A 125,081-nucleotide genomic window follows, 5' to 3' on the forward strand; every position below is an offset into this window, starting at 1 on the left:
GCACCCCATGACAGAAGAGACCTACCTCTGAGCAGTTTTTCAAAGAGAGGCTTCACTACCGATTTAAGGTGGTTTATAGGGTGTAATGGAGTTTTGTTGGTTATGGGAACTCATTTCTTCTCTCCTGTACCTTTATTTGTGGCAGAAGATACCACTTATTATTATTAAACAAAAAAAAATCTCATAAAAAAAAAACCAATGTGAAGTGACAGAAACAACAAATACACAAAACACACAAAGAACCTCAAATACAAATAATCTGCACCCAATACAACAACAGGTATAAATAAAGAGGACGTGTTGTTGTCGTCAGTCCGATGTCTGGGACCCCATAGATGAGGACAGGTCGGTGACAATGACAGCACAGGGAGGTGGACTGGCCCTTTAATAAGAGAGGAAGGGGCCGGAGGGGCGGGGGTTGTGTCTGCTCTCATCAGACGCCGCTGTGTACTCTCCGGACCCATCCCCGGCTTCTCCGATCGGCGGATCCTCAGCATGTAACCGGAGCCCCCCGGAGGACATGGATCGGAGCGGGGTGACCATCCGAGGGGACCCGGGACAGCTCATCCATCGCTCCATGGACTTCAAATGTGAGGGGGCGCAGTGCTACAAGGACAAGAAGTACCGGGAGGCCATCGGCAAGTATCACCGGGCTCTGCTGGAGCTGAAAGGGCTCCCCGGGGAGCAGGACAGTGCCACCGGTACCCAGCCCGGGATAACGGAGGAGCAGAGGAGGGCAGTGGAGGGCATCGAGGTGGATTGTTACAACAGCCTGGCAGGTGGGTGATCACCGACATACGCAATGGTATAGGATGGCGCTACTACAACCCAAAAAGACTATCTTGTCTCATAGTGGCCGGGGGTGATTTTCTGTGCCCAGGTGTGATGTAGTGTGCCCAGGTGTGCCACATATAATGTCCTGTGCCCAGGTGTGATGTAGTGTGCCCATGTGTGCCACATATAATGTTCTGTGCCCAGGTGTGATGTAGTGTGCACCATATAATGTTCTGTGCCCAGGTGTGATGTAGTGTGCACCATATAATGTTCTGTGCCCAGGTGTGATGTAGTGTGCACCATATAATGTTCTGTGCCCAGGTGTGATGTAGTGTGCACCATATAATGTTCTGTGCCCAGGTGTGCACCATATAATGTCGTGTGCACCATATAATGTTCTGTGCCCAGGTGTGCACCATATAATGTCCTGTGCCCAGGTGTGATGTCCTGTTCCCAGGTGTGATGTCCTGTTCCCCATAGGATATCCTATGCCTATGTGTGATGTCCTGTGACTGGGTGTGCAGGTGTGATATCCCATGCCCTATGTGATGTCCTGTGCCTAGGTGTGTAATGTCTTGTGCCCCATATAATGTTCTCTACCCTAGCGTGCAGATGTGATGTCCTGTGCCCTATGTGATATCCATTGCAGGTATGACTCCACCTGTATAGTTAGTGATTGTAACGCTGAGCCGTATGTGGTTAGTGCCCCCAGACTCAGGGTGGGGGTAGGTGACAGCCAGCTGTGCCACCCAGTGCTGGATGGTGCCACAAAAGGGCCCCTGTACAAGACCGTTATTGCTCCACAATCAACTACCTGCTGAGTGTTATCGCTGTGTGCCCGTTGACAGAAGTGTAGAGAGGTTCTGGCACACATTTGACCCATATGTAGTTACATTTGTAATGACATCACCCAACAGCCAGAGGGTGCCTGTGCAGCTGTGTGGTGAGCACAAATGGTATGACCTCCTTGTGTGCCCACATGGAGTAGTACAATTACCGAGAGGCCCCTGTGCAGATGCATGGTCAGATTGTATGTTCCACCTGGGTGCCCACATAGAGTAGCACAATTACTAAGGGGCCCCCGTGCAGATGCATGGTGTGCAAAGATTGTATGTTCCACCTGGGTGCCCACAGAGTGGGGGGGGGGGGGCGCCTGTACAGCTGCATGGTTTGCACAAGTGGTACATCCTTCCACATAAAGTGGTGTCATTACCAAGGTTTAGGGGCATGGTGACCCACCTGGGAAAATGTGAAAAGGAGTAGAACACCCACCTAAGTTGAAACAAGACTGGCTTTGATGGGCACGCTTGTACAGGAGAGTCCACCTGTAGGAAAGTGGGGTATTATGCCACCATTGGTCCCCAGAGAGTCGGACGTGTTCTACCAATGTATATAATTGTAACATTGCTGTACCCACTTCTTCTCTTTCCTTGTATGTTTTCTCCCAGGAGTAATTGGCAGTTCAGTGCTTGGGCATTTTTAAGTCGGGATCTCAGTAATGGGCGCCTCGCTCAACCACTCCCCTCCTGTTTGCGGTGTATTTTTATTAGGTATAATTATTATTGATTTCTATCACTTTAAACCTTGACGGCGCAGTTTATGATCGCATTATCTGCCCGTAATGGCCATGCTTGTATGAAAGAGAATGCATTCCTTTGCCAATTTCCAGCTGTTTAGCAGAGTGACCGGCACAGTTCTGAGCCACGGGATTGGACATCATCTAATAAAGTGTCCTCATTATATCAGGATTGATAAATCTGAAATGAGGGGAAGCTCTGCTGATGTTATCATCCAAATCATGTGCAAGCTAAAATGCTGTTTTTATTTACCTTGCATGCCCCCCTCGGATCTACAATGTATTTGCCTTTAGTAAATAACCCCCAATGTGTCACCTATGGCTGGCAGCCACCAGCACCCGTGTTCTAGTCGACTCCGCAGTCGGTGAGATTCTGCTGTTTTGTGGTCAGGCGGTGAACAATTATCCAATGAAGGCAATGCTGGTGATGTGATGTGTTTATGTCTCTGGAATAATTGGTGAAGGTGCACATATTGCATCATAAACGCGCCATTCTGGGTATAGTTGGAGCTGGCAATATGTGCATTGTATACAGTATATAAAGCCTTATACATCATATATGTACACCTGTGTGTATTTTCGGTGTAGAGATTACATTCAAGGGAAGGCAATGGTTATTGCTAGCTGCCCATATTTCAAGCATCCAGATTGGCACTGTACTGTAAATAAACTGGCATGCTTTGTCCTTATTTTGGCTTGATAAGTGACAGCTGGAAACCATTCCCATATTGCAGTATCAACTGCTGGGCATGAGCTTGTTACCCGTTTCTGTCACTGAAAACGCAGCTGATCAACATGCCCGAACAGACAGCTGGGCACCAGACTTCCCCGGTAATTGGCAATGCAGAGGCTTTTCTCATTATTCTCTAAGCAGATGAGTATGGAACCTGCTCAGAGTAATGGGAGGTTTGTATTTAGGATGGTTCGGGTTTTTTTTGGGAGGGGGGCAGTTTCACCCGGGAATGTACAGTGGCAGATAAGTGCCATTCCTCTGGTCTTTGTACAACTTCCTATTTTTGGATTGGCAGCTGCTCCTTGTTGGCTCCAGAGGGATTTTAAAAGCTATACTTGGCTGGAGAGTGGTCACTACTGCCTTTTATTGCACCAGTTAGATACACGATTCTTAAACGGCATGAGGCATTGAATGATATAATAAGTACCCTGCCTGAGTAGTAAACCGTATTCCTAAGTTTTCTGTTATTGTGTACATTATACTGGAAATGCTACCATGTATAGAGTTGCACTACAATGGCACCAATCGGCAGCCTTGCACATATAAAAGTATTTATTAAAGCCTAGCTAAAACTAAAGAAGCACTCTAATCTAAATAAAATAAAATAAAATCTATACAGGCATACCCCGCTTTAATTACACTCACTTTACATACACTCACGAGTAAGGACATACCCGTGAGTGTATGTAAAGTGGCTCTCAAGCTAAAGCTGCAGCTGAGTAATCCGTGCACGGATAGTTCAGATTCCCTTCTACTTGGAAAAACACTCCCTGACACCCCTCTACAGCCCCTGATACCCCAGAAGTGAAAAAGGGTATTGCTTCACTTTAAGTACATTTTCATTTTACATACATGCTCTGGTCCCATTGTGTACTTAAAGTGGGATATGCCTGTAGTATGTAACAGACCTGTTAAGACGGCTAAATATAACCTATTAAAGAATATGTAAACCCAACGCTTCATATTCCTGATATGTGCCTGCTGTAACATGAACTTGTATGAAAAGCATCCTGTTCTTTGTATTGCATCCTTGGTGTTTCTGCCAGTCCCTCTGCTTTTTCTATTAAAGACTGACTATAAGCGGAAGCAGAACACACAGGGTCAGTTCTCTAGCTATACTAGTAACTCAGCTTACTCTCCTCCACAGATCAGACTTGTCCTGACAAGCCCCCCCCCCACACCCACACACAACCCTTCACTGGGAAGATCACTGTACTGTTGTTTATCCTACCCCAGCTCTTCTGCAGGGTATGTAATCACTTTTAAAAGTATTATTTATAGGGCTGTTACTGATCAAAATTTTTCTGTTCAATTAATCCATTTGTTTTTTTAATCGATTAATCGACTAATTTCGATTAATTATAACGCACATACAGATCCAACTACTTTTAGCTGATCTCCTTGCAGGCTGATTCCCAATGCAGCTACCAACCACTGGAAAAATGGATAGCAGGATACAAAAAACACACAAAGGCAGTGCTCGATGGGAATAGCATTAAAACTTTTATAGTCCTCAAGTAGGTAACCAAATAAATATAGCACTGGAGATAAAATCGATGGAGCTACATAAACTGTAAAAATGTTGCGAGTAATACCAAACGGTACCAAAAGCAGTCAAAAAAACATGCAGCTAAGTATGATACTGGTATAAAAATGTGTACAACGATAGCACTGCTGAATCCAGATGAGGAGAGATTAACATCAGTCCGTCGGCATGTAGATGTCCCATGAAGGGAACTATCACAACTCCCAGTTGGTGGTTGTAGAATCCCAGGTTGATAGAGGGAAGTGATAGAGGGAAGTGATAGAGGGAAGTGTAACAGACCTTGCGTGTGGCAGATAGTAAGGTCCCGCCGGCATGCAGATATGAAGGCACAGCAAAGGAGCCCTTCAGATGGACACGGCAAGCCCCGCCGGTGTCCGTGACGTTACTGGATCTCCGATGGAACTCCCTGAAGGCCCAGAAGCCGGCGGAGAGGTGAGTACCAATCAAAAGAATTTTAATCGATCAAAAAGATTTTGATCGATCAAAAAAATTAAAGATTAATCGATTAATTAAAAGTTAATTTGCACAGCCCTAATTATTTACAATGTTTTTTTTTTGTTTGTTTTAGAAGCACATGATTAGAATCTGAGACTCTAATTGGCTTAAAAACAGGGTGGGCTCGGGGCGCAGATCACTGCGCCCTGAGCCAATCCTGTTGTATGACATTAGCAAATTTAATATTCGCTATTGTCTTCCTGTTACTCCTCCTGGCCAATGAGGAAGTGGCTTCTGAGACCCCATTGGCTGAGAGTCCAAAGACATGATTGGCCACGAGGAGGAGACAGAGGGTGGACATGGAGACGAATAGGGAAGCCGCCGCCGACATTGGATTTTAACACGGGGGAGAGCAAGCCCAGCACAGCACCCGGTTCTTGGATGCTGAGCTAAATGGGAGGAGGAGAGCCCAGAGCCTGCAGGTAAGGCAATGTCATCTGGAGATGGCAGCCTAGCATGCTTTGTTCATCTCATCCATAGACAAAAGAGCAGCATGATCGCCTCACCGTATGTTGTGCTCCTCTCCTCACACCTTCCCTGGGTGTCTGCTGAGCCGTGACCTGCACAGGGTAAGTGCAGTGCTGACTGAGGCCTCTCAAGCTGGCGACTGAGGGGGTTCCATGGTTAGGTCCATTTGCGGCGCGCCCCCCAACCAATGAAGAACCAGTCGCCATTGCTTTAATTTCTGCATCAGTTTATGACCACCTCATCAGGAGCAGTGGTGTATCCAAGACATGGCAGATATGGCAAGTGCCATGAGTACCATATGAAGGGGGCGCTCGTGAGTGACTGGGCAGAAAAGCACTTTCCATAGGGTGACCAGACGTTTCCGGGGAGCGAAAGAGGACTCTGCCAGGTGCCATGTTGGTTGTGGCAAAAGGGGATAAAAATGGAGGAGAGCTTCTGGTGGAGAGGTCACAGCCGGTCTCGGTGATGGTGTAAATGCTGTGGTAGGAGGAGGGGGGGGGGATTTGAGGTTTTAGAGGCAGGCTTGTGAGCATGGATGGCTCTACTTAAAGGGGAACTCCAGGGAAATGTAAACACACATCTATTTTTTTTTTTTTTTTTTAAAGGTTATCTGAAAGATATTTCATATGTTTTGACAGGAGCGCAGTTTCAGTGCTTGCCATAGGCGCCATTTTCACTAGATACCCCTCTGATCAGAAATAGTATTTACTGAACTACCATAGAACTCCATGAAATATGTTGTGTTCTAAAAGTGTTTAAAGTTGAGTAGCAAATGTTTCAAACCCTGCCATTTTTTTTTTTTACCATTACATTGCAGACGTCCAAAAAGAAGTGAGTGGAAATCCCCTTCTGAACAGTTGTCACTGGCAAAGGCGTCCCCATTGGAAGATTTTTACTGTTTCAGTGACAACTGTAAAATGTGTGGCATGATCATGGTCACCAAAACAGAGATGGTTAATTTCTTTGTTCTCTCTAATCTTTTCAAAGCAATATTTCAGCTACTGCAAACAACGCAATATTGGGGGGGTATGCAGTAGGATAGATTAGGAAAGCATCTACACATCCCTCAATGCAGTGACCCGTTGCCAGGGTCAAGTCCCACGGGAGTGGAGGGCAGAACGTGGGTATTTGCACAGGTAATGTGCATTTGGGGGTACGTTGAAGTGGCCCTTTGACAATTACAGAAGGGAGGCTTGTACATCTTATAGTTCCTAGTACATATCCTCATTGTTAGCTGACGTGGCTTTGGATATGAAGTTGCACAATGCTCTCCCTCCACCCGTCTCTGAAACGGTAAATTTAGTTTATGCCGTAGATCGGGCATGTCCAAAGTCTGGCTCGCAGGACAATCGCGGTCCGCGTTTCGGCTTTGAGCGGCCCGCCGGGTTATTTAGACATGTATATCTTTCGTGGTCCCCGGCGATCTCCCAGCGCTAGGGCCACAAAAGATGTATATGCCTTGGAACGGGACAGGGAGGAGGCGAGATGAGCACCGCCGCCATACACACACAGGAGAATTTCCTGTTTACGGGTGGCCTCTGTAATTGGAAATCCAGCGCTGCCATTGGACGACTGTTCTGTCCATCAAAGGAGGTGGGACTTTCTATTAAAGAGGCCGCTGTGTAAACAGGAGATTCTCCTGTAATTTAATATTTGGCGCTCGTGAGTGCATTCCTGGCAATGGCGGGTGCTGCATTCCTGGCAATGGCGGGTGCTGCATTCCTGGCAATGGCGGGTGCTGCATTCCTGGCAATGGTGGGTGCATTCATGGCAATGGTTGGTCTGCAGATGGGTACTTGTGATGCTGCAGATGGGTACTGACCCTTATTTTGCTTCACAGTTCTTCCATTAATTTTTTTTTCCCCTGAAACTTTGTTCTTAAAATTAAGTTGTGTGTTATACGCCAATAAATACGGTATATCCAAATAATACACCCAAACTCATCTCTTTACTCGCATACAGCCACAAAGGCAAGAGAATTCTTGTTGGGCAGTGTATTAGTGCTCGGACAAACACACTTAGGCCGAATTTTAATGGTTCAAAGAATGTCATGCAAAATGGTCGGCCCACAAGCATGTTCACTTCATCAAATCTGGCCCTCTTTGAAAAAAGTTTGGACACCCCTGCCGTAGATGGTTCTAATTTCATAGTTTACTGTACAACCTGCACAGTTTCCAAAGCCAGAAAGCCGTCAGAGTTCATTTTGAAGCTACAGGTCACTTTGCGCACCAAGGTGAGGGCAGGGAAGGAACTGCTGTAGGAAATAATGGCTGTCCACCAGTGCATGAACCAAGGTGCATAGAACTGCCCCTCCATCTACATGGGAGTTCTCTTCTTTTTGTTTTGGCTATATGACATTTTGGGACACGCCTAAATTTCAGACTTTATAAATGTTTTTCTAAATTACTCTTATCCTTTAAGGCGGGGGTCTCCAAACATTTTAATCAAAGGGCCGGTTTATTGTCTGTAACGGCTACCCCAGTAGTGAGAGGGTATCAGCCGTTGGAGACGTCCTTTTCCCTGGCAAGTTGCAATATGCAAGTACAGCTGGTATAATCCCATCCACAAGATCCAGAGAGAGAGAGTCAGGTGCAGCTGTAAAAAGAGCAGAATAATAGTCCCATAGAATGCCCTTTCAAGAACGAGACGGGGCTACGTTTTGAAGGGTCAAGTAGACTGTTTTAATGGTACATTCACCTGGTTTATATCTAGTTACAAGCTGTTACAGGAACAATGAAACTCTCTGCCCCCTCCTCACACAGGCTTCAATACAGATACTTTAAAATAATGACATCCCCTTGAGCTAATCACTTAATCAGTATCTAGACATTTCGGCCCCGAGCTACATTTAACATGACCTGACCAGACACATTCCTTTATCAATAGAATTCAATTAACCTTTATTACAATACACACTCACAGATAATCCCATCAGCATACACCTGACAGGAGACTGCTAACTTGTAGTACAATACACAAAAGAGAGTCAATTGGCTGAAGAAGGGAACATTAGAATTTAGCAGTGAAAGAGTCACTCTACATTTAACCCTTTGAGCTCAGAATATAATGTGGTAAATCCAATTGTAACAAGTCATTCGGTCCTTTGTATGTCCCACTGCATGATGATTATAGGTGTCCAGGCAGAACACATAGTTCAGTTACATTGTCCTTCAGACTCTTGGAGGGCCGGACTTTGGCCAGCAGGAGTGAAACATTTCCTGGCATCAGTGGGAGTAAACATCTGGTATTAGGGGGAGGAATAGTGCCCCATTGCTGTTATCATAGGGAGGATAAGTGCCTCATTTGTGGTGTCAGTGGGAGAAATGGTGCTCCATTGTCAGATGGAAGAATAGTGTCTCGTTTCAGTGGGAGGGATAGTGCTCCAAGGGTCGGATAAAGGCAAGCAAAGGGCCGCATCCGGCCCTCGGGTCGCAGTTTGGAGACCACTGCTTTAAGGTAATAAATTACTCATGTACAATCAAGAAGTGAAAGTGTGGGAAATGATGGCCCATTTGTTAACAACCTTTTTAATAAGTTACAGATTGCTATTACCATAGCTGCTTTGGGGATTTAAAAGGATAAGTGTGCCCTGTTTTAAAGAATGCGTCTGCATGAAACTGTAATGCCTCCACCATGTGCCACCTTCGACTGCCCCCCAAATTATTCTCTTGACAAACGGTTGTTCGACAAACCAAAGATGCTGGTTGTGTTTAAATTATTTTTATTGTTTTTCACATAAAATAGAAAAACTTTACATACTTTAAAAAAATCACCACTCATTATAAAATTCACAAGTTCTTCATACATATAACATATAACAATAACATATACAGACTACATATTACCACATTACAAAAAACACATTTATGTGGGTACAGGGCTAGGTCCAACCTTACGATACAGCCTCTATGCTGGTTGGACTGTTTTTATCAGGACTCTTCCAGCGACACGTAGGATTCCGGTTTCTATACTATTCATTATGCAGTGTAATGTTTTTTGGCACAGGCATGTGGAGCCTGAAGCTCAGAGCTACATTTTTGTGAAGCTATATGGTATAATTATGAAGCTTTCGTTTCTTTTGATATGTTTGTGCAGCTTTAGGCAATGTACTGACAGATCCTGGCTGTATAGTTGTAAGAATACTAGCATCTATCCGGATATCCAGCACTTTCTTAGACGGGGGTGGCAGGGGGAACGGTACAAATATGTGTTGGCACCCACAGATAACTACGCTCTTCATTCATCTCACCAAGGTGTAGAAAACAACTAAACTGTACTAAATGCTTGAGCTGTAGTCAATTGGCTTCAAATGGCCGGGGGGGGGGGGGGGGGGGGGGTAGGGGGAGAGTTAACGCAAAGTATAAATCGCATACAGTACAGTATCTACATACAACCAAGCATGTTTTAAACTGACCATACATGGGTAAAAATTATTAAAAGTCTTATGCCCTGTACACACGATCGGTTCATCGGATTTTTTCATCAGATATCCGATGAAGCTGGCTTTCATCAGTCTTGCCTACACACCATCAGTTAAAAAAACGATCGTGTCCAACGCGGTGACGTAAAACACAACGACGTGCTGAGAAAAATGAAGTTCAATGCTTCCGAGCATGCGTGGACTTGATTCTGAGCATGCGTGGATTTTTGACTGATGGATTTCCCCACAGACGATCGTGTTTTTTAACCACAAGAAAAATTTAAAACCGGTACTATTTTTATTTATTTATTTATTTATTTATTTTCACACACACACGATCGGTTCATCCGATGAAAACCGTCCATCGGTCCGTTTTCATCAGGCGAACCGATCGGGTGTACAGGGCATTAAGGCTGGACTGGCAGGCTGGTTTTAGTAAGGTCGATCCATCTGATATTTTTTTTATGTGATTACTGCTGGAGGCTTTTGCAGCTAGCACTATAGTGTGGTTTGTGTGTGTGTTTTTTTTTCTGGCTGATAGTTCATATTAGGCTACAATACACCATATTTAGCTTACACTACGATTCAAATTGATACTCCTAGGGGTTCCCTCTACCTGCACCTTTTTTTTTTTTTTTTTAAACACAGATGTGCGGAAATTGCATGGTGCTTTTGTACCATGCAACTTCAATGAGTGGGAAATTACACTGGGCTAGATTCACATAGATTAGCAGATCTTTAGATCCGCGTAATCTATGTGATTTACGATCCGCCGGTGCAATTTAGCGAGGCTAGTGCAGTATTCACAAAGCACTTACCTCGAAACTTGCACCGGCCGATCGTAACTCCCCCAGCGGAATTCAAATTCCGCGGCTAGGGGGAGTGTACAATTTAAATCAGGCGCGTTCCCGCGCCGATTTAACTGCGCATGCGCCGCCGGCGATATTTCACAGTGCGCATGCTCCAAATGACGTCGCTAGGACGGCGGCAACGTCCATTGCGGCCATCCATATTCCAGACCGACTTACGCAAACGACGTAAAAATTTAAAACTCAGCGCGGGAACGACGGCCATACTTAACATTAGCTACCCCTCATGTAGCAGGGGTAACTATCCACCGGAAAAAGCCGAACGCAAACAACGTAAAAAAAAAGCGACGGGCGGGCGTTCGTTTCTGAATCGCCGGTTCTCCTCATTTGCATATCCGACGCGTAAAAGACCGAGGCGACACCTAGCGGCCGGCGGGTGATTGCAGCCTAAGATCCGACGGTGTCACTTACACCAGTCGGATCTAAGGGAGATCTATACGGAACTGATTCTATGAATCAGTCGCATAGATCCGACCGTCGGATCTCAGAGATACGACGGCGGATCAGGAGATCCGCCGTCGTATCTCTTCATGAATCTGGCCCACTGTGTTTTTCTGTGCGTAGGGGGTCATTAAAGAGTCAATGACGGACTGCAAGTTTGCTGCGCAGCTCTGCGTTTTGTGTGTGGCGATTTGCACACACTCCCACACCTGCATATATTTGAACGTAGCATTCATGTACTATATAGAAACCACAAAGAGACAGGGGCACTATTAAGGGTATCAGCAAATCCACAATTGATGACATCAGTAGAAGATACTTGGTTCTTTTGAATGGCCAGGAAATCATGTCTATTGCAGTTAAACAATGAGAATTCATATGAAAAGAATTCACAAGTCCATTGTGGGAAAGCTTCACTATTAAGCCTTCAATTGCGATTTGAATAAGGGTTGCAAGTAAGTGCAGCAGCATTAGGCCTCATGCACATAAGATGTATTTATTTTTTATTTTTCCTCTCCTGGGCACCATTGCCCCTGGGGAGGGAAAAGCGGCACTAAAAATGCACCCAAAGGAGCTTTTTTTCAAACACGTTTTGGGTACGTCAATTACTTGGGCATTCATTTATTCCATTGGCCAGAATATTAATGTATTCTGGCCATTGGAATGAATTGACACCCAAGTGCTTGACTCTCCTAAACGTGCCTAGCGCTAAAGTGCATTTATACACGTTTAGGCACACTGGGCATTTATTTTGTGGCAAAATGCTTCTCTTCTGAAAGGGCAGGCCCTTTTTTTTTTTTTTTTTTTTTTTTTTTTTTTCATTATAATTTTTGTTTTGTTTTTTTGCCTCCTAAACATCTATGTGTGCATGAACACATAGGCCAACATAGAGGGGCATTTAGAGGCAGGAAAAAAAATAACTCAACGGTGGTGCGTTTAACGCCCTGTGTGCATGAGGCTTAAAATGCCAGAGACACTTCCACAAGAGAAAAGTTCACCTGGTTTGAATTCCATGTGCAATAAACCATGACTAAGAAGGTGTATTTGTGTGTACACAGGATATAGGTATCCGAGGAATTCAACCCAACAGTTTATTCAAATAAAAATGATGTCCAAAGTTGCAGGAAAAGTCGCACAAGTGTGAAAGTGGCCTTTAGAGTGAGCATTGCTCCCTCTTCAGAAGTACCAACAAAATGAATAAGAACATTGACATTTTACATATATAGGGGCAGATCCACAAAAGGATTACGCCGGCGTATCTATTGATACGCCGGCGTAATTTTAAATTTCCTGCGTCGTATCTTTGTTTTGTATCCACAAAACAAGATACGACGGCATCTGGGATCGATCCGTCTTAGTACGCCGTCGGATCTTAGATGCAATTTTTCGGCGGCCGCTAGGTGGTGTTTCCGTCGAAATCCGCGTTGTGTATGCAAATTAGCTATTTACGGCGATCCACGAACGTACGTCCAGCCGGCGCATTTTTTTACGTTGTTTTCGTTCGTCTTTTTCCGGCGTATAGTTAAAGCTGCTGTTATGAGGCTTACTCAATGTTAAGTATGGCCGTCGTTCCCGCGTACAATTTTGAAATTTTTACGTTGTTTGCGTAAGTCGTTCGCAAATGGGGATTTGTCTGCAGTCTCTGACCATCTCTTGTACCACGTTTGCAGTCTCTGACCATCTCTTGTACTACGTCTGCAGTCTCTGACCATCTCTTGTACTACGTCTGCAGTCTCTGACCATCTCTTGTACCACGTTTGCAGTCTCTGACCATCTCTTGTACTACGTCTGCAGTCTCTGACCATCTCTTGTACTACGTCTGCAGTCTCTGACCATCTCTTGTACCACGTTTGCAGTCTCTGACCATCTCTTGTACTACGTCTGCAGTCTCTGACCATCTCTTGTACTACGTCTGCAGTCTCTGACCATCTCTTGTACTACGTCTGCAGTCTCTGACCATCTCTTGTACCATGTCTGCAGTCCCTGACAATCGTCTACAAACTATGGGATAGATTTATGGCATTTATATTTAAATATTTTTTTACTAGTAATGGCGGCGATCATTGATTTTTTGGCGGTACTGCAACATTGCAGCGGACACACCGGACACCTAAATGAGTTCTGTAAGCAACACCTTATTTTCTGTCAGTGCCCCTCCCGAGACTAGACTCTGGATCCGCCCTTGTGTAAATGCTGATGCTTCCTTACCCATGCATGCACGTGTGGAGTATTTTCTGATTGGGAATCTTCCCTCTATTTGCTGTTAAATGCCGATGCAAAGAAGCATCAGCGTTAACAATATTATGAACGTTTACAGCCATGTTAGGGAGTAGGAAAGCACAGGGATATTTATGTTGGGCATAACATTTAATTTAGTCCTTGTGCAAGAACCCAAACTTGTTACCCTATTTTTAAAGTCAAAACATTTTTTTTTTTTTACTTTGCTGCCATTAATCTTGTGTGGGCACTTACAGGATGAAAGGGCAATATATATATATATATATATATATATATATATATATATATATATATATATACTTTTTTTTTTTTTTTTTTTTGTGTTGTCATCCTGTTTATACACATCCCAAAGGAGATTGCAAGCACATCGTACAGACATATGGCAATTGTTTTAATATACAGTGCTTTTGTAAAATTCACTCAGGGTTTACATGTATTTCAGTATAGGACTTCAGACAGAAATGCGTAGGACATACTGTACAATAATATTTAGGGGCTCTTCATGCATTTGTGAGTAGTTTTACAGCACCTTTAGGCTACTAAAACAATATATGGAAGCAGCCAAGAGAAGGCATATCCTGTCCTTTCATATACTGCAACTCAATCCCTCACACTTCCTGCACCCGGCACAGCCTCATGATAAATATTACAGCACCGTTCATTATTAGAAGAGGTGGTGTCAGAACTGTTGCTGTGCAGTTTACAGATGTAATTGCTTGTCATTGAAGGGAGTCTCGCCTGTTTCCTTCTCGTTCCTCTGAGAATTTGTTCATGTTTTCCATTGCACAAGATCCTTTTGCTCTTTTATTTAGATATAGCAAAAAGTGTGGCAGAACCAGGGCTGTCTTAATGAGAGGGCACACCTGGGCCCCTACCCTTTCCCCAAAGCAGCTGGTCCTTGAGCCCAGGCTACCCCTCTACATCACAGATATCCCCCCAGCACTCTGACCCCTCTACACCCCAGATATCCCCCCCCCCCAGCACTCTGATCCCTCTACATCCCAGATATCCCCCCAGCACTCTGATCCCTCTACACCCCAGATATCCCCCCCCAGCACTCTGATCCCTCTACACCCCAGATATCCCCCCCCCAGCACTCTGATCCCTCTACATCCCAGATATCCCCCCCCAGCACTCTGATCCCTCTACATCCCAGATATCCCCCCAGCACTCTGATCCCTCTACACCCCAGATATCCCCCCCCCCAGCACTCTGATCCCTCTACACCCCAGATATCCCCCCCCCCCAGCACTCTGATCCCTCTACATCCCAGATATCCCCCCAGCACTCTGACCCCTCTACATCCCAGATATCCCCCCCAGCACTCTGACCCCTCTACATCCCAGATATCCCCCCCAGCACTCTGACCCCTCTACATCCCAGATATCCCCCCAGCACTCTGACCCCTCTACAGACCAGATATCCCCCCCCAGCACTCTGACCCCTCTACACCCCAGATATCCCCCCCAGCACTCTGACCCCTCTACACCCCAGATATCCCCCCCAGCACTCTGACCCCTCTACACCCCAGATATCCCCCCCAGCACTCTGACCCCTCTACACCCCAGATATCCCCCCCAGCACTCTGACCCCTCTACACCCCAGATTCCCCCCAACACTCTGACCCCTCTACACCCCAGATATCCCCCCCCAGCACTCTGACCCCTCTACACCCCAGATATCCCCCCCAGCTCTCTGACCCCTCTACACCCCAGATTCCCCCCAACACTCTGACCCCTCTACACCCCAGATATCCCCCCCCCAGCACTCTGACCCCTCTACACCCCAGATTCCCCCCAGCACTCTGACCCCTCTACACCCCAGATTCCCCCCAACACTCTGACCCCTCTACACACCAGATATCCCCCCAACACTCTGACCCCTCTACACCCCAGATATCCCCCCAACACTCTGACCCCTCTACACCCCAGATACCCCCCCCAGCTCTCTGACCCCTCTACACCCCAGATTCCCCCCAACACTCTGACCCCTCTACACCCCAGATATCCCCCCCCCCCAGCACTCTGACCCCTCTACACCCCAGATTCCCCCCAACACTCTGACCCCTCTACACACCAGATATCCCCCCAACACTCTGACCCCTCTACACACCAGATTCCCCCCCAGCACTCTGACCCTTCTACAGACCAGATATCCTTCCAACACTCTGACCCCTCTACACACCAGATATCCCCCCAGCACTCTATTTGGCACTGTGCTGCTTTAACTGGTAATTGCGCGGTCATGCAACGTTGTACCGAAACAAAATATGCGTTCTTTTTCTTCCCATAAATAGAGCTTTCTTTTGATGGTATTTGATTGCCTCTGCGATCTTTTTTATTTTATTTTTTGCAATATAAATGGAAAAAGACCAAAAATTTGGGAAAAAAAATATATTTTCTACTTTTTGTTATAAGAAAAATCCTAATAAACTAAATTTTAGTCATACATTTAGGCCAAAATGTATTCAGCCACCTGTCTTTAGTAAAAAAAAAAGACAATAAGCGTATATTTATTGTTTTTCTCAAAAGTTATAGCGTCTACAAACTAGGGTACATTTTCTGGAATTTACACAGCTTTTATTTTATGACTGCCTATCTCATTTCTTGAGGTGCTAAAATGCAGGGCAGTACAACCCCCCCCCCCCCCAAATGATCCCATTTTGGAAAGTAGACACCCCAAGAAAATTACTGAGAGGCATGTTGAGCCCATTGAATATTTATTTATTTTTGTCCCAAGTGATTGAATGACAAAAAAAATAAAAAATCTTTACAAAAAGTTGTCACTAAATGATATATTGCTCACACATGGTTATATGTGGAATTGCACCCCAAAATACATTTTGCTGTTTCTCCTGAGTATGGCGGATACCACATGTGTGGGACTTTTTTTGGAGCCTAGCTGCACATGGGGCCCCCAAAACCAAGCACCGCCTTCAGCATTTCTAATTTTTGATTTCACTCCTCACTACCTATCACAGTTTCGAAGGCCATAAAATGCCAAAATAGCATAAACCCCCCAAATGACCCCATTTTGGAAAGAAGACACCCCAACCTATCTGCTGAGAGGCATGGTGAGTATTTTACAGCTGTCATTTGTTTTTGAAAATCGATTTTTCAAAACTTTGTGACAAAAAGCGAGATCTGCAAAATACTCACCATACCTCTCAGCAAATGGCTTGGGGTGTCTACTTTCCAAAATGGGGTCATTTGGGGGGGGGGGGGGGGTTGTGCTATCTGGGCATTCCATGGCCTCCGAAACTGTGATAGGTAATGAGAAGTGAAATCAAAAATGTACACCCTTAGAAAGTCTGAAGGCGGTGATTGGTTTTTGGGGTCCCGTACGCGGCTAGGCTCCCAAAAAGTCTCACACATGTGGTATCCCCGTACTCAGGAGAAGCAGCAGAATGTATTTTGGGGTGTAATTCCAAAGCCCTTTCTGATACTGTTTGTTTACATGAAAACATTTTTGTTGTGCAAGAAAATTAAGTTGAACTTACAACATGGCCTACAGATTAAAATGGTGGGTGTTGCATTTTTTTTTCACGCAGTATTTGCACAGCGATTTTTCAAATGCATTTTTTGGGGAAACGATACACTTTTTTTTTTGATGCACAGAAACGCACAAAAACGCACTATGTTACCCAAATGTTTGATGAAATAAAAAAGATGATCTTGGGCCAAGTACATGGATACCAAACACGACATGCTTTAAAATTGCGCACAAACGCGCAGTGGCGACAAACTACATACGTTTTTAAAAACCTTTACAGGTTACCACATTCGATTTACAGAGGTCTACTGCTAAAATTACTGCCCTCGATCTGACCTTCACGGTGATACACCACATGCATGTGCAACTGCTGTTTACATATGACACCAGACCGACGCTTGCCTTCGCCTTTGCGCAAGAGCAGGGGATAACAGGGGTGCTCCTTCTTCCTTCTTTCTTTCTTTCTTTTTTTTTATTATTATTTATTTAGCTTTTTTATTTCATTTTTAAACTGTTCCTTCCATATACTTTTTTTTTTTTACCATTTTTTTTATTATCTCAGGGAATGTAAATATCCCCATGATGATACCTAATCCCACAGGCATCATTCTGGTATAACCATTCAAAGTCCAGCAACATACCATACGTTGATGGTCCTTGTTGGACATGTATTGTAATCTTTTTTTTTTTTTTTTTTCATGCAGCCTGTTGGCTGAACGAAAAAAAGAGATTGATCGGTGGGTATGCCCACCATTAGAATACCTCCCTTCATCCACCTACTTCTAATGATGGGCATACATGCACCATTTATATATGCCGAAGCATGGGGGCATCCTCCCACAAAAAAGTTATGCCGCATACACACGGTCAGACTTTTCCACGGGCAAGCCTCTATCGGAATTTCGACCATATGTACACGGCTTTAGGAGAAAAATCGCTCCTCCGCCCCTGCTGCCCCATGCTTCCGCATATATGCTTTTCTCTCTTTTTTTTTTTTTTTTAACTGTGGTGGTGAAATCACCTCCTATAGCACTGGAGTCACGTCCAGGACGTGAGCGCGAGAGGAGCCGAGACTGCCCGACTATACACGAGTGTACTGCGCTCGGTATATGCCGGCGCAGTATTCAAACTCGGCGCGGGAAAGCGGGTATCGGCGTATATCGCGCACCCACGATTTTGCCCTGATTTTCAGGGCAAAAAAGTGCGCGGTATACGCCAATAAATACGGTAAGTATCACTGTAAATGATGTCATATCATACTCCATGTATTATGCTAATGCAGATACCAGTACAGCCGCACTACTACACAGCAGGCAATATTGCACTAAATCACCACATTCTAAGATTTAAAAAAAAAAAAAAATTGCTTTTATGCAGCAACATCCACACAAGTAGGACACCCAGTGTTGGAGGTGACTTATTCTTCCAAAGCAAATATACTTTTGGACACTGGTACTGACTAGTATTCCAATGTTTCTCTTCTCCCTCAGTTTCTCTTCCCCTCTCAGCTAATGTGACCCCAGTGCTGACATGAGGAGCAAACAAGGATGCTGTGCAGGCACCCGATGTCCTCCTTCTCAACCAATGACATCCTTGATTGTTGCGTTGCCATTGGCTAGAAGGTTGTAATGGTGCACAATGAAAACCTGTGGCTTTGCGTAACTAAAAGACAGGCTCATTCACCCGCTGGCTTGTATACAGTTTTTGGCATTTTTCCAAGGCACCCCGGAAGAAACATGATGGCACCCCAGTTGGAAAAGTCTGTTCCAGCTGGAGGCTCTGACGTGAGGAATCAGACTTGCCTCTACCAAGATGGTTGCCTCCACACAGAGTGCAGAACAAGGCATTGTAAGTCAGTATTGGCAATACTCCATAACGTTCTTTGCCTGCTGTTTTTTGAGCACAGCTTCCAGAGTTCAGTTCCCCTGAAAGCAAATATTGGCATGTCCATTTATTTCAGATGGATAGTATTTATTCTCTTGTGCTGCTAAAATAATGGATAAGCTATTGCTGAGCAACCCTTCACAAACTGCTGTACGGTTGAGGTTAAATATAATGACCTACAGTGCTTCTCTCCCAGGTGGTAAGATCCCTTTTTAAATGGACAGTAATTCATCTGCTGAGTGCCAGTGCCTAGGCACCATGCCAGAGGGTATGGAGTCCTTGGAAATAAAACATTGGCTGTTTTAGTACCAAATTCCCTGAGAATATTGGTGTTAACACTGAATTCCTTTCAGCCTATTAACTTTGTTTGCTGCAGTGATGAACATATTTATTTATTTTTTTCCGAGCGTGTCTTCTAGCTTCCGTATCCTTGACTGTCCAAAGATATTTATTGGATGGCCTTCTAGCTTTAAGGGTCACTAAAGGAAACAATTTTTTTTGCTGAAATGACTGTTTATTGGGTATAGAGACATAAAAGTTAACTGATTCCTTTTTAAAAATGAATACAAATTGAATTTAATCTATCAAAAAAAGTGCCTCTAGTTTCACTTTTGTTTTTAAGGTACATACATGAAGTTCCGGGTGAGAGGTGAGTCGGGAAGACTCACAGAACAAAAATAAACAAATCCAGGGCAGTGTTTTGTTTTTAAAATGAATCTGATTGGTTCTGAGGAGTTTTAGACACACAGTAATGACAGCTCAGACCACCGTGAAAATCTCCCAGTACCATGGTTATAAGGAAACAGGCAACCAGGAAGTGTGGAGATCACAGCAGAATTGCAGCTACTTCAAAGCAAAAACGAACCATGAGGACATGAAACCAGTACTGCAGTAAGGTAAAGGAAGCTATTTAGCTAAAAAAATGTTTTCCTTTAGTGACCCTTTAAAAGAGGAGTGTAGTCAAGGCTTTTTTACTACACTTCTCTTGGCTAAAGCCCGCTGTCAGGGGATGTAACAGAGCTGCTCCAGGCTCTTGAAGCATCTTAACCATATTATTGTGATCCACCCAGATGCCTGATTGGCAGGTGGCTCAGCCTCTCATCACACAGCTGAGAGCCGCAGCTAGCCACTCCCGCCCCCTCCCAAGTCTGGTACTCTAGTGAGCGCTGGAGGGGCAGGGGAAAGTATCCCAAACTATTCGTATAAGGTAGCAGGCTCACCTCAGGCCTGTTCATTCATTGGCATGCAGATGGTAGACCTTTTAGATTTTTCTGAAGGACCCAATCAAAATTGATTATGATATTTAAATGCAGGCTTCATATATCACAGGGGGAAAAAGCAAAGATTTTTGGATGTCAGTTTTATTTTGATTGCATTGAAAAATACATCAAGCCTGAAAATGCATCCATCATGAATGACCCCTGACAGATCGTTGGTTCATATAAAATACCCCAGTGTATGTACAGTTTATGTACCTCTTGTGCTAAAATGATTTTCCTCATAGTACAGTATATCACTGGGATTTGTACAATTGGTTAAAGCGTATTTAATTGGCGACTGTTGTTCAATTGTACAGCAGCTGAACTCCAAGCAGCTGAACTCCAAGCAAACGACTAAATAGAAGCTGCTTTACGTGCCTAAAGTGTCATTATACCAAGACTCATTGCTAATTCCACAACCGTGTGCACACTAAAGCATTTGTTTTGTGTAGAGTGAAATAATACCTCATTGATCCTTCCTTCAGCTGTCCCTCCCAACTTCTCTGTGTCCCCATTGCAGCCTGAGATTGTGTAGACCAGCTAATTTCCTGCCCACATCACGTGTGTGTGTGTGTGTGTATATGTATATATATATATATATATATATATATATATATATATATATATATATATATATATATATATATATATATATATATATATATATATATATATATATATATATATATATATATATATATATATATATATAATGTGTTAATACCTGTAAAGTAAAAAGTTCCTTGGCTGCAGATGCCATCTGAACACAATTAAAGCTAGTGTCATTCAACTTTGACTTCCCCTACACTATTAATTTACAAAAATTTGAGCTGCACAATTTTGGGGAAAAATGAGAATCGTGATTAAAAAAAACATTTACCACTGACAGCAGGGCAGGACTTAGGGTGGTGGGGTCCCCTGGGCTTGAGTCACTTTCGGGCCCTACATTCTATACATTAAATAGAACAAAATGATACATACCCAAGCTATGTATTAGAGCTACACAATTCTGGATAAACTGAGAATAAAAATAGAGATCCCGATTCTGAAGTAAACCCTGGCCGATTTTTGCAGTTTTTCAATTAAGTTATAACGGCTCATCGCAATGCTAATATATATATATATATATATATATATATATATATATATATATATATCTATCCCCCAAAAATTAGGCCTGAAAATACCTTTTTTAGGATGGTTTTGTTCTCTGTATTTCCGGGTATCTCAAGCGCCATTTGTACTGCTGTTATGTGATTCAAATTATGGCGTCGCTTCTGCCCTTATTGTGTCCCTGTTGGTAATCTTGCGCATGCGCCGTAACCGTTCGTTGCTGTGTCTGGGGCTGCTGTTTTCTTTCACTACCCTTTTATGACGTATTCTTTAGTCACACGGGGGAGTATCAGGAAGAGTGGAAGGAGCTAAACACCGCAAGACTTCTCCTCTGTGCCGGACAGTGGGGAAGTTCTCACAGACTGCATTCCGGCAAGCTTTAAATGCCAGTTTAGAGGGGCTAATGTGCACAATCGCGGTGACCTCATGCAAATGACCAGCTGCCTGTGTTATGGGCTATTTTTTTAAGACAATGTTGTGTCCGAAGGTTTACATTACAACCACTTTAAATGACAGCCATATTATTGAAAAAAATTAAACGTAAGGGGCCCCCTATTGGGCGGGGCCCATGGGCTTGAGCTCAGTCAAGCCCAATGGTAAGCCTGGCCCTGGCCTTTTATTCATGTAAAACCTTTATCCCAAAAGCAAACAAAACTGTTTTCTCTTACTGATTATAAAGTGTGATCTGGAGTTTGGCTTCAATTTGTTTAGTGTATATCTAAATTTACTAGGTCATCCAACACTTCCTTCCCCCCCTGGACTGACAATGCTGCTGTTCCGATGTGCTCCCTATTCTCATTCATCCAGAGTGGGGGCACTGTAATACAGGTGTGTTACTGGTTAGAAATCCAGATGAAAACAGAGGGGGAAATAGGCTCTAATAAGCTGCAATATTACATTTTTGGGGTTTAATACTATTGTAAGCTAACAAATGCCGCTGGGTAGGCATGTGCATTTCGTTTCGTTCCGAATCTAAATTCGGACAAATTTTTCATTATTCAGACATTCGGATGCATACGAATTCCCGAATTGTAATATTAACGAATTTAACCGACTCCGAACGAACGTTTTCGAATCGAAAACCCGCGGACGAAATTCGATTGAATTGAAAACAAATTCTATTCGAATTGAATTCGAAAACAATTTGATTCGAAAACAAATTTCGAATGAAAATTGAAAGCAAATTTGAATCAAAATCTAAAAAATATAAATCGATTTCTAAAAAAAGAATACAATGAAATAGAATATAAAATAATAAAACAATAGAATGAAAATCAAAGAATAGTAAAGAACAGAATGGAATCAAATACAATAGAATATGACCTGGCTTCTTCAATCTATCTTCCATTTTCTGAAATTCGAAATTCAAATAGAATGAACTCAAATTCGAATAGAAACATATTAGAAGAGTAGAATAATTATATATATATATATATATATATATATATATATATATATATATATATATATATATATATATATATATATATATATATATATATATATATATATATATATATATATATATAATTTTTTTTTTTTTTTTTTTTATTCTACTCTTCTAATATGTTTCTATTCGAATTTGAGTTCATTCTATATGAATTTCGAATTTCAGAAAATGGAAGATAGATAGAAGAAGCCAGGTCATATTCTATTGTATTTGATTACATTCTATTAAATTCCATTCTGTTCTTTACTATTGTTTGCTTTTCATTCTATTGTTTTATTATTTTATATTCTATTTTATTGTATTCTTTTTTAAAAAACGATTTATATTTTTTAGATTTTGATTCAAATTTGCTTTCCATTTCCACTCCATTCTATTCTACCATCTCTAGTAACGTGCATAAATAAGCATTATATATAAAAAGGAATACCGTTGTAGCAACATATTGCATATATAAAAAAAATATGGATAAAACGGAAGAAAATTTCACATTCACTGAATGCATTTTGGGCTTGTAAAGAATCAGTACTTGCCACACTTGGCTTCCCTTCCTCAAAAATCTACTTTTATAAAACCTTATGATTTTATAATGCACACCTTGGGATTATTTTTTACATAAGACTTAGATTTCAGACATCTCTTGTTAATTAGGTTTTTTGTTTGTTCACAAAAAGTGCTGGCATGGAGACTTGGCAAGTTTCCGGTCGAATTTTGTTGTACAAAGATGAATTATACAGTCTGTGCACCGTTGTGCTTTCTTCCCTGCTACAGCATGGAAAGCCATAGGCGTAAGATCCAAACTCTAGCCAGGTGTTGGAGGAGGAGAATATTTTCCAGTCTGTTTCTCCATGCTTCAACATGTATTCACTGATATTATGTACTGGTGTGTAGCTCTGCATTTTAATACCCTTCCAAGTTACAGGGAGAATTTACTGACTGTGTAGTCTAGGACTTTATTTTATACTGTCTTGGTAGTACCTTTTTTTTTTTAAAGACCAAAAGAGACAAAAAAATGTGTGACCAAAGCCATGCATGCTCAGAAACCAAAGAATATATTACAAAATGATACAATAGACTGTATCCCTTCCGAAAAATTGTATTCTGTCGTAGGGGAGTTTTCGTAACCTATTGGTTTTTGCACAAGACTAGCATGCAAGAAAAAAATGATCATTTGATCAATATTATTATTGCGTGTACTAGGAGGGGGCTGATCAATGTAAAAATAGCAAAGATGGAAGGAAGCACAGATGTGCACAATGAATGAAACTGGAGCAATGACATGTTTGGACTGCAGGTCCTAGGCTACAACTTTGTGTTTAGTAGGCCCTCAAAAGAACTATGAGTAGCGCAGTCGTCACATCCCAAGACTGGCCATACACCTATAGATTATCTGCAGATTTTCTATGGTCAGATGGAAAAAGTGCAACAGATTCCTCCATGTACGCTAAACCGTGTGGATGGAAGAATCTCCCACTGGGCCAAGCTTCCGTATCTTGCTAGTCGGCCCCGCTGGCTCTCACAATACCTAAACATTCTGATTGGGTGCAGGCATTGTTTAGGTTGAGAGCCAGCAGGGCCAACTAGCAAGATACTAAAGCTTGGCCCAGTGGGAGATTTCTCCATCCACACAGTTTAGCGTACATGGAGAAATCTGTTGCACTTTTTCCATCTTCCATACAAAATCTGCAGATAATCTATATATAATAAGACTCTACGGATCTCAATTTAATAGTAATCATCAATAGTTGTGAATTGGTGCGGATGTGCCTTAGATTATCTCTTACTGTAGATGACCAGCAGTGGTTAGAGGAGCTGGAGCACTTGGATGATGTCACATTTATGAAAGTGCACTGCAACTTTACAACCTCCCATAAGGAATTCAAGGCAAAGGGTAGATTGTTCAGGGTACTGCTTGGCTAAAGTAAAAACATCGATGGCAGTAAACTTTTGGTAAAAGACTTTGAAAGACTTTAAAACTCTTTTGCCCAAAAAACTCCATTACCTATCTTATGTTTGTTTTCTTATAGTTAGATTCAGAAAGAGTTAAGCCGGCGTATCTCAGTAGATACACCGTCGTAACTCTGAATCTAAGCCGTCGTACATTTAAGTGTATTCTCAAATTGAGATACACTTAAATGTAGCTAAGATACGTCTGCTTGCGCCGTCGTATCTTAGCTGTCTAGTTCCGCTGGCCGCTAGGGGCGTGAACGCCGATTTACGCCTAGAATGCGTAAATCAGCGAGATACGCCTATTCACGAACGTACGCTTGCCCGTCGCAGTAAAGATACGCCGTTTACGTAAGGCGTTTTCAGGCGTAAAGTTAGTCCAACAAAAAGCTGGCCTAGCCAATGTTAAGTATGGACGTCGTTCCCGCGTCGAATTTTTGAAATTTTTACATTGTTTGCGTGAGTCGTCCGTGAATGGGGCTGGACGTAATTTACGTTCACGTCGAAACCAATAAGTCCTTGCGGCGTACTTTGGAGCAATGCACACTGGGATATGTCCACGGACGTCAATCACGTCGGGTCATGGTTTATTTACATAAAACACGCCCACCTCTTCACAATTTGAATTAGGCGCGCTTACGCCGGCCCATTTATGCTACGCCGCCGTAACTTAGGAGGCAAGTGCTTTGTGAATACGATACGCTGCCCTAAAAATACGCCGCCCTAAAAATACGCCGCCCTACCTGAATCCAGCTATTGGTGTACATTGCCTGTGGAACATGTGCAGTGTACACTCCTAGCCTATTCCCAGCATCGGGTGCCAGGATAATGTAACTCAAGTGTTCATGTTCAGTGGCCAAATATAGAAGATGCCGAACCAATAGAAGGACAGACTGAAGATTGATAGCTGTGTAACTGGTTACTACTGGGAATAGCTCTTTACAGTTTTTTGCATTAGGCTGCAATACTCAAGGCTCCGGAAAGGCTAAGAGCAGTTTTTTCCTCTACATGCTACAGATAGGATTTTGGTGTTTTTACATTAAAGTCATGGGTTGTTGGCTATGCAATGTGTGTCGGTGTCCCCTTGTCACTTGGTTTGAGATGCAGACGCAGCCTTTTAACATATACAGGTTGCAAGGACACTCCTCTCAAAACCCTGGAATACACATCAACAGTCTATGAAAATAAGAGTAAAAACCAAGAGAGATATCAACTTGCATAATACATTATACTCATAGGGCCAGATTCAGGTAGACTTACGACGGGCGTATCAGTGGATACACCGTCGTAAGTCCGAATCCGCGCCGTCGCAACTTTAAGCGTATACTCAAACTGAGATACACTTAAATGTTGCTAAGATACGGACGGCGTAAGTCTCCTACGCCATCGTATCTTAACTGCATATTTACGCTGGCCGCTACGGGCGTGTACGCTGATTTACGCCTAGAATATGTAAATTAGCTAGATCCGCCTATTCACGAACGTACGCCCGGCCGTCGCAGTAAATATACGCCGTTTATGTAAGGGGTTTTCAGGCATAAAGATAAACTACCAAAAAGATGGCGCAGCCAATGTTAAGTATGGACGTCGGAACCGCGTCAAATTTTTCAAATTTTACGTCATTTGCGTAACTCATCCGTGAATGGGGCTGGCCGTAATTTACATTGACAATTTGCCGACGTCATTTGGAGCATGCGCACTGGGATACGTCCACGGACGGCGCATGCGCCGTTCGATCGAAACGTCATTTACGTGGAGTTACACTTAATATACATAAAACACGCCCACAGCTTCAACATTTGAATTAGGTGGGCTTACGCCGGCCCTAATACGATACGCCGCCGTAACTTTGGCAGCAAAATCTTTGAGAATACCATACTCGCCTCTCAAAGTTACAGCGGCGTAGCGTATAGGAGATACGCTACGCCCGCCTAAAGGTATGTGAATCTAGCCCATAGTTTAGTTTGTGTAGTCTTCATTTAGCACAAATATTACCACTCAAATCAAGCTTCTGCAAGGGGTATTTAATACAGACGGGGTGTCTGAATAAGAACTACTTCTGGGGGAAGGACCAGGTCACAAGAAGCTATCCATCCTTTTATACCATAAAGGGTGGATACCAGTGAATAAACACATATAGAAAAATAAGTCCACCAGACAATGTGCTATTTTAATGGTGCAGGTATTGAGTGCACACGATGGTCTTCCTAATTGCCTCTCCGACTAGCATCCAATTCCACTGCCAATGCTCCTATTTATCTTCCTATTAGTCACTCTACGCTTTTCCTCTTCTGTAGATGGGGGCTAGAGAATCCAGCTCCTAGTGATCAGTTTTCGCATTATAAACTGCATCTGTAGAGTCCAGAATGGTTGCATCAAAATAGCCATGTATTCCTGAGAGATGCCAAATGTAGTGCTTAGTGTAGAGACCACAAAGCGGCTCCGTCTCTCCCACGTTTTAGAGCAGGTTTAGTCATTACGTAATATTATTTTGAATAAGGACTAAGCTGTATGGTATGCCTTATGTAGCATAAACATTTAGATTGGTCTGCCAACAGTGATCAGGACATTTTGGGTAGCATATTGAGACGATATCTCAGAAATGTTTCCTAGGTCTTGTCCCCTCTTATGTCTTTGCTAACAGAATTTTGTCAGCAAATGTGTATGCAGATGATAAATCGGACTCCTGTGAGTCTTCACACCGGAGTGTCAAACACAGGGGTAGGGGCAGTTCTTATCACCTGTATTTTATCTTGGGCATGTAGAGCATGTCTAAGCTAGAGGTATTGATAGAAGGAATTTCTACGTAGTTCAAAAGCCATACGCAATTGAAGGTACAACTTCAAGACACTGGCCCGGATTCAGAACGAAGTTACGCTGGCGTATCTATTGATACGCCGTGTAACTTCTAGGATGCGCCGGCGTATCTTTTTTCTGTATTCAAAAACAAGATACGCCGGAATTTTGCTAAGATCCGACTGGCTTAAGCCTCTTACGCCGTCGTATCTTAGTTGCATATTTACGCTGGCCGCTAGGTGGCGCTTCCGTAGATTTATGCAAGGAATATGCAAATTAGGTAGATACGCCGATTCACAAACGTACGTACGCCCGGTGCATTTTTTTTACGTAGTTTACGTAAGGCTTTTTCCGGCGTAAAGTTACCCCTCATAAAGCAGGGGTAAGTCCTGTTAGGTATGGACATTGGAAACGTACGAACAGCGTCGTATTTTACATCGTTTGCGTAAGTCGTCTGTGAATGGGGCTGTACGTAAGTTACGTTCACGTCGAAAGCATTGACTATTTGTGACGTGATTTCGAGCATGCGCACTGGGATACGTCCACGGACGGCTCATGGGCCATTCGAAAACAGCGTCAATTACGTGGGGTCATGATAGTTTAACATAAAACACGCCCACTACCAGCCAAATTTGAATTAGGCGGGCTTACGCCGACACATTTACACTACACCGCCGTAACTTAGGGCGCAAGTTCTTTCTGAATACGGAACTTGCGCCCTAAGTTACGCCGGCGTAGTGTATCTGAGATACGCTACGCCCGCCGATAGATACGATAATGTATCTGAATCTGGCCCACTATGTTGACATTTGGGGAACAACCCAACGTTTTAGTGCCAGTTCGAACAGGAACAGCCCGACTTACAGCGCGACTTTGCAAGGTGACTTCAGTGCGACTTGGAGCGACTTACAGTTGCCTCGAGGACAGGCGACTTTGGCTGTGGCCAATCACAGAATAATCAGCTCTGTGGGAGGGAGGGGTTTGCCTGAGTAAACTATTTTCTTTTCCTGTAAAGTTGCTTCAGTTAAGACAGCGATCCAACTTTGGAGGCAAATTTCATTGAAATCAATGGGTACAAGTTGCCTACAAGTAGTACAGGAACCTTTTCTGAAGTCGGAGCTACTTCAGTAGTGTACATTAAGACGGCTCCATTCACTTCAATGGAATTTCTCATGTCGCGCGACACAAGTCGCGGTAGTGTGAACCGGCACTTATATAATTCAGAAATATGTATTTAGCCACAAGAGGCCATATTTGGGGAAAACGCCCAACAGGAGCTTAGGGATATTCCATACTCTGCCCATAAGCTACAAAGTGGGGCAGCTGGAATATGCTTTAATATAGATATTGGATTCTGATTTGGAGCGGTTGATTCCATCTCTTTAACCACTACCCGACGGCCGTACGACTTTATACGGCCGCGGGGTGGTTCTGAATCTCTAACTGGCCGTGTTTTTACGGCCTGCGCGCGCATCCAGCAGCAGCGCGCGCGTGCTCGCCGCATTGCTGAGATGCCGATGCGAGTGCCTGGCGGCCGTGATGTCCGCCAGGGACTCGGGATCGGTGGCTACAGGGACAAGACGTGGAGCTCTGTGTGTAAACACAGAGATCCATGTCCTGTCAGGGGAGAGAGGAGACCGATCTGTGTCCCTTGTACATAGGGACATAGATCGGTCACCCCCCCTCCACCTACAGTTAGAACACAATTTAGGGTACACATTTAACCCCTTCCTCACCCCCTAGTGTTAACCCCTTCAATGTCAGTCACATTTATACAGTAATTGGTGCATATTTATAGCACTGATCGCTGTATAAATGTGAATGGTGCCAAAAATGTGTCAAAAGTGTCCGATGTGTCCGCCATAATGTCGCAGCCACGAAAAAAATGCTGATCGCCGCCATTAGTAGTAAAAAAAAAAAAAAAAATAATAATAATTCTGTCCCCTATTTTGTAAGCGCAATAACTTTGCGCAAACCAGACGCTTCTTGCGTTATTTTTGGAAAAAAAAAAAAATGTAGAAGAATACATATCGCCTAGACTGAGAATTTTTTTTATTTTTTTTTTTAAATTGGGCTATTTATTATAGCAACAAGTAAAAAATATTGGTTTTTTTTCAAAATTGTCGCTCTATTTTTGTTTATAGCGCAAAAAATAAAAAACGCAGAGGCGATCAAATACCACCAAAAGAAAGCTCTATTTGTGGGGGAAAAAAGGACGTCGATTTTGTTTGGGAGCCACGTCGCACGACCGCGCAATTGTCAGTTAAAGTGACGCAGTGCCACAAGCTGAAATTTCACCTGGTCAGGAAGGGGTATATGTGCCCATTAAGGAAGTGGTTAAGGGCTTGTAGTCCTAATGCAAGTTGGTAATATTGGCTCTGTATTGGCCAAAATACTCTGCATTGAATAATACTAGAGGCCTATGTCGGTGTATCTTTCTGGGCGGAACTTATTGTTATTATATTTTACACTTATGTGTGCTTGGATTGTAAACGGCGCGCTATGTATAGCGTGCTTGCATCCTCTTTTCTAAAACCTTTAATAAAAATGTTACCAATTTAAAAAAAACGCAAAAAGAAAACCGTGACCTGGAACAAACATTAAACAAATGAAGTCAGAGGTGAGTATCTAGTAAACCGTGTATAGAGAAAATATTTAATTAAGAGCATAGCACAATGACCCTGACCTTCTTAAGATATACTATAATCCATTAGAAGTCAAAACTGGCTCGTTCAGTTGTAGCTCTCCCATGGGTGCATTCCACGCATGACAACTTGACAAAAATGGCATAAAGCTAACACAAATGAATAAACTTCTTAGTCTAAATGATTTGTTCATTATTTTTACTTGAGGGCTTATTCTAAAAAAGGAAAGAGTCTTTGAAGCTTTATAAAAGCCCAGTGAGATGGACCTCACACTGCTTTCCATGGCAAATGAGATAGAATGGCCACAATCCAAGTGCAGTGTCTAATCCTTTTGGTAATGCTGGTTATCCTATTATACACTTTAATTCCAGATTGAGTTTGCAAAGCTGTATCACACTTAAAAGCTCATTGAACAGCACTGCGTTTCATTTCAAAGCAAGGAGTTTGTTACTCACCTGCAAAGTTCGGCCACTAACTGCATGCAAGGTCCTGGAGGGAGGGTAGAAGAGCTCTTTTATAGTAAATACATTTTGATTGATCTTCTGTAGGTTTTTACAATTAAAATTTGTAGTAAAATAGAGACATTCATTCATTAACCACTTGCCGACCGGCTCACGCCAATATACACGTCGGCAAAGTGGCACGGGTGCGCAAAACGATGTACCCGTACATCACTCTGTCATCGGCTGCGAGCGGGCGCTTGCACCAGACTCTCTGTCCGCCGGTGGCACGGAGAGGCAGAATGAGGAGATGCCGATGTACACAAAGCATTTCCCTGTTCTGCCTAGTGACATGACAGGGATCTACTGCTCCCTGTCATCGGGAGCCGTGATCTGTCATGTTCTAGTGACCCCATCCCCCCCACAGTTGGAAAACACCTAACCCCTTCCCTGCCAGTGACATTTACACAGAAATCATTGCATTTTTATAGCACTGATCGCTGTATAAATGTCAATGGTCCCAAAATGGTGTCCAATCTATCTGCTGCAATGTCGCAGTCACGATAAAAATCGCAAGTAGCCACCATTACTAATGGGGGGGAAAAAAATATAAAAATTGGCAAACTTTTGCGCAAACCAATCAATATACACTTCTTGTGATTTATTTTTGGTAAAAAGAAAATGTAGAATACATATTGGCCTAAAATATAATATAATAAATATATATATTATAGCAAAAAGTCAAAAATAATGTTGTGGTTTTTTTTTGGTTGGTTTGTTTGTTTTTATTTTAAAAAATTATTTATTAAAAAAAAAAAACAGAGGTGATCAAATACCACCAAAAGATAACTCCTATTTGTGGGGGACATCAATTTTGTTTGGGTACAGCATCGCACGACGCAGTGCCATATTGCAAAAAAAGGGCTTGGTCGGGAAGGGGGGTAAATCCTTCCGGGGCTGATAAAGAGTGAAGAGAAGCATCTCTAAGTGTAGCAATAAGTTGCTAAATGTTGTACCTTCTATAAATGTAACCATATTGCTAAATTTAGAGGCGCCTCTCCTCTTTTATGCTCAGTTGTTACATGACGCTACTCTTATATCAAGACATCGCTTGTATATCAAGTCAAAATGTATTAAAAAAAAATGTTGCTTGTCTTGCAAAACGCTCTCAAACCAAGGTTTTACTGTAAAACCAGGCAAAAAAACTCTCTTTAACCACTTCCTTACTGGGCACATATACCCCTTCCTGACCAGGTGAAATTTCAGCTTGTGGCACTGCGTCACTTTAACTGACAATTGCGCGGTCGTGCGACGTGGCTCCCAAACAAAATTGACGTCCTTTTTTCCCCACAAATAGAGCTTTCTTTTGGTGGTATTTGATCGCCTCTGCGGTTTTTATTTTTTGCGCTATAAACAAAAATAGAGCGACAATTTTGAAAAAAAAACAAAACATTTTTTAATTGTTGCTGTAATAAATGGCCCAATTTTTTAAAAAAAACTTTTTTTTTCTCAGTCTAGGCCATACGTATTCTTCTACATATTTTTGGTAAAAAAAAAATCAAAAAAAAATCGCAAGAAGCGTCTGGTTTGCGCAAAAGTTATTGCGCTTACAAAATAGGGGACAGAATTATTATTATTTTTTATTATTTTTTTTTACTACTAATGGCGGCGATCAGCATTTTTTTCGTGACTGCGACATTATGGCGGAGACACTTTTGGCGCCATTCACATTTATACAGCGATCAGTGCTATAAATATGCACTAATTACTGTATAAATGTGACTGGCATTGAAGGGGTTAACACTAGGGGGTGAGGAAGGGGTTAAATGTGTACCCTGAATTGTGTTCCAACTGTGTGTGGAGGGGGGTGACTGGGGGAGGTGACCGATCTGTGTCCCTATGTACAAGGGACACAGATCGGTCTCCTCTCTCCCCTGACAGGACGTGGAGCTCTGTGTTTACACCCCATCATTACACACAGAGCTCCACGTCTTGTCCCTGTAGCCGCCGATCCCGAGTGCCTGCTGGAGATCACGGCCGCCAGGCACACGCATCGGCATCCCATGATCTTAGCGATGCGGCGGGCACCCGCGCGCCGCCGACTGTGCGCGCAGGCCGTAAAAACACAGCCAGTCAGAGAAGTAGAACCACCCCGCGGCCGTATAAAGTCGTACGGCCGTCGGGTAGTGGTTAAAAACATATACAATTGTACCCAAACCATTATGTTTTGCCTTTTCAAATATTCCCATCTTCTGCACAGACACATCTAGTTTTATGACCAACATACACATTATATAGAAGTCCAGTAGTTTTAAAGTCCTTTTTGAGTAGTGAACATTTTATTGCCCCTTTGGAAATCCTAGTGAGGCAATCTCTTTTTGGTCGCTGTGTTTGTAAAAACGATGTTGCACTTAGTATTAGGTGGTATGGAATGTTGTTTGCGCAACTCTGTGATTACTAATGGGACGTGAAAGTAAACAGATGCGGATGATTCTCGTGCACATATGTTATTACAAAGTGCTTGCTCTGAAATTGCTTTGTTATGTAACAAGCAGGTGGAGAAACTTCACATGAACCGAAGGACCATATGTTTTATTAATTTAGCAAAATGTAAGAAAAATAACCGCTAATTATGTTAAATATGGGCTGGGAATTTTTGTCATGAAAAGTCTAATGCACACAAACTTGTGTTGCATACACAAGATTCCATCCATCAAGAACGCGGTGGCATACAACGAGCTAAGAAAAATGAAGTTCAATGATTCCAAGCATGCGTCAAATTGATTCCGAGCATGCATGTTTTTTTTGCGCGTTGGAATTGCATGCAGACTCTCAGAATTTCCAACGAGAACTTTTCCCGTCGGAAAATTTAAGAACCAGCTCTCAAATTTTTGCTGTCGGAAAATCCGACAAAGTCAGATGGAGCCTACACACGGTCGGAATTTCCGACCAAAAGCTCACATCGAACTTTTCTTGTCGGAATTTTCGATCGTGTGTACGCAGCATAAAGCCCTAAATTAGTGTATTGCTTCCTAATTTGGCATTTATTCTTAAAAACCCTACTTTAGGCTTGGTATCTCCCTGATTGACCCTTCCCCCATTGGAGCACCCTTGCATCTATTTAAAAAAAAAAAAATTTCCCCCCTCTTTGGTATGGTCAAGTGACTGTAATCCCTCTGGTCACCCTCAAAATTTTCTGATGGTGGGCAAATCCTAAATACCACATTAAACAGCACTATGTAATGCAGTAGTGCTGCTTTGATCAGAATTCTCCAGTGGGCCCTTGATGACCCAAAGAATATTCAACTGGGAAGAGGTATTGGATTTGTGACTGGGTCAGTCTGCACTGCTATGCTGACCATACACTTGGCACATTTGTTTCTTTCAATCACTAACCTTCCTGGTTTCAAGTGACCAAACAATAACAGTTGGGGTCCAGCACATATGAAGTACATATCTGTAATGCACATTTCCCTATGTTTTACTTCTTTAAAGGGAAAGTATGGCCAAACCCCTTTTGGCAATACTTCTTCTGTGGGTCACAGGAGTGTACTTGGTTCTGCAATCCTGTGACCAGGATTCAGCTAACTGGGGGCTAAAGTCCACTGTCGGCGCATATCACAGAGCCGGTCTAGGCTCTAGGGACCCCAGCAATAATGTTAGGATCCACACAGATGTCTGACCAGCAGCTGGTTCAGCCTCTCAGCATGCTACTAAGAGACTGAGCCAGCCGCTCCCGCTCTGCTCCCTCCACATACCGGTGGCTTCAGTGAGCACTGGAGGGGCAGAGCACAGAACGGTAACTTGCAGTCACTAGTATACGCTCAGAGCAGACCTGATTTTTCGCCCTCCTGAGCAGCCCAGCAAAAAACAATGACTCTCCAGTCAGGGTGGGAGGAAGACTGGGGACCTGGGAGACAATGGGAGGCATTTTCTCCCAACCGGTTCATCCTAGGGGTCATAAGAAGGGGTTATAACCTAGAGTTTGCAAGTCCCCCCCCCCCAGAGATACCAGATTACACACTTATCCAAGTGCAGAGAGAAGTCCGAAGCCTTGCTTGGGGCCCTAAGGGATCTGGAAGACCAACGCGTGGTCCGCAGAGTTCCAGAGACAGAAGAGGGGAAGAGACTCTATTCACACATATTTGTTGTAAAGAAGCCTTCCGGAAAATTCAGACTAATCCTGAATTTGAAACCCCTGAACAGGTCAATTACCTACAAGCGGTTCCGCATGCAGTCGATATTCACAGTCAGGGCCCTTCTCCCCCACAACTGCTTCATGGTATCTCTGGACCTCAGGGACGCGTACCTACACGTCCTGATCGCAGAAAACTCCCAGAGTTTCCTGCGGCTAGCGGTAGACCTAGATGGAACAATTGTACACCTGCAGTTCCAGGCTCTGCCATTCGGGCTATCCTCATCTCCCCGCATCTTTGAATGAATGAATGAATGAATGAATGAATGAAAAATTTATATAGCGCGGCACATGCGAACTGAATCGCCTCTGGGCGCTTGTTGATTAAGTCTCATGCCTTTCAAAAAAGCAGGGTTTTGATCTGCCTTCTGAAAGACAGGTGGTTTTGCTCCAACCGAATGCTGGTTGGTAAGGCATTCCAAAGCCTGGGGCCCTGGAAAGCAAACCTTCTTTCTCCTTTGGACTTGTATTTGGTTATAGGAACCTTGACCAGATTTTGGTCGGTGGAACGCAAAATGCGACTGCAATTGTGCAGTTTGATCTTGTCGCATAGATATCTAGGAGCCTTCCCATGGATGCACTTATGTGTCAGGCAGAGTGCTTTGAATGCAATTCTGTCCTTCACTGGCAGCCAGTGAAGGGATCTCAGTGAAGGTGAGATTGATTCCCAAGATTTTTTCCCAGTCACCAGTCTGGCGGCCGTATTCTGTACGACTTGGAGACGAGCGATTTGGTACTTGGGTAGCCCGAGGTAAAGGGCATTTGCATAGTCCAGTCTGGAATTCACGATTGTTCCCACCACGACTGCTACGTCTTCTTTAGGAATAAATGGAATCAGTCTGCGTAGTAGGCGCATCAAATGGTGCGCCCCCGCTGACTACGGACCCTATTTGTGCGTCCATTGTCATGAAGGTGTCAAACGTGACTCCCAGACTTTTGACTTTGGAGCTAGGTGCGATGATTTGTCCCAGAATGGGAGATGGTGTCCAGTTTGTTGTCGGTGGTTTCTTCCGCCTGGCATCAAAGATAAAGAGTTCTGTTTTAGCATTATTGAGTTTGAGATAACTCTTAGACATCCAGTTTTCTATTGAAGAGAGACATTTCTCTAATCTTAGATGATGATCCTTTTTGTGGCAGATGCGAAAATACAACTGCGTGTCGTCTGCATAAGAGTGATAAAGTAGTTCATGGCTACTGATTATATCAAAGAGAGGACGAAGATAGATATTAAACAGCACTGGAGACAAGGGGGATCCTTGGGGGACCCCACATGTCACCGTGCGTTTTTCAGATGTGAAGGATCCCAGTTTCACTGTTTGTGATCGGTTTCCAAGAAACGAGGAGAACCATGGTAAGGCATCTTCTGAGACTCCGGCGACTTCTGTTAGTCGTCTCAGTAGCAATTTGTGGTCTACTGTGTCAAAAGCAGCGCTTAGGTCCAGCAGAACCAGGAGACATGATTCTCCTTCGTCTGCGGCCTCAAGCGCATCGTCCCATATTTTCAGTAAGGCCGTTTCTGTCCCGTGTCCGGGACGGAACCCGGATTGAAATGGATCGAGTAGATTTTGGGTGTCCAGATGCTGTTGCAGCTGATTTACCACCACTTTCTCCATTATCTTGGACAGAGCATTTAGACCTGTTATGGGACGGCGGTGAGTTGGGTCCATAGGATCCAAATTAGGTTTTTTCAAGATCGGCAGAATTGTGCCCTCTTTCAGCAGGGAAGGCACTATGCCTTCCTTAAATGACTGATTTATAAGCTGCGTGATCGGAGGCGCCAGGATGTCGGCACATTCCTTCAGTAGCTTGGTGGGAATGATGTCATTCGGTGCTGTGCTGTCTTTACCAAGGTCTTGGCAGAACCAGTGGCGTTTCTGCGACTCCAGGGAGTGTCCATCATAGCGTACCTGGACGACCTGCTCCTGTTTGCGGCATCCCCAGAACAGCTTTCCAAGGATCTGGAGATGACGATAACGGACCTGGGGTGGCTACTGAACTTGGAGAAATCCAGTCTCATTCCCTCTCAGCGTATCACATACCTGGGATTCTGGTTGGACTCGACACTCTTGAGAGTGTTTCTCCCAACAGAGAAGGTCTTAAAGTTAGACAGAGCGGTGGCCCTCCTACAATGCAACCAGCAGGTCCCGATAAGATCTCTGTCAACTCTAGGTCTGCTGACATCCACCCTCCCAGCAGTCCAATGGGCAGGACTACACTTTCGCCCCCTGCAGGCCTTCGTCCTGAGGGTTTGGGACCACAGTCTAGAGGCTCTAAACTCATTGGTTTAGGTACCAGATGAGGTAAAAAAAGATCCCTCTGGTGGTGGAGGAAGGTTACAAACCTGTCGCAGGGTCGGCGGTGGCTTATCCCGGTGTCTCGGGTAGTAACCACAGATGCAAGTGGCAAGGGCTGGGGGGCTCACCTGGGGTGCCCTTCCAGTTCAGGGCACCTGGGGGTTCGAAGATCTAAAGAGATCATCCAATTGGAAGGAGCTGAGGGCAGTGGGGCTAGCCCTCAGATTTTTCCAAGAGGAACTCCGGGTACACCACACTCAGGTGAGGTCGGACAATTCCTTGGCCATAGCCTATCTAAACAAGCAGGACAGCACGAGGAGCGGAGTTCTGTCGGCCTTAGCAACAGACATCCTAAACTGGGCCGAGATCAACACTCTCTCACTCTCAGTAGTCTTTCTGAGAGGCGAGAAGAATGTGTTGGCAGACTTTCTCAGTCGGAAGCAACCAAGGGAGAGCGAGTGGGTCCTCAATCGGGATGTCTTCAGTCTTTTGGTCAAGAGATGGGGACCTCCAGAGGTGGACCTCTTCGCGTCAAAAGAAAATGCGAAGGCCCCCTCCTTTTTTTTTTTTTTTTCTCTCTAAACAGAGGAGAGGGAGCACTGGGGGTGGACGCACTGTCCCAGAGCTGGCAGTTCAGAATGTGTTGCGCATTCCCACCACCGGAATTATTGCCCGCAGTGCTGAGTAAGTTTCAGTTGGAAAGCACTTCCCCGATCCTAGTGGCACCACATTGGCCCAAGAGGGCTTGGTTCTCAGTGCTCAAGCAGCTGGCTGTAGAACCTCCCCTTCTCCTACCGCCCCGAGAGGATCTCCTCTCGCAGGGCCCAGTTCTCTGCCCTCAGGTGCACAAGTGGAGACTAGCGGCCTGGCTACTGAGGAGGGCATCCTAAGATCAAAGGGATTTTCAGAGAGGCTAATTACCACCCTCCTTAATAGCAGGAAGAAGGAGAATCGCCAGATCTACCAGAAGGTTTGGCTTTGCTTTAATAAGTGGTGCATAGGACGCTCCTGTTCGGTGCAGAGCCCCACAGCCTTTCTGGAATTCCTGCAGTGTGGTGGGGATAGGGGTCTTTCTGTAAGTACCCTCAAAGGACAGATCTCAGCACTTAGTGCATATCTAGAAAAATCGTTGGCCTCTAACCCCTGGGTAGTCAGGTTTTTCAGGGCTCTCTCTAGACAGAGACCAGCTCAGGGCCCACCATTCCCCAGCTGGGACCTGTCCTTAGTTTTGCAGACCCTCACGGGTCCCCCCTTTGAACATTTAGACAAGTGTTCTCTAAAGAAACTGACCTTAAAGGCAGTATTTTTGGTTGCAGTGACTACTGCTAGGAGGGTCAGCGAGATGGAGGCCTTATCTGTTGGACCCCCCTTTTTGTGTGATTTTTTCAGATCGGGTCATTTTTTAAGACCGATCCAGCATTTTTACCCAAGGTTACTTCGAAATTTCACAGAAGTCAGGAAGTAGTTCTACCTTCCCTTTGTCCCAACCTCACAGGTGAGGGGGAGTTGAGGTTTCATACCTTGGATGTCAGGAGATGCATCCCGTACTATCTAGAGCTGACAAAGGAATTTAGGAAGTCAGACTCGTTATTTGTTTTGTTTTCTGGGGCCAGAAAGGGTTACAAAGCGTCTCAACGCACTATTGCCAGATTTCTCAGAGCAACCATTGGACAGGCATGTACCCTAGCTGATAAGGAGATCCCTACAGGGATAAAGACACACTCTACCAGAGCTTTGGCAGCTTCTCAGGCGGAAAAGGCTGGAGCTACGCCAGAACAGATATGCAGGGCAGCGACATGGTCCAACTACTCCACTTTCGTGAAACATTAGAGTGGACCTGGCGTCGGCAGGTGAGCAAGCCTTTGGTCGAAAGGTTTTGCAAGCTGTAGTCCCACCCTAGTTGGCAAGTGCTCGCTTATCCTCTCATTGTGGCTGTCCTGAAAGACGAAAAGGGAAAATTAGAGTTACGTACCGGTAACGTTTTTTCCAGTAGTCTTTCAGGACAGCCCTAGTTGCCCTCCCTGAGATTTGGGGGGACGCAGCATGGTAATGAGTTTTTTGATGGTATGTTACTAATGTGTTCTTGTGTCTCCCCAGCTGGCCGGAGGTGATCTTGTAAAAACTGAAGTCCGGCAGGGGAAGTAAGAATTTATGGGCTGGCACAGTGTTTCCAGAGGAAGGGGAGGAGCCTATGTCTCTCACTGTGGCTGTCCTGAAAGACTACTGTAAAAGACGTCATCAGTACGTAACTCCTAATTTTTTATTTATTTTTTTGAAGCCTGTGATTGGAGCCTGAAGCTCTAATTGAAAATTAGAAAAACAAGATTTGGGGCTTTGCATGAAACATGCAACCAGGGAAGTGACACTGCATAATACTATAATAATGAAGCTATAATTGGTTTAAAAAAAGGGTGGGTCTCTGGGCGCAGAGCACTGCACCCTGAGCCCACCCAGTTGTGTGACAATAGTGAATTAATAGTTGGTATTGTCTTCCTGCTTCTCCTGGCCAATCAGGAAGCAGGTCTTAAGACCCGATTGGTCGAGAGAAGAAGCTATCTTACTGGCCGGGAGCAGGGGGAAGACACAGGGGGAAGCCACTGAAGCTGCCCACAGCCTGGATGGGATACGTGTGATAAGTGTGTGGCTGATGGAAGGACGGATGGACGGGGTTGTTTGTTCACTGATTGGCCAAGCGATGGGGGAGCTTGACCACCTGACGAGGGAAGGGTGGTTTTGACTGACCGACCAAACTGCTGGGTGGTTTGTTTGCTGCCCCCCCACCCCCCCAAAAACATAGAGCACCAGCCACAACTGCATGTGAATGAAATGTCGTACTCGGCTATAGTAATGCGAGGGTCATCTGCGAAAAGGATATATTTCTGAGCACAACCAAAGTGTTGCCTGACATTACATTAATGATAGTCACATTTCTGGTCTTATTCTCCGATCCATCATTTAAATCGGTTCCCCCAAGATGGAAAGTCTGTATATTCTCGTTTCCACCTCCACCATAATCTCCTGCCCAATCCTCCTCCATTAGCTTTTGCTTCTTCCCTTGGAGCAGGGATATCCAAACTATGGCCCTCCAGTTGTTCAGGAACTACAATTCTGATCATGCCTACTGTAGTCATGTCTGTGAATGTCAGAGTTTAACAATGCCTCATGGGACATGTAGTTCTGCAACAGCTGGAGGGGTGCAGTTTGCAGATCCCTCCCTTATGCCTCGTACACACGATTGGATTTTCCGTCGGAAAACCTTGGATGGTTTTTCAGACTGAATTCCGCTCAAGCTTGGCTTGCATACATACGGTCACACAAAAGATCTCTGAACTTTTATCCGTCAAGAACGTGGTGACTTGCAACACTACAGGGAGCCAAAAAAATTAAGTTTAATGCTCCTGAGCATGCGCCAGAATTTTGCGCGTTGGAATTGCTACAGATGATCGGATTTTTTTTTCTGTCGGAAAATCTGAGAATCAGCTCTCAATCTTTTGTTGGCGGAAATTCCAACAGCAAAAGTCCGATGGAGCATATACACGGTCGGAATTTCTATTCAAAAGCTCACATCGGAATTTTGCTGTCGGTATTTCCGATCGTGTGTACGCAGCATTAGAGGAACTATACACCTTGTACAAGTCGCACTTTAACCACTTGGGATCCGCGCTATGAACGAAAGACGTCCACAGCGCGGCTCTCAACTGCCAAGTGGACGTCTTTGACGTCCTATTGTTGTCATTCCCCGTGCGTGCTGCTGGGGGCGCACAGCGGGGAAACAACATGCCCGGCGCATCGCTCGGGAGCCGATGCATGTGCCTGGCGGCCGTGATGTCCGCCAGACACCCGCGATCATCAGTGACACAGCAGGGACGTGGAGCTCTGTGTGTAAACACAGAGCTCCACGTGCTGTCAGGGAGAGAGGAGACCGAACTGTATCCCTTTACATAGGGACACAGAATCGGTCACCTCCCCCAGTCAGTCCCCTCCCCCCACAGAGTAAGAACACACCCAGAGAATACATTTAACCCCTTCCTCACCCCCTAGTGTTAACCCCTTCACTGTCAGTCACATTTATACAGTAATTAGTGCATTTTTATAGCACTGATCGCTAGATAAATGTGGTCCCAAAATTGTGTCAAAAGTGTCCGATACGTCCGTCGCAATATCGCAGGCCTGACAAAAAAATTGCAGATTGCTGCCATTACTAGTAAAAAAATAAAAAAATCATAAATCTATCCCCTATTTTGTAGGCGCTATAACTTTTGCGCAAACCAATCAATATACGCTTATTGCGTTTTTTTTTTTTTTTTTTTTTTTTTAACAAAAATATGTAGAAGAATACGTATCGCCCTAAACCGAGGGAAATTTTTATTTTTTTTAAAAAAAAATTGGGATATTATTATAACAAAAAGTAAAAAATATTGTGTTTTTTTTCTAAATTTTCTGTTTTTTTATGTTTTATAGCGCAAAAAATAAAAATCGCAGAGGTGATCAAATACCACCAAAAGAAAGCTCTAATTGTGGGAAAAAAATGATAAAAATATAATTTGGGTACAGTGTTGTATGACCGTGCAATTGTCATTCAAAATGCGTCAGCGCTGAAAGCTGAAAATTGGTCTGGGCACGAAGGGGGTTTAAGTGCCCAGTAATGAAGTGGTTAAATGTACGGTTATGTACAAGTAGGCCATTTTTTTTTACCAGGTATTTTGAGTTAAATGTGTCTGCATTTTCCCACAGCATGCCTTCTTCAAGCGGAGCTGGTGAACTATGAACGGGTGAAAGAATATTGTCTGAAGGTCCTAAAGAAGGAAGGAGAGAACTTCAAGGCCTTGTACAGGTCTGGAGTGGCCTTTTACCACCTGGGAGATTATGACAAAGCACTCTACTACTTGAAGGAAGCCAGGAGTCGACAGCCAACAGGTAACATTTTATTCTGGGGATAAACATGGGTGTATGTAGGGGGGAGTTCTGCCATTTTGACATTAAAGCAGAGTTCCACCCTTAAAATCAACTTTCTATTAACAACTTGCCTTTCAATGTAAAAAAATAAATGTTTTACTCACTTCTATCTGGCTGTTACTGGGCAGATTTCGTAAACTGCCTAGTTCCTGGTTCTAGGTGGTTCAACTTCCTGTCCTAATACCCCATTGCCTCCTGGGAAATGATGACACTACAGCTTATGTGAAAAAAAAAGGTGCCTTGCATCAATGTAGAAGTGCGGGTATAACCATTTTATGTTTTTCTGTTCCTGCCGGTAACCTTTTTGGGGGATATTTACCTACTTCCTGTTCTGTCTTTAGGACAGGAAATGGGGGGAAATCTCTCCAATAGGAACACAAGCAGCAATCAAAACATACCGCCCTCATTCTAACCAGAACGTTTTGCCTGCTTCTTCTTTTGCAATAATGTAGTGAATTAGGAAACAAGCAAATAGTCTGTTATCTTGTACAGTTCCTGGCTTAGCTGGCTTTTAATCCATTGATGCCAATAACATAGGAAGTAGTGCACTAATTAAGGATAATTAAGTTATTTTCATGGCTAGGTGTTTTAATGGATCACAACTACTTCTTAAAGAGGGCATGTCACCAGAATGACAGGGATTTTTGAGTGGCTAACAATAAAAGTAGTGTGTTACTGTAATTATTTGGGTAATGATGATCTTGCCACTCCACTTGTAATTCTCCCTTCCTCTGAAGTGAGCACACCTTGCAAGTTAATTGCAGTACTGAGAGCTATAAAACCGCACAGAACACAGTTGTGAGAAGCAGTTTGTCAACCCTCAGGAATTGTCAGTATTCTGCATGAATGGCTCCGAAATTGTGAGCTGATCTTCAGCAAACTCCTAATAATAAAGACGGTATTATTTAACCACCTCAATGCACTTTTACCCCATTTTCTGTTTTTATCACTGTCACGCTTTAAATGACAATTGCAGATTTATGCAACACTGTACCTGTGTTACTTTTTTTATTTTTTTTTATTTTGAGACAGCTAGAGCTTTAGTTGGGGGCATTTAGGCTCCGTGCACACTGAAGCTGATAAAAGCTATAAAAAATGCCAGTTGCTTTGCAGGGAGCCTTTCAAAGTTTTTTAGCGTTTTTGCAATAGCTTTAATCAGCGTTTTTCAGTGTAGCTTTTTTTTTCAATGGATTAAAAAACGCAAAAAAACGCTGGCACCAGCGTTTTTGAGCGTTTTTAAGCGATTTTTAGCAGTTTGCGTTTTTTAGCGTTTTTTTCCCCGCCAAAAAACAGCACTTTGAATGCAAATTTCGGGCGTTCAGAAAAAAGCCAATAAACTCCAAAGCACATTAACACTAAAAAAATGCCCAGGTGTGCATGGGCACATGGGCTAACATAGAGTTCAGTTTATGGGCTTTAAAAAAAAAAGCCAAAACGCCAATAAACTGCAGTTTATCAGCTTCAGTGTGCATGGAGCATTAGGCCCCGTACAGACGAGCGGACAGTCCGATGAAAACGGTCCGCCGGACCGTTTTCATCGGACATGTCCGCTCGGAGATTTCGGTCTGATGGCTGTACACACCATCAAACCGAAATCCGCGCGGACAGACAGCGCGGTGACATGGCGGTGGCGTTGACGCCGCCACGTCACCAAACCAGGAAGTAAAATACTTCCACGCATGCGTCGAATCCATTCGACACATGCGGGAGATAGCTGTCCGCTGGTTAGGTGTACTAACCAGCGGACATGTCCGCCGGACAGCTTTCCAGCGGACATGTTTCTTAGCATGCTAAGAAACATTTGTCCGCTGGAAATCTGTCTGCTAGCCTGTACACACGATCGGATCTGTCCGCTGACACTGGTCCGCGGACCAGTTTCAGCGGACATGTCCGGTCGTGTGTACGAGGCCTAAGTCACCACTGGGTTTTTTATTTTTTTGTAAACAAATGAAAAAAGTCTGTTTTCTCTGTTTTCTTTGTTACTGTTGCAAAGAAGTAATTTTTTTACTTCAGTGATGTGCGCTGATCAGGCTGCACTGATGGGCACTGATAGGCTACACTGATGAAGAGGCACAGATCGACAATGATATGCTGCACTGATGAACACGGATTGGCTTTCCCTTCCTCTAGACATCGATAGCGCTGAGGAAAGGAAATGCCGAAAACAGGCGTTTGTTTACATGTGATCAGCTGTGATTGGACACAGCTGATCACATGGTAAAGAGCCAACGTCATTGGCTTTTTACCGTGATCGGTAATGCGCACTGATTGCCATACTATGCGCCAAGAATGGGAGGACATCATGTGACATCCTCCCAGAACAAGAAAGATCCCAACTAAGAATGAGCTCCGGCGTGTTGGCAGAGCCCACCAGGAAGTCTGCGCTAATCAAATGCAGTGAGACATTTTCCGATCTCTGCAGCCGTGCATCGGGACAATGTCTCACTGCTTGTGATTAGCGCAGCGCAGTGCCGACTTCCTGGCGGTCTCAGCATGTGGGCTGTGCGAACATGCCGGAGCCCATTCCTTAGTGAGGACGGCGCAGCATGACTCACACATGCACAGTAGGGAACTGGGCAGTGAAGCCGCAACGCTTCACTTCCTGGTTCCCTCACCGATGATGGCGTTGGGGGCAGCCGAAAGACGATCGATTGCTTGTCTATTAAAAGTCAGCAGCTGCAGTATTTGTAGCTGCTGGCTTTAAAAAAAAAAAAAAAAACAATTCTGGCTGAGCTCCGCTTTAATGATCAAAGCTTGAAGATAAGATCATCTTCAAAGGAGCCTACTTAAAAATCAAATATTTTACTCAGATTTTTCCTCCCAGGTGTGGGTTTGACTCGCTGTTCACAATAGAATTCTAAGAAATGCAACATGGCCTGACCAAACAAGATTTCAAAGGGTTTAGAAGAAGAGTTGTATGAGACTGGAAAAAGATAACGTAAAAGGAAAACGATTAAGGATTTTGATCCATAGCCGTCCATAATCAAAGTTGGATGGAAATAAGTCGGTGCATTTGCTAATATATCCATAGCTAAGTATCCTAGAAATATTGATGCAGGGGTTTACTGAACGGTTATCGGGTTGCAAAGAACTCCTGGGGAACAGATAAAATAGCTGCAGGCATCCCTTGTTTTTGATGACATCTGGATTTATGAGTGAACCAGTCTCAACTCTCAATAATAGAAGTATAAAAATGGCGTGTGCTGTATCGGGGCCTAGTGGCTTGCAGTTAATAAGGACCATTAGATTCCAGTTTATATCAGTAAATGTAAAAAAATTATTCCAGGTATGAAAATTTTACACAGTTATATTGGACCTGTATGTATATGTGTGTGTATATATGTATGTGTTAGAGCTGCACGTTTCTGGCTAAAATGAGAATCACTATTTTTATTTATTTATTTGCTTGGAATAAAGATCACGATTCTCACGGTGTAACATTTTTCATATTATACTAAAAAAATTGGGCTAACTTTACTGTTTTTCTCTTTTTAATAAAAACAAAAAAAAAGTGTATTTTTCCACAAAATTGCGTTTGAAAAACCGCTGCGCAAATACGGTGTGACATAAAATATTGAAACAACCACCATTTTATTCTCTAGGGTCTCTGATAAAAAAAATTATATATCATGTTTGGGTGTTCTAAGTAATTTTCTAGCAGAAAATAATGATTTTTACTTGTAAGCAACAAATGGCAGAAAAGGCTTGGGGCCAGATTCACGTATAATCGCTGCATCTCTGCAGCGGCGTAACGTATCTCATTTACGTTATGTCGACGCGGGAACGACGGCCATACTTAACATTGGCTACGCCACCTAGGGGGCAGCTTTATCTTTACGCCGCGTATAGCTTACGGAAACGGCGTAAATTTACTGCGACGGGCAAGCGTACGTTCGTGAATCGGCGTAACGACTCATTTGCATATTCTATCATATATATATATATATATATATTATAAAAAACAAAATTTTTCCTCAGTGTAGCTATAGCGTCTACAAAATAGGGGATAGTTTTATAGAATTTTTATGAATTATTATTTTTACTAGTAATGGCGGTCTTCTTCTTTCTTTCTTCTTTTTTCTTCTTCTTTCGACACTGATCAGTAGATCAGTGTCAGTAGTGTCCTGTCACAAGGCAGACCAGGGAGGTGCCTTGTTTACAAAGGCATTCTGCCTCTCCGTGACATGATCATGGGTCCCGCGGGCAAGGTCACGGAGCCCGCGGCGGGCCCCGCTAGGCGGCACATTCAAAGCAACGTACCTGTATGTTGCTTTGCCACTCTGCCGACGTATATATGTGTTAGCCATCCTGTTAACCGCTTGCTGACTGCCTAACACAGAAGAAATTCTATACTTTAGTGTCAAAGTTGGAGGCTTGACCTCGGTCTCATTGAAAGGCTGTGCGGTGTCCTGAAGCCTTTTTAAAACGAGGCATTCTGAAAATGTCCCTATACAGGAATAGGTGAAGAATACATTCCCTTCCATGATGTAGATCTCTCGCTTCCTGTTGTCTCCCTCGAGTAGAAGTCATTTTGTAAGTCGGATGTTTGTAACCCAGGGCGCCGCCTGTACTTTGTGAACTGCTTTGCAGGTCTGATCTGAAACCACAGAAAACATTCGGTTGAGGTCACAAGGTTACACTCTATACTACATGAAAGGTCTCGCATACACTTTCCATCTATGGTCTTCGCTTTTTAAATCACTTCTTTAGTAAATGTATAGCAGGGTAATATGTTACATAATTTGGTAAAATAAAAATGTACTTTATTATTATTATTGTATTGGGTGGACTCCTGCGCTGTGTAGGATATGGTTGAAGGAGAGTGGGCCGGATGGGTGACAATGGGGTGAATGGACGTGGGTACTGCAGCAAACAACAGGGGTGTTGTCCTCTCAAGACAGAGAAAATATAATGTGTAAAGTGTGAAAGTGTCTGCGCTGTGGGAAACCTGGACTGGGAAAGTGGCAAGGGGGGGGGGGTGAGTGAGCGGAAGTCCGTAGGTCAGTGAAATAATAAATGTATAGACACAGTAAATGTGACCCACAATGAAAAGGAAATGGGTGTGGTCTGGCCTGAAAGGTATGGAGAGAAACACAGAGAAGCCTTATCACTAATAAGTGAATAATTCAAACAAATGAACTTTTGAGGTGAATGGAGAAAATCAACATATAAAATGAGCAAGGCTCAAATAAAAGTGATAGAATCTGATAAACAATGGTGAAAAAACAATCAAAAAACAAACAAAATAGGGATTGACTGATAAGTAAGTAAGTGGTTGAGTGTATGCCCTATGTGAGTCTTTTATTTTTAATACTTGTTTTAATAAACTTATTTTGCCTGGCTCACGCGATGTGCCCCCCTCTCTCCTTCCATCTCTGCCTATTTGTCTCATCACGAGCGGACGGCTCCATTCGATGCTGAGAGGAAACTGGCAGTAGCAGGAAGATTGGGATACGAGTCCGGCGCTCGTGGAGATAGGCACACGCCCCTTATACATCATTGTAAGTTGTGTAAGTGGACAATTAGCCACCCCTGATTGTGGGAATTTTGTCTCCTTGTTGTTTGCAAGAAGTCAAAGCAACAACATCTATATCGCTGTCTTTACATGTATGCACCGAGACTGTAACAAGCAAATATACATTCAATAACCAGCTGGCACAGTGACTGATCTGAGTTTATATGTGAGTAGAGAGGTAAGCCATTTGATTCACTACTGGTGAAGGGTGCACGTTGTGTGGACCTACCTGATCACACACCACGACCCATTGGAGTTTGGTATTTCCTACACTCAACCACTTACTTACTTATCAGTCAATCCCTATTTTGTTTGTTTTTTGATTGTTTTTTCACCATTGTTTATCAGATTCTATCACTTTTATTTGAGCCTTGCTCATTTTATATGTTGATTTTCTCCATTCACCTCAAAAGTTCATTTGTTTGAATTATTCACTTATTAGTGATAAGGCTTCTCTGTGTTTCTCGCCATACCTTTCAGGCCAGACCACACCCATTTCCTTTTCATTGTGGGTCACATTTACTGTGTCTATACATTTATTATTTCACTGACCTACGGACTTCCGCTCACTCACCCCCCCCCCCCCCCTTGCCACTTTCCCAGTCCTTATTATTATTATTATTATTATTATTAGTAACATAAAGTTCCGATCACATTTTTAGAAGCCATTCATGCAAAGTTCCAGAAGGGTTCACATACTTTGTCTCACAGTACATGCAACTGAAGGAAATCTCTGCCCCCAACAACTGGAAAACCTCAGAGGAAAGTTATGCAGCTTGAGCAGTATGGAATGTACATCTCATGGACATGCTATATGTATATATACACACCAGTAGTAGTGGAGATGAAGGCCCTGCCCTGCAACATCTGGCATTTAGCTGCCCCCCCCCCCCCCTACTCCGGTGACATCAATGTTCCCATACACTCCGTCTGTGGCTGTTGATGTGGTGGAATGCAGGAGTAGAGACGGGGGAGGGAAGTCATGTTTAGCAGTGACCATTCTTAAAGTGATAACTAAAGATAAAGTTGTATTCTAATCTGTCCTAATGGAAACATAGCTGTCACAGTAAGGGCTAGTTTACATTTGCTTCAAAACATGGCTTCGCACACTCTTTATTAAAGGTCTCTGGACACCAGTCAAAGCTCCTGTCACTAAATAAAATGGTTAGCTTACCGTCCTGTTTACACCTTGCTTCTGCTTGGTACTTTGGGGCTTCGTGGGGCTTCAATGAGGCTTTGGTGAGGCTTCAGTGGAGCTTCAAGCAAGCTTTGCCATAGACTTTTGTGGAGGCTTTGAAGCACCACTAAAGCTCCATGGGGTATAATTTTTGAAGCAAAAGCAAGGTGTAAACTGGACTATAAGCTAACCATTTTATTAAGTGACAGGGGCTTTTAGAGAGCTTTAACCACTTGCCGACCGCCGCACGCAGATGTACGTCGACATCATGAAACGGGCAGGCAAATGGGCGTACCAGTATGTCTCTTTTTAAATTTTCCAACCAGCGGGCGCACGCCCATCGCGTGCCTCGCGAGTCCCGGGAACTCAATGTTCCCGGGCGGCCCACGATTGCGGTTCGGCAAAGGCAGAACAGGGGGATGCCTTTGTAAACAAGGCATTCCCCTGTTCTGCCTAGTGACATGTCGCTGTTCTCGCCGTTTCCGTGATCGTGAATGGTAATCAGTGACGTGTCACTGGTAGCCACGCCCCCTAACGGTAAGAATCACTCCCTAGGTCACACCTAACCCCTTTAGCGCCACCTAGTGGTTAACCCCTTCACTGTCAGTGTCATTTTTACAGTAATCGGTGCATTATTATAGCACTGAGAAAGGGACTGAGTACAGAGATTCCCATGTCCCTTTTCTCTGCAGCCAAGCAGCAGGGGGATTCTGCTCATAACAGGGTAATTGGGGTGTGCCCAGGCACACCTGGCACGCCCTGTGCACACGCCTATGGGTGCTGGTCTTTGTCCATCTTAATTGGCCTGTGTGGATTGACATCACTCTCATGAAGTGCAATCACCCCGGCATGTGCAGCTCAGTGTACAATCTACATAAGATAACAGAAAATAATACTCTTGCGCACGAGTGGCTTACCAGACAGTCTGAATGTTGTGATGGTACATGTCACTGGCTTTGCTGCCCTCAAGGATGGGGGTATCCTAACAGTAAAGTGAGACAAAGAAAGAAAGGGGCGCACCAGCCTAGTGCATTATCCTTAAAACAGAATTTATTAAAAAAAGGTAAAATGAAACCACTCACAGACGTAGGTGAAAGATTCACAGTGTAAACATTTTCCACAGATGGCAGCAATGAGTCCGAACCAATACACTCCAGATGGTCACAGAGGAAATTGTGAGGGCCATTGCCAGCTGACGCGTTTCCAAGGACAACCTTCTTCCTCAGAGTCCAACAGTCACTGAGGAAGAAGGCTGTCCTTTGAAACGTGTCAGCCGGCAGTGGCCCTCATCCTTTCCTTTGTGACCATCTGGAGTGTATTGGTTCTGACTCATTGCTGCTATCTGTGGAAACTATTTACACTGTGAATCTTTCACCTGCGTCTGTGAGTAGTTTCATTTGACCTTTTTTAATAAAATCTGTTTTAAGGATAATGCACTAGGCTGGTGCGCCCTTTCTTTTTTTTTTTTTGTTTTCTTGTTTACAATCTACATAAGACTGTGAGCAGGCAGGTAGGTTTATTTTATTGCCAAAGAGACATTGCATGTTTCTTCTGCAATAAGAGCCTGCCTGTTGGCAGTTTTTCCATTTTAGACTTTCGTTCCACTTTTTAGGCTGCATTCACACCTGAACGCGGCGTATGTTACCGCTATTTGCCGCGACAAATTGCGGCGTTTTGTCCCGCAATTTGCCGCGACAAAGCGTGCAGTTTTTTAAGACTAACATACGCCAGAGGGGTGATTAACATTGTCGGCTATGCCGAACGCCACCTGAAAAAAGGGTCCGGGACTTGTTTTGAGCTTCAGGTGTACGGCGTTTCGGCGTGGAGATGTGAACCATCTCCATAGCCGACAATGTTAAATCACACCTCCAGCGTATTGCAGGCTGCAATAGCGTCGGGCGTGAAAACGCCTAGGTGTGAATGGAGCCTAAAGGGTTTGTAAACACTCGTGCTAACCCCCCCCCCCCCCGTTCATTCACAGTATACATGGGGGGAGGGGGGTCCAGCACATTGCACCACTCGTATCTTCATGAGAACCGACAGTGCACTTTACAAATGTAACCCCCCCCCCCCCCCCCCAGCCTGTATAGCACTCAGAAGTGCATTTAAAAGCAAGTCTTCCAAGTGCGGTCCCAGCGCACACCCTCTCTGGCCGGGGTCTCTGCTCTTGATTGGATAGATGGCTAGTAGTGCAGCAATTGGATCCCGCTGCTGTCAATTAAATTCAATGATGCTGGGGGCGGGGTCGAGTCCAACTTTCTGTGTCTATGGATGCAAAAGCTGGACTCGGGAGCGTGCCCACACAGGCACCCCCCAAAGAGAGTGCTTCTCCTAGGTGGTTTACCAATGCGAGGAGGAGCTACTAGCGCCTCTGAGGAGGACCCCAGAAGAGGAGGATTTCCCCAAAACAAACTGCACAGTGGAAGCAAGTAAGACACGTTTGTTAATTAAAATAAAAACAAAAACGTTTCGTAACCTCATTATATTACTATAACTTATAAGGCCACAGGTTTATTGTAAGACGTCAGGGAACACGTGCTTCTAAAATAAAATAGGTGAGGTGCCTGCTGAGAATGATTCAGGCGGATGGAGCATCTGAACAGGCATTGCGCATACCTCTGCAGATATGCTGAGACTTCTCACCTGTGTCGGCATGTAAACATTGGACCATTCCAAGGCCTGCAAGGACTAAATTCCATCTAACAAGTCATTGGATCTCTGCTGAAATTAACCCCATGCTTTCCTGGATGTGTAAAAGGCTTAGTCGGGGGATAGACTGAGACTTATGTGCAGGGCCTGGGTGATCGGGTATTCCAGGATGACGCCTGTCACTGGACTATGAAGATCACACTCTACACTTTTACAACAAAACTAAGGTGCCAGTTCTTTTCCCCAATATGGACAGGAATTTTAGTGCGTTTCACAATGATTTGATGTGACTGAGCAACAAGAATAACATGTTGGTGAATGCAGGTCCTAGCTGGTTCACGTCTGGTTTGAAGCTCTGTACTTCATAAACACTTGCCCAAATTTTTTTATTATTATTATTTTAAAATACTATTTTCATCCTTATTAGCTGCTGCTATCCTCCCAGCCTTTTTATCCATTTCCTGTCTACATGCACTCCAGTGGCAGCTGCATGTGTTTTGCTCAGCATGGGCTTCCTGAGGGTCTGCATGGCATTGTATCTGCATGGCGGCTTATGATCCTCAGTGGAATCACCTGTGACAGGGTGACAATGCAGAAGAGCAGTTGGGAGAAGGGTACAGAGCGTTGTCACCCTATAACAGGAAGTGCCTGAACAAAAACCTTCATGGCAGGATCTGCAGGTATCCTTTTGATGAAAGCTGAGGATTTTAAGATTTAGGATCCATGCACAATAGATAAGTGCAGCTTTTTGAGCATTTTTTTTTCTTTCTGCTTTTAGAAGCAAATGGTGTTATCCTATATGTCCATGTGTAATATTTTAGTTTAGAAGTGTTTGACATTTCAGCTTCTAGGAGCGGAATTTTTTTTTTTTATTTTGTTTGCATTTTTTCGAGCAATTTGTCGGTCAGGAAATAAACTCTTCTAACTGCTGGTTGCATAGAAAAAGTGTGGGATGGATCATATTACAGCAAACATCAATAAATGCTAAACGCTGCAAAACGCCAGCAGAGAAACACTAATTCTGAGCGTTTTTCAGTGTGCATGGAGCCCTACTTTGGAAATTTAAAAAAAACATTTTGGCGTGAATAAAGATTATATGTGATTTAAGTTTTTAGATCTGCTTTAACCACTTTAGTCCTGGAGCTGTTTTGTTAATTTTTTTGTTTACATACTGTATATACTCGAGTTTAAGCCAACCTGAGTATAAGCCGAGGTACCTAATTTTACCACAAAAAAATGGGAAAACGTATTGACTCGTATAAGCCTAGGGTGAGAAATGCAGCTGCTACTGTAAGCGGAAAAGAGGGTCAACAATGCCCATTTGAAGCCTCCCTGTGCCCAACCTTACTGTGCCCATTGCAACCTCGCTGTACCCGAGTCAGTGTTCCTGAAATTATTGACAGTCTGTGGGTGTCCATTCATTGTTTAAAGGTCGCGGCCGTCTCCTGGTCCCTTCCGTGATAGGCGTTTCTCAGCAGACACAATTCCGCCTATCGCAGACGTTCTCTCATCCTCAGACTCAGTTTCCCAGCAGACAATGTGTTCAGTGTTTTGCCAATCATGGACGTCCTTTCATCCCCGGACAAGAGGACGTCCGTGATTGGCGGAACACTGAACACAGTGTCTGCTGGGAAACGGAGTCAGAGGATGAGAGAACGTCTGTGATTAGCGGAACTGTGTCTGTTGAGAAACGCCTATCACGGCGGACCAGCAGGGACCAGGTGGAGACTGCGACTTTTAAACAATGGACGCCCGCAGCCTGTCAATTTTAGGTATACTGACTCGAGTATAAGCCGAGGGGGGTATTTTTAACCTTTAAAAAAGGGCTGAAAAACTCGGCTTATACTCAAGTATATACGGTACTTAAAAAAATATATATATATTTTAGGCCTGAAAATAGGGGACTAATATGTGATCTCATATAGGTGACAGGAGGTTCTCTTTATGAGACATCTGGGGTCTATTAGACTCTGGCTGTCTCCCCTGTACTCCACTACAGCTGATGGAACACAGACCATGTTCCATCATCTACTGATCCCGGTGATTGACAGCTCTGGGCCAGGAAATGGCATCATACATGTTGCATCCTGGCCCATTCACTGGGGAGTTGGTCTACGAACGGTGGTTCATAGAGCTGTTGCTGCCTTACCAGTGGCATCCACCATGACTGCACCTGGGCCTTTGAGGCAGTGAAGCCCAGTATACATGGGGGGGAATCGGCACATTGCACCACTCGTATCACTTCTGCATGAGAACCGACAGTGCACTTTACAAATGTAAATGCCCCCAGCCTGTATAGCAGTCAGTTTTAAAACATCACTGGGACTAAAGTGGTTAAAGATGATGTACAACCCCAACCCAGAATTTCATAAATCCTATATATATATATATATATATATATATATATATATATATATATATATATATATATATATATATATATATATATATATATATATATATATATATATATATATATATATATATATATTTATAATGGGGGGGGGGGAGAAAACATCAAATGTTTAAAGTGGGAAAATTTACCATTTTAAGAAAAAAAATAGGGTAATTTTAAAATTGATGGCAGCAACAGGTCTCCAAAAAGTTGGGACTGGGCAACAAAAAAATGGGAAAGTAAGTGGTACTAATAAGGAAGAGATAGAGGAACATTTTGCAAGTAAATTAGTTAAATGGCAATAGTTCAATAAACATGACTGGGTATAAAAAGCGAATCTTAGAGAGTCAGAGTGTCTCGGAAGTAAAGATGAGCAGATGTTCACAAATCTATAAAAAGCTGCATCTAAAAACTGTTGAACAATTTCAGAATAATGTTCCTCAATGTAAAATTGCAGTTTATGTATATCATCATCTACAGTACATCATTTTAATCTAAAGATTAATGAGATCTCTATGCACAAGGGGCAAGGCCAAATGCTGTGCTCTTCGGGTCCTCAGATGGCACTGCATTAAAGATGGCACGATTCTGTGATAGACATGCATGGGTTCAGGAAGGGCTACTTCCAAAAATCGCTGTCAGGAAACTGTTCGCTTTGCCATCCAAAAATGCAAATTAAAGCTCTGTTGTGCCAAGAAGAAACCATATCTGACCATGGGTCAAAGCTTATTTAAAATGGTCTGTTGCAAAGTGGAAAATTTTTCTGTGGTCAGACGAACTGAAATTTGACGACTTTTTGGCAACATGGGCATTGCGTCCTCCAGACTAAAGAAGAGAGGGACCTTCTGGCCTGTTATCAGCGCTCTTATGGTATTGGGGTGAATTAGTGCGTATGGAATGGGCAACTCGCACATGTATTTTTTGGGGAAGCTCTTGCATATTTCAGCAGGAAAATGCTCTACTGCATCTATGACAACAGCATGGCTTCATAGTAGAAAAGTCTGGATGTCTAACTCGCCTGCCTGCAGTCCAGACCTTTCATTGCTTAAAAATATTTGGCGCATCTTGAAGCAACAAAGAAGACCCAGAACTGTTGAGCAGTTAGAATTCCATATCGGGCAAGAATGGGACAACGTTCCTTTATGAGAACTCCAGCAATTGGTTTCCTCAGTCCCCAGACGTTTATAGGGTGTTGTTAAGAGGAGATGCTACACTATGGTAAACATGGCCCTGCCCCAACCTTTCTGAGACGTGTTGCCGCCGTCAATTTCAAAATTCAATTTTTTTTTTTTTTATGTTTTTCATTTTCTATTATAAATTAAAAAATGTGTTTGAGATTTGTGAATGATTGCATCTTTTTTTTTTATGTATATTTTACACAGCATCCCAACAGTGTACACCCAGTTTTCATGCAGGTTGCTTGTGCTTTTGCTATGGACTTTTATTAGATCGTTGTTTTGTTTTGGAGCGGTTTCTGAAAACTCACCATGCAGGAATTTTGGTGCTCTTTTTTTAAAACTGGCCAATCTAATAGAAATGAATGACAAAGCAGAGGTTACTTGCACACAAACCACAGATACACTGCGCTGAACCTGCACTGGGGAAAAACCGCACTGCGTCAGCGTAAAAGCGCCCTTTGTAGCACTAACAAAAATCACCTTTGTGCACCCAGCCTAAAGGAGGGAGGGCAGGAAAAATATTCTGGTGGTCAGGTTATTGAGGGAAATTGCATAAAATCAGTTCCCTGACCTTCAGTGACTAATGTTGTACACATAACAATTTGTAACTGATCGATGTAATTGATTGCCCTTTGACTCGGGATTAGGTATTTCATTCAAACTATGTCATGGGTGGTTGATTTCTAAATCGGATTTCAGATATTGAAACATGTATTTTTTGAGACCACTGTTTTTTTTCAAAGCTAGACTTCTAGCAAACAGATAAATATTTTATATAAAAAAGTGTGTGTGTGTGTGTGTGTGTGGCATAATAGAACCCCTTTTAAAAAAAAAAAATAACCTTGACCCAAAAGACCCAAACAATCGGCGTCCTATAACCTCCCTCAATATCTTCTCCAAGGTTATGGAAAAAGCAGTAGTACAACAGCTAAAACACCATTTAGACACCCACAAACTGCTGGACCCACTACAATCGGGTTTCCGCCCAGGACATGGTACGGAAACAGCACTTCTTAAAATTTGGGATGACGCTCTCGAAGCAGCAGACGACGAAGAATCTTGTCTCCTGATACTGCTGGACCTTACTGCTGCCTTTGACACAGTAGACCACAAACTGCTGTTAACCCGCCTTACAGAGGTAGCTGGAGGCGCAGACTCAGATCTACCATGGTTCTCATCATTCCTGTGAGACTAGGACCTTTCACGTCTGACTCACGCAGCATGTCTTGCGGAGTCCCCCAGGGATCACCCCTATCGCCCATACTATTCAATATTTACCTATTTACTCCTAAAAATAATCAGTAATCAAGACCTTCTCTATCACTCCTACGCAGACGACGCGCAACTTTACTTTTGTATCAGCGACAAAAAGAACCAATACCAAGTATTAAAAAAATGCCTTAGTCAGACAACTGGATGACGGAAAGTCACCTCAAACTAAATGGAGCAAAAACAGAACTTCAATTCCATGCAAACCGAAAGAAACCAGCCAGAACTCACTGGACACCACCACCCATCCTGGGACAAACCATCACCCCAAGCACCAAAGTCAAAAGTCTTGGAGTCACTTTTGACTCTGACATGACAATGGATGCACAAATAGGATCAGTAGTTAGTGGTTCCCACCATCTTCTACGTCTCCTACGAAGAATTGTCCCCTTCATCCCCCAAAGAAGACACAGCAGTAGTGGTAGGGTCAATCATTAACTCCAGGTTAGATTATGCAAATTCCCTCTACCTCAGACTCCAAAAATACCAGCTGGCCCATCTTCAAGTCGTCCAGAACACTACAGCACGACTGGTAACAGGGAAAAAAACATGGGAATCAATCACCCCGTCCCTGAGATCACTCCACTGGTTGCTCGTAAAAGACCGAGTCACATTTAAAGCCCTATGCCTAACGCACAAATGTGTACACAGAAGCGCACCCCAATATTTATGTGAGAAACTAAAACAACAAAACCCCAATCGAGTGCTTCGATCAACCAACCAAAAATTACTTCAAAGCCCGCTACAAGACCAAAGGAGAACATCGATTTGCAGTCCAAGGACCTCGACTGTGGAACGCATTACCAACTAACATCCGGATGGAAATTGATCACCTGGCCTTCAGGAAAAAACTTAAGACCCACCTGTTCTGAGGGAGAAACCAAAGCAAAAGGGATACCAAGCGCCTTGAGGCGATTCAGTTCGCAATTGTCGCGCTATACAAGTTATTCTCTCTCTCAAAAGGCTTCCGCCTTGCCATTCTTCCCCATAGCCCAGACATATGAAGAATACGGGAAATTGTTGTCACATGTACCACAGACAGTATTTGCCAGATATTCTTGCAGTACCTTTAATGTTGCTGTAGTCCTCTTGGCAGCCTCCCTGACTAGCTTTCTTCTAGTCTTTTCCATATATTTTAGACGGACGTCCAGTTCTTGGTAATGTCACTGTTGTGCCATATTTTCTCCACTTGATGATGACTGTCTTCACTGTGTTCCATTGTATATCTAATGCCTTGGGATTTCTGTTGTACCGTTCTCCTGACTGATACATTTTAACAATAAGATCCCTCTGATGCTTTGGAAGCTCTCTGCGGACCATAGCTTATGCTGTAGGATGCGACTAAGAAAATGGCAGGAAAGACCTACCCGAACAGCTGAACTTTATTTGGGGTTAATCAGAGGCACTTATAATGATGGCAGGTGTTTACGAACTCCTATTTAACATGGTGTTGAATGTGATCCCAGTTATAATAGGGTGTGCACACTTATGCAACCACATTATTTAATTTTTTTTTTTTTTTTTTTTTTACTTGAGTTGTACAGTTTATAGGTCACATACAGGTGGAAAAAGCTCTAAAAATGATTTCTTTGTCTCACAGAAACCTGGCATTTTAACAGGGGCGTGTGTGTGTGTATGTATGTATGTATGTATGTATGTATGTATGTATGTATGTATACGTGTGTGTATATAATATTATATATATCAGGTCTGGCCCCTCCCACTTGTGGACTGTGATCTCCATTCATTCCAGTGGAATTTGTTTGTTCTGCTGGGATCTGATTTGTAATCTCTAGCATAGCAAATCTGCAGCTCACCGCTAAATACAGCATCCCAAGTGCTGGAAAAACTATACCATTCCTGCTCATTTTATCCTGACCGTAGGCCAGTTTTGTGTAGTACAGAAATGATAGGGGACCAGTCCATGCCAACCCAACACAGAACGCAAGGAAGAAGCTAGGTTTTATCTTGGCAAATGCTAAGGGCTCCCCATACTTTTTTATTTTTTTTTAACAAAGTTCTTAGATTTGCATGCAGCAGATTGCATTTCTACAAATGTTCTCATTGGGTATGAGCCAAATGGTTTTCAATATGATGGTAGTTAAATGGTTACATAAATATGAACATGCAACTCATTCTCACAAAATGCGATCTTTAGGCCCGCTTCACACTGCTGCGAATTCTATTGCGAATTTGAGTCGTTGCGATTTCTCAAATTCGCAAGTCATTAAAATAACATTGTTTTAGTGCAGTTCACATCAATGCGATGCTCTATACACTGGCATTCCCTAAAATCGCGGCAAAAACGCAGCTGCGAAATCGTGGTAAAATCGTGATTTTTTTTTACCGTGATCTTGAATTCGCAGCAGTGTGAACCTAGCCTTACTCCCCTCTGTCCCCTCTCCAGGTATTGGTGTTGTCTGTTAGCAGTGATCCCCTTTCAGGCAGACCCTCGCTGTGAAATAGTCTGGAGAGGTTATATACACATAGACATTGTGACAACACAGAGGAAGAGCAGAATCCGTAATGCTGAGTGCACACTTGTGTATGCGGCTTAGGCCAGTACTGTGGCCCAAGTACGAAGGGAGGAACACATCTCCTATTGTGTACACTGACTGACTTATTCCGCTGTCTGGTTCATATTATAGAATTGGCTGCAGTCTCTCTGCATTCACAAATATACACCGATTTAGAATAGTCCGGCCTGATAAAACTGCAACCAGCTTTTTTTTCACTCATTCACACCCAGTTGCCATACAACACCCAGATCAGCATTTCTGTGGCATGTACAGCCAGATGTTCATGAGCTGCAGCCTCAATCAGCCTATACAAATCAATGACCGGCTCCACAGCTGTTCTCATGTGATCACACATGGAGCAATTGCCTGCAGTTAGGGATAGATGAGCGGCCTTGACAAAGGACAGGGAATTAATACAGGAAAATACCTCTTTTGTGCAAATGGTTTTCGGCACAAAGTGCTTTGTGGCTTCGCACCAGGATTGGCAAGTCCCAGTTCCTTTTAAATGTCCAATCACATGGGCCAAAATAATGGAGGACAATTGTTTTGAATTTATAAACTGCTCTAAGATATACACTGTTACCAGAGTGGTGCACTGTAAATATGGTAGTAAACAGCTTTACACAAAGTAAATACACTTGAATCTGGTGCACCACCACTGGACAGATTAATTTTATTGTTATGCATCTTTATTTTCGCCAATTAAGCAGCCATTTAGAAATTAGTTTTTTTTTGGCATGCGTAATTCTTTGTCATTTACTGTATGCTACCAGAATAAAATTAAAACCAAACAATCCAAATAAATTTGACGTGCAGAATTTCCACTTTATTTTAAGGGGATGACTTGGGCAAATTAATAAAATAATACTAAATAAAATGTTAATTTTGTAGAGAATCCTTTACTGCCTGAAGTCTGGAACACATGGACATTACCAAAGTCTGGGTTTCCTCCTTTCTGATGCTTTGCCAGGCTCTAACTTCATCTGTCTTAAGTTCTTTCTTTTGTGGGTCTTTTTGCCTTTTAGTTTTGCCTTCAGTAAGTGAAATGCATGCTTAATTGGGTTTAGATCAGGTGATTGACTTGCCTATTGCAGAATATTCCACTTCTTTTTCCTTCAAAAGCTCCTGGGTTGCTTTTGCAGTGTTTTGGATCATCGTCCATCTGTACTGTGAAGCGCCGTCCAATCAACTTTGCTGCGTTTTGCTGAATCTAGGCTGACAGTATATCTCTAAACACTGCAGAATTCATCCGGCTGCTTCTGTCTTCTGTCACATCAATAAACACCAATAACCCAGTGCCGCTGGAAACCATGCATGCCCATGCCATCACACTGCCTCCATCATGTTTTACATATGAGGTTGTGTGCTTTGGGTCATGAGCTGTTCCAAGCCTTCTCCACACCTTTTTCTTCCTGTCATTCTGGTACAGATTAATCTTAGTTTCATCTGTCCAAAGAATGCTTTTCCAGAACTTGTCTGGCTTTTTTTAGATGTTTTTTTCTGGCAAAATCGAATCTGGCTTTTCTATTCTTCAGGCTTATGAATGGTTTGCACCTTGCGGTGAACCCTTTTTGTATTTTGAAGTCTTCTCTTGATTGTAGACTTTGACAATGATACGTCCACCTCCTGGAGAGTGTCCTTCACTTGTTTGGATGTTGTGAATGGGTTTTTCTTTACCATAGAGAGGATCCTGGGATCATCCACCACTGCTGTCTTTCTGTGGACGTCCAGGCCTTTATATGATGCTGAGCTCGCCAGTGTGTGCTTCTTTCCTCAGAATGTACCAAACTGTTGATCTGGTCACTCCTAATCTTGCTGCTATCCCTCTGATGGATTTGTTTAGTTTTTGAAGCCTTACAATGTCCTGTTTCACTTGCATGGACAGCTTCTTTGTAATGCATGATGTAGGTTCACAGCAATAGATTCCATATGCAAATAACACACTTAGAATCCACTCCAGACCTTTTACCTGCTTAATTGATGGAGAAATAACGGAGTAGCCCACACCTGGCCATGAAACGGCTTTTGAATCAATTGTCCAATTACGTCTGATCCCTTTAAAAAAGGGGGGATGGCTATTCTTAAGAGCTGTACCTTCTAAACTCTTCCTACGATTTGGATGTACATACCCTCAAATTAAACCTAATAGTGGCGCAGCATCACTTGATGTAATCGAATATTTGAGATGTATTGCAGCCAGCTAGGGTCAGCAGCATATTCTTGGAAATTCGGGCCAGCAGAGGCTGCCTATGGTCTCTACTTCTACCTTACACCCCCTGCCCCCCCCCCACCCCAGGGCTGTCACGGGCTCTCGTCAAGAGAGCCTGACTTTTCCACCCATTTCTGTCTAGCTGCACCATTCATAGTCAGGCTGATATTTTATATTTTTAGTTTTAGCTACACTTTAACTTTTAAAAATTTCTACAGCATTTTAACTATTTATGTTTTGAAGTTAAATTGCTGTTCTACATTTATTTCAAGCCCTGTACCTGTTATAAATACTTAAATGTTTTTATATTTGTGTGTGTGTGTGTCTATCTCAGCCATTTTCAACCTATTCAACAAAGAGGAACCCTTGAAATACCTTTCCAACCTCAGGGAACCCCTGCTAAAAATTACTACATCTACAACTCATGATATGTCAGTGGGAAGAATGCTCCTTAAACTTGTGATCATTGGGAAGAATTACCCCCTTACAGATAACTACAAAAGGTCAGTGGGAACTTATCTGAGAGGCAGGAATTGCTCATTGCTCAAGGAACTGCTAGCAACCTCTGGAGGAACCCTGTATGAGAAACCCTGGTCTACGTTTTGTGGATGCTCATCTGATAGCTCCTGATGTCCATCATTTTGTCATATCTGCTTATCAACCTTATGCATGCTGACATTTATCAGCTAGACTCCTCAAATCAAATCAAGTGAATGGCTTTGCGTGGCTTACGTGTGTAAAGTGCAATTGCTTCTCCATCAACATTTACCCACACATTCGTGTACAGTGTATTTCCTTGAGTGCAAAAGTGGTGTGGTTTGGGGAGATGTGTGATATGTGTATGTACAGTTAAGGGAGATGTGCCAGTGGGGGGTGGTAAGTGCTTTTCCACGTGGATATAATAAACAGCCTTTAGACCCTCAGATAACCACCACAATACTGTGCACAGAAGTGTGTGAAAGCTGGGAAAACCCTAAATTTGTGTATTTTCAGAGCCAGGGATTTCGCTAGTCAAACAGTTTTATTGTGGCCAGATGGCTGTAAACCACAACAATTTTTGGCTTGGTCACAAATCGTATCCAAACCTTAAATGAGATGATCTTGAGCACTGTCTACTCTAGTCATATCTTCTGCATGCTTTCTAAAAGTGGTGTAAGAAGCCTGCTAATTTTGGCTGTTGGAAATGTTAAAGTCAGATAAAGGAGGCGTGTGGAGCTAAGAATTTCAGTACTGATATTGTTCTCCTGTCCCTAAAAGATATGTGAAGCTGGTGAGTGGTGCAACCTGACAGCGTCTTAAAACGTATTTCCACTTTTGCAATCAAATTGGGATAACTCCTACTTTATATTTGTTATATGCCCCCAGTTACATAGGATAACTTAAATAAAAAAATAAAAACAACTTACCCTTTTTAGTTATGTTATTCTGGACCCTCCAGCAAGGCAAAATCCTACATGGTTCTCTTTATTTAGTAGGGGGCTGGGTAGCTGTGTTTGCCATCATTATCCATGTCTGTACTGTGCTGACAGATCTTCATTATCAATTGTAACTAGATTTGAACACTGTGGCCCAGATTCACGTAGGAGATACGACGGCGTATCTCCAGAGTCTGAGCCGTCGTATCTTGGCGCCTGATTCAAAGAATCAGATACACCAGAATTTGTATAAGATACGACCAGCGTAAGTCTCCTACGCCGTCGTATCTTAACTGCATATTTACGCTGGCCGCTAGGGGCGTGTACGCTGATTTACGCCCAGAAATATGTAAATCAGCTAGATACGCCAATTCACGAACGTGCGCCTGGCCGTCGCATTACAGATACGCCATTTACGTTGGGCTTTTCCCGGCGTAAAGTTACCCCTGCTATATGAGGCGTGCCAATGTTAAGTATGGACGTCGGAACAGCGTAGAATTTTTCACGTTTTACGTAGTTTGCGTAAGTCGTTTGCGAATAGGGCTGTGCGTCATTTACGTTCACGTCGAAAGCATTGGCTTCTTGCGGGTTAATTTGGAGCATGCGCACTGGGATACTTTCATGGACGACGCATGCGCCATTCGTAAAAAGCGTCATTTACGCGGGGTCGCATTAAATATACATAACACATGCCCACATCTTCCACATTTGAATTAGGCGGGCTTAGGCCGGCCTATTTACGCTACGCCGCCGCAACTTTGGTTTGAGAATACTGCACTTGCCTGTCAAAGTTGCGGAGGCGTAACGTAAATAGGATACGTTACGCCCGCACAAAGATGCGCGCTTCTACGTGAATCCGGGCCTGTTTGTCCTAACAAAGCATTAAAGGTTCAGAGGCTGGGCTTCATGCACAATATGTTAATGAGGACAGACCTGAGACAGGCTCACTCTAACAATGTTCAAAAAACCTTGTCAACCATGACACCACCTCCTGAGAAACAAGGTAAGAAATATATCTTCCCCCGATTTCTTTTAGGCGTGCTGTAAAAATAGGAACACATAACAAACACATAGTGGGGTTTTCTACTATTTGACTGAAAAGTGGAAATATACTTTAAAGGAGAAGTACAGTTAAAGCTTGTTTGGCTGTACTTCTGTGGATCACAGGAGTGCAGTTCATTCTGCACTTCTGTAACCTGTTTTCAGCTGACCGCGGGCTGAAGCCAGCGGTTGACTGATGTCACAGAGCCGGTCCAGGCTCTGGCAAGATTGCGGCCATATGGTCGAGGTCTGCCCCCATGCCTGGAGCAGCACCCAGATCAGCTTCTCAGTTTGAGCTGCCTGCTCCCAACTCCTCCACAGCCCAGCACTCCAGTGAGTGCAGGGGGGGCCAGAGCAGAGAGCCAGTAACTGACAGTCACCAGCTCTCTGCTCATGGAGCTCTGAGAACTGAGCGATCAGTGGTGTTTGATCTCTCGGTTCTCAGTCTTCGCGATGGAAAGGGACAGCTGCAGCATTGGTCTGATGCTGCATCCACCTAGGTAAGTATGAATCTGAAAAAAATCACCAAAACCCTAGTTTTTCTTTTTAACTGATGCATTGGTTTTGTCTGATCTTTAGAGACACCTTGGCTTTTAAAGGTCAAGCTCAGGAGTTATGCAGATGTTCAGAATAATGTACCTTTGCGCTAAAAACATGAAATCAAATGTGCAGGTACATTTCCATGCTAATTATTCTTTTTTTTCTCTGTGTTCTTCCCTCTAGATACCAATGTAATCCGGTACATCCAGCTGGCGGAAATGAAGCTTAGTAGATGTTCCCAAAGAGAAAAGGAGCTCTCTTAAACAAGACATCAGTTTTGCTGAATTGATCACATGACTGTTTCATCACTGCTAGCTGCGCGGTTCAGTGAGCACGCCTCATTAACCAGCCACACAATTTTGTTTTTCTTTGCAGCTCTATAAAGTACTGCACATGGCTGGATGCATCTCTGCTTATAAGCCCCAGCCCCTTCATATGTAAAGGGTTAGAGGAACAAAAACAAAACTAGGGATCAAATCTGCCATAGATATATCTGTGTCTGCTTCTGCAAAGCACTATGCAGTTGGCTTGCATTAACCAGAGGAGGGTAAGGTTGCTCATTGCACATTAGACCATCGTTTTTTTTTAAAGTCTGCTTATGGCTGTTACTGTTGACGTTCAAAGAGCCTCCTGAATCATGCAATCCTTATCAAGTCCCGTTTGATTCCTCTCTCACTTACACACAGCAAGCTCTTTTTATAGATCTGTAATTGTTTAAAACACTTACAGCTAAGGGAGTGCGCATTGTGCCAATTATTTGTGATTGGAGCATGGAGCGCAGAGGCAGGAATGGGCATTTTGTAAATGGCAGGTCTCCTGATTGCAGTTTATATCCATTTGTGCACGTTTTAATCCTTACCTGTAACAGAAATGGAATCTGGGCAGGTATCGACTACGTTTTATTTCTACAGATGAAACACCATCTGAGCCTTTATGAAGCAAAGTGTTTGAAACAAGAGCTGACTGTTTAGCCCGTATGAGCCAATCAGAAGCAGATTTAATGAGGACCTGCAATATTTTTGGAGATGTAACCACATTTTTTTGAAAGCGGTAGCGTTGATCATATTTCTATTTGGCATCACCGCTGCCAAAGATATTCTGCGGTTCATTTTGGATTTATTTAAATGGTATGGACTGATTGACAACCCACAGTGGCTCATATCAGCCTATCAATACTCTTACATATTCGCCATTCTGGCAAATGTCACAGCTGCCATGTTGCTAACCATACAGTAGTAGAATTTCTCATTTTAAGAACACTTGTTTAATTTTCCAATCATTAGTTGGGTCAAATCGAAGGCCATTTGTGACTACAATGACGAAAAATTCAGCTTTTTCCCCGAAGGAACACATCTCCAACACTGCTTGTGCTTTTCGTTTAGCAAAGTCCATTCCAACATTAAATATTTAAAGCAAACAAAAAAATTGAAGTATTTAACCACTTAAGGACCGCCTCCTGCACATTTGCGTCGGCAGAATGGCACGGCTGGGCACATGCACGTATAGGTACATCCTGTGCCAGTACCCAGCCGTGGGGCGCGCGCCCGCGACCTGGTCCGAAGGACCGGGACCTGCGGACCCGATCGCCACTGGTGTCCCGCGATCGGTCCCCGGAGCTGAAGAACGGGGAGAGCTGTGTGTAAACACAGCTTCCCCGTTCTTCAATGTGGCGGCGTCATCGATCGAGTGATCCCTTTTATAGGGAGACACAATCGATGACGTCACACCTACAGCCACACCCCCCTACAGTTGTAAACACACATGTGGTCACACATAACCCCATCAGCGCCCCCTTGTGGTTCACTCCCAAACTGCAATTGTCATTTCCACAGTAAACCATGCATTTTAAATGCATTTTTTTCTGTGAAAATGACAATGGCCCCAAAAATGTGTCAAAATTGTCATTTACAAGGCATTTTGTGTACTAAGCTTTTTTGAATATTCATTTGAAAATCTACAAGTGTATGGCCATCTTCTCTTATGTATATACAGTACGTGAAACCTGAAAGGAGGAGAGAACAATTGCTATAGGCAATATAAGCACTTCTTCTTTCAGTGCAATCTTTTTTTATTGAAATATTTTAAAGTTAAGAACAACAGTAATGATCCCACGCAGGGGAAATAAACAAATTATATCATGGCACAGCTTAGTAATACACAGTAAAAAATTCCAAAATTAACAGCCCTCCGGCCAAGGCCAGGGGTCAACATAGGGTAGAAGAGCTTAATTGCTCAGGCGTGGGGTAGTCCACAAAGCACTTCTTCTTTCAAACACTTGCTTACCTGAAGAGAAGGTGTTATTGACAACAACCAATAATTCAGCTATCAAACCTGGTTGGTTGTTTTTGTTTTTTCACAAGCTATAATTTCAGAATGTGATCAAATCCATTCTGCGTTATGGTGCAGGTTTTTCTTTTTTTATTAAGGATTTATGACAGAGCCACTGCATCACTGAGTATATTTTTGGATGCGTTGGACTGTAGCCAGAATGGCATTTATTGCTACAAACTGGCTTGAGGTCCTAATGATTTTGTTTTGTTCATGTATCGAGTGGAAGGCAGTTCACTTTTTGAGATACAGGTTGATGATATTTCCAGACAGGAAAGGCGTTTGCCTCTAGCGGCTTGATCTGTAAGAAAAGCCTGGCTGCAGCATAGCCTTCTGGGAAATAATTAACGCCTAACGATGGTGCTTTCACGCCAACTGATTTTATCCGTTTCTTAAGACGTCTGCTAGTACTTGTCATTTTAGCAGTAGTCCCTGTTCAGTGTAAGGTGAAACTGTGTTTTTAAAGTCTAGTACATGTGTAAAAGTACTTTACATCAAATTAAGTGGATGGCAAGGTGTGTTCAATCCAGCGGCAGTTTTATTTTTTATTTTTTATATACTAAAAATATTTCAAAGACCGTATGGCTTAATAAAATGTAGACTTATTTAAATGTAATAAAGCTTAATATATTTTACTGTGGTTCTGCTTTAAAGTATAATGTTATGGAGGTAGGATCTAACTGGAGGGAATGTAAACAATGGGGTCTAGATGGCTTCCAAAATTCAGATGTTAGGCCTTGTATGTATAGGTATGAGAGCGATGTGAAAAACAAGGCCTTACAAAGCATTTGCAAGCTTATAACGCTTTCATGAAGCCTTTATAGAAACCTGTAGCTCCAGTTTAGGAGTATTAATCCAGTATCACAAAGTGTGTGCTGGCCCCAGGCTTCAGTAGGCTTTCAGATATCAAGTAGAGCTGAATTTGTTGAAAGTCTTCTGAAGCCTGGTGGCATCCGGTTCAAAGTGACAATTAACATTAAGTTCCAGGTATGTGCATTTTTTACATAGTTCCATTGATCCAGCTCTGACCACTGTAACTATGTATATATGATACCTGTGGGATCCCTCTATAACAGAGGCTCAAAACTTTCTACACAAAGGACCAGTTTACTGCATTTCAGACTTTCCAGGGGCTGCACTGTGGCCATTGTGAGTAGAAAATGCTTTGCCATTATTGGAAGTAAGCAGTTCTTCATCATTTGTATGCGTGCCAATTTTTTGTATTGGTGGAAGGAATAGTGCCCCATATTTGGTGTGGGAGGAATGGTGGCCCATCATTTGGTGACAGCAGGAGAAATGGTGCTCCCATTTTGGTGTCAGTAGGAGGACTAGTGCCCCATCATTGGCATCTGTGTTCCCTAAAAATTGACATACCTAGAATTCAGCTTTAACCACTTCAGGACCGCCTCCTGCACATTTACGTCGGCAGAATGGCACGGCTGGGCACGTACAGGTACGTCCTGTGCTAGCACCAAGCCGTGGGTCGCGGGCGCGTGCCCGCGACCCGGTCCAAAGCTGCGGGACCCGCGGACCCGATCGCCACTGGAGTCCCCGGAGCTGAAGAACGGGGAGAGCTGTATGTAAACACAGCTTCCCCGTTCTTTACTGTGGCGGCGGCATCGATTGTGTGATCCCTTTTTATAGGGATTCACAATCCATGATGTCACACCTACAGCCACACCCCCCTACAGTTGTAAACACACATGAGGTCACACATAACCCCTTAAGCGCCCCCTTGTGGTTAACTCCCAAACTGCAACTGTCATTTTCACAGTAAACAATGCATTTTAAATGCATTTTTTGCTGTGAAAATGACAGTGGTCCCAAAAATGTGTCAAAATTGTCCGAAGTGTCCGCCATAATGTCGCAGTCACGAAAAAAATCGCTGATCGCCGCCATTAGTAGTAAAAAATTTTTTTTTTATAAAAATGCAATAAAACTATCCCCTATTTTGTAAACGCTATAAATTTTGCACAAACCAACCGATAAACGCTTATTGCGTTTTTTTTTCTTACCAAAAATAGGTAGAAGAATACGTATCGGCCTAAACTGAGGAAAAAAAATGTTTTTTTATATATTTTTTGGGGGATATTTATTATAGCAAAAAGTTAAAAATATTGCATTTTTTTCAAAATTGTCGCTCTATTGTTGTTTATAGCACAAAAAATAAAAACCGCAGAGGTGATCAAATACCACCAAAAGAAAGCTCTATTTGTGGGGAAAAAAGGATGCCAATTTTGTTTGGGAGCCACGTTGCACGACCACGCAATTGTCTGTTAAAGCGACGCAGTGCCGAATCGCAAAACCTGGCCGGGTCCTTTAGCTGAATTTTGCTCTGGGTCTTAAGTGGTTAAGATATGTATTTAAGAGAAAGCAAAGGGATGCTTTTAAATGACACTGTTATGCAAAAGAAAAATCGAACGGCACCCTGCAAATGAAGATCACTAAAACATATCTGCCCGGTGGGTGGTAAGTCTCTTGCAGGGCTATGGGTGACATGTTATCCCACACTTCTGGGTGTGTTGAATGCCGCTTCCCCCGCTGCATGCTGTGGTTCCTTTTTGCTAACCACTACAGTACTATAGGGCACCATGATGACAGATGGGATCATGGTGTGCAGTGGAGGACACTGTATGTAACATAGGCAGAAGTGTTGGATGCCAGTAGGACCCTTCCTGTGAGAAATGACGATTACTGAAGTTGCCGACTGCCTGACAGGAAAATATTAGTAATCCTTTTTAGTAGGGTGCTGCAAAATATTTGCGTATCAACAGTCCCACTCTGAAGGCTTCAGCAAAGCTTTTTCAGCTGAAAGCTTTGCAAATGCTTTGTAAAGCTGGCTTTATATGTTGCTCTTATGAAAGCTGAAGCCTGTACATCTAAGGCTGAAAAATCTCTGACCTGTTTCTTTGCTTTGTGATTGAGAATGTGTATGAAATGGTACTCCTGTAGATAAGATGCTTGTGTGGTCATGAATGGGACATTTGGGGCACCTTAGAGCCTCATTGGGTATTTCTAGATCAGGGATATGCAATTAGCGGACCTTCAGCTGTTGCAGAACTACAAGTCCCATGAGGCATAGCAAGACCTGTGACAGCCACAAGCATGACACCCAGAGGCGGAGGCATGATGGGACTTGTAATTTTGCAACAGCTGGAGGTCCACTAATTGCATATCCCTGTTCTAGATGGTCATATTGGTTGATTTATATTGTTTTCCAAAAAAAGGTAGGAGTGTGGTGGTAAAAATGTATAAATTCTATTATGTAATAAAAAAAGTCGATTTATGGAGTTTGAAAATCATCTCAGCTTCAACATGTTATTGTACAAGCCCAGTTTGCAGAGTGTACTTTGGAGCATTTAATCTTCTCTGTATGACGACCTCTATAGTTACCAGCTGCCCTGTATTTCCAGTAACAGTCCTAAGTTTCTCTGTTGTCCACATCAGTTTCTGCCACTGAACGTGTCCTTGGTGTCAAAGAAAACCTTTACTTTGTGAGAGATTTGTAGGTCACAACTGCTAACCTCTCCTAAAAATGCCCCATGCCGATCTACTGGTTGCAATGGGTTGAGACACCGAGCCGGAACAAGCAATCGGTATGAATTCACTGGGTGCATGCTTCTTGATTAGAGTTTTGCAAAACAATAAGTGAAGCCACAGACAGCTGGGGAAGTAGCATTTTCAGAAGGACGTCAGCAATGGCAGCCCTCATATTTCTCAGGTTTCTTTTAATCAGCGAGCAACCACACAATAAAATTTCATATATTTTTTTTTTTTGGAGCTTCAGATAAATGTCTTGCAAACTTTAAAAGCCCAAGTTAAAGTGATACTAAAGGTTTGAGTGTGTGTTTTTGTTATTAAAAGAAAAAAAAAATGTAATTCTTGCATCCACTGTGCAGCTCGTTTTGCAAAGAGTGCCCGGACATCCTCTTCTGGAGTCCCTGGCATCTCTTACCCGGATGAGATCTCCTCCTAGGAGAAGCGCTCTCCCGAGGGGGTCACCTTGCAGGCGCACTCCCAAGTCATTCATTTGGCGTCCATAGACGCTGAGTGTATGACTCTGGCCCCGCTGCCTGCGTCATTGGATTTGATTGATGGCAGCGGGAGCCAATGGCTGTGCTGCTATCAATCTATCCAATCAAAGCCGGGATTCCGTGCAGAGAAGATGAACGGGCTCAGGTAAGTAAAATGGGGGGCTGGGGGGCCGGTGACTGCAAGGTGTTTTTTCACCTTAATGCATTATGGTGAAAAAACACGAACCTTTACAACCCCTTTTAACCCTCAAGATTTACTTCTGTAAAGCAGCCACGCTGTCGTAAATATGATCCTCCTTTGCTCTTTATGCCTTTTGTCACTGGGCCTCTGCTCTTTTACACAAAGCAGAGACCAAGCTCTCCCATGGTTCAACATGCCCCTCCCCCTGAACAGTGCATTAATCAACAGTGCCGCTAGTCTAGCAAGAGCATTGTTGATTGGCACACCGCATGTTGTCCAATGGAAAGCCTGGCTTCTACTTTGTGTTTGAGAGGGGCACATACATGATCTTTTTTTACATCCCATTCCAAAACCATGGGCATTATTGTGAAGCCCCCCCCCCCCCCCCCACAGGTGTAATATCCTGCACTTTTTTCGGATAACTTTCCACAAGAGTATCTAGGGGGAGTTGGTGCCCATTCAACCAAAAGAGCATTTGTGAGGTTAGGTACTGATGTTAGATGAGAAGACCTGACTTTCCATTGGCATTCCAATTCACATAAAAGGTGCTAAATAGGGTTGGGGACAAGGCTCTGTGCAGGTCTCTGGAGTTCGTGCATACCAAGCTAAACCATTTTTTTTTGGGGCCTGGCGTGTGCCCTTAAATAAAAAATCATTTGAAGGAGTGTCTGCATACTGTTGGCCATATAATGTGCAAACACCACCTGTGAGCACCAAGTTATTGAGAATCACGAATATGCAGGTAGGGCAATTTACACAGTTGATTAGAAACGTCCATGGGCATTTGCTGAATAAAATTTGTAGTTTCTGGTGGTTCTAAATGCCTGTGTGCGACCAGCAACAGCTGTCGGTGTTGGAAGTCCGATGTACAAATCTATGCCCAATGTTGCCACTGTCTGTATGTAAATTCTCATCAGGGTATTATGTGATTAGAGCCTCCAACCAACCCTGGGAGTGCAAACAGTGATTCAACCAGTTTATGCAGATAGGGGGGAAAAAAAAGTGTGGCGCTAATCAAAATATATAAATACGTGAAAACTAAAATGAATAAAGTGCTCAAATATTGATAGTGAACAATGTAAATAGAAATGTCCCCATAAGCACACACTAAAAGTCTATATGCAGGAAATTTAAAACAGGTGCAAAAATGCAAAGACTATCTGTCCTTGAGTGATCAAACTTTGGTGTTGACAAAGTTCAAAATATGGTGATGATGTCCTAGCGGATGAAACGCGTCGGAAGGACTCCATTGTTGCCACATTTTATACAAAGCGCTTGAATATCATCACAAATGTAAGTGTTCTGACTTCATTAAACTTTTGGTATGTAATATAGAGTTATGCTATGTGGCCATTTTTTTTTGTTTTTTTCTTCCATTATATGACACAACCCTTCTACATCTATTTGGGATTCCCTGGACCATCATTTTCTATGAGACAACCCACTAGGAAGTCATCTTTCCCTGAGATTTTCTCTATCCTGCTGGTGTTTTGTCATCTCTGGCACAGCATCCTGAATTCTGGCCAAATTATATCATGGTTCCGCCATGCAAGCCTTTTTGACCCATTGAACGTAGGTTCTCTAGGGTCCATACATTCTGGTAAGCCTTTTACCTGTGGGGTGGTTGCCTTCACGTCATCACTTCTTTACTTGCACAGATCTGCATGGTTTGAAGTCGGCACCATATTTTGAACTTTGTCAACACCGAAGTTTGATTACTCTAAGGACAGATAGTCTTTGCATTTTTGCACCTGTTTTGAATTTCCTGCATATAGACTTTCACAGTGTGCTTATGGGGACCTTTCTATTTACATTGTTCACCATCAATATTTGAGCACTTTACTCATCGAGTTTACATATTTATTCATTTTAGTTTTCACGTATTTATTCATTTATATATTTTGATTAGCGCTACACTTTTTTTGTTTCCACATTGTTGCAATTTGTCTACTTGGTGTGTCAGTAGCTTACCCTTAAGGCAGCGCGGAATTATTCTGTATACCATTCCAGTTTATGCAGATATGTGTTTTTTGAATATAGCCTAAGGGGTCCCAACTTCACTAGCTGTACATTTGATCTGACTCGCTGATCCATTAAGTAGTGAAAAAAGGTTAACAGCCCTGGGACTTGCACCTTTACAAAAGTTCAGCCATGGCAGCTTCCATATTTTTTTTTTTTCTTTAAGTTTTGCAAACATACAGTTTAACCACTTAAGACCCAGACCAAAATGCAGGTAAAGGACCTGGCCAGTTTTTGCGATTCGGCACTGCGTCGCTTTAACTGACAATTGCGCGGTCGTGCGGCATGGCTCCCAAACAAAATTGGCGTCCTTTTTTCCCCACAAATAGAGCTTTCTTTTGGTGGTATTTGATCACCTCCTGAGGTTTTTATTTTTTGCGCTATAAACAAAAATAGAGCGACAATTTTAAAAAAAATGCAATATATTTTCTTTTTGCTATAATAAATATCCCCCAAAAATATATAAAAAAAATGTTTTCCTCCAGTTTAGGCCGATACGTATTCTTCTACCTATTTTTGGTAAAAATAAATCTCAATAAGCGTTTATCGATTGGTTTGCGCAAAATTTATAGCGTTTACAAAATATGGGATAGTTTTATTGCATTTTTATGAATCATTTATTTTTTACTACTAATGGCGGCGATCAGCGATTTTTTTTTTTCGTGACTGCGACATTATGGCGGACACATCGGACAATTTTGACACATTTTTGGGAACCTTGGTCATTTTCACAGCAAAAAATGCTAAAAAAATGCATTGCTTACTGTGAAAATTACAATTGCAGTTTAGGAGTTAACCACTAGGGGGCGCTGAAGGGGTTAAGTGTAACCTCATATGTGTTTCTAACTGTAGGGGGGCGGGGGTGGGCTGGACATGTGATGTCATTGATCGTCCTTTCCTATATCAGGGAACAGACAATCAATGACAGCGCCACAGTGAAGAACGGGGAAGCTGTGTTTACACACAGCTCTCCATGTTCTTCAGCTCCGGGGACCGATCACGGGTCTCCGGCAGCGATCGGGTCCTGCGGTCACGGAGCTTCGGACCGGGTCACGGGCGCGCGCCGCGACCCACGGCTGGGCACTTAGAGGACGTACAGGTACGTGCTTGTGCCCAGCTGTGCCATTCTGCTGACGTATATGTGCAGGAGGCGGTCCTTAAGTGGTTAAGTGCCAGTTCCCGCATCACATAGGACTCACAGGCAGCTCACAATGCCCTATGTGAACCGCTGCAGGTGTCAATAGAAAGTTAATGCCACCCCCAGATTGGTTCGCATGTCGCAGTGCGAACCGTCAAATGGTACAGATATCAGATCCGATTCTAGTGCTGACCAAAAATTTCCTGCACCATTTTGGTGCAATGCGAATTCAGTCATAACAATGTGACGGCTCAATTCAGATCGCACAGACATCTCATGTGATTTGCACAGCAGTGCGGTGCAAATCACATGCAATGTCTAGCATGGCACCAGTGTGAACCCAGCCTAAAGCCTCGTACACACGGTCGGACCTCAAACAAACTTTCCCTTGGATTTTTGTCCGAAGGGAGTTGTCCGGTCACACCCATAGCATACACACACTCTGACTTTTCTGCAAACTTTTCTAAAACTTTGCCAACATTACATGTTTTTTCTGCTCTTTACCGCCACCCTTTGGTTAACTTCTGCTATTGTTGGTTGATTTTAACATTGGTTCTGAGCATGTGTATTTGCACTTTGTACAAAAGTCCGATGGCTTGCTGTACACACGGTCGGACTAGGCACCATCGGCCTTTTTTTGCCGAAAAGTTTGTCACGTGCAAGACCAAACTTTATGTCCGATGAAACCCGAAAAAGTTGGTCTGATGGAGCGTACACACGGTCAGACTATTTTGAAAACTTGCTGATTTTGAAGTTTGTTGGCAAAAAGTCCGACCGTGTGTACGGGCCTTAAGGCCCCGTACACACGACCGAACATGTCTGCTGAAACTGGTCCGCGGACCAGTTTCAGCAGACATGTTCGGTCGTGTGTACGGCCGACCGGACAAATGTCCTGCGGATCGGACAGGTTTCCAGCGGACAAATGTTTCTTAGCATGCTAAGAAACATGTCCGCTGGAAGCCTGTCCGTCGGACATGTTCGGTCGTCTGTACAGACTCACCGGACATGTCCGCTTGGCCGAAAGCCCTCGCATGCGTCAAAGTGATTCGATGCATGCGTGGAAGCATTGACCTTCCAGGGTCGCGCACGTCGCCGCGTCATCGTCGCGGCCACGTCGCAACACATCACCGCGTTTGTTTTCCGCGGGGATTTTGGTCTGATGGTGTGTACAGCCATCAGACCAAAATCCGGCAGCCGACATGTCCGATGAAAACGGTTTTCATCGGACAGATCCGCTGGTGTGTACGAAGGCCTAAGAGGCACCAATACAAAAACAATGAGGATGAACCACAGGCAAACATGTTTTCATTTCAACCGTGTTTTTTTTTTGTTTTTTTTATCACAATTTAATAGGCCATAATTACTCTATCATCTGTTTTTTTTGGACAGACACATTTCTAAGGGGTGAATTCTCTGCCCAGTTTGTTCGAATATAGTTTACTTTGAATCATTTTGACACTTTTAGGTATTTCAGCCCTTTTGGCAATCCTATGCTGTAAGAACTTGCTCATAATGGAAGACGTTTGTGCTTGCTGTACATTGTACGTACAGACAGAATCAGATGCTGAAATAAAAATGCATCTGATAGCAGGTCTAATTCTCCCACCAAAACAGATGTCATATATGTAGCAGGTGAACTGAGCCCTTAGGCGTTCCTGAGCAAATCAGGACGGTTCCTTTTTACTTTGTTCAGAATTGGCATTTGAGATGCTGAGAGGTGTTTTTCCCTTCTGTTCTCATGGAATCCTCTTATGGCGTCTAGCGCAGGTGTCTTGTGTATAAGAACTGAGTCATGCTGATGAAAATGATTGTCGCCTTGTGTCTTGGATCTAATTGCACCCTCCTCTTCACATCGTTCTGATTTTACTCCTGATAATTGCAGTTGAATATTCAGGATGGAATTCTGCTCCAGATCCTACAAAGAGCCTTGTTTTATTAAAACAAATATTCACATTGCCCAGTGTTTTATCTAAACCTATATGCCAGAGGATTTTTGATTGCAGTCTTTACGCTATAAAGATCATCATAAAATAGAACTCCAGCCAAACAATTCGATTTTGCAATATTTACACGTTTGTAAATCATTTTTTATCTGTCCAAAAAAAACAGAAAATCGGTTTAGCCAGCCTTGGAATCCAGGCTGTATAGGCATCTGGTGGCAGCCTTAAAGTGGATCTCATCCTTTGTAAACTACTGCCATAGTGCTGATCTATAAGGATATAGACGCCTCCTGCATGTATCCTTACCTGTCATATGTCTCCCCTCTGTCTGTTATGAGACCTGAAAAACTGCAGATTCTGTGGGTGGATCTGTTGTCTGGAGCTCTGTGGGTGGAGTCGTGATGTCAGTAGACTCCCCGCCTTTCTCTACACTCCCCTTGTCAACATGCATTTTTTCCTGTGTATTCCTTACACTGAATTCTGCTAGAATTACTAACATCCAGTCAAAATCTCGAAAAGTAACCACATGACCTCAGAAAAGGAGTGGGGGTGGGAATTAAAAAATAATGCCTAGACAGGCTAATGCATAAGATATGTAAATAACCTGTCACTCACAGCAAGGGGGCGGAACGGACTAAGGTTTTTTTCTGTAATGCCGCGTACACACGATCGTTTTTTGTGATGAAATAAAACGACGTTTTTCTAACTTCATCATAAAAAACGACGTTGCCCACACACCATCGTTTTCTGAAAATGCTCTAGCAAAGCGCGGTTACGTACAACACGTACGACGGCACTTTGTTCCATTCAAGCTCCCGTCTCATAACTTGCTTCTGAGCATGCGCGGGTTTAAAACAACGTTTTAGCCCACACACGATCATTTTTTATGACACAAAAAACGACATTTTGAAAAACGACATAAAAAATTGAAGCATGTTCGAATTTTTGTTTGGTCGTTTTTTAGAAGACAAAAAACGATGTGAAGCCCACACACGATCATTTTAAATGACGTTTTTAAAAACTTCATTTTATTTCATCACAAAAAATGACCGTGTGTACGCGGCATAAGTCTGTTTTTATTTCACTGAACAATAAAAGAGGATTGCTCAGAGCTGGATTAACTCTGTGTGGCAAGACTGGGCACAGATGATAGGAAATCTTATACTCTACATTGTGACATCAAAAAAATAATAATCGGGTTTACATCCACTTTAAGGCATGTTTAACCACTTCCCGCCCGGCCTATGGCCGATTTACGTCCGGGAAGTGGTTATGAAATCCTGACAGGACGTTCTAGAACGTCCTGCAGGATTTCATGCCGCGCGCGCCCGTGGGGGCGCGCATCGCGGCGATCGGTGATGCGGGGTGTCAGTCTGACACCCTGCATCTCCGATCTCGGTAAAGAGCCTCCGGCGGAGACTCTTTACCACGTGATCAGCCGTGTCCAACCACGGCTGATCACGATGTAAACAGGAAGAGCCGCCAATGGCTCTTCCTCACTCGCGTCTGACAGACGCGAGTAGAGGATAGCCGATCTGCGGCTCTCCTGACAGGGGGGGTTAGCGCTGATTGTTTATCAGCGCAGCCCCCCCTCGGATCGCCACACTGGACCACCAGGGATGCCCACCCTGGAGCACCAGGGTGGGCAAAAAAAAAAAAAAAAGCCAAAAAAAAAAAAAAAAGTCTAAAAAAAAAAAAAAAAAAAAACCATAAAGAAAAAAGATGCCAGTCAGTGCCCACAAATGGGCACTGACTGGCAACAATCAGTGCTGCCACCCCAGTGTCCATCAGCGCCACCCCAGTGTCCATCAGCGCCACCCCAGTGTCCATCAGTGCCACCCCACAGTGCCCATCCATGCCCAGTGCCCACCTAGCAGTGCCCATCTGTGCCACCCATAAGTGCCCATCTGTGCCGCCCATGAGTGCCCATCAGTGCCGCCTATGTGTGCCCATCAGTGCCGCCTATGTGTGCCCATCAGTGCCGCCTATGTGTGCCCATCAGTGCCGCCTATGTGTGCCCATCAGTGCCGCCTATGTGTGCCCATCAGTGTCGCATACCAGCGCCGCCAATCAGTGCCACCTCATCTGTGCCCGTCAGTACTACCTCATCGATGTCCATCAGTGCCATCTCATCGGTGCCCATTAGTGCCGCCATATCAGTGCCCGTAATTGAAAGAGAAAACTTATTTACAAAAAAATTAACAGAAAAAAATAAAAACGTAATTTTTTTCCAAATTTTCAGCCTTTTTTTAGTTGTTGCGCAAAAAAAAAAAAATCGCAGAGGTGATCAAATACCACCAAAAGAAAGCTCTATTTGTGGGGAAAAAAGGACGCCAATTTTGTTTGGGTACAGTGTAGCATGACCGCGCAATTGCCATTCAAAGTGCGACAGTGCTGAAAGCTGAAAATTGGCTTGGGCGGGAAGCTGCGTAAGTACCTGGTATGGAAGTGGTTAAACCTAAGAACACAAAATTGATCGCTTGCTAATCCTTAGATGTGGATTGCTGCTTTTTTTCTTTTTTAAACCTGGTGATTCGGTTATTAACACACTTCCTGCCCTGGCGTGATATCTGTGTTGAGCAGTATTATCACTGTGGGACAGGGAGTGTGTGAAAACTACATAACACCTCTCTCTTCTCTATTACAGGGGGAAGGGTTGTGTAGACCACAGCGATTTCAGTGAACAATGCAGTTGCATAGAGCACAGGAAGTTATCAGCTCACAAGATTTCTTGCTGGTGGAGCAGCTATATATTTATTTAACAGATCAAAAGAGAGTAAATAGGAGAAATGTATTCAAGTTCACTTACAGTTAAAGATCTGCGGCCTCCAGTGTCCCTGTCCTACATTCCACCCACCTGTAAGGATGGCAGAGGATTATTGCACTATTATTACAGGGATTCTGTCCTAATGTCAACTGTATTTGTGATGTTCAGGGAATTACAGGAAGTTGATTTCAAGTCCTAAGCCGGGGTCGATTTCAAAATTTTCTCTTTTTTTTTTTTTTTTTTATTCATTTTAGATTTTGTTAAGTTTAACATTATACATAATATTCATACTTTACTTATAATCTCATTAATAAAATACCAATTACAGTTCCCATCTCTTTTTTACATATATCCTGCCTTTCTACTTCCATTCCCTTTCTTTATCTTCTCCTTCTCAGTCTCACCCCTTCACTATCCCGGAATATTTAAACGTACTCTTCAGCCACCCTTAATGACCAGAACCTTTTTTTGCGATTCGGCACAGCGTCGCTTTAACTGACAATTGCATGGTCGTTCAAAGTTGTACCCAAACAAAATTAATGTCCTTTTTTTTCCACAAATAGAGCTTTCTTGTGGTGGTATTTTTGATCAGCCTTTTTTTTTTTGCACTATAAATAAAAAAAAAAAAGAGCAACAATTTTGAAAAATAAAACAATATATTGACTTTTTTCTATAATAAATATCCCAAATTTCTTCATCAGTTTAGGCCGACATATTTTTGGTAAAAAAAATTGCAATAAGCGTATATTGATTTGCGCAAAAATTATAGGGCCAGATTCACAAAGAAGATACGACAGCGTATCTCCTGATACGCCGTCATATCTTCGAATCCGACCGGTCGTATCTATGCGCCTGATTCATAGAATCAGGTTACGCATAGATCTCCCTAAGATCCGACAGGTGTAACTGTGTTACACCGTCGGATCTTAGGCTGCAATTCTAGGCTGGCCGCTAGGTGGCGATTCCATTGCGGTCGGTGTAGAATATGCCAATGAGTCGTTACGCCGATTCACGAACGTACGCTTTGCCCGTCGCTGTAAATTTACATTGTTTCCGTAGAGATACGCGGCGTAAAGATAAAGCTGCCCACTAGGTGGTCTAGCCAATGTTAAGTATGGCCGTCGTTCCCGCGTCGAAATTTGAAATTTCACGTCGTTTGCGTAAGTCGTCCATGAATGACGCTGGACGCCATTTACGTTAACGTCGAAACCAATGACGTCTTTGCGACGTCATTCAGCGCAGTGCACGTCGAAAAATTTTAGGGACGGCGCATGCGCAGTACGTTCGGCGCGGGAACTCGCCTAATTTAAATGGTACACGCCCCATTTGAATTAGGCGGGCTTGCCTTGGACGCATTTACGCTACGCCGCCGCAAGTTTACAGGCAAGTGCTTTGTGAATCAAGCACTTGTGCTGAAAACTTGCGGCGGTGTAACGTAAATGACATACGTTACGCCGCCGCAATTCTATATGAATCTGGCCCATAGTGTCTACAAAATAGGGAATAGATTTATGGCATTTTGATTGTTTTTGTTTTTTTACTAGAAATGGCGGTGATCTGCAATTTTTATCATGTTTGCGGCAGACATATCGGACACTTTTGACACTTTTTTGGGACCATTTACTTTTATACAGCGTTTAGAGCTAAAAATAGCCACTGATTACTGTCTAAATGTCACTGGTAGGGAAGGGATTAACACTAGGGGGTGATGAAGGCGTTAACTGTGTTCCCTATAAGTGTTTCTAACTGTTGTGGGCTTACTGTGACATGACAGCGGTCACTGTTCCCGACCACTGGGAACAGTAGATTCCTGTCAGAACCAGGAAATGCCTTGTTTACATTTCCCTGTTCTGCCTGTGTACAAGACAATCGAGGGCCGCCGGAGGACATAGAGTCCTCCCTACCTGTGGGCACGCACGTTCCCGCAACTGAGCCTGCACGAGCCGCCGTACACCTATGGTGATTCTCGCAGGAGAGCCATTGTGCCGCCGGCAAAAGACTGCGGCTGGTCTTCAAGCGGTTAAATTCCATCCAACTTTTCCATGCCTTTACAAACTTCCCCTGTCCATCTTTTTCACAATTATATTCTTCCAAATTTATATAAATTTATATAAAAAATCTACTCCAATCCATTCTTTTAATGTTGGGCTTTCAGATGCTTGCCAAAGTTTTGGTATCGGTATTTTGCTGTGTTTTATTAAATGCGGTATCACTGTTTTATTGTCAGGTTAATGCTATGAAATAAATACATTTCTGGATTTTTAGGTGTACTCACTCCTGTTATCTCCTGAATCAATTGTATCATCTCTTGCCAAAATTTCTGTATTTTTAAACATTCCCACCATTTGTGCGCAGTTGTTCCTAAACCGAAAGGATTTTTTTTCAAAAACCGTAACAAAGAATTTTCAATCAAATTTCGCACCATTAGTGGGCTACGCCAATGGCCAATTTTCAGGTCCCTTTTAGAGGAGAATTTCCCTCAATTCCTCTCCAGGTGACAAGTATCTGACAGAACAGGAAGAGAAGACGTAGGGCTCAGCTCAGGCATGATTCCTGGTCCAAACCTGCCTAGGCTATCCCAACAGAAAGCTGTTGCTGTACACCACCAATCATAAGCCACCGAGGCATTGCCCACCACCATACATATACATGCCCTTTGTATACATGTGGATGCGGGGTGGGTAAGGCCTCAGCCACTTATGATTGGTGGTGTGCAGAGACATGGCGGGATAACTCAGGTGGGTTTGGAACTAGGAATCTGAACATGCTTAAACCAGAGTTCCACCCAAAAGTGGAAGCTCCGCTTATCCAACTCTTTTTTTTGGTGGGAGGACTGAACTCCTTTTTTAGTCCCCTTTCACACTTGTGTGACCTGAAAGTCACATGAATTATAAACGACCTTGACGCAATACCTGTGGAATCTTGAGGTCTATGGGCCTCAAGTCGCATCAAAAAGTCAAACCAAAGTAGTGCAGGGACTACTTTTGAAGTCCACAGATATGAATGGTACTCATTGTAAATCGTGGGGTATGACTTGTCATTCGACTTTGCAGTCCCAAGTCGCAGAACAAGTCACACAAGTGTCTTTCCTAAAGAAGAGGAAATCTCCTCGATGGAGGTACACAGAGTGTGATACTTGACTGAGAAATCAGTGGGGAAACGCCATTCAAGATCTAACCCTTCCCCTCGCGTTATTTAAAAATAAATGTTATTATGTCTGAAGGAATGATAACTGGACCAGAGAATGTTCTGCTGTAAGTAGGCTGTGTGTACAGCAGCCTCCAGGGAGCATCCGGGGCCCCATCAGCATTTCTCTGCATTTAGTGCAGAGCTGTGCTGTTAATCTGCATAGACTTCCATTTAGTGCAGCATGCCTCTTCTGTATCCACGGCTAAATACAGGTCGATGGTAGCATGAAAGTGCCTGTGTGCCGCCATCAATCTTCAATGAAATCTATGCAGAGTGGCAGCACAACTCCACTGTAGCCCAGTTTAAATGAAGAGGAACACTGACAGGGCAATTCCTCTGCTTTTGTATCCTCAGAGAGATCAGTTCATAGCCTGCTTATTGAGTAGTATTACATTTTAAAAATGACTGCATAAAAACATGAGACGAAGGATTCGTTTACGCTCACAATCTGGAGGTAAAAATAGGCAGCTGAGTCATGCTTTTACTGCCCTGTGACCAGCACCCTGCCCCTTAAAGTGGAGTTTCCATCCCAAAAATATTTTTTTCATTTTTGTGCTCATTAGACCTAAAAAAGTAAAAAAATAAATAAAAAATTTGTTTTACTCATCTGGAAATGCCTGTTGCTATGTGCTCCCACAAAATCTGCCTTTGAAACCACCTAGGATTCTGACATCATCTCCCTCTAATGCTCCTGGGAAATGTGTGTTGTCATTTCCCAAGATGCAGTGCGCTGTCCAATTATCACTCCCAATCCAAGACTTCCAGGAAGTAAGTGCTTGTAGGCTTCACAATGCCCACAAGCAAAATGACAACTGTGTAGACATAGTTTTATAAACTATCTTTTTTGAATATCTATGCGGATCGGCGGCAGATTGTAAAATAGTAAGTGACCGGATTTATATTATAAAAACGCATGATGAAAGGACATACATTTAAAAAATGCTAATTGTGGTTGGAACTCCGCTTTAAGCTGCAAAGGCATTTTGACAGTTGTAGACATGGTGTGCTTCGCATGGCAAAAATTAATCCTGCTGTTGCGCTTTGCGTACAGTACCATCTCAGACTACAAGCAATTCAAGTGATGGAGTCACACTGTGACTGCTAGGTTTCCTCCACAGTATTCCCATTCCAAAAGCCTGTTCGGCAGTAGGGAGACCGCGGTATCGCCTCCTGAGTTCCGGTTAGCTGCACCTGTGGCACTCTTTGAAAATAATCCAACATGGAATGCTTTTCACAAACCAGTAAGGTGTAAATAAGCCCTAAGGGCTCATTAAAGCAGGCTTTGACATTTTAAAATGAACTTTGACATATGCTAAGCCCCTGTTTTCTGCATCTGCGTTCCCTTTGGAGCTGCACTATAGAGGTGCATGGGCACAGCTGCTGCTACAGAGATAAAATGATAATTCTCCAGCTCTACAAGACTCCAGTGTGGAGTGGTCCGGCCACACCTGGAGTATGTCCCGTTCTGGGCAACAGTCCTCAGGAAGGATGTACTGGAAATGGAGCGAGTACAGAAAAAGGCAACAAAACTAACAAAGGGACTGGAGGATATTAGTTAAGAAGAAAGGTTGTGAGCACTGAACTTATTCTCTCTGGAGAAGACATGTTTGAGAGGGGATATCAATTTACAAATACCATACTGGTGACCCCACAATGGGCATAAAACCGTTTTCATTGGACATGTCTGCTGGGATCTTTTGGTCTGATTTGTGTACACACCATCAGACCAAAATCCCAGCAGACCGAGAACGCGGTGACGTAGAAGACACCGACGTTCTCTGACACGGGAGTTCAATGCTTCCACGCATGCGTTGAATCAATTTGACGCATGCGCGGGATTTCGGGCCAGCGGACATGTCTGATGAGTCGTACTAACCATCGGACATGTCCGACAGACAGACTTCCAGCGGACAAGTTTCTTAGCATGCTAAGAAACTTTTGTCCGCTGGAAACCTGTCCGCTAGGCCGGAAAACTGTCCGGTAGGCTCTACACACGGTCGGACATGTCCGCGGAAACTGGTCCGACGGACCAGTTTCAGCGGACATGTTCGGTCGTGTGTACAAGGCCTCAGAGTGGCAAGGATGTGGAATTCCCTTCCACAGGCGATGGTCTCAGTGGGAGGCATCAATCGTTTCAAAAAAACTATTAGATAAGCACTTGACCGACCACAATATCCAGGGATATACAATGGAATACTGACATAAAATCACACACATAGGTTGGACTTGTGTCTTCTTTCAACCTCGCCTACTATGTAACATCCGTCTGGGCACGGGGCGCTAAACGCACAGTATGAGTTCGAGGACCCACATGGATGTCAAATTGAGCGCAACGCCAGTGTTTGTCCAGCCACTGCATACCAATTAACATGAATGGCACTGCCTGTACGCAAAACATCTGTGTATCCTGTGCAGGCAAAACACGGCTCTCGCACTTGTATACGCTTGCGTTTGCCCGTGTGAATGAGGCCTGACGCATAGTAAAGCACATTACCACATAGGAAAAGTGTAAAGCCAACCAAAAGCATAGGCCGCCTATTTCACATTGCAGAGAAGTCCTTTCCCTGCACATATTTTTTCTGTGTTGGCTCAGTGAAAAATTACACTGCTCTCCTGAAATAAACTGAGAAACTGCAATGTGACACGAGATCGTTCTGTGCCAGAGATTCTTTTTCATTTTTAAATGGGAATCTGTGCTTAAAAATTCCGCACAGAGACTGAGGAGCACCAGGCATGAAATTGCAGCAGGAAATGGTGTAATGACACTGCAGTACTGTTCATTATTGGCCATGGATATAAATTTTCTTATTGCTCATGACAACTCTTCATATTGCAATTGTCTTTCAAGAGCGTGTTAGAGATTAAAAAAAATAATTATTACTTCTTTTTTTTTTTTTACTTTCTTAATAGCCTCCAGCTAATAATAATGTATTGAAATGCCACCCAGACATTCTTGATGTGATATTCCTAGCCAGTTGCCCCAGGCATTAACAAAAAAAATAGTTAAGCCTTCCAAATGTTAATTGAACTTTGAATAGATTATTTCCCCGAAGGAATAAATGGCTATTAACCCGCCATCATTAATACAGTAATTAATTCCTCTAGTAATTATAAAGTAATTCCTCTAGACATTAGTATTGCCAGTAATTAATACCACCTCCGTCTTTAATACCAAGCAGATATCTGTAATACTATGAATAAAGCAATGACTCCATTCCCTTGGTCAATAACTGTCTCCAGCAATTAAAATAAATACCCACCCCAACTGTAGGCAATTTTTTTATAATTCATATGTTCACCCCACACCCCTCTCTCCTTCCCAAATAAAGTATTTACCCCAACTGATAAGAAAGCAAATCATTTATAGCCGCTAACCCTCTGTGTGATATATAGCCAGATTCAGAGACGTTTACGCCGTCGTAACTCTGAATCTAAGCCGTCGTACATTTAAGTGTATTCTCAAATTGAGATACACTTAAATGTAGCTAAGATACGACTGCCTGCACTGTCGTATCTTAGCTGTCTAGTTCCGCCGGCCGCTAGGGGCGTGAACGCTGATTTACGCCTAAAATGCGTAAATCAGCAAGATACGCCTATTCACGAACGTACGCTTGCCCGTCGCAGTAAAGATACGCCGTTTACGTAAGGCGTTTTCCGGCGTGAAGTTAGTCGAACAAAAAGCTGGCCTAGCCAATGTTAAGTATGGACGTCGTTCCCGCGTCGGATTTTGAAATTTTTACGTTGTTTGCGTAAGTCGTCCGTGAATGGGGCTGGATGTAATTTACATTCACGTCAAAACCAATACGTCCTTGCAGCGTACTTTGGAGCAATGCACACTGGGATATGTCCACGGACGGCGCATGCGCCGTTCATTAAAAACGTCAATCACGTCGGGTCACGAGTCATTAACATAAAACACGCTCCCATGTTCCTCATTTGAATAAGGCGCGCTTACGCCGGCCCATTTACTCTACGCCGCCGTAACTTAGGAGGCAAGTGCTTTGTGAATACCGCACTTGCCTCTCTGATTTACGGCGGCGTAGCGTATATGCGATATTACGAATGTGCTATAATGGCAGTGCCTGAGGGGGCCGGGCCAATAAACAAAGGAATTTAAGTTCTTTATTAAATCCCAACGCTAGCCAAAACTTATTTTATTAAAATTGTGTATAGAGCAGGGAAAAATTAGAGTCTATGGGGTTGATTTACTAAAGGCAAATCCACTTTGCACTCCAAATAGATTTGAGGTGAAGATCTGAAATGAGGAGAAACTCTGCTGATTTTATCATCCAATCATGTACAAGCAAAAATGCTGTATTTTATTTTCCTTGCATGTTCTCCCTACATCGACTACACTTCCAAGTGCACTTGTAGTGCAAAGTGGATTTGGCTTTAGTAAACCCACATGTAAAGTTTTTATTACTCATGTATGCTCACCTGAGGGCTTCTCCTCGCTTCCTGTCATATGCAAGAAAAATAAGTAAAGTAAAAATTTTCCTGTAAATGCACAGGTTTGTATTGCTCTTTGTATCTCTTTCTGGAAAGTCTCCCCTCAAGTGTTATAGGCCTTTAAAAAATGGGGGGAATCCTCTCTGGTAGGTACAAAGCATTAAAATCATGACGAGGTTCCAATAATCGCACACTCTTCTTAAAATTATAGTTTTAAAGTTTTGGCTACAGCTGGACACGAAAAGGAATTTGCCATAAAACAAAACAACAATGTGGGAACGCTCTCCGTATACGATTTCCTAATGTGAGCCTGAGTCTCCACCATGGAATTTGTATTAATCTGTGAAACAGAGAATGTCCTCTCGCCTAAAACTGGCCATACGCTATGCAAATTTTGAATGGTTCCTGCTGAAACTGCCAAAATTTGTTAGCCCCCTCATGTCTGATATCCTTTAGCCTCCTCATGTCTAATATCCTTTAGCCTCCTTATGTCTGATATCCTTTAGCCCCCTCATGTCTGATATCCTTTAGCCTCCTCATGTCTAATATCCTTTAGCCTCCTTATGTCTGATATCCTTTAGCCCCCTCATGTCTGATATCCTTTAGCCTCCTCATGTCTGATATCCTTTTGCCTCGTACACACGACCGGTTTTCCCGACGGCAAAACTGCCATGTTTGCTTTTGGTTGGGAAAACCAGCCGTCTGTATGCTCCATAGCAGTTTTCCTGACAGGAAAACTGCGAGCAAAAAAATGTAAACTTGTTCTCTTTTTTCCCGCCGCGATTCTCTGCGGTTTTTGGCTCTGCAGTTTTTCTATGGGAAACACTGCAGTGGAGCATACACGTGCTCATCCTGACCAAAGCTGTCACGGCAGTTTTCCTGTCGGGAAAATCGGACATGTGACATGTGTAGAGAGCAGGTTCTGACCCTCCGACCGTGTGTACGTGCCGCGGCATCAGTGTCTTGCTTCATGACAGAATTATTTTACAGGATGAGACCCTAACCTAGGACTGAGATAATACTTCTGAAGGACAGGTCAGCATTGCAGCAAAGTAATAAGCATTTTTAGATTGGAGCAGCAATGTTTCCTTGACTTTTGGTACAGTAGTAAACCATACATGCCCTAGAGTCAGTGGCGTCTCCAGCTTTCATACTTAGGGGGGGCACATGGGGGGACAGGGACAAAAGTAGGGGGGCCAACTATAAAATGCAATTATATATATATATATATATATATATATATATATATATATATATATCCTGGGGCCCTTTACTACGATCCCACTATGGGCCCTTTCACATGTTCTGCAGTGAGCTCCCTTCCTACTATACTGGGGCCCCCCAGGGTGGCAGAAAACAAGAGATATATGTCACCAGCACACCAAGAAAATATAAGGGTCCAAAGCAGTGGGAGAACTATCAGGGTTGCAAAGGTTGTCTTGCTACCGGGCCCTGGTGTTCTGCCACAGTGGGGATCCCCAGCTGTCCTGTCCCTGCTATTTACAGCGCTGGTCTGGCGTCTGTCTCCTTGGCAGCGGCGGCAGTCTATTAGGACCTAGTGCTGGTGACATTATGGGTGCATGCAGGGGAAGGCTGGCACTATTGATTATAGAGAGCCGAGCCCCCAGCTGGTCACCTAGCAGCAGTAATGCTGTATAACCTTCTCTGTTGACATGCTGATCCTCATGTGATCCAGGTGATGCTCCCAGTCAGATCTAATAAACACAGTATTTATTAGCATCAAGAGTACAACCACATAAATATAATCAACCGTATGATCAGCAGCCATGTGGGCTCTATGCCTGTAAAGTGTGGGCTTTGATCAATAAAATCACTGATATTTATGACTAGGATTTGACTAAGAGCATCACCTGGATTGCATCCCGATCAGCATATCAGAGAAGGGTCCACTGCTGCTAAGCAACCTGCAGGGAGCTCAACTGTCTACAACCAATAGAGATGGGCTCGGGTGTGTTTAAAATCCCACATGCCCGATCACGCCAGGAAGCCGACACTCCACAGTGTTAATCAATGTATGGGCTGCCTAAGAGCTAAGACCATCCATAGACAGTTTAAATCTCAGCTGGTTCAGCAGAAACTGGCTGAGATTTGAACCATTAATGAGCAGATTCTCTTATAATTATCACTAGTGGTTGCTGTATAGTCACTAGTGATAATCACTGTTTGTCGGGAGAATATAATTGCTGGGCAGGAGGGATATTCCCTTGTCACCACTGTCTGTTGATTGGGGGAATCATGCAAGTTTCTTTCCTGCAATCTGTGGATGCAGGAAAGAAATTTGCACTGTATATTATCTGCCTAACTGAAAGTGAAAGTAAATTGTGAATGTTTTGAAAGAACAGGAGAGGGGGAGGGAGACAGATGGGGGAGAGAGAAGGGATGGAGATAATGTAGTTCAGTGATTACAGTGTACTGCAGTCTGCAGTGCACACACTTAAACACGGTCCAGGCTAGAATATCTGGTTGTGTGAGTGCTCACATTATGCAGTGATGGCGAGCAGAGGGAGGGGGAGGAATCCCCCGCAGAGCTGACTGGGGACGCTCTCCCTCTCGGGGAGCAAAATACAAAAATTGCAAAAAAAAAAAAAAAAAAAAAAATTTTTTTTGGGGGGGCACATGGTGGGGCACAGCATGATGTTGGGGGGGTCAGGGCCCCCTCTGGCCCCCCCCTAGGGACGCCCCTGCCTAGAGTGTGGCTTGCCTGGTAAAATACTTGCCTTCATCCTTACAATCTTGATTGCACAGTCATGCCTGGCTGCACAGCCTTTACAATGAAAATGCCCAGGCCAGGTTCTCTTGCATATGCATTTTTTGGCCTGATTCATTCCTATGGCTGAGCCATACTTTTAGTGTCCTCCAGCAGTCAAGTGCAGTATGGCCAAGCCATAGAAATGAATGGGGCTGCAGTGCGTGTGTATAGTGGGAAGTGGACAGGGTTATATTTCTTGCAAAAACTGGGTCGCAAAAGCAGAAGGTATTTCAGCAAGCAGGGTGACCTTGGGGTGGGTATGGGGTGGACATCTCATACACAGGGATGTCCTGTCCTCTGCCTGGCACTGAACTTCCTGTGCTCCAGGTGTTACAAGATTTGGGTCTCTGGGCTGAATTCAATAGAAGAAGGTCCTGATGGGGTCCTGCCTCTTCCTCTAATTTTTAGCTAAACCTTTTTTTCTGGATTCTAGGTTGAAGTGGCTTTGTTACCGTTTTTCACAATATTGGGATGGGGACTGATTATTGTATAGATCCTGCAAATAAATAGGATTCTCAGATTTATCAAATGTAGGTGATACTGGAGAATTGGCTTTTAGCACTATAATAAATTTTGTCTGGGTGTGAACAGAGCGCGACCCATTAGAAGACTGTTCAGCTAAACCCCCATGTACAGGGACACAACCCTGGATACAGTGGGACCTGCTGTCTGGGCATCCACCGCTATGTATCTTGTCATCTTCAAATTGCAGCATTGCTACAAAGGAATGATGTTCTAGTTTCCAGAAAATGAAAGACCATTTACCATTTCACAATAACACTTTTAGATCCTGAAATGTGATGCAATATGTACCAGGTGGAATTTCAATAAGTTTAAATTTTGGGATTTTTTTATTCTTGTTAAAACTGCATCTGTGCATTGTGATTTCTGGTTTCATTATTTGAAGAATGTGTTTAAATGGCAACAATACAGCAAATTTAAAGGGAACGTCTGTTTTTTTTTTTTTATGTAGTTTTTATATTTTTAGATACATTTTAATTTAAATTTTTCCCCTGTTTGATTTATTAATATTGTAAAATGTTTGTCCTTAGTAAAAGTATCATACTCCACAGATCTGTGTATTTTTTCTGAATGTATCCACGATATTAAAAGCTATACTATAATGTGAACCACCCCAGGAGAGATGCCAATACTTTTACATTGCCAGGTGAGGTAAATATACCTTCAGCTATATTCTAGACCAGCCATTCTCAGCCAGGTTTCCACCATAAAGTTTCTCCAGAGGTTGTTGGGGGTTCCTTGAGCTGTGGCTGATTGATCTTCTCTTTGATGGTGCCTGCATAGTTGCAGAACTAATGCCACCTGGTACTGTCTGCAGCATGACACAAATGATGCACGCTGAGCAACAGCCCCCGTTTTTAGAGGTACCGATTATCCTCATCACCTACCTAGCTATACTGTGATGTGAATTACCCCAGGAGAGATGGCAATTCTTTCACACTGATTGCCAGGTAAGGAGAATGAACCTGCAACTACGTACATGGAGGTTGATGACACTAAGCAATGTTGGTACGTGAACATTATTTACTTCCTATGCCCTGTACACACAAGCGGAATTCCCATCAGAAAAAAGTTGGATGGTTTTTCCGATGGAATTCCGCTCAAGCCTGCCTTGCATACACACGGTCACACAAAAGTTGAGTGAACTTTTGACTGCCAAGAACGCGGTGACGTAAAAGACTACGACAAGCCGAGAAAATTAAGTTCTATTCTTCTGAGCATTCGTCGTAATTTTGCGCGTCGGAATTTGTACACACAAAAGGAAATTCCGATCTGATTTTTTCCTGACAGGAAAATAGAGAACCTGCTCTCTATGTTTTTCCCAGCAGTTTTTCCATTGGAAAAAGTCTGATGGAGCATACACATGGGATTCCCAACCAAAAGCTCTCATCTGACTTTTTCCAACAGGAAAACCGATCGCGTGTACGGGGCATTAGCCATCCTCTTTTCTTGAATAGGTTGTCTTCTATACAAGCCCACAAAGTTACCGCATTTATCGGGGTATTGCACGCTCCGGCGTATAGCGCGCACCCCTACAGTGGCCCTGTATTCCTGTAAAAAAAACATTTTAGTACAGTTTTGGTGTCTTGCGCGACGTCCATCGACGGCCTCGTCGGGTCCGGCGTCCGTCTGTGGCTTCGGTGGTGTCCTCCTCGTCGGGTCCGGCTTCCTTCTGCGGTGTCTTCCCCACTCGATCCCCGCTTCCCGCGCTGAGTTTGAACCACTACGCTGGCATATACCGAGCGCAGTACACTCGTGTATAGTCGGGCAGGCTCGGCTCCTCTCGCGGTCACGTCCTGTGCGTCCTGTACGTTCAGGACGTGACCACGAGAGGAGCCGAGCCTGTCCGACTATACCCGAGTGTACTGCGCTCAGTATGTGCCGGCACAGTGATTAAAACTCGGCGCGGGTATCGGCTTATATCGTGCACCCACGATTTTGCCCTGAATTTCAGGGCAAAAAAGTAGGCGCGGTATGCGCCGATAAATACAGTAATGTAAACCCTAAAAAGGAACTTCTATTTGCTTTATTTTGGTCTGTTAAAGAAAAGTAATAGAGGGGAAATCTTCCAATGGGAGCATAAGTTCTGGTTATCCTGGTGACACATCAGGATTTCTTCACTTTGGAGGGATTTCCTCTCACTTTCTGTTTTGGTTATGGGACAGAATGTGAAGTTAAATCTCACGAATGGAATACAGATGCCAAAAACAAAAATTTGGGCCTGATTCATCCCTGAAACAGAGAACAGGGACACATAAGACCCCTGCTATGAGCCAGGTCCACACTAAGTGTGAACCAAACCTTAAAGTGGTTGTAAACCCTAAAAAAAAAAACCTGCAAAACAAAGGCATAATGAGCTAATATGCATCGACCACCTTATTATGTATTACTTGCCTCAGATGCCGCAGCAGTCCGCGACCCACCTCCGGCCGCGAACATCTCTCCTGGAGCTTACGTCTGGGCTACATGGCTCTGTCGCTGTGATTGGCTGGAGCCGCGATGACATCACTCCCACGCATGCGCACGGGAGCCACCGGTAAAGACATCTCTTACTGAAGCAACGGCACAACGCAGTCAACTGCCTACAGGTGTACCTAATAAAGTGACCGGTGACTGTACATTTAATAAATAGATTTTATATAAAATGTTTTTCCTGTGCCATTCACTATATGCCCTTAAAAGTTCATGGCTACAATCTTTGTAAAGTTCTAAAGATACAACGGCCCGGATTCACAAAGCACTTACGCCAACGTATCTCCAAATACGCTGTGTAAGTATGCGCCGTCGTATCTATGCGCCGTGCCCATAAACTGAGATACGCCTGAAAATAGGCTTTATCCGACCGACGTAACTTTCCTACGCCGGCGTATCGTGGGCGCATATTTACGCTGGGAGCATTTGCCGCTCCCATAGATTTTCTATGCACATATGCAAATGAGGGAGATTCGCCGATTCACGAACGTAGTTGCGCCCGGCGCATAATGTACGCGGTTTGCGTAAGTCGTACGTCCGGCGTAAAGTTATTCCCCATATAGGAGGCGCAACTCATGTAAAGGTATGGACCAGGGAACACAAGCCGTCGTATCTTTTGTCGTTTACGTAGTACGTGAATAGGGCTGGGCGTAGGTTACGTTCACGTCGTAGGCAGTGATCCGACGTATCTTAGGGAGTAGTTCCGACATGATTCTGCGCATTGCGCACTGGGATGCGTCCACGGGAGGGCGCATGCGCCGTATGTTATTCGTATCTTTATGACGCTCAATCCATCATTTGCATGGGGTCACGCCTCATTAGCATGGCTCACGCCCACTTCCACCTACGCTGGCTTACGCTGAGGAAACCCAGCGTATCTTTAAGAGCGAGTGGGAGCGAGTGCTTTTTGAATCCAGTGCTTGCCTCTGTGCGCTGCGTCGGCGTAGCGTATATTAGATACGCTACGCCCGCATAAGTATGCGCCGATGTATGTGAATCCGGGCCAACATATGTGGGCCTATACGCCTATGTAAACCTAAAGCTTTTCTCACAGTTTTTATGGGATGTATAAAGAGTAAACGATGGGCTGAATTACTTAAATACTGCTCCAGGTTTCATGATATCTTTTGCATTACATTGCAAGAAAAACAAAAAAAAAACATATTATTGGTAATGATTGTCATCAGACCCTGATTTTTCGGTTTTAAAATTTGCCTCTGGAAGTCTTAGTTTCTAAAAATTAATTGTTCATGAGCTGTTAATGTGTTCTGGGCCTGTTAATTGATGAAAGCCAACTCTAAAGAGGGAAAAAAAAAGATATTTTAGCATAACATGTCATAACTAACTATAAATGAGCCAACTTATAAAAGTTAAAACCCAAATGGCTTTTTATTGCTGTTCATTTTTACACCCATTTAAAAGCAGTAAAAAGGAACACTGTGAAATTAAAGCTTATTGTAAAACTCAGTTGAAAATCATTGCATAATTGATATTTTAATTAATTTTGCCCAATGTTATAGTTACAGTATGTGAATGGATTAAAGGCAGCCATACACTAGAAGAAATTAGTTTGAAGTCTTTAGTTCAGATGCATTTTTTGATTTTTGTACCATTAGTGGGGTCAAATCAATGTTTGTTTTTGACCACAGGAGTTAGAAAATTGTTAGAAAAGGAGCAGGAGGGAAAATTGTTCACGAAAGAACAATTTTCTAACAGTGAAAGTGTTTTTCATTCGGGAAATTACATTCATTGCAAAATTGCATGTTAAAAGTAGAGGTGCGACGAAATTTTGGCTGCCAAAAATTATCGGCAAAAACCGTGTTTTTTCAGTCGACCGAAATAAAAAAACAGCCGATAACCGAAAGGGGGCGGGGATCGCCCTGGGTGCTGCCCATTGCGGGAGTGTCACCCTGGTGTGCCCAGACTTCAACTCCCTCCACCTTCCCTTCCTCCTCTCCTCGCTACGATCTTCGTGTTTCACAGAGGGCTGCAGTAACAATGTCCCGCCTCTTGTGATAGGCGGGACATTGAATCAGTGTGATGTGATCAAAGGAGGCAGGACATTGTTACTATGGCCCGAGCAATGCTAATCCAGCTCTGTGACACACAGAGATCGCCGTTCTGATACGGGCACTGGTAGGCTGCAAATGGTGGGCACTGGTAGGCTGCATATGATGAGCACTGGTTAAGCTGGTAGCTATGATTAAGCATTGATATCCAATGCGAAACGCGTCAGCTGTTTTTCCCACTGTGTGCTGATACCTGTAGTGCATTTTTCCTTCACCCAATAAAGGGCACGTCTTTTTTAGTACTTGGAGTGCGGCTGTCCATATCTTCCTTCTTTTGCACATCCTGTGCATTGCCGGCACCCATTGGTTTCTGAGTGGACATTGATTATTCTAGTGTGCTCACCTGGAGCGGCAGCTTCCCTACCTGCTGGGCACAGGTAGGCTGCATATGACAAGCACTGGTTAGGCTGCTGGGCACTGGTAGGCTGCATATGACAGGCACTGGTTAGGCTGCTGGGCACTGGTAGGCTGCATATGATGGACACTGGTAAGGCTGGTAGGCTGCATACGACGGGCACTGGTTAGGCTGCTGGGCACAGGTAGTCTGCATATGACGGGCACTGGTGAGGCTGCTGGGCACAGGCAGGCTGCATCTGATGGACACTTGTGAGGCTGCATTTGATGGACACTGGTGAGACAGCATTGATCTCTTGTATCATGTCTGCAGTCTCTGACCATCTCCTGTACTATATTTGCGGTCCCTGACCATCTCTTGTATCATGTCTGCAGTCTCTGACCATCTCCTGTACTATGTTTGCAGTCTCTGACCATCTCCTGTATCATATCTGCTAGAGGTGCACCAACTGGAAATTTCCTAATACCATTATCAGGGTGTTTAAGTTTAACCACTTGCCGCCCGCCAATGAAAGATTGACGGCGGCAAAGTGGTTGTCTAATCCTGACTGGACGTCATATGACGTCCTCAGGATATTGAGCCGCTGCGCGCCCCCGGGGGCGCGCATCGCGGCGATCGTTGTTGCGGGGTGTCAGTCTGACACCCCGCAACACCGATCAAGGTAAAATGTCTCTCACGGAGACACTTTACCACGTGATCAGCCGTGTCCAATCACGGCTGATCACAATGTAAACAGGAAGAGCCGCTGATGCGGCCCACAATGAAATTGAGTTTGACACATGGAGAAACGTCTGTCACAGAAGGGATATGACTATTAGTACATGGTAAAGTGAATATATTAAAGCATTTACAATGATTCAACCCCACTGAAAAATCAACTGCCCTACCATTTCTATTAAAAGCACCCTAAAGACTCAAGCCCTTTGCCCAAACCCTAAATGATGTAACCCTAACCATAACATCTCATCTAGCCTAAACCTAAACTCCCCCTCTACCCAAAACCTAATACAAACACTAATCTGTCTGCAGTAGGGAAATGCTGTAACTAGATATCTGCAAAAAACTGAGCCACGCAGGTAACGATAGGACATATGCATGACATAAAAATAGCAGGAATCAAAATGTGAAGTGTTTTTCTGTACAGGTGCCCTCCAGACTCTTTGGGGGAGATTTTCTAAAACTGGAGCACTCAGAATCTGGGGCAGCGGTGCATGGTAGCCAATCGTCTTCTAATTTCAGCTCGTTCAATTAAGCTTTCACAGTAAAAACTGGAAGCCGATTGCTTTCTATGCAGAGTTGCACCAGATTTTTCACTCTCCATTTTTAGTAAATCTCCCTCTTTGATTCTCACTATATTTAATATGAAGTCTATCAAGCTACATACTGACCACACAGTCCCTGTGCCAGAGACCCAGTAGATTGGCACAATAAGTATAAAGCACAAAAGCCTCTTTCTAAACACAATAACTGTTACAAATACTTACGATGCACAGTTCAACGCACAGCTTAATAGGCTCATGTATACAAGTTATAATTAATAGAAGCCTCTATTTTTGATTAATTTAGATTACAGGACAAATTAATTTTTGTGTCTCGACATCCAAAGTAAACATGTATAATGCTATTTAAAGGGATTTGAATATTTTCATTGCCATTTTCAGTATTATTTTCCAGCCGTAATTAGTTCGACTAGTTTTCTACCTTAAGGCTTTCTGTTCGTATTTCTGGGATTTAATGAGTCTAAGTATCTATGCTAATGCCTTCCTGTGGCTAAAACTCTTGTATTATTTAACAGAAGTTTATTTGGAATCTTGCAGTGGTTATTATACAAAGTACTTCTTAAACCGTGATTTGCCTTGATCATTATGCAATCTCTTAATGTGTGGTTAAATATATTTTAAGAGAAGGCTGAAACAGCAAAGGCTAACTGGAAATGGAAGGAAGAGGAGCCAATGCTTGCAGATATGGAAGACAGACTTTTTTTCCCCTTCTCAGCCTTGAACGAGTGGCCGATTAACAATTTATAAGCTAGTTGGATCACTGGATATGAGTTACAGGGAGAAGTACTACCCACAGTTCAAGCAGAGAATATTTACTATTACTATAAAGAAAAGGAGGTCAACTTGTTGCTAAAAAGTTTCATCAATAGTCATGAAAGCATCAATATATAATTTCATCAATATACGTCAAAGGAGAATTCTGTGACTATTCATTTTTCATACCTCCCAACTTTTGAACTTCAAAATGAGGACAATGAAGATAAGGGGTGCAAAATGTGGGCGTTGCCAAGGGCTTATCAGTGGTAGGAGCTTAAAGGGGTTGTAAAGTAATCTAGTGCATTGTTGGTTCACTTACCTTTTCCTTCGATTTTCCTTCGATTTCCCTTCTAAATGTTTTTTTTTCTGAATTTCTCACTTCCTGTTCCCCCACAGTAAGCTTGCCCCCATCATCCGAGCCGTTCTGGTTTCGGGTTAGTCAACATGCTCGCCCCCTCCCTTGGGGCTACATCCCTGCGGGGAGACTCTGTGTTCTGTGCATTATTTGGGAAGCAGGCTACATACAAAGTGCAGGGTTGAGCAGCGTGCTACATACAGAGTTCAGGGTTGAGGAGTATGCTACATAGGTCGAGGGCTGTCCTACATACAGAGTGCAGGATTGAGGTTGCACTGTGTACAGAATACAGGGTTGAAGGGTGTGCTACATACTGAGTGCAGGTTTGAGGGGTGCGCTATATAAAGAGTGCAGGGTTGAGAGATGTGCTACGTACTGAGTGCAGGGTTGAGGGGTGCGCTAACATAAAGAGTTTAGTGTTGAGGAGTGTGCTTACACAAAGAGTGCATAGTTGAGGGGTGCGCTACATAAAAGTGTGCTGTGTACTCCCAAGTTCTTCCCCTAATGACAAAGTCCACCCCCCCCCCCCGCCCCCTATTGAAGTACAGAGCTCTCTTCCTGCCACAAATCCTCTCCCATAAAAAGCATCAGCGTGGGGCTGCTACAGTGCTTCCCTATTTACAAGTGACAGTAGTGAGCAGGGAGAAGTAAGCAGCGCCAGAGGTGGAGGAACTTTCCATCTGAAAAAAGCCATGCTGGTGCCCTTGCCAGGAAAGTCAATGGAGCCAAGTGGAAGAACTTGTTCCGGCACTGGGCTCTACTTTGGCACTTAGCTTTGATTCGCTGGGATTAACATTAAATCCCGGGACAGTCCTGGAAAATTTGGGACGGTTGGGAGCTATGCTTTTTACGTTGTTAGAGGTTTAGCATCACGCAAACAGCAAAAAAGGCAGAGATGCAGGTTTCAGCCTACCTTTTATGGAGGATCACTAAGGCTTCATTCACACTTGTACGACTCCTAAGGCTCTGTTCACATATGTGCGAACTGCATCTGATTTGCATAACATGTGAACCGGACCTGCTTTCAATGGAGCCAGTTCACACATGTCCAGGGAAGCCACGGTTCATTTTTTAAAAGGGTCCTGTGCAATTTTGGGTCAGGTTTGGGTTTAAATTCTAGTAAAAATTTGCACCTGATTCACACCTTAAACTGTGAACAAAACCGCACTGGACTCTGGACTGCAAACTGAAGCCAGACATGTGTGAACCTAGCATTAGTTATGCAACTTTGGAAAGGTGCGACTTGGATGTGACTTCTTGTCCCTCTGCAAAGTCAAACCCACTGTTGCATGTAAAACATTCAAGTATGACTTTCATGCAACCTTTGAGGGTTACCTTTGAAGTCTATGGCACTCAAGTTGCATGAAAGTTGGACCAAAGTAGTGCATGAACTATTTTGAAGTCAATCATACATAAATGATTATCATTGGAAAACATGGGGTAGGACTTTACATGCGACTTTGATGACCAAAGTCACATCGCCCTGTCGAACCCCAGTGAGCAGGCAGATGACAGGTCTGGACACTGTGCAGGGACCGACCTGTCAGAGCGCCGCTCTCCCCTATGGGTGATCGGATGAAGACGGACCGTAGAGTCCGCTTTCATCCGATCCAATAGACGGATGGAAAATAGGGTTTCCATCCGTCACACATTAGGGGGATCGGAGCGGGTCGGATGTCAGCAGACATGTCGCCGCTGACATCCGTGGCTCCATAGAGGAGCATGGAGTGTCTGTTCAGGTCCACCTAAAAAACTGACAGGTGGACCTAAACACTTCACTTCACTGAAAAAGTAAAACTTATGTTTTGTTTCCTCCCCCACCACTTTAGGGACTTTTTTTGAGGGGGGGGGGTATTTTGTTTTGTCAGGTTCTTGCTCCCACTTCAACTGGAATCACCTTGGCGATTCCACCGGACATTCACCCCATTAACAAACCCCCTGCCCTCCCACATTCTCCTGGGATATGTCACAGGACGCTGCGGGTCCATTCACAAAGTGTAGCGTGACTCACGCATAGGCATGCGCACAGGGAGTACTGAGTGTGCCTGAGCACACCCTAATTTAGGGCATGATAACCCGCTGATCACGATATACCCGTCAATCACAGGCAGGCGACAGGTTTTCTTCATTGCTAACCCCCAGAAAAAAAATATTGTAAAAAAATAAAATAAAAATAAAAACTACTGACACCATCCACTATCCTACTGCCAACCAATCTCTGCTTTTTATTCTGGTGATAGTTTTAATAATATTGGAAACCTCATCACTGTCTGTGTCACTGAGACAAATAGAGAGGAAGAATCTATCAAGTGGAAACACACATAACAATAAAAACTTGACACAAGCTGAAGTCTGTGTGAATCAGGCCTAACACTTTTTTATCTTGTCCCTCAAACAATAATCGCATGTGGGGTAACCCAAACTTGTCACACTTTAGAAAAATTCCTGACCCCCAGGTCTGGGCACAATGAGGTGTTAGAACTCAGAGATGTTATGTCTGAAGGTACTTTGTTGTCTTTTCGGGACCTCTCTATTAAGTAAGGGCTACCTCGCTGGATGCAATTCTGGAACTACCGATTGCATCTCAATCAAAGTTCTCTGACTGCCCAATCTTGGAGACCTCCTTGCACAAGAACAGCTCTCTAAATCTCTTTCAATGTTTTATATGTCCCTCTTGTGTGTGAAGTCCCTAGGGTTGCCACCTCTACCCTTTAAACCCCGAACACATATAAATTACACCGGTTCCGAGGCTAATTAAATGCAGATAAGTCACCAAGTAAGATTAATTACCACCTTAATCAGCCACAGAACCTGTGTAATTAATATGTGTTTAATGGCATGAGGTGGCAACCCTAGAAGTCCCCCAAGATGGGGAAGCTGTGGAAAAAGTGGAGTACGGACATTCCTACCTTGGACAGAGAATCATAGGAGGAATGTTTTGAAAATAACATTAAATTGGTTATCTCCTCTAAAGATATGTAAATTCAGGTTACATTTCTACATTGGGTTGTATTACATGCCCCACAGGTTGCAACAAATTTACCCAAATAGGTCTCCTGAATGCACCTGCTATCACTCCTCTTTTGACATTAGGGTTGCCACATCATCCCTTTAATCCAGGACACACATTAATTACACACAAAAAAAAAATGTTTTGGTGTATATCACGCTGACATATATCTAGTAGCAGCCAGTACAACACATAGGCCCCATACACACGATAGAATCCATCCGCAGATAAATCCCAGCAAATGGGTTTCTGCGGATAGATCCTATGGTGTGTACACGCCAGCGGATCCGTTTCCGCGGAGAAATCTCCTCTGGGATGGATTCCAGCAGATCGGATATTTGCTGACATGCACAACAAATCCATCTGCTGGAATCCATTCCAACGGATGGATCCGCTCGTCTGTACAGACTTACCGGATCCATCCGTCCAAAGGGATTCCCCGCACGCGTCGTAATGATTTGACGCATGCGTGGAATTCCTTATATGACAGCGTCGCGCCGTCGCCGCGTCATAATAGCGGCGACGGCGCGACACGTCATCGCCAGAGGATTTCAGCGCGGATTTCAATGCGATGGTGTGTACACGCCATCGCATAGAAATCTTCTGAAATCCTCGAGAGGATTTATCCGCGGATACGGTCCGCTGGACCGTATCTGCGGATAAATCCTCTTGTGTGTATGGGGCCTAAGACAAGTGTAAATCAAGGAATAAGTAAAAAGTGAGTTATGTGCAGCGTTCAAAATATGGAACTTCATATGTATACAAACTAATGTACACTGTGCAATGACCACAAAAACTAATAATAATGATAATAAGATGTGAAATTCACACCCAAACTAAGGTCCATGTGCCATCATACAAAATTTGTTTTAAAACATAAACATAGCAGTCTTTAAATGAACGTTGAAAAACAATTGAGTAACTAGAAGTGGGATTCCACGTGACATCAATGTTGAGATGAGGGCACAGACAATAGAACCACCACCGGTTAGTGAGGACACAGACAATAAGTGAGAGGACTCAAATGTGCATATGCTCAGTGAGCCAACAAGGCTTATGGTGCAATCACCAAAATATGGGACCTCAACGTCTGGGTTCCAGATCAAGTTGTAAGGCAATACAATTGGTCAAGAGATGTCACCAAGAAGCGGTCTTCAGAAGCAACCAACTTGTCAGACCAAATCCTCTCAAGTGTTCAAAATAGCATGACAAAAAAAAATACTCCACATGGTGTGAATCCGTATCAACGTAAAATGTATTAAAAGAAAATTGGAAACACTCACATTTAGTGGGCTCTATAGAGCCAAGTGGGCTGCCATCCACTCGCTCCGCTTATTGTGCCCCGCGACCGGTTACCAAGTCGCTTAAGTGGCCCTTGCTCTTCAAAAGGTTACAGTCATTAGCCACCAATGTTATGTTATTATTGGCAGACATTAGCATAACAGTCTAAGCCAGGTCATGTCAGCAAAACAAGATGTTATTGGTTCCATTTACATACAAATTTCCAGAGCTATTTAAATGTTCTGTATGAATGCCAGCAAAATCAAATATTACTAGGTTTTTTTTCTCTCCAGATTGGATGATCTTTATTTATAAGAATATCGTGAATCAGAAAAATACCACATTATGGCCATGGGTGTCCGCTCCATAGGGTGGGGGGGGGGGGCAATTGCCCCTCTGGAATCGTAAGAGAAGACACTTGACTTGTGTTGCAATCATCGGCTCCATCTAATGGCAATATTGTGGTATTTTCCTGATTCATGCTATTCTAATGAGTACAGAACATCAAGTAACATAGTAACTCAGTAACATTAGATTTTGGCAATATTTGCTCAGGATGACTATATACAGTTTTACAGGATAAATAATATACCCTTATGTGTATAATAGATGATTCTAGCACAGGGGCACTGATTTTGGGCAACAAACATGTATTTATAAGCCTCTGTGATTTATATTCACTCTTGTTCACATCTGAACAGTAATCCAGGAGATTGAAGTAAAACAAAAAAAAAAGTTGTAAACATGTCATTTTAATGTGTGGACTTGAAGGACCCATCCTGGCTTATTCTTTCTAGATCCATTTTTAACTTGTCCGCTAAATTCATTTGTGAGCAGTTGATTATCAGCCTTTAATCCTTGTCACACTTTCTACCTAATGGGTAGCCAAGCTGCAGTGCACCAGTTATCTAGGGCAGGTTTGTGCCTACAGGCACCACAGAGACCACTTTGCTGACAGATGAAGAGCAGGTCCTTTTAGGTCAGCCTCCTGTACTGAGGACTAGGCTTCCAGATACGGCTGTACATTTTGTACATTGTACTTGCAAAATGCAACAAAGAAATTTTCAGTTTTCGACAGATTCAGTATTACCTGCTAATAATTACAAGGTGTACGAATAATACAATTCACTGTATTATACTTCTCCATCAGCGGTATTCATGTTTCTATGCCCCCCCCCCCTCTTATACTGACATAAGTGAGTTTGGACTCTGGAGATCTAAAACACAAAACTCTAATATAAACCTTAACTTCTTAATCCAATTTCCAAAGCAGTTTACAGTCTTTTATAATCTGCCATTTACAAAACAAATACCGTATTTATCGGGGTATTGCGTGCACCCCTAATTTTGGCCCTAAAATCCTGTAAAAAAAAACATTTTATTACATTTTACTACTTACAGTTTTGGTGTCTTGCCCGGCATCCATTGGCGGCCTCGTCCGGTCCGGTGTCCGTCTGCGGCCTCGGTGGTGTCCTCCCGGCTTCTCCCGCGCTGTCTTCATGTCGAATCCCCGCTTCCCGCGCTCAGTTTGAAGCCTCTGCCGACGTATACCGAGCGCAGTACACTCGTGTATATTCGGCCAGGCTCGGCTTCTCACGCATAAACATCACAGAGCGTGACTACGAGTGAAGCCGAGCCTGGCCGAATGTACCCGAGTGTACTGCGCTCGGTATATGTCGGCGCAGGCATTCAAACACGGCGCGGGAAGCGGGTAGCCCAAAATTTGGGCTGAAATCGGACCTAAAACGGTGAACCAGCACGCACCGGACCCCTGCTGTGAGCCACATGCGGCTACGGTGTGAACCCGGCCTCAATTGGCAAGTTTCAAAACAGGGTAGTTCCCCGTGTAAAAAAAAAAATTACAATACTACAGTAGGTTTCAATAACCAACAGTTTAAATGTAAACCGTTCAGCAATGCTAAAGCCCACAGTATAAAATATATCACCCACACATAAGAAAGGCTATTCATGGATCATGGTGGTCAGGGGGATTCTCCCCCTCCCTCCTGTCTGTCTTACAGAGCCACATTCCAACCCATCCATCTCCTAGGAAAATATCACTATTCATAGAGATGGCATTTGAGTTTTGTTTTTGACAGAATAGGTTACATAGTTAGTCTGGTTGAAAAAAAAGACACAAGTCTAGTTCAAACAATAAAAGGGGGGAAAAATAATACAGTCCTATATCCACAGTTGATCCAGAGAAAGGCAAAAAAAAACAACAAAGCACGATCCAATTTGCTCCGGCGGGGGAAAAAAATTCCTTCCTGATCCCAGAGAGGATCAAAATTGATTCCCTGGGTCAAATTTACCCATAAATGTTAGTATCCAGTTATATTATGTATGGATTTGCTAGTCCTGGCTGAAGAATAGAGAAAACTATCCTACGCATTTCGAGGGGAGTCCTGCTTCATCGGGGCCTTAGATTGGAGCACAAATTTGTACATATACTGCAAAGATATACAAACACATTACTGACAAATAACAAATATAAACATTAGCAAATAATTATATTACCAAGAAATATTAAACATTAAAAACTTTCAATGTACTGAGTCATGTTGCTTTAAATGTTTGTAATAGTATCCTAATAGAGCTTTTTAAATACACCACAGCATGTCATGGGCAAAGAGTGGGCAGGGAGGATAAATTATCGCAAGTAAAATATAAGTATAAACATAAACTGTATTGTAACATCTATATTCATATCTAGAAAACTACCAAGAAGACTGCTGATTCACCTGTGTCGTTTTTGTCAGCCGGTCCGGTGGAGGAGAAGCCTGGTTAGCCCATGGGGATTAACTCTGTGCCCACCCCAAAGAGAAAACCAAAGAGAAGACTCCTATGTGATGATGGTGATAAAGTAAACTTAGTGGTGATATCAGCTATATGGGGGCTAGAGAAGGAAAAGAAGGAAGGGAAAAGGAAAAGAGGGAAGGGGGAGAGAGGGAAAAGGAAAAAGGGGGAGAATGGATGGAGGGGGGAAGGGGAATGGGAAACACTAGGACAGAAAGAAAGAAGAGTGAGAAAAAAGGGAAAGGGAGGAAGAGAGGCAAGAGAGAAACAGGAAAACCAAATAGGGAAGGGAAGGAAGGAAGGAAAAAGAGGGGAAGGAAGAGGAAAGGGAAAAGGGGGAAGGAAGAAATAGAAAGAGAAAAGGGAGGGGAGGTAAAGAAGTGAGAAGAGATAAATGGATGGAGAGGGGGGGAGGGGAACGGGAAAGACTAGGACAGAAAGAAAGAAGAGTAAGGAAAAAAGGGAAAGGGATGAAGAGAGGGAAGAGGGAAACAGGAAAACCAATAGGGAAGGGAAGGAGGTAAGGAAAAAGAAGGGAAGGAAAGAAGGGGGTGGGGGAGTGAGAAAAGGGAAAGTGAGGGGAAGGGGAAAGAGGAGGAGGGGAGTTAAAGAGAGGGGAAGAGGAGGGGAAAGAAAAAAGGTGGGGGAGAGGGGAGCAAGAAAATCTTACCTTAAACTATCAAAAGGGGCCAGAACTGGGTCAAAAGAGTGTCCCAAGTTACAAGAGGCAAAATTGAAAAGTTAATAAAGCCATACCCAAGTTTTGCCAATTCTTGCAGCATAGATGGAACTGTGAAAAAAATCTATATGAAAATCAATAAAAGGCTATTTAAATCCCTCTTAAATAGAGTGAACACAGAAAGTAGAACACAGATAGAGGAAATGTACTAGAAATGTCATCCCTTTCAAGGGTTCCTCACCTATATTAATGGCTTACTGAGTGTGCATACTTCCTCCGTCTGTGCCTTCAAATGAATGACCAGCCACATGCAAGAAGCCATGGGTGGAGGTTTTTATATGTATAAGGAAGTCTGTTTCAATTGCAGGAGGAGGGTGGAGGAATCCCTGAGACCGCCCCCATCGCCCGGATTAAAAGTCCACTGACCTGCCAGTATGGGGTGTAAACCAAGACAGCGGTATACACCCTGTGGAAGTCCCTCTCCAGTGCGTACCACACACCAAGTAGGCAGTTTGGTGTGTCTCTCCCAGCTGATAAGCTCAGAGGGAGAGACACCCACGTAGGTGGTAGGGGTGGGGGACAGGAAATCGGCAGCGCACCATATGGGAGAAGACATGAAGAATTGTATTTACAAGATTTGTAAATCTGCAGCTTTCATTAAAAAAACCTAGTGACCCTGCCATGAAGGTCCATGTTCGGACAATGGGGTACTGATATGGGCTTGTATTATTAAAGATGAGCCAGTTGGATCTTTTCCAGTTAAAGATGGTCTCAAAATCAACTTCCAAACCTACTGCCAGTTTTTAGAAGATACTTATTTCAAGCAGTGGTACAGGAAAAAGTCTGCATCTTTCAAGAAGATCATGATATTAATGGAGGGCAATGCTCCATCGCATGCATCAAAGTACTCCACTGTGTGACTAGCCAGTAAAGGCTTTAAAGATGATAGAATAATGACATGGCCCCCTTCCTCACCTGACCTAAAACCTATTGAGAACTTGTGGGCCCTTCTTAAACTGGACATTTACAGTGAAGGAAAACAGTACACCTTTCTGAACAGTGTCTGGGAGGCTGTGGTTGCTGTTGCACAAATAGTATATTGTCAACAGATCCAAAAACTGACAGACTTCCATGAATTGAAGGCTTATGACTGTTATTGGAAAAAAAAGGGGGGGGGGGGTATATTGGTCACTGATTTTTTAGATATTTTTCAAATGTCAGAAATTTTTATTTGTAAATTTTAGTTGTTTGTTTATTATTCTCACTTTAAGGCCCCTTTCACATGGGGCAGATTCGTTTTGATGGACTCTGCTTGCTCAGCGGGGATCAACTGAGCGGTCCTCGCTGAGCAAGTGAAGTCCAGGTGGATGACAGGTCTGTCTCCGCTCACTTTGCAGAGATGGACCTGTCAGAGTGCCACTCTCCTCTATGAGGAAATTGGATTAAAAGGGACAGCCTGTCCGTTTTCATGTGATCCGATGTGACCCGCAGGAAAGATGGCGAACGTATCGCCATACGTCTGTTTTCAGCGGGTTTTGTCAAATCGGATGCCAGGCAGGTGTCAGCAGACACATATCCACTGACATCCGCCTCCCCATAGAGGACAATGGGTGACCTAATCAGTTCCAGCTAAATAACGGACAGGCAGACTATGATCGTTCCGATCGTGTGAAAGGGGCCTAACAGATGAAAATAAACAAGTGAGATTTTCATTTTTATTTCAATTGCATGATGATTCTGCACACTAATAGTTTCCCAATAATTGTGCACAAGCCAAAACTTCACTTTTACTTTCTGAAATATTCAGGTTTGAGGTTTATTAGCATTTTGGATTGACCGAGAGCACTGTAGCTGGGTCAATAATTAAATGAATCCTCAAAAATACAATCTGCCTAATAATTGTGCACTCAGTGTAGTTACACTAGTATATATATATTTTTCTATTTTTTTTATTATTATTTTTATTAGTTTAGAAAAAGAAAAGCTAGTACAAAACAGAGCCTCTGGGCATTCCCCGGCTCAAGATATACAATAAACAACACAAAACAACTTCTATTAAACCTCCACTCACCACCAAATAAAAGTAATACTCAAGAAAAATAAAAACATTTTTGGAAAGAAGGAGACCAAGAAGGCATGCTAGTAGATTTTTGATTGAGTGTCAGTACATTTGATGACTTAATGCATGCCATTAAATCTTGGAATGGACTTTCTTGTACTAAAACCACACTCAATGTTAGATTACCTGAACAATTCAAACCAAAATGTTTCCTTTCTGCCTCTTCTCATCACTGCTGTCAAAAGTGCATGTTTATCCCCCCCCCCCCCCCCCCGAAAACTATTAGAAAATCAAATGTTCCTAAAATTAAAGTTTTCAAACAAAATACTATTCGTGTATGGTGGACACACCACTGGTAGGAGTATACAGATATTGCTTTTAGTAGGGCACCTCTGGCGTTTTTGAGAACATTGGGGAGCAAAGCACTACACTTTGGGGGTCTCAGATGTGAATCTACTGAACATGCTTTACATCGAACATTAACAAAATATTCACAAAATATATTGTTATAGCACTATTATTAAAGCAGAGTTCCACCCATATAAAAGAGTCAGCAGCTCCAAAAAGTGTAATTTATTAATCGGACACTCACCTGTCCCAGGTTTCAGCGATGCAGGCGTACGAAAGCCCCACGCGTCTCCCCCTCCTCTCTGCGGCACCGGTATCGTGACTGTGGGCGCCCGGCTGTGGCTTCACAGCCATGCACGCACTTCGCATGCGTGAGCCGCGCTGCACACTGTGACTGGCCGGGCAATCATCTGGGACCTGTGACGTGTCCCAGATGATTGCCGAGAGGGAGGGGGGAGAGATGAACTTCCTTCCAGCTCCGCAGAGCCCCGAGAGGAAGTGGGAGCTGGGACCCCCCCAAAAAAATCACATACCAAATGTGGCATGTCAGGGGGTCACCTGCTCTTAAAGCAGAAGTTCCATTTTTGGGTGGAACTCTGCTTTAAAGGGGTTTTTCACCCATTTTTTACGTTTATTAAAAGTCAGCAGCTACAAAAAGTGTAGCTGCTGGCTTTTAATAAACTGACACTTACCTGCTCCAGCGTTCCAGCGACGCGCCGGCCAGGGGGTCCGCTCCTCTCCCCCCCTCCCCGGCCGGCGTCTTCATTGTCACTGTGGGCACCCGGCCGTGACAGCTTTCGGCTTCACGGCCGGGCACCCACTGCGCATGCACGCGGCACTGCGCATGTGCGCGCGGCCCGGCCCGGTGCTGCGCTGTTTGATTGGACAGGCGATCGCCTACAGGGAGGGGCTGCCAAAAGGCGATTAAGCTTAATCGCCTTTGCAGCCCCTCGGCGGAAGGAGGAAGTGGGACAGGAAGTCCCCACTCCCCCCCCAAACAAATTACATGCCAAATGTGGCATGTAAGGGGGAGAGGAGTGGGTTAAGAGGAAGTTCCATTTTTGGGTGGAACTCCTCTTTAAGTAGCATACAGCTGATTCATGTTTTTTTTTTTTTGTGTATTAAAAGCGAATGCATTCACTTCTCTGCCTTTGTAGCAGGACACTACCACTGTATTTGTAATGAGCAAATGTTACTGCATCCATGTACATATATAATTACGAATGGTACATAGAAGCCAATCAGCTTCTAACTTCAGGTTGCTAAATTAAGCTTTGACAACAAAACTGGAAGCTAATTGGTTTCTATGATGAGCGCCATCAGCTTTTGCACTCTCTGGTTTTAGTAAATGAACCCCAATGTTTTTAACATGAACCCACACTGATAATATCTACATCAGATCTCTTTTGCATGCATATGATTATACATTTCCATAAATAAAAAAATAACTTTACCATAATTCAATCATATAAATGTTAATGTAAAGAAAAGAGCAGGCACGCTTTATATACCAGAAACCCTGGCGCTCGCACTTTGTCACAGATTGACTTCTTTCAACACTACTGACAACATTTGACCTTGGACTTTAACTGTCAGCAAAGCTAATTAAATATCCTAAACCATGGCATGAATCTAATTCAGTCTTTAGACCGATTACCAGCAGCGTATTAAAATACCATGAAACCGAGCTGTCATATAATCAGACAGATTTTGCCTATGGGAGTGTTGAAGGAAAGAAAATATCCATCAAAATCGTAATTTTCACTGTTAGCGGTACATCATTTCTGTTCTGGAGACAGAGTGTTACGGCAGCATTACCTAAAAAAATCGAATTTTCTGCATGAAATAGGGGCGCCATGGAGGTGAGAGTAGGCTACTAACAAGCAGAAAATATACTTAATCTTATGGGAATTACATTCTGAATAGGTCAAACTATGCTCAACCATCAGTTCTTCTGCTGAATCAAATAATTCTGGGTAACATCACATTTGTGTGTTTATTTTCAGTTTACGCTTCAACTTACAGCCACCCATTTAAGAAGACATCCTGCCTTCCTACACCCTACTCATTTTTGTTTTTGGTTCCCTTGGTTCTTTTCAACGGTACTCTCCTTTAAAGTCTCCTCTTGCTCACACTAAATGCTTTCCTTTTTGCCAACACCCCCCATCACCTGACCCAGGATCTGAGTCTTCAAGTTAAGATGATTTGCTGATCCATATGCCCACCCTCTCCCATCCCTACACATTAGCTGGATGCAACCACCACTAATGCCAACATGTTCTGTCATTTACTTTTTTGGATGTAAACCTAATGTTGACTTACACAGAACAATGTTTTTCAGCCTGCTGATTATGTTTTTATACTGGAGGTTTTATTTTACAGTGGAAACTTGAAAAATTTGAAAATCGTGCAAAAGTTCATTTATTTCACTAATGCAACTTAAAAGGTGAAATTAATATATGAGATAGACTCATTGCATGCAAAGAAATATAGTTCAAGCCTTGATTTGTCATAATTGTGATGATTATGGCTTACAGCTCTTGAAAACCCCAAATCCACAATCTCAGAAAATTTTAATATTGTGAAAAGGTGCAATATTCTAGGCTCAAAGTGTCCCACTCTAATCAGATAATTAATCCATAACACCTGCAAAGGGTTCATGAGCCTTTAAGTGGTCTCTCAATCTGGTTCAGTAGGAATCACAATCTTGGGAAAGACTGCTGACCTGACAGTTGTGCAGAAAACCATCATTGACACCCTCCATAAGGAGGGAAAGCCTCAAAAGGTAATTGCAAAAGAAATTGGATGTTCCCAAAGTGCTGTATCAAAGCACATTAATAGAAAGTTATGTGGAATGGAAAAGTGTGGAAGAAAAAGGTGCACAAGCAGCAGGGATGACAGCAGCCTGGTGAGGATTGTCAGGAAAAGGCCATTCAAAAGTGTTGCGGACTTTCACAAGTCAAGAGTCACCACACACAGGCGGATCCTGGACATGGGCTTCAAATGTCATATTCCTCTTGTCAAGCCACTCCTGAACAACAAACAACATCAGAAGTGTCTTAACAGGGCTAAAGAAAAACAGACCTGGTCTGTTGCTCAGTGGTCCAAAGTCCTCTTTTCTGATGAGAGCAAATTTTGCATCTCATTTGGAAACCAAGGACCCAGAGTATGAAGGAAGAATGGAGAGGCACACACTGCAAGATGCTTGAAGTCCAGTGTGAAGTTTCCACAGTCTGTGATGATTTGGGGAGCCATGTCATCTGCTGGTGTTGGTCCACTGTGCTTCATTAAGTCCAGGGCCAACGCAGCCGCCTACCAGGAGATTTTGGAGCACTTCATGCTTCCTTCCGCAGATGAGCTCTATGGGGATGCTGACTTAATTTTCAAGCAGGACTTGGCACCTGTCCACACTGCCAAAAGCACCAAAACCTGGTTCAATGACCATGGGATTACTGTGCTTGATTGGCCAGCAAACTCGCCTGACCTGAACCCCATAGACAATCTATTGGGCATTGCCAAGAGAAAGATGAGACATGAGACTGAACAATGCAGAAGAGCTGAAGGCCGCTATTGAAGCATCCTGGTCTTCCATAACACCTCAGCAGTGCCACAGGCGGATAGCTTCCATGCCACGCCGCATTGAGGCAGTAATTGCTGCAAAAGGGGCCCAAAGCAAGTACTGAGTACATATGCATGCTTATACTTTTCAGAGGTCCGATATTGTTCTATATGCAATCCTTGTTTTATTGATTGCATGTAATATTCTAATTCTCTGAGATTGTGGATTTGGGGTTTTCATGAGCTGCAAGCCATAATCATCACAATTATGACAAATCACAGCTTGAACTATCTTGCTTTGCATGTAATGAGCCTATCTCATATATTAGTTTCACCTTTTAAGTTGCATTAGTGAAATAAATGAACTTTTGCACGATATTCAAATTTTTCAAGTTTCACCTGTTCTTTACACTTATAAAATTCAATAAAATACTGAATTTCAGAAAAACCTTGCTTACCAGCATCCACTGCCATGCTTCTCTCACTCTATCAAAACAGAAATGATAGCTCACACATTGAAGAATTTATGCTGAGAAGTGCCTATTCACTTCACCTCTACTTACTGGCTGATACAAACAGCGGGAATGCTGTTTCTTGGTTTCACTAGATCCTAGCATGAGTAAGCGAAGGCCTGCCAATGTCGCGGCAAAACGGCTTAAATCACCAAAAAAAATAACGATTATGTACTTTAGAAATACAGAAATCTTCTCACTTTGAGTTAGGCAGAACATTAGGGAGAGAGAGAAAATGAAAGAGACAGTCATCAGGTACTTTTCTGATCTGCAATGTCTAAGGTCTGCCTTTGTCTTTTAAAGTACCCCCCCCCCTCTTCTACTTGCATTATTATAATATAACAGTTAGAGGTCAAAATAAAAATAAAATGCATTTTTGCTTGCACATGATTGGATGATGGAAGTCAGCAGAGTTTCTGCTCATTTACTAAACTCTGGGGCAACTGTACTTTGCAAGGTGCACAGTCTTTTTTCCCCCTTTAGTAAATCAACCCCATAACTAAAACAAAATCGAAATTTGACATCAAAATTAACACTGCTCAATTGGTTCCTTTCACAGAATAATTCTTATCTACTGACTCCATTGTCTGATATTATACAGCAATGAACCCAACTGAGGAATGTACAGCCGTGGCCAAAAGTTTTGAGAAATAAATAAATACAAATATACATTTTTACAGTCTGCTTCCTCGGTTGTTATGATGGAAATTTGCATATACTCCACAATGTTATGAAGAGTGATCAGACGAATTGCAATTAGGTTCATCTTTGCCATGAAAAAGACTTAATCCCCCCCCCCCCCCCCAAAAAAAAACATTTCCACTGCATTTGTGAAGAAGGCTTCAGGGCACCAAAGAAAGTCCAGCAAGCACCAGGACCATCTCCTACTGTTGATTAAGCTGTGGGATCTGGACACCAGTGCAGAGCTAGATCAGGAATGGCAGCAGGCAGGTGTGAGTAAATTTGCACGCATAGTGAGGAGAAAACTTTTGCAGGATGGCCTGGTGTCAAAAAGGGCAGAAAAGTAGCCACTTCTCTCCAGGAAAAACAACAGGGACAGACTAATTCTGCAAAAGGTACAGGGATTGGACTACTGAGGTATTTTCTCTGATGAATCCCCTTTCTGATTGTTTGGGGAATGCGAAAAAAAACCTTGTCCGGAGAAGAAAAGGAGAGCACTACCATCAGTCCTGTGTCATACCAACAGTAAAGCATCCTGAGACCATTCATGTGTGAGGTTGTTTCTCAGCCAAGAGAGTGGGCTGACTCACAATTTTGCCCAAGAACACAGCCATGAATAGAGAATGGTACAAAAACATCCTCCGAGAGCAACTTCTCTCAACCATCCAAGAACAGTTTGGCCACGAACAATGCCTTTCCCAGCACGATGGAGCACCTTGCCATAAGGCTAAAGTGATAACTAAGTGGCCTGGGGAACAAAACATCAACATTTTGGGTACATGGCCAGTAAACCCCCCAGACATTAAACCCATTGAGAACTTGTGGTCAATACTCAAGGGTGGCGGGTGAAAACTCCCCCCACAAATTCTGAAAAACATCAAGCATTGATTATGCAAGAATGGGCTGCCATCAGTCAGGAGATGGGCCAGAAGTTGATTGACAGCATGCCAGGGCGAATTGCAGAGGTCTTGAAAAAGTTGAGTCAACACTGCAAATATTGACTCTTTGCATAAACTTCTTATAATTGTCAATAGAAGCCTTTGACACTTATGAAATACTTGTAATTAAACTTCAGTATACCAAAGCAACATCTAACAAAAAGATCTAAAAACACTGAAGCAGCAGACTTTGTGAAAATTAATATATGCGTTTCCTTCTCAAAACATTTGGCCAAGGCTGTATATGGGCTGCAATGGCTTTAGTTCTGTGTTGATAAAGGGTTCCTTGAGTCATAGCGGCCAACAGCAACTCATCAGTTTTCAGATACTGTATTCAGCTGCACAAGCCAATTGCTTGCAAGTTTGCCATGGAAAATTGTCTTTGTGAGTAGTAAAGTGAATAGAAGTTGCTCCAGAAATGCTTTGCTGTCACCAGGACGCAAAATGAAGACAAATCTAAAACATTGTATTTGTTATGACAATTAGTGGCAACTGGAAAATGTGGGATTTTCCATCACTTTAGAACAGGGATCTCCAAACTGTTGCAGAACATGAGCCATTGTAAAATTCGGACATTCACAGACATGACTAGGCATGATGGGAATTGTAGTTTCTGAACAACTAGAGGGCCACAGTTTGGAGACCACTGCTTTAGAGAGATCTCTCACTTCCTCCTGTCTCTCCAGGACAGAAAGTAAAAAGGACATCGCCCAGGGGTCAAGTCCTGGGGAAAAAAGTGTGGGAACTCCCACCCAAGATCCACTCCCCCACCAAAAAAAAAAAATGATACCCTCATATGCATAATTACTAAACCGCATGTTTTTTTTTTTTTTCGATCCACTGTACCTTAGTAATCCTTTATGTTACTGGCCGCTTCCTGTATATGGATTCATCGGGTAGTGTGCGGGTATTCCGTCACTTCCTCGATGCTGCAATGTCACCTGGGAGCTTTTGTCATTGTTCCCAGGAGACATTGCCAAGGTCTGCCGCGAGTTATCGTGGGATAGAGAAAGAACTACCCGATGAATCCATATACAGGAAGCGGCCAGTAACATAAAGGACTACTAAGGTTCGTCTGCCCCTGACAGTGACTCGAGCTGGGCATCGCCGCTTAGTGAAGGATTGTCTCGGGCGGCTCGGCTGCTCTCGGCTGCTCTAGTCCTGCAAAGGGAACTGCGTTCCTGCTGTGAAAAAAGTGCAGGGACGCCGTTCCCACGCGTTCCCGCAGGACTTGAGCCCTGACATCGCCCCAATAGGAAAGAGATGGTAAAAAGTTGCATTCCCTACTCAATCCAAAACTAAAAACAAAAGTTTTGACTAGAGGCACACTTTAATTTTACACATCACCCTCTCTTGAATATCTTCACAAAAATGTTAGCGTATAACTGGAAAATAGGTTACTTGCAGACCCTGTACATGTCTATGCAGGCATTTATTTCCAAATAAACTACAGGTTTAGAATACATAATAGACTTCTGATTGTAATGAAGATATCAGCTGTACAGTGCAATGTGTGCTTCCCATTTCAGTTCAGACAGCGGCAGAAAATCTCTGCCACTCAGTGTGAATTTGTCTGGTAATTACGGCGGCGGATTAGAATCTACTACAGTGCTGCAAAGAAAAAGACTAATCCGTACATTTCACTACTGGAATCGTTAACTAGTGGTATGCCGGCACGGATGCCTGTCATCCTATTGATGCATTTCCATGTTAATTAAAGTGGTGAGAACAAAAGATTTTCACCTCTTATTATAAAAGGTGATATTATATTATGTATTTGGTTGGTGGTAATCTTTTATTTTTTATTCCCCAGTAGATAACAGGAACATTTAGGAACATTTAGGAACATGGACTCTGCCAGTAGCACTCCCACCACGTCCTTTGAAAAGCAAGGTCATTGATTGTTTATTTTTCCTCTGGTGTACCACCTCAGAAGAGATAATGTCAGAAGCAGCACAGCTGCCAAAGGACTGATAAGGAGCTAGCCAGCAAGTCATCTCTGATGCCTGCATGTAAGAAAAGCAGCCATTAATTAAACCTGGTCCCCAAAATACAGCAAAAAGTGTAACCTTTTCCCTGAAGTAATGCCAACTACCTATCATAGTAGATGTATTAAATGTTACAGATTGTGGAGCGTCTTGTAAATAGGAAACACAAATGTTTACCAGCAAATGTAATGCATTATCCATTGCTTTTTTTTCTTAGTAATGCATGCCAAAAACCGTATTGGTCCATATTAGAGTGTGACCCACAACAACACCAAAAGGCAAAAAGACTATGCACTTTGCAAAGTGTAGTTGCTTCAGAGCTTAGTAAATGAGCAGAAGCTCTGCTGACTTCCATCATCCAATTATTTGCAAGCAAAAAATTGAGTTTCCGACCCCCTCCCCTTGCATGTAATTGGGTCTTCCTTGCAAAATTAAGCCCTACCTCATTTACTAAGCTCTGGAGCAACTGCACTTGCCAAGTGTACCGTCTTAAACTGAGTTATGAGTACCTGTAGCTAAGATGAACAGGCATTATATAGTCAAATCAAGACAATAGCTACTGTATCTTCCGTCTCCATTTTCCTTGGCTTGCTCTCCACCTTTTTTGCTTTAAGCCTCGCTTTGGACCTGTGCTCCCGGATCGTATGACGTCACGCTCGGGTGTTTCTGCTTACCAGTTCTGGTCGGTGGCTGTTTCCGGCTGCCTCTCGGTCCCTTCCTTGTTTTGTGGCTGTTCCACCATACCGCCACATACCATTGGGGATTTGATCAAGGCCTCATATTGTTATCCGTATCTGCACACACTGGCTTCCCTCCACCTAGTGACATCCAGGAATACATGAAGGTTTTGCCAAGCCAGTCCACTACTGACTGTTTCCTAAGGTACTGTCACAGTGAGGAGCATGCTTTGTTGTCGCTCCATCTATGCAAGGAGATTTTTAGATAATTGTTCATCTAAGCACATGTTATTATAAAATCGGCACTTGATTTTATCTCATTGAGATTTTTGATTGTTTGTCCTTTCAAGACTGTTCCGATCAACGCTTCCAATTGTGGTTGTCCCTGAATGTTTTTAATGACATATACCTAAATGTTCAGCCAATTGTAATATGTAATATGTAGTGTATAAATGGCACTTTCGAAGTGTTATCAATTTCATATAGTAATGTCCTAGAAGCAGTAAGGCCCTGTACACACGACCGAACATGTCCGCTGAAACTGGTCCGCTGACCAGTTTCAGCGGACATGTTCGGTCGTCTGTATGTCCGACCGGACAATTTTCCGGCGGATCGGACAGGTTTCCAGCGGACAAATGTTTCTTAGCATGCTAAGAAACATGTCCGCTGGAAGCCTGTCCGTCGGACATGTTCGGGCCTCTGTACAGACTCACCGGACAGGTCCGATCGGCCGCCATCCCTCGCATGCGTCGAAGTGATTCGACGCATGCGTGGAAGCATTAAACTTCGAGGGCCGCGCACGTCGCCGCGTCATCGGCGCGGCCACGTCACCGCGTATCGTGTATGCGCGGATTTCTGTTTGATGGTGTGTACAACCATCAGACAGAAATCTCCGGGCGGACATGTCCATCTGTGTGTACGAGGCCTATCCGTAATTATCAGTTTGGCTGAAACTATCAGAAATATGTATTTTGGATTAGTCCCAAACAGGTGCTTTGGCATACCTACATTTATTTGTAGTACATCAAATATTCTATCATGTTACACTTGTAGTGTGCATTTGTTTGCCTTTAATAATTTTGTCCCCTACCTCACTCGGCAGCTAGGAGATGCTCTGTATAGTTAGCTCCACCCTCCTTCAGTGGGCATTTAGTTTTTTTTCTAAATAGTGCTTGGCAAACGATTCAGCCCGAGCATGAGTTTGGGTCGAACACTGGCGAACATCTGAATTGTCAGGGCGTTTGACTGTTTGGCCCGCCGAACGACCACAATGCACTGCGACACCATACAGTGTATTGGAAGCCATGATTGGCTGAAGCAATGAAAGCGTTGCCCAATCAGAGCACATAGCACTGTCGGAGCCATGATTGGACACTGTCATGAGGACTCTATCCAATCATGGCTCATTGCTCTTAGTCCCACCCCACACAATAAAAATATTCTTCCCATAGCGGTCATTTGCAGTGTGATATTGGCATGAAGAGAGATGGAACAGGGCTCTGTTCAGTGCTACTAGCGAATTAGTGTGCTATAGTGGGCTATTGTGAATGTATTGTGAGTGTAAAGTATCAGTTTAGTGTAAATCTTGTGATAGTGTACTGTGAGTGTAGTGTGACTGTTCATTTTTACATTTTTTTTTTTGTCAGGGCAGGTTTCCTGCAGCATAATTCAGTGTGTTACTGCACGTTTACCGCAGTATATTGCAGTGCATTATTGCACGTTTACCACAGTATATTGCAGTGTATTATTGCACGTTTACCACAGTATATTGCAGTGTATTATTGCAGGTTTACCGCAGTATATTGTAGTGCGTTATTGCAGGTTTACTGCAGTATATTGCAGTGCGTTAGTTCACGTTTAATGTAGTATATTTCAGTGCGTTAGTGCATATTTAACACAGTATATTGCAGTGTGTCAGTGCATGTTTAACACAGTATATTTCAGTGCGTTGGTGAACATTTGCTGCAGTATATTCGTGCATGTTTAACGCAGTATATTTCAGTACATGGTGCACGTTTACTGCAGTATATTGCAATGCTTTATTGCAGGTTTACTGCAGTTTATTGCAGTGCATTAGTGCACGTTTAACACAGTATATTTCAGTACATTGGTGCACGTTTAATGCAGTATATTTCAGTCAGAGTAATGAGTACTCAAGTCAAAGTGCACCATTGATTAAAGGGCATCCACATACACATTTCCCCATCTGTATTACATTTTGTTAAGCCCCCCCATCATGTCTGGGAGGGCAACAAGAAGAGGCAGATGTTTCCATGGCACTCTGAGGGGGCCAGCAGCGTCTGTGTCCACAGGCAAAGGTGGACATGGTTCATCCTCAGCAGGCAGGGCATCATTTCCTCTGTTCGGTGATGTTGCTGTTGCTATCCAGCCACAGCATGCAGAGGAGTTGGTGGACTTGCTTACTGAACCATCCTGATCCTTCTCATCCTCCATTACCCAAGCAGCGACTAGTGTGCACACCACCGCAGCTGCCAGAGTGGCTTATTCTGCCTCCATGTCCACAGCTACGCCTGCCATAGCCACCGCATCAGGCCTGCCATAGCCAAATCCTCCATGCCTGATGCTGTGGCTGAGTTATTTAAACACTGCATCAGCCACTTCCCCCTTGACGATGCACAACCATTACTTGATTTAGATCTTGGTTCTGAGGTTGAGGAAGGTAGTAACATGAGCCTACAGAGAGGGAAGAACACTGGTAAACAACAAATTGGCAGTCATGTTCTCCCAGCCGCAGCGTATTGCCAAGTTGGCTCCAGTGATAATGAGGATGGAGGGGTTGATGATCATGAGGTCACCAATGCAACTTGGGTGCCGGATAGAGCATAGGAGGAAAGTAAGGTTGAGACACAACCCCAATGAGGCAGCCATCATGGAAGAGTAGAGAATAGCCACCCTATTCCACCCGATTGTGGAGCTATTCTCTCCCGGCCCACTTCTCACAGCTCAGCTGTCTGGGCCTTTTTGAACACATGTACAGCTGATCACTCAGTTGCAATTTGCAAATTTTGCCTCAAGCATTTCAAGCATGGCACACCACCAGCTATTTGGGTACCACATGCTGGACAAGACACCACTCAGCCCATTGGCAAGAACACCTGAAAGCTATGCAAAAGGGATGCAATTCTGCTCCTTCTCACCTTTACGATCTACCCCTGCTATACCTCATGACCTCTCAGCAGCCTCCACTGACAGGGATGATGGTATAACGAAGGGTGTCCTTGCAGCATGTCTGCCAGTAGCACACCACCAAATGTAGACTATAGCAGCCAAATTTCTCTGCCCCATCTGCTTCAGCGAAAAACAAAAAAACAGTCACTGACACCCACATGCCCAGCGTCTAAATTCAAGCTCGTCAAAGCTGCTGGCTTTACAACTCCGGCCTTTCCGGCTGGTAGATTCTGACTTCTGTGATTTTGCAGAATGTGCTGAACCACCGTGGCAGGTTCCCAGTTCCTATCTCTTTGCATGCACATTCCAGCTCTGTACCATCACATGGAAGGCAATGTTGCAGCATCGTTGGGCAAGGCAGTCAGCTGCAAGGTCCACGCCACTGCTGACACGTGGTCCAGCAAGCATAGTGAGGGACAATATATTTTGTTCACAGCACACTGGCTAACATGGAAGCATGCAGGACAGGGCCCAGTGCGGCAGCTTGTGGTGCTGCCATGTCTCCATACAGCTAGTGGTGATGATGCGAGATTTGACAGCTCCACCCTCCCTCCTCCATGCCCTCCTATGCTGAATTGTCCTGTGAACCACCAGTATCCCCTAAGCGTTCAAGGGGCTATTCCATGAGTCAGGCTATAAGGTGTCATGCAATGCTTCAGCTGGACTGTGTAGAGGACAGGAGCCACAATGGAGCAGAGATTCTTGCAGCTCTGCAGAGGCAGACTCAGAGGTGGTTCACCCCACACCAGCTGGAGCAATGAATGGTGGTGTACGATAATGGCACAGACCTCCTGTCCGTCCTTTAGAAGCTTGACACATGTGCCATGCCTGGCATGTCCTCAAATTGGTGGTGCAACGTTTCTTAAGCAGGTGCCCAGGGTTGGAAAATCTGCTAAAGCAAGCCAGAAGAGTCGGTAGCCATTTTGGGCGGTCATACACAGCCAGAGTTCAGTGGACTGAAATTCAGCAGAAATTGCACCTGCCCATAAATTGCCTTATTTGTGACATGCCCACCAGGTGGAACGTGACTTTGGCAATGCTGCAGTGGCTGAACATGCAGCAGAGGGCCTTCAATGAGTACTTGTGTCAGTATGGCACAACATCAGGCTCAGGTCGGCATGGCTTTTTTTCCCCACGCCAATGGCTGCTGATAAAGGATGCATGCTGATTATTGTTATTTACTGATAATAATGAGGCGTATCTGATTCTATGAATCAGGCACCGAAATGCGACGGCCCGCATTCGGAGTTACGACGGCGTATCTGGAGATACGCCGACGTAACTCCTTTCCGAATCCTGGCCCAGAACTTTTGTGCAAACCAATCAATATACGATTATTGTGATTTTTTTTACCAAAAATATGGTATGCTTCCTAAAATTAGAGAGATTAAAATGCTCCCCCGGGGTATTTGTGACCACTCCCCAATATTCTGCTCCCTACAAACTACAACCCCTCAGGCTGAAAGGATCTGGCACCTCTCTAGGTTTTGGATTGAGCACCCTACTATAGAGATTGAAAGGCCAAGCAGGTTAGGGAGTTCTGGTTGTTGAATGACAAGACCGCTGCACCGGGTATTGTCTAAGAGGCCTTTAAGGACCTCATGCGGGCTGCTATCTCTCTTCCATAGCCCAGGAACGTAGAAACGATAGCCTCCACCTCCTCAAGTATGATCCTAACGCCCAGGCCCTTGAATCCAGATTCGCCCTTACGTCTCTGTCTCAGCGAGGGAGAGTTTAGATGCCCCGATCTCATTGGAGGAGAACCAACAGGCCCTTGGCTCCCTACAGCCGGGGAAGATTCTGGGAGAGGATGGGTTCCCCTCTGAGTTTTACAAGCATTACATGGAAGAGGTGACTCCTAGGCTCCATGCTGTGTTTACCCTCACCCCCTATGGCTCAAATCATTATAGTGGTCATTCCCAAGCCAGGAAAGGATCCCCAGCTGTGTTCGTCGTACCGACCAATTTCCTTGCTTAACTCTGACGCAAAAGTTTTAACTAAAATTCTGGCCAAGCATTTGAATGAGGTGATACTTACCCTAGTGCATGTGGATCAGTCTTGGTTCATGCCTGGCAAGGGGACAGATATTAATATTCGGAGGTTGTACACTGTCTTGGCCTCTGGGGATGAGGAGGGCCGGGATGCAGTAGTGGCCTCCCTGGATGCGGAGAAAGCTTTTGTCTCTGTGGAATGGAGCTATCTTTGGGAGGTCCTCTGCAGGTTCGGATTTGATCTGGCCTTCGTCTCCTGGGTAGAGGCAGTGTACCGGGCCCAGAGGTTCTGTCCCCGCCCTTCTCCTTGCATAGGGGAACGAGACAGGAGTGCCCCCTTTCCCCAGGGCTTTTTGCACTGGCAATTGAGCCTATGGCTATCCTTATTCGCTCTACACCTGAGGTCCAGGGAATCGACAGGTGCCCCCTTCAGGAGAAGGTGTCGTTATATGCCGACGACACCTTATATCTCAGGGATGATGGTGTCACCTTATAGGCGGCCCTGTCAGTTATAGATAGGTTTGGGAAGTACTCCAGGATCTGTGTGAACTGGGGGAAGTCTATCCTTTCTGCTTCACTCGGGGTTAGACCCATTGCCGTCAGATGGGCAACTTCGGCGGTGTCCCAGTTTAAGTACCTAGGGGTAGAGATTCATCGTGACCTTATAAAAATCTGTTCTTAACTTAACCTGAGCCCTGTGGTCTCCCAGTTGTCCCAGAGGTGTGCTACATGGAGATCCCTGCCCCTAACTCTGGTGGGGAGGGTCAACCTAATCAAGATGTCCGTGCTGCCGAAATTTACGTACCTCTTTAGGTAGGCCCCTGTTACCATACCTGGAGGGGTTTTCAGACAGCTGGATAGCATTATTCTCTCCATCTGGAATGGGAAGGTTCCTAGAATAGCGAAAACTACTCTGCAACTACCGGTTACGTTAGGTGGTTTGGCCTTACCGTTTTATAAAATATTACTGGGCGGCGGTTCTGGTAACAGTTAAATGATGGCTCTCTGAGGAGCCGGCTAACCCTGCGTCTACTCTAGAGGGGGCGTTGCTTGGTTCTTATGTGGAGCTCAGGAATCTCATACATAGGGTCCCCCGATCTAACCCGAGGGTGACCTTTCCCATGTGTGCGACCCTTAGGGTGTGGAATACGGTTGGTCGGAAACTGGGGGGAATGATGTCTGGTCCCCAGTGACCCCGTTTTGGGGCAACCGCCGTTTGCCCCATTTTCGAACCATTCCAGATCCGGTGGGTTGAGCCAGGCATGAGGTAATGACCTTGGGAGATATAGTAACCCGGGGTCAGCTGGTGGCTTTTGATGATCTGAAAAGAGACAGGGGTCTTCCGAACCACATGTTTTTCCGATATCTCCAATTGCGCCATGCTTTCCGCTCGCAGTTCCCCTCAGTTTCCCGGTGGCTTTAGAGATGTCGGACGTGGAGATGGTGCTCCGGTCCCCGGACGGCGAGAAACCACTCTCGACCCTCTATAATATGTTAGCTGCCTTGGATACGTCTGGAGTCTCTCAGCTGTTCGGGCGCTGGAAACAAAACATTCCAAGGTTAGCGGACAATGATTGGGAGGAGGGATTTCAGCAATATCTACCCCTTATCTCAGCACAAGATAGATTCATTCAATTAAAATTTCTCCACCGTGCCTACTACTCTCCGATGCGGCTAGCAAGAATATACCCTGACCGTACAAAGAACTGTCCTAAATGTGCTGCTGGTGATGCTGACTTCTTCCATTTGGTCTGGTCCTGTCCTAAGGTGGTAGACTTCTAGAAGACGATCCTGGCTGACATTAATTCTGTGGGTAAACTTAGCGTTCCATATAGCCCTATCCCTGTCCCGGTGGGTGTGTGTGTGACTTTCTTGTGGCCCCCTCAATGGAAGTTTTTTTTATATGGCATTCTATGCAAGAAAGGCAATACAGTGGAATCAGGCTCGGCCGCCCACAAAACAGCTCTGGCAATCCTTGGTGAATACAGCCCTCCCGCTTTATAAACTGACTTACCAGGGTAGAAATTGTCCTAAGAAGTTTGACAAGATCTGGGTGGCCTGGGTGAAGGCGAAGCACCTGACCATTGAATAAACATGAGTCTATTCAACTGCACTCCTCCATTATGATTGTTTTCGGCTATTAAATATAAGTCCCATGTTGGAGGTTTGATGTACCCCGCCCCCCTCCCCCTCCGGGTGCTGGACACGTGAAGTTTGTTGTGTAGGTCTTAGACCTGTTGATGGTTACATTAGCTGTTCTTTATTTATACCTGCACTGTTATGAATGCTGTTTATCTGATCTCTGTCTGTCTCTGATCTATGTCTCTGTAACCCTTTAGTTTATGACTGTTTTTGAAACTTAAATAAACTTTATTGTAAAATCATTTTTATTGTGACTGCGACATTGTGGTGGACACATCGGACACTTTTGACACTATTTTGGGACCATTATCATTTATACAGCGATCAGAGCTATAAAAATGCACCGATTACTGTGAAAATTACACTGGCAGGGAAGGGGTTAAACACTAGGGAGTGATTGTAACTGTAGGGGGGATGGTCTCACAACAACATGACAGAGATCACTGCTTCCGATGAAAGGGAGCAGTGGATCCCTGTCAAGTTGCTTGGCAGAACAGGGAAATGCCTTGTTTACACAGGCATCTCCCCATTCTTCCACTCTCTGATAGATTGCGGGCCCCCGGCGGATTCGATCTGAGCTCACAGCCGCACGCGCGCCCACAATTTAAAAGGGGATGTACACCGCTGCTATTGTGCCGACGTATATGGCGTGCAGCGGTTGGCAAGCAGTTAAAGGGGAGGTGATTTTTTTCTATACCCTCTGTATGTTCTTTGCACCTAACATGTATTGGTGCAACCTGCAGTAAACACACACACACAATCTTTTATGAACATTGTATAATAGATTTCCACCTTGTTTAGGTGTTTTTGATATTCAAATCCACATAATAGTTATTTCTATGTTTTTGTGAAATGCTACACTTAATTTTTAGTAATATTTATTGTATAACTCAGTCTTCAGAGTCTCTATTTCAGAAGAAATGTCTGAAAATATAACTATACAAAAAAAAAAATGTAGCTGCAGCATTAAAGCTGCTGTTCTACTAAACTTTAATTGAACCCGAATAAATAATGTTATTACTGCAGGTTCAGTCCACTGCCATCTGGTGGTACGAATTGAGGAATTTTCATTTCTTTTGGTTATAAATGCCTAGAATTATACCACAATTAAGAAAAATGTTGCCATTTCCTTGTTGAAACATAGGACCCTCCCTCTTGTGAAAAAATTGTAAATGTATTCATGATCATCAGAAATCACTCTAATATTAATAATAAAAATTCACACATCACAAAACTACTATAAGGGTCCTTTCACGCTTTGCTCAGCGGGGGACCGTCCTGCTGAACAGATGGATAACAGGTTCGTCTCCCCTCACTGTGCGGAGACGGACCTGTCAGAGGCCCGCTCTCTTCTATAGGGAGATCGGATGAAAACAGACTGCCTGCTCACTTTCATCAGATCCACCAGACAGATGGAAAATAGGGTCTCCATCCGTCTGGATTTTACGGACAGGATCAGATCAGATAGCAGCAGGTGTCAGTGGACATGTCACCGCTGACATCCTCCGCTCCATAGGAATGAATAGAGGCTCCGATCAGATCCGCCTGAAAAAATGACAGGCGGACCTGATCAGAAAACCCATGTGAAAGGGGCCTAACCCAACAGTCTATGGCTAAATAAATCTTGTGCCCCTTAATGAAAGAGAAATAAATCATATTTTAGCTTGCTGAAATATCAGAATTTATTGTGCTTTTAGGCAATAAACAGAGATTTTGTTCTTCAAGGTCTGCTTTGTTTTATGCTAATTGATGCAGTCTATGTTGCTTTTGATATGTTTTATGTGCGAGTTGTGCACAACAAAATATAAATAGCCTCATGTTCTTAGCCCAAAAAATGTTGTTGAAATATTCGGTTGCCAATGGGCTAATACAACTAAATAAAAACACAAGCTAGACATGAAAGTGTTTAACCATTTTATTTATGGTCTGTGTGCTCTAATATTCAGACCAGGCCTAGGGCAGCTCATCATATATAACATTGTTTCCAGTTGCACCAAGCCGGCTTGGTAATCTTCATTTTAATATTAACATACAATCCAAAATAAAAATGAATCCCATTAGCTTCTGGCTCCAGTTTAAATACTTTGACATACAATAATTTAACAAAGAGAAAAAAAAAATATTCCAAGTAACAAAACACATGATACAATCACAGTAAATGGGTAATTAAAACAGTAGGCTTGCACAATGTTAACCCCTTCTCTGCCAGAGAGGTTCTAGATGCATTCAATTTGTGGTTTATAAACTGGGTAAGCATCTCTGTAAAATATGGGGTGAGGTGGGGAACCAAGTTACACATTTTAAAAGTAGTCTCTACCATCTGTTTGTAGGATTTTTGCTCTTTTTCCAGACTTGTAACAATTACAGATTTGTTTTGTTTTTTTTGGAAAACGTGCAAGATTATTACAATGATAAAGTCACATATATACCATACATTCTGGAGCTGTCCAATGACAGAGGCAAACCCCTACTGCCTTAACCCACTACCCAAAAACATTTGGAAAGTTTTTGGTCAAAGCCATAAGTTATGCATATAAAACATACTGGGCACAATGGATCTCCAGATTGAGACAATGGGACCTCCATAGCCCCTTATTGAATGTCATACAGTTTTTAGGATCCGTTTAAGAATATGTGATCTACGATAGTTCACACAACGAAAAAAAAAACATG

At 43.6% G+C, this 125,081-nt stretch overlaps 1 protein-coding gene across 1 annotated transcript; it reads left to right on the top strand.

Annotated features, from left to right (window-relative positions):
* The first annotated feature begins 398 nt into the window (after nucleotides 1-398).
* TTC9 (tetratricopeptide repeat domain 9) lies at nucleotides 399-65,419 on the top strand. Its single transcript, XM_040333807.1, has 3 exons — nucleotides 399-779; nucleotides 41,807-41,989; nucleotides 64,119-65,419. The coding sequence occupies exons 1-3, from the start codon at nucleotides 521-523 to the stop codon at nucleotides 64,196-64,198; spliced, it is 522 nt and encodes a 173-aa protein (XP_040189741.1). The 5' UTR covers nucleotides 399-520; the 3' UTR covers nucleotides 64,199-65,419.
* Nucleotides 65,420-125,081: the final 59,662 nt, after the last annotated feature.

The sequence above is a fragment of the Rana temporaria genome, chromosome 13, assembly GCF_905171775.1.
Source record: "Rana temporaria chromosome 13, aRanTem1.1, whole genome shotgun sequence".
Lineage (NCBI taxonomy): Eukaryota > Metazoa > Chordata > Amphibia > Anura > Ranidae > Rana > Rana temporaria.

Coding starts and splice junctions, on each gene's coding strand:
- TTC9 (XM_040333807.1), top strand. CDS start 521: ATGGATCGGAGCGGGGTGACCATCCGAGGGGACCCGGGACAGCTCATC. Junction 780..41,806: donor TTGTTACAACAGCCTGGCAG/GTGGGTGATCAC, acceptor ATTTTCCCACAG/CATGCCTTCTTCAAGCGGAG. Junction 41,990..64,118: donor CAGGAGTCGACAGCCAACAG/GTAACATTTTAT, acceptor TCTTCCCTCTAG/ATACCAATGTAATCCGGTAC.